The sequence below is a fragment of the Amborella trichopoda genome, chromosome 6 (assembly GCF_054954075.1).
Source record: "Amborella trichopoda isolate Santa Cruz 75 chromosome 6, AtrichopodaSantaCruz75HAP2 v2.0, whole genome shotgun sequence".
Lineage (NCBI taxonomy): Eukaryota > Viridiplantae > Streptophyta > Magnoliopsida > Amborellales > Amborellaceae > Amborella > Amborella trichopoda.
In genome coordinates, this window is record NC_142341.1 from 48,625,567 (window position 1) to 48,741,027 (window position 115,461).

A 115,461-nucleotide genomic window follows, 5' to 3' on the forward strand; every position below is an offset into this window, starting at 1 on the left:
ACTCAACCACAAGCCATCCAATTTGACATCTAATGAGTAGAAATGATTGTAACCTCCATGTACAAAGATAAATGATCTCTTTGTAGACAAACCCTTATAATATACACCTTCTATAATTAACACTATAGCAGTGTTCGCAAAATCGAATTGGAAGGTTAACCGGACATGGGGCCAAAAGCAGTTTGACCGGCCTAACCGATCGATTCAACTGTTCTAACCGGGCAAGTCCCGGACGGCTAAAAAATTGTTGAAAAAAATAAAAAAGATGCAAAAAAAAATCTACTAAAATATAAAAAGCATATAAAGAATGATTAAAACAAAACACATTCAAATGAAGTTAAAAATTAATGAAAAAATGGATTTTAAAAGTAAGTATGAATGACCAAAATAATTTTTAATATTTACTTTAATGTAAAAAATATTAAAAAAAAAATGTATTACAAATCAAATTCCTTATTTTTGGGATTTTATAGACATTTTTTTGAATTTTTATTTTTAAAATACCGGCCGTTCACCAAAACCACCCGAAACCGGAATCGGCAAAAGGCAGGTTCCGATCTAATCGAGTGGTTACCGGTTAGATCAGGCGGTTTTCAAACAATGCACTATAGACAATATACACCTAACATAAAGTACATTACAAGCACCATGACAATGGATAACAGGAAACCACATGTTAAAAAAAAATAGAATCACCATCATCGTCCAAACCTTATTACAATTATTTGTGGTTGGCTACATGAATCATGTTCCTCTTTTGAAACCACATGTTAAAGAATTAGTTTTTTTAAAGTGTTAATGGGGTGGTGTTGGTGGGAATAGAAACCATAATGTGGTAACTAAGGTGTGGGGGTGTACCACCATGACCCCAAGGCCTTTCCCACATGGGTGTCTCATTAATGCATAAAAACGCAGACATTTGATTGGTGGCATTTCTTTCCTTTTTATTTAAATTTAAGAGATGAAATAATCACTTCATATCAAAGCACCCGAGTATATATACTTCATTTTTTATTTTTATGGAAACAATCAAAATAGGGCCAAGGCTTTTAAAACAAAAAATTGATTAAAAAAAAGAGTAAAGATGTATATCAAATCTTACCAAACAATTGCAGTTCAAAAAACCCTCAAACCAATCATCTCGACCTTGATTTTCAATAATTATTTTCAAAATCATCATCATCATGACATCAGAGAAAACGGAAACCCAAGTGAAGAATTGTTTATTTTCAAAAGGAAAATTGTTTCATGCGGGCTGGACCACATTTCTACAATATGTAGTCCAAAGGTATAAAGCATCCATCTTAAAGATGGATGCAAATAGGTGGTCCATCTAAAAACACGTGTGACTAACGGTCCAAATATTTTCTTAATATAATTATTATTTCTAGTTTTCAAAAAAAAATTGCATATTCATGATCTCCAGTTTAAAGATTATATATTCTCTAAAAATTAGGATCGAATTATATTTAAAAAATATATTTATTGCCAAGCCCGTATTTCTACAATATGCAGGCTGGCCGCATAGAAACTGTGTCCTTTTTCAAAATCATCATCATCATTAGAGTCTTTTCCCCACTATTTGGGATCTGAAAATCCATAATTTCAGTTTTCCTCCTACCTAAACAGACATTATAATATTTCTAAAGAACTTTCAGCAACTATATGCACTTGCACATACAAAGCATACCTAAACAGACATTACATTATTTCTAAAGAAATTTCAGCAACTATACATACTTGCAAATACGAAGTAAGAAATTACGTGGACATGCTAAATCAAAGTAGAACATTTGGGCTTACTTCATCGAAAAAAGAAAATATGGAACACTTGGAGTCCACGAGAGAAGAGCGACCACCGTCAGCGACTTGTCCAAAATACAAAGGACTACAGATTTACCATAGCTAGACACAAGATCCAGGTCCTTCATAGATGATGTAAATAATCTTTCCAAGGGCTTTAGCCTGCAGCCTCCATCACTAGTGTAAAAATACAAGGGTTGTCATAGAGGCAAAAGCCCACAATAGCAACTCTTTTTGGTAATTGACCCCAAATAGTTAGAAGTGGCAATGGACCTGGACCTGACCCGGTAACCGAGGGGTAGACCCGATCTGGGTCCAGGTATGGCTCCAAAAATTGGACCCGGCAGGTCGGGTCCAGGTCCAAATCTTGGACCTGAACAGTGTTCGGGTCCAGGTCCAGTAATATTTTTTTGGTCCCAATATATGAAATACATTCAAATATTGTTAAATACATAGAAATTTTTTATTTTTGGATAGGGTCTGATCGGGTCCAGGTCCCACACTATATTTTCGGTACAGGTCCCATATCATTTTTCGGGTCCGGGCCCTGCCAGACCTGACATGACCCGTTACCACCCCTACAAATAGTATGTTAAGCATTGATAGGATGTCATAAAAAGACATTAGGTAAGACAATCCTCATTGAGTCCTAAGGATAGGACTCAATTATATCCATTCCACAGACCATCACTCTAAGAATGAAGCCCATGAACAAGTAATTCTTGAAAGGTGTGAGAGAGAAAGTATCATTGCTCACAAGGGCATTATGTTAAATGTCCAAAATTTAACATAAGAAATAGCAATTGTTACAAGTTGGAGAATAAGGTGCGACTACTGATCTGACTAGCAAGCATAGTCTGCAAACACAGAAGAACACAGAAACATATGGCACAATAGATACATAAGGTGGTCTAATTTCCAAACAAGTCATTGCTAAGGAGAAGGGATAGGTACCAATCTTCCTGAGGCACAAACTACAGATGTAGAAAGAGAATTCATTGTGGTAAAGTATTATTATGGAGACATGATTCAGTGTTATGTCTGCGCAACCAATTCAACACTGCATGCCTAGTCTCTGATTACAAAGGGGAAAAAAAGAAAGGAAAAGAACATTTTAACTCATAACTCAGCTGAACCTCACTCTGAGACAAACTTAACGCTACTTCATCCCAGAGTGAGGTTTGTCTTTTTTCTCAAGTGAGGATTAACTTAACCCTACTCTGAGACAAACTTAACCCTACCTCAATCTGATTGATGACTGTATAAGCCACCACTATGTAGAATGTGCATCAGTTTTGAGTTTCATAAACACATATACACATATGACAACAAACAACTCTAGGCCATGCTATGAATCTCAGACTGGCACAAATTTTTAAACAGATAATGAGTTGGTTAAGTTCTTTTGTTTTTTTTTTTAAGTAGAAATAATGAGTATGGTCAACCTTTTTAACAAATTAGTTGGATTAGAATTCCAACTAAGTGTGATGCATATTTCATGTTAAATAGGCTATCATAGAGAGCAACAACAACAACAAGGAAAAGCAGGCAGGTAACAAAAATTAGCTTCATAGAGCAATTTTAGTTGCATAGGAAGCTGAATGGCAGAATATAAGAATACAGATAATGTGTCACAAAAACTTTAGAAAGTTACAACCTTATGTAAGATAAAAAAAGTTAGCTTCATAGAGCAATTTTAGTTTCATAGAGCAATTTTAGTTGCATGGGAAGCTGAATGACAGAATATAAGCATACAGATAATGTTTCACAAAAACTTTAGAAAGTTACAACCTTATGTAAGATTAAAATTTTTTTATGAACTTGAGTTTGAAAAGATGGGTGGAAATAATGGTCCCTGCAAGCATGCGTATGCACACATATGCATACATGGACAGCCTGACAGATTTGCATCATACATGAGATGCCTAAAAACATATAAATCAATTCTGACTGGCATTTAAACAACACGAATTCTTTACTTCCAAGAAAACAATTCAATGCCATTTGATCATTTCATTATATATTTGAGCTATTGGTAAGCTAATCCAATGCCCATGATATCGCTCTCCTTTCATCAGATACCACTACAATAGTTTCCTAAGAAGTGTCATGGGGTTCTCTCTCTCTTAATAGAATAGAACAGTTGCCATTTTAAAAAAAAAAAGAGTCTCATGGAGCATTCCAAAAACAACCAATCTTTCCATCTCGAAACCATCATCTAAGCACTACATTCATTTCTCTAAGAAGCCAATAGAGGTTCAGTTCTTTCTAGAGTCCATACAATGTGATTCTGTGAGCCAATGTCCAGCTTTAACTGAACAAGAGAGTGATTTCAAAACAATAGATGCTTGTCCATATACATGGTAATCTAAATCTCATGAGTACCAAAGCTTGATAATCCAGTGTTCCACCCAAGATGAATTTTAGTAAACTTCAGTTACTTGTGGCCATATTTTGCATCTAGAATCCTCAAGGCCGGCCAGATTTACATGGATGAGGATATGGGTATTACCTGTCTACTGTCCACATAGAGTGATGACACTTGACAAGAAGCTACCAATTTGGACACAGCATATCTAGGACTCGATACAAGAAGTTGAAGTGTTCGAGGTTTCATGCAGACACGTGAAACACATTTAGGAAAACCAAACTGGTTGTCCGGGTATCACTTGATCAAGAACAGCACTTTTGGAGTCACTATTTAAAACTGTCTTTATGAAGCCTCTGAAATCGATTGTCCCAAAAAAAATTTTGAGAAGGATATGATCCAAAAATAATGTTATTAAATGTTTCTTAAGCAAAACGCAATGGAATTCTGACCAATTACATTAATCAAGAACGACAATGAAACAGCCTCATTCCTATGCAAAAGTAAAAGAGGGTGGAACAGTTAATATGAGCATCTAAGCGACTTTCACCTTTCAGTCCTAACTTCTTACCAGCATGCACTACCCAAGAGTGCTTCTTTTACTGAATAACAAACAACAATCTCGGAAGAATACACTCAGCATAGAGATAAAAAAAACAAAAAATAAACCACAACCCTTAAGGCCAACAGAGGTTGAGAGAGCTATAATCGTTTTACCCATAGAAGGTTTTCTCCTCTTACCTCAAACTAAGAATTGCCAAGATACATACAGACTGAAATGTTTCCCGCATTTACATAGACTCAACCTTGATATGTAGTATCACTATAGCACAACGCAGATCAACAAGTGGCAACCAAATGTTGGTTCCTATATAGCACTATAGAGATCAAAACCTGCAACTTCTAGCTTATCACATTCACAAACTAATGCTTCTCAACCAAAGCACCACTCATCCTCCAGTTTCCACCCTCTTCTCACTCTCAGCTTGTAAAAACCGGTGATCTTCCCTATCACCCTTCAAAATTCTTCTTACACAGACACTGAAAGCAAAACTAGTCTGAATTCTACTGCAAACACACCATGGAATCTTAGAACCTGCAAAACCAGACTCTCTCGATATTGTTCAACTTGGGAAGAACAGAACCGACATCCTCAATTATATCGACTCCTTTCATGGTTCATTGACTAGCCTTTAGAATGTCTTGATCGGCTTCATAATGAGACTTCCCCAATTGACTCTGCAATGAGTTAGGATTTGTCAGATGAAATGAGCTACCTCCATTTAGTCATATGCAAATTATGAACACTTACGAAGGAGATACGGATTTAAGTTTTACACACGATCCCAAAATTCAAAAGTGTTATTAAAAATAGCATGACCATGAAAATCAAGAAATGTTCAACCATTGCTGAGCTTATACAAGTAGATGAACATCAATGCAAAAGTTGCATCCAAATTGCTAACATGATTCACTAAATGCGTTGCTCTTATGTAATGACAACGAATAATCTTTGCAAACTGATCATGAGAAACTACACAGGATGTTCGATCAGGATACATAGAAATAGTCAATAAATGGGGTAAAAATTATGCCTGAATGAAAGATCTAATTTGGGTTCTAGTCTATTAGGGAACAAAGAATACAGGGAACATGTTTCTTGATGAAACCTATACCAAATTCCACAACATCAACCCTTCAAATCAAATTACATCAAAAAACAAAATATCAGAAGAAATCAATAAGAAGTTCAACGAAAAGCCTCCATATTCATAGACCCCAAGTCATCGAAAAGACACAAACAACTCTCTAGCACCAGATCCATTTGCACCAAACCCAATCATAGAGAGAGATAAAACCATTTTTCAAAAAATAAGAGAGACAAACAAGTACCTCTGAAAGAGCATCAGCCATGGAGCCCCCCTCATGAAGATCAGGCTGGTCACCATTGGCCATCGCCGTGCAATCAGGTGGGGTCTCAAATAAAGCGAGAGAAAACTGCTTATAAATCACCCCCACATCAAAGTAAATCAAACCAGAGCTTGGTACATCAACTCTGATGCATTTTACAGGGAACCAAAGGAACAGTTCTTGAGCAAGGACACCAGAAAGGGCACCGATCTGGCCATAACTCAGAGTCCCCGTAATGTTCTGCTTATAGTGAACCTGGTTCTCAAACTTAGCATAGCAAGCTTGCTCTAAATGGACCTCAAAGTTACCATCTTTGTCTATACTGTAATTGCTCACAGTTTTGGGGAGTAGACCAATGGGCAAGCCATTTGATCTTAGAACATCATATATGGTTTGGGTTTTTTGATCAGAGAAAGGAACATGGGTTAGCAGGAGGAAGACAAGAGAGAGAATGGAAGAGGGGTAGAGAGAGAAAGAACCCATTTTTATACCTTATGGGACTGTGCAAAGAACCAAGCAAAAGATGGAGGAGGTGTGGGAGCTGAATGGAGCAGAGGGATCGAAAAAGGAGGGGGGTTTTTGAGAAGGGGGAAGACAACCTTGCCAGCCTAAACCCAGTAGGCTCAGTGAGAGAGAGAGAGAGAATAAACAATTATTGGGGAGAGTTGGAAAGAGGAGAAAGGGATGGGTGACTAAATTTTAGAGAGAGAAAGAATGGAAAAAAAAAGATGTTGGGTGAGAGAGATGGGACTAAGAATGGGAAAAAAGATGTTGGGTCAGAGTGGGTGTTTCCATTGAACTGTGGTTTCTGTGATGGTGAGTTCTAGGTGGTAGATGTGGGAGGTGGAAGGGAGAGAAAGTAGTGAAGAGAGAGAGAGAGAGGGGATCCTAAGGGCAACAGCATCTATTGGAGGCTGAAAATGAGGAGGACAACCAAAATCTAATGAATTGAGATGTTGGGTCAAAACAGGAGTTTCTATTGACCAGTAGTGTTCATAGGAGGTGCAAGAGAGAGAATATAGAGAGAGTTCAAGAGAGAAAAAGGGTAGGCCTGGCAATGGGCCGGCGGGCCGGGCCAGGCCGGCAGCTTGTCTTAGCCCTAACAAATATAGGGTCTAGGCTATAAAATGTGTCCCGAGAACTGGGTTAGGGCCAGGCCCATCTTATTATTATTATTATTATTATTTTATTTTTTTCACTTATTTTCGACCTGACCTGACCGGCCTAAAAAAATGCCAAATATAAGAGATTGGTCCGAACCAGCCCGGACCGGCGTTGAAAAAGGCAATACGATACAATACAATACAATACAATACAATACATTGAAGGAAAGAGAGAGGGGGGATCCTAAGGGGCAAAAGGCATTATTGAAGGGAGGTGGGGTGGAGAGAGAGAAGAAGACAGAGGAGAGCATGTGAGAGGTTGGGTGGTGGATAATCATGGTTTTGTCTTGATATGATGTGTGGCAGGACAACACACATTCATCCCAACTTATATCCATTTCCAACTCCATTTGCTTTTCTCTCTTATCTCCTTAAACGTCCACTTCCATCCCTATCTTCCTAAACCCTAATTCTTTCTTCTTCTTCTTCTTCTTCTTCTTCTTCTTCTTCTTAAACCTAAATCCCTGATGATCCTAATTACCTGCCTCTTGGGTGTTTTTTCAGGAAATGTTGTTTACCAGTGGCATATTAGTGCTATTAGTTACCTCACTCTTGGGCATTAGTTTTTGGTATATCAAAATTAACGGGTAGATGTGAAATCAAGTGGTTGGGTATTTGCTCACTAAGTCTAAAATAAAAGTTTTCAAAGATTGTGATAGTTTAATTTGTCAGATTTCATATCCAATCGTGAGTAATTTTAACCCTTTTACCAAAAGTAAATATTTTACAAAAAAAAAAAAAAATCTTATACTCTCTCTCCTAAAAAAAACGTTATACCATAAGGAAATTTAGAAAAAAAAATAAGCTAAATTATATTTTACGTTGAAGTTTTTGTAAGTTTTTTCTCTATGTTATGTTTAATATCCAAAACCATTTTTTTTTTTAAATGGAAAACGGGTTTAGACCGTGGAAGTTTAAACCCAACCCTTTGTGAGTGAGCTGGGTGGGAGATCTAGTATCCGAACCCCATCCACTTAAAAAAATATAAGTGGATGGGGTTTGTAGGGCAGAAACGGACGGATGTCTGGACACCTAATATCAGAGTACATATTCTCATTAAATAAGAACTACAATGAGTTCCCAAGAGAGCACATTAGACACTTCAGTCCTTTTGAATCGGCCTTTTATTTGAGGGAGTAAGCGAGCAATGTGCTCCCACAAGAGCAGTCTCTTTCCTAGAAACCAAATGGGTTCGGAGAGCAAGACCGTATTGTATTCATATGGGAGCATATTTTACTCTTACTCTTACTCTCTAGTATGAAATCCCTATTTGGAGGAATTAAGTGTACAATCTTTCACGGGAGCTCACTAATATCCCTCTTTTGTAAAATATGGGTTGGCACATTTGGTGTCCCAATACATCATTTTTGTAAGGGTGCGGTTTCTATTAGGATGCAACCTTAAACAATCTAATTACTTAGGGCGCACTTTAAAATTTTATCATAACATGTAATTTTATTATAGAAAATTCTTACTATTATCTTAAAATCTATTTTCATACCTAATTAGAAAATTTTAAATTTTAAAAATAGTTAAAATCAAGTAGATCTATAAATATATGAAAATATTGAAAATGGACAGTCTAGATAATGTGTTGCAAGATGCACTATTTTTGGAACCTGAAAACCATATTCATACATCTCAATGTCAAGATGATCAATTAGAGGGTTTATTCAACATTAAAACAACATTTCTAATAGATTTTTGAGGTGCATAATGATCGATTAGTAGATGATCGATTAGAGGGTTTATTCAACATTAAAACAACATTTCTAATAGATTTTTGAGGTGCATATGTGATTCTACATTTTAAGGTTGCAACCTTATATAAACTTTTCCCTTTTTATGTAAATAACAAAAAGGATATTCGAGAGCCCATTGGACACTTATTTGAGGGAATAAGTGAACAATGTGCTCCTATGGGTGCCGGCTCTCTTCTAAAAACCAAATGGGTTCAGACAGTCAACATCATCATTTTTTGAGAGTCCAACTATAGTGTTTTCATATGGGAGCATAATCTACTCTTACTCGTAGAATAAAAGATCTAGTTAGAGGGATGAAGTGTGCAATGTGCTCCCGCTGGAGATCTCTCTTTTGTAAAAATATGGGTTGGCACGTTTAGTATCCGAGTACATCTCTTCTTTCTTTTTTTTGTAAATGGGGTAGGTTCATACACCCAATACTTAAACCTGTTCACTTATATTTTTTTGAAAAGTTCATCAAATTATTTATGAGAAATGAACAATTTAACACCCTGCCTATATCTTTTGATTCAATTTCAAAATACCCATAGAAGAACACATGATCTTGTGTTAGAATATTGCAAATGGGTAGAATGCTAAATAGTTTATTTCTTATCGGCATTTTAATAAAGGAGCTAAGCTTAGACATTGGATATCCAAACTAGTCCACTTACAAAAAATTGGATTGAAACTCTAATGTCTAAACCCATCTCCTACTCGAGAAAAAACCACTTTCAATTCGGATATTGGGTATCTAAACTCCTTGTAGTTTGGGAAAAATGAAAAAGTGAAACCTCAACGTAAAATACAAAAAATGAGTCCTTTTCTAAAATTCCAATCTTATATAGGGATTTTTCTTTTTATCTTTATCTGGCGTGCTTCTATTTGTGTTCAACCTTAATTTCAATTAACACCATGGTAAGGGGCAGTTACCATGGCAACTGGCTCTCCAGTGTCCACTCATGCTCCATAGCCATCATATTTCTCCCAATTATATATGAGAAATATAATGTAGAGCAACTTAGGCTTCATGTGCAAACAAATTATTGTATTTTTGGAATGTAAAATGTTGTTTCAAATAATATATTTCAAAAACATAGCCGCTATGAAAGGTTATTCTGGGACAAGTAGTGGGTTTTAGCCCCATATTGATGAGGATCTAATCGTAGTAGCATATTCTCTTCATTTGTGTTCATGGAATCAAGGGAGAGAAGGTCTATTCAGAGCATACTGAGTGCATGGGCAAGTGCACAGGTGTAAAAAGTACTTGAGGTGCGTTTTGCACTTTACATACTCTTATAAGCACCCTTGACGCACCATAGGTGCTGGTCAAGTTTGCGGTCAGTCACACCAATAAGGACGTGGTGCGCTAGGGCTGTTCAAACATTGTTGAAAGACTCAGTAATGCGAGTCGCAACGGTGCAATTCAAATATGCAGTTAGCCACACTAATTAAGAAGTGGTGCGCTAGGGCCGTTCAAACATTGTCTAAGACTCAGTATTGCAGTTGCATGACCGAAGTAGTTCACCGGAGTGCAAGTTGGGCAGACCGAAGCCGACTGTACTGATGCACAATGATTGATGATTGTAAGTCGAACACAGAGCTTGGTGAAGGTTGTTTTGTGACTACTACCAAACACTTGCTTGGTGCAGCTTGTGTGACAGAAGTGAGCCATCAGAGTTTAATAGTTAATGTGAACAACTGTAACTGTTGGGTATCCAGTTGCATATGAGTTTTTAACTGATTAAGTCTTTTTAAGACTATTTATCAAGAGAGAGTTGCAACTGTTCACTTTTCGGATACATTGAATGATGACATTAGGTGAACTTGAAAGGCATTTTATATATGAGATTATAGACAATGTTGCCATTTACTTTTGCTATAAGGAGGTCACAATTATTTATAATCACATGATGTATAATTTGACAGCTTCGGTGCGTTACAAAATTCAAAAAAATTTATTTTGATCTTTGAGCTTTGTCAAATGCAACTGCCCAATTTTACACGTAATGGTCAATAATTATAGCCAACTTATACCAAAGGTGAATGGTCTCATTGTATATTTTTCTTTTATATTGTGGATTGAATCTCTCAATTTCATGCACATTTTTTTTTTCATATTTATGTCTCTTTTGTTCGCTTTTTCATATTCTCGTATTTGAATATGCAAAATAAGTACTTGATCTTTTATTGTGTTGTTACCGGAGTACAAATTTACTTAAAGATGCTTAACGTTTATCAATAGAGGCAAATATTGTTTTGAAAAAATATTTATTAAGTCCATCAAAACAAGAATATCTCTTGTTCTCAAGGTGTTTATTAACTTATTTCATTTACTTTTTTTACCCTTTGACCCACAAATTACTACCTTAATTCTAGCACAGCCTAATCCGTGTTTTCTCTCCATCTCTCTACTAGGTTCCACTACCAATCTTTTTCCTTTTAGCCTGTCAATCGAGCTTAGGCTCAAGTGGTTAGCAGTTTGACTTTAGCAACACTACATGCGTCATAAAATTCAAAAAAAAAAATTGAACTTCAAATTTAGTCAATGAAACTCTGACAACTATCAAATTTGAATCTGACAGACATGAGTGATTCTAACCTCCTTGTACAAAAAAATAGGCAGTTTGACTTTAGCAACACTACATGCGTCATAAAATTCAAAAAAAAAAATTGAACTTCAAATTTAGTCAATGAAACTCTGACAACTATCAAATTTGAATCTGACAGACATGAGTGATTCTAACCTCCTTGTACAAAAAAATAGATAGTCCCTTTATATGCTTTTCCTTACAATTATTGTACTAAATCAGCTAGATATCTACCTAAAGTCGCCTCTTGGTTCACTTGGGGATCACCCTAAAGTCCCCAACACCACATAAATGGTGGAGTTAGGATTTTAGACTATATTTGCAATGAAAGTTACCTCTTGGTTCACTTGGGGATCACCCTAGAGACCCCAACACCACATAAATGGTGGAGTTAGGGTTTTAGACTATATTTGCAATGAAAGTTACCTCTTGGTTCACTTGGGGATCACCCTAAAGACCCCAACACCACATAAATGGTGGAGTTAGGATTTTAGACTGTGTGCAATTTGCAGCACAGTGACAAACTATTTTCTTTTTTCAGTATATGCTTTTACATACCACTTTCTACTATATTGAACTCATTCAAATCAGTTAGACACACTGGTCTGTTCTTTAAACCAGTGTTTGAAATGCTAAGGGCGTATGTGAGCTTTAAATTTATTTTCCCGAAATTTCTCTTTTCTCCATATTTGGCAAGAAGAAAAAAAAAGTGCAAAACACTGTTGTCTTGCTAAGGTACTTTTTGAGCATTTATTTCTAATAAGTAAAGCCTCACCTCATAACTCATCGAAAATTATAGTTCCAGCCTTGAAAGCCCATTGCATTGATCATCTCATCATGAATATTATGGTTGTGAAAAAAAATTAGGATTTTAAGCTCTAAAAATAATGTATATTGTAACAAATTATCTAGAACATCTATGTCACCCTAAAAAAATGTGTTTATATATCTACAAGATCTATACTATTTTTTAAGTTTCAAATCGTATTGCCGGTGTTGGAAATTGATTTAGATCCATAATGGAGATTTTCATTACCGAAAGTGCTTTTCATTCAAGGATTTGAGGTGTGATTTTATTTTATTTTCATAACGCCTAGACAAATTTCGACCTTCTAAAAAAAAGAAAACATTGACCTTTTTTTTTTTTTGGTAAGTGAAAACACTGTATTTGACAAGTAAATGAAATTGAATCCCAAGGAATATCCTAGATATGAAAAATAATTATTATTACTTACTGGGATTGTATACAATGAGACTATTTACCTTTGGGAACAGTTTATATAGAGTTGATGCTGTAAACAATCAAATTAGAGCCTACCTCAAAAATTTCACTAGAAGATGTTGTTTTGATGCCCAAATATACTCAAATTGATCATCTTGACATCAAGATGCATGGACATGAGAAAAAAATGGATTTCAAGTTTTGGAAGTAGTGTATTTTGAAACTCACTTTTGGACCGTCGATTTTTAATATTTTCAAGTTTTCATAGATCTGTCATCTATACTATTTTTGGAGCTTTAAACTTTATAAATAAGGATTAAAATATATTTTAAGGTTATCGCAAAGATTTTCAATATTGAAACTACATTTCTCGACACTACTTGAAGGTGGCCTCTAATTTGATTGTTTAGAGCCTAAACTCTATACAAATCCCACCCTTTACTTTTGGTACAGCGAGGTCACAATTACTTACAACCATCCATGTGAAATCTGATAGCTTGGGTGTGTCACAAAGTTCGAGAAAATTTCTTTTGAACTTGGAGCTTGGTCAATGAAATAAATACAGCAACCCAATTTCACATCTAATGGTCAACATTAATTGTAACCACCTTGTTCAAAAGGTAAATGGTCTCATTGTATATTCCCTTACTAGGAGGAAACTTCTATCCTGGTATATAATTTTGATGTAAAATATTTTTAGGATTATCTCAAAATCTATTTTATATCTAATTATAAAATTTTAAATTCTAAAATTGATTAAAATCAAGTACATCTATAAAGATATGAAAATCTTGAAAATGGACGGTGTAGATAATATGTTGTAGGATGCATTATTTCTGAGACTCAAGATCTTTCTATTTTTCATAGTTATACATCTCTGTATCGAGATGCTCAATCATATGGTTTTTCTACATTAAAACAACCTTTTCCATTGGATTTTTTAGGTGCATCCGTAGGTCAACATTATAAAGCTGCAACCTTATATAAACTTTTTCCAAATATTATTAGGAGGAAACTTTTAAAAGAAAATACATTCCCAAAACATATACCTGCCCTTGTAGCGTGCATTTGCATCTCTACTCTAAATTTACTTTTATTTTACTCTAATTCTTACCCATGCAAATGGGGGCAATTGGTCCTTACCTTTAAACTATGCTTTCGACTCTCCAGACTTAGAAATTGGAATTTCATCTTTCTAAATTTAGAAAATGGAAATGTATTTTTTATAAAACTTAGAAGTTTAAACTTATCTTTCTAGGAGAAATCGGAATTTATCTTTCCCACTTAGAAATTGAAAATTGATCTTTCCAAAACTTAGAAGTTGGAACTTCTCTTTCTAGGAGTGGAACCATTGGTCTCTCTCACTCTTAAGCATGGGACAGATTCTTGTGACCTAACTTTTCCACAGCATGCGCTGCGGTGCACGTGCACGTGCACGTGGCACGTGGCACATTCACATGAGAGAATAATTGTCCAACCTTCCCTTCTTTCTCTTTCAATAGGTGTGGACAAGTGATTCATTTCATTCAAAAAACAGAACTTGCATTCGCAAAAAAAAATGACTCCCAAGTTTCTCTCTCTACCCTCATGTCATAAAACTCTCTCTCCCTCTACCCAATTAGCAATGTGGACACATAGATACTTAGGGCTACGAATTTACCCGGATCCGAAATTTGAATTTCGGACCCTAGGTATAGATTTAAAAATTTAGATATGACGGGTCGGATCTGGATCCAATAATAATTCGGATCGGTCTACATACAGGCAATATGATCTGGATACACATATGATATATGGGATTTTTTGTTGTATATTATTTGATACACATAAATAATACAAAATAATTTTTTAGATCCGACCAATCGAATCCGGATTTCCCATATATACTTTTTGAATCCGATTTCAAATCCCGATGGATTCAAACCCAATCCAACACATTCTCAACCCTACATATACTACGCTCCCTCGGATTCTCGGAAGCATAGTTTACTTAAACTCCCAAGGTTAGAGACCTATTTGGGAGGTTTTTTTCAATTTGAAATTTTGAGAACCACTTAAGAATTATTAAATTATTATTTATTATCAAAAAAAAAAAAAGATTTGAGTTTTCTTACACCTAGATCTCACCATCTGAAAATTGGTGGTGAACAGATGGCCCTAAAATTAATTCTAGGTGGGGTTTTACCTAGGGATTTACTACCACACGAGTAAAATATCTTTTGGCATATTAGCAACAATAAAGTTTGAGAGCATAGATAGTTTGGCGAATGTGTGTTTGCATGCTTTTTCTACTAAGGGAAAATCTTGGATCCAAAGACGCATATAAATTTTAGAATTGAAAAGGCTGAGAGTGAGTTGAGAATAATGTAGACTTGTACAAGTAGCTGGACCGTAATTAATATATGAGAAAGTTGTTGGCTCAAACCTATTCGACTTGCTAATGATCCGATGGCTGGACACACATATGAAGATTTATGAAGCAGTGTGCCTTTGATTAGTGTAACTTTTCAATTGTATCTCATTACAAAGACCTCTGGGATGACTTTAAAGTTTAAACAGTGAAATTTGGGTGGTTTCCTCTTCGTGAGCATCTGGGACTGATTCGTGTTTTCTTTATTTTTTTTACCTATTTACGATGTAATTTGAAACTCGTAATAAATGGTCCAGATTACACTTTGGTTAGGGTTATGACTATAAATAGGCTATGAAATAAGGATGAGATCAGTTCATTTCTTAAGGTATTCTTGGTTTATCCATAGGTTTGGTTATAGAACTTGGCTTGTAAATTTTATTGTCTTCCTTTCATCATTCTTCCATTCTCAGGGTATATGTATTTAGAGATGCCTAAAGTGATTGATAACTTGTACTTGGGAAGAGTGTCGAACACTCTTGTTGTGAAAAAGATCATTATTATCATAGTTTTTATCAATTAATTGTTGTGGAATATATATATAACAAATAATTGTTGTGGAATATATATATATATATATATATATATATATATATATATATATATATATATATGAGACCCTCTCACACTTATGTGTAGGACCTCAAATGATCACCATTAAATTTGACACAAATCTCTAGAAAAGTTATCACATAGGTGTGGGACTTAACTTTTATAGAGATCGGTGTCAAGTTTAATGGTAATCTTTTAGGGTCCTATATTCATAGGTGTGGGAGGGTCTCATTCATATATATATATATATATATATATATATATATATATATAAAGGATCTTGTCAACCTACGGGCTGACAACTACAGTGTCAGCCAATGGTCTAGATTGAATTTGGGTCCGATCCAAAGGTCACGACCTCATTTCGTGCTTGAATTTTCAATTTTTTTATACATATCCAAATCACTTGAAATTCTGAACGTCTATTACTAAAAAAAAAAAAAGGATAATTTAATAAAAATATTTAAAAAATAATTTGTAAAATATAAATTTACCAAAATACCTCCAAAAAATTTATGGGTTATTTTTGTCCATTTATATTTTATGAATTATTTTTTTAATATTTTTATTAGGGGCATCTTGATGAGAAGAATAAAAGTCTAAAATTTTAAATGATTTGAATTTGTAAAAAAAATAAAAATTCAAATAGAAAATAAAGTTGTGATCGTCAGATCAACTCAAATTCAATTCATATATATATATATATATATATATATATATATATATATATATATATGGTAAAAAGTTTATATAAGGTTGCAACCTTAAAACGTAGAACTACAAATGTACCTTAAAAATCCATCAAAAAAAGTTATTTCAATGTTGAAAAACCCTTTAATTGATCATCTCGACATCGGGATGTATGGATATGAAAAAACGCAAAAATTAAGTTCATGTAGAACTACAGACGCACCTTAAAAATCTATCAACAAAAGTTTAATTGATCATCTCGACATCGAGAACTATGAAACTGAAAAAAAAAAAAAAAAAAATTAAGTTCCATAAATAATGCATCTTCCAACACATTATCTAAACCGTAAATTTTCAAGATTTTCATATGTTTATAGATCTACTTGATTTTAACCATATATAGAGTTTAAAATTTTATAATTAGATATGAAAATAGATTTTGAGATAATCCTGAGAAGTTTTTAAACCAAAATTACATGTTATGTTAAAATTTGGAGGTGCACCTTAATTAGATTGTTTAATGTTACAACCTTATAGAAACCCCACCGTTGTTTGGTAGTGTTTCATTTTTTTTTTTTTACTAATTGGATCTGAAATTTAGAACGTGTATACATCTTAATGAGACGCACTTAATAAAAATATGAAAATAATATTTCGTAAAATATAAATTGGCCAAAATACCCCCATTAATTTTAGGGGGTATTTTGGTCAATTTATATTTTGTGAAATTTTTTTTTCATATTTTTATTATATGCGCTTCACTAAGATGTACACATGCTACAAATTTCAGATCATTTTGATTAGTAAAAAAAATAAAAAATAAAACACTACCGGACAACTGTGGCCGTGCGATGAAGTTTGGATGATGCAAAATCACTGTTCATTTTCGCCTATAGGCATTTTGTAGTATCTTCTCATATATATATATATATATATATATAGAGGGTGAGGTTTGTATAGAGCCTAGGCTCTAAACAATCAATTAGTGCCTACGTCAAATAATATAAAGAAATGTGGTTTTAATGTTAGAAATCTTTGTGATAGCCTTAAAATATATTTTCATATTTATTTATAAAATTTAAAGCTTAAAAAATAGTGTAGATCGAGATATCTATGAAAATTTACGGGAAAAAATGCGTAACAAAATACACTATTTCCAAAACTTGCAATTTTTTTTTTCTCATGTCCGTACATCTTGATGTCAAGATGATCAATTTAAAGATATTTGGGCATCAAAACAACTTCTTCTAGTGAAATTTTTGAGGTAGGCTTTTAGAGCCTCGGCTCTATATAAACGTTTCCCATATATATATATATAGAGAGAGAGAGAAGCCTTACAAATAAAGGACATAACCGCTGAGAAAAAACTACAACACTGTACTAAGAGAAGTAATGCGATAGTTTTGATAGTTCAAATGAAAGGAAAGAGAAACAAAAGAAAAAGAAAAAAAAAAAGGGCTTGATAAGTATGTGCATGACAATAGGTTTGGCTAAGAGAAAATTTAAAATAATAATAGTTATATTAATAATAGTAATAATAATAACAATTTGGCAAGTTATTTGGTTTATTGAGTGTTATGTAGCATACTGGTTTAAATTTCAGCCAAAGTACATTAACTTCCATTCAATGATCCAATTTTGCAGTCCTATCTAAATTTGTCAACATCATATCAAGTTCTTAAACAATAGAGTAGTTTTTAGATTTAGAGAATTTGAGATCATCTAAAAATCTCTTGGCACTTAATTAAGTAGCCATACAAAATTAACCTCCAGAAAATTTATTCTTTTCTTTTCAAATAGGGAAAATATTGTATGCCCCCCCAAATTTTTTTATTTATTTCGCTTTGGCCTCTCAATTTTTTTCTTTAAGGCGCATCATATTTCCCTAAAAAACTATCGAAGGATTTCCCTCTCCTCCTTTCTCACCTATTTTACAAAAAAATTTGACATCAGCAATTACATAAGGATATCCTCCAACATTCCATTTTCACCTCATGTGGTATAACAGTAATTTTTTCTAATGCAAAACCTAGGAGAAAAAACATTCAGAAAAGCAAAAGAGTAATCAGTTTAGCTAACAATGTGTGAGACTAAGCCAATCATTTTCCTGGGAATGATATTTAAAATTTCTGAGTAATAAATCATAGAGAACAAAAATGCTAGAATCATTAAAATGTCTCAAAACCTCATATGAACAAACCAAGGAGGTCCCAAGAATATCAAACCGTTCCCAAATGATTTGGGGCAATACATTAATCAGAGGGTTCGTAACAGGAGTACAAATATCATTAAATATTTCGATGGAAAATATGTTATCCAATAGATAACGGTAGCTGCTGAGGTATATTTAAACTTGAGCACTACTTCAGGCTATTTGGACGGGCCACTTGAAATTTTTCATTCCCTCTTACCCACTTATGTGGTACAGTGAAAAGGGAAATTTTGGTTCACACCAGCAATCAGAAGTCCTGATTCTCTGCTCTGCTTACTCGAAAAGGGCCACCATCTCTGCCCCACTTAATGAAGAAATCCTTTTTTTTCCCTATCTCAAGTGAGCAGGAGGAGACATGGGAATTTGTCAAATGGCCCATTTGAACTGGCCCTAAACTTGAAATTATCCATCTGGGCTGCCCTCAATCACTGGACTTCCCTTGCATAAATCAGGACAGATGCTTGGAGCTCTCGGTCAACTTTAAAATGTGCATGAAAGAGCCTCTTGATCTGTTAATTGATGATTGCAACACCAGTATGTAAAGGAACGGTGACTTTCATAACAGCCATGAAATTCTTAAAAAGGAACCAAAACTTAAGAAAAAACGAGGAATTAGTACCAGCCTGTAGGAATGTAACGATAGAATTGGAGCCAAATGCATCTCATGAGAATCGAAGAGCACCACATGACTTGGAGAAGATAAATTTCGAAGCAGGTTTGATGCGAAGCCAGCTGGGTCCGATGCAAATTGCTCTGACTCATCAACATACCCTTTCTCATTGCTGCAAAGAAGAATATATAGATTAGTTCACAACTTCCAATGGGAAAGCCTTACGAAATAGTTCTGGTCCTGGGGTTATAGAATTTGTTATGCGAACACACAAACCTGACATGACATATATGGCTAAGTTTCTAGTTAATTTATCAGACTCAAGATTCGACAAATATACTGTTTACATGTTCACTAGGACTTCCGTTGTTTTTACTATGGAAAATCCTGTGAAAGGAAAGGAAAGATGCCTTCATCATTGCAAAGAAAAATAAACATTCATTGACAGCATTCAGTGGGAAGCCCCTAGCCCTTCAAAATGGTTCAGATCCTGAGGTTTAGATTTTCATACACAAACGATCAAGTAGGCACTCATGCACACACACAAGCACACACACACACAAGCATGCACTCACACATGCATACACACATCTGAGATTTTCTATCCGACATATCCAAAACTCAAGGTTTAACAAAATTAAGCATTCGTCTTCACGAGGAGTTACTTCGAACATTAGTTTGACAGCAATGCTTATCTTCATATGCCTGAAAGCAATTATAGAAATTTACCACCACTTTTAGGAAGAAAGGAATTGATTTTCCTATATATGGCTTGTTACATTTCTCATTAAATATAAGATTTTTATTGAAAACGATACTTTCTATCCTTGACTTTGCCAAATGCATAATACGAGCAGCCAAGTGGCTACAATTTATGACCCCTTTTTTCCTCCTGTTTTTTTTTCCCTTCCTTTTTGATAGAATGCTCATATAGTTTCTTAATGCCTTCCAAATAACCATCTGCAAGGAGGAAGTAATTTTGTTCAGAATTCTCATATGGATCAGAAAATAAACGAGTGGTTACTTAACACAACATTCATATAGTGAAAAGCTGTGACGTATATTGCATGTAGGTGTCCAATGGTTGTATGTCAAAGATGATGACATACATGCAAGAGTCAAATCTCAACTAACTCTACAATAACAATCCAAAAGTAGTTAGGATATGCACTGCTGGATATAACAAAGTCAATCAGAGGATGATGTAAAAGGAGCTTGGCGATTCTCACCTAGGGGAACAGTCCAAAAAGTGCATGGGCAAATTATGGTGGAGTGTGGAGTAATAAGGTGTAGAATGGCATGGCATCAAGAAAATAGTGCTGGCAACCTTACCCTCCACTGCCTCCTTGGCTAAGAAGGCCATCACATCTTCGCTTCCTCTCTGACTACCACAAACCATACATTAAAACGCATAGGAAGTATCATTTACAATTATCTCTACTATAAAATGACATCAACCAGAGATCAATTATCTCGTCTCCATTAGCATCACCTCCCAGTTGAGCGGTGAAATTTTTGAGGTATATGACTACTGAAAAAAATCAAAATTGAAAATTATGGCCTGAAAAACTTAAACTCCATTATGGATGACTACCAGTCCATATTACTCCAGATATGAGGACACACTCTCACTCTTTCTCAAATTAGAACAGTGAACGTGATAGAAGGATAGATTAGTGAAGCAGGTTATTCCAAGGATTTTACTAAGTCCATTCAGTATAAAAAATTGTAAGATGTCCAGGCATTTTTTATATGATTGATGCTTTGTTTCCAGTCCTGATTCCCGAATGGAATAACCCTCCAATAGCAAATACTAGCTCACCCCCTAAGTTCACAATCCCTTTTTTTAATTTGTTTCCCCCCAAATATGGGGCTCAACCTAAAAACACTAGATACGCAAATTCAAAAGAAAAAAAAAAGGCACATCTAACCATAGACATATTAGTTCTCCAAATAGACAGCTAATCCTGCCACAATTCCTCTAATCACATAAAACCACATTTTAAGGGTCTTTTTTCCCAACCCTTTTCTCATGGGGACATTTTCTAGGGTCAACAGGATGTCTTGTGCAAAAATTGACCTAAAAAGGATACACCTAACATCAAGAAATTGGGGTGGAAAAATCGTACAGAAGTAGCCTATAAATTAATGTACTCTCTCTCTCTCTCTCCTTTCAGTTGTCAGGGTATCTAATCAAGTGTGAAAACTTCCATTATCAGGCATTTACCATGAATCAAGCAATCTGAGGCTTTTTAAAATATACACTGCGTTTCAAGAAAATTTGAACTGAAATCTATATGTTTTTTCAAAATAAATTTCTTATAGTTTGAGAGAGATACTTGCTTCAAAGATAAACAGCATTAGCAGTACAATTATCACATCAAGGAGCGGGAAGGTATCTCCCTCCCTCACACACACACACATGTGAGCGTGGGCGCACAAGCAAACCCAGAATCAAAGAAATAACAAACAAACAAACAGCAAACAGGTGATAGTTGAGATAAAACATTAGCATTATTAGACAGAAAAACAAGTAAATAACTAAGAAATAAACAGATATGAGTAAAATTCAATTGATGAAAATGAGTAACAGCAATCACCTGATGAACCAAGCTCATGTACAAGGCCATTGGTACATTTGTTAGAAGCAAGATGAAGACAACCACCTTCTGTATCAAAGGACCCCGAAGGCAGAAGGATTTTTGGGATTTGTCTTGAGATCTTTTTAATTTTGCATCGGAAGGAATTTCCATCACAGCTAATGTATATCCAGAGAAGATCAAAGCCAATGGTAGCACTGGCAACACAAACCTGTCATCACATCCAATAACAACCAACAAATTCCATGTTTCACTCTAAAGCAACTGTAAAGATATCTGAAACCATACATTCACAAAGTACATTTAAATAAAGTTGCACATACCTGAATTCTTTATGACCAAGGAAACTATAGAGTCCCAAAACCCATGCAATAAGGCCAGAAAGCTTCCATTCCTTCGACTTCCAAATTCCAATGGCTGAGAAAGGTAAGAAAGTGAACAACATTGCCAGGAAACCCTGTGTGAAGTACCAGTGCCACTTGTGTGTGCCGTAATAATCCCCACCAGAGGAAAGAAAATTAAACTTTAGAAAATTGAGTGGAACAAAGGTCCTCGCCCCATACATATACCAGTCCAGTAGATATGTGATCATGAGCACAAAACCCCTGCTACAATAAAAAAACATCAACCCAACAATACATATTGCCTCAGGAAACCAGGCATATATACACAAATGCCCATTGTAGATACCAAATCCAATGATAAAATTTCATCCATACACCTTGCAGGGTTATGGAAGAAAATTGAAACCAAGGTAAAAAAATCATCTAGGAATATAAAATGTACTGGTGACATGGCTTCCTTTAATTTATGAAGATCACAATACAATCATCCAATAAGGAGTATTGCAGATTGCTTAAAATCAGAAAGAATGAAGAAAATGGAGGCAATCCTTGTATTTCTTACAATAATATAGACAAATCTAAGGCCATATAAAGTTCAGGCCAACAACCAGAGCTTTCAAGTAAAATACAAAGGAGCATGTTTCCTGACAAAGTTGCAGTGTCAATTTTAACTTGAAAAAGTAGTTTAACCAACATATATGATAAGAAATTTCTTCAAATGCACAGGCTTGTACAATTTCCATTTAAAGGGCTTCAGCAGACAGAATGTGATCCCAAAACCACCATAGAACGACATCTCATTGTATTCTATGACAGGGTTATAAATAGATAGAAACAACCTTACATGTGTGGGCATATTACACAAGTGATATGAATGAAGAGGAAGATACTTTGGCTTGGTTAATTAATTACCCTATTGGAAAGACTTCAAGAAACAGGAATTTCACTTTGTCATGGGTCTCAAACAGATGCACAAGACCAAGATATAACCATAGAATACCACTTGTAGGCCGGATGGCACAAGCTACTGCTGCTATAATTAAAGCAAGCTTTCTTGAAGCCATTGCATCTTGCTGGCTATGACTATTGAAAGATGGCCAGTAGAATAGACCCATTATAGTTAACACTGTCTCGACGCTGTTGGATAAAGTCCTCGTGATACAGAAAAACATAAACCAGTTTGACAACTGACAAAACAGCTGAAAGTGAATTAAGTAAAACAAAGAATGCGAACAATAAAAACCAAGCAATGCAAATCAATCTGTTCAAATAAGTCACACCGTATCTTTACATAAAGAGGATACAGCCCACTGTGCAATCCTTTCACCAAATAAGCGACGTGAAAATCTGTATAAGTAAAGATCACCAATTGAAGAAAATATCGATTGGAAAAGTCTTGGAGCCTTCATCTACAAATAAACCACATAACAGTTAAATTAATATTGGCTTTATGGTGTTAAGCACAAGAACTCCATTTTTGAAAAACACATTTTTTTTCTATCAACAAAAGATATAATAACACATCAGCAGTTGAAAACTAGTACAATGCTTTTTTATAGTAGCTTAAATCTTTATTTAAATTACAATTTTGCTAGTCTTTAAACAAGTATAGCATAAAAATTATTGATTTCCATTGAGGAATTCTCAGAGTGGATAAGTGGGTTTGTAATTGTATCTTTGGAGAGCTTAGAGGAGATTGGAGGTGGGGCTTGAGGAATTTCCAGAGCTATGAATTGGGCTTCTGTCATTTTTTGTGAGGAAGGTTTGGTTTTATCATTTTTATAGAGAGAATTTCATTGTCGTCACTGTGGGTGCCATGAAAGGAGCTTGGAGTTTGGGCTTCCGAGTTTCTTTGAATTCTGCAGAGTTTACAACAATGTTTCTGTGAGACAAGGTAGGGCAAAGGGCAATTTTCTCCATCTTATAATGTGAATGGCCCAAAAACACCTTCTCGTATGAGACCCAAAATTATAACATAGAAGTGCATTTTCATTGTATCACTTCCACACGTCAAATGCGAAAGTGATATAGTAACGAGGAAGGATTTGCCTTCAAAAAACAACCTTCCCCCAAACAAACACGCCCTAAGCATAAAACAGTCCATGGGAGTGGGTTATCAAAGATCCCACTGAGTACGTCTACCATCATCAAGAAAAGGAATGGCAAGAATGGATCTCCTTATCTCAAGCCCAAGATGGCAAAGAAATACCCACAACACACACAATTGACGAGGATCAAAAGGGAGGCACTTGACATGCATCCATCTATCCACCTCCTCCAAAATCAAAACCCATCAACTACAAGACCAAGGAGGCCCCAATCTACATGATCATAGGCCTTTTACAGATTTAATTTGCAAACTAGACCTCGTTAGTATCTCCATTCAATGCAATGATTTACTATTAGGTTTCCATGCAAAAATTTTCAGCCCATGGTGAACCCTCCTGGTATAGTGACATAATTTGGTCAAGCACTTCCCTAAGTCTAGCTGCCCGAACCACATCAGAATTTTGCATGTACAGCCTACTGGGCTGATCAAAAGGGAGTCATTGAATTCCTCGCCATTCTTTTTCTCATAATTAATGTAATGAAGGTCGCATTCATCCCCTTGTGAATTATTTCTTTTAACTTCGCCAATGAAATCATCTATGATAACATCAAAGAAGATCTGAAAAATGCTAAAGGATATCCGTTAGCACCTGGAGCTCTATCCCACTCGAAATGGAAGATAGCTCGCTGTATTTTGTCCACCTCAAATGGTTACTCCATGTCTCATGCACTTAGTTCTGAGACTTAATGATAATTGATGTCACTTGTTTGTGGCCTTCTCGATCATATGGCTGTAAATAATCTTTTGGAATACTATATTGCAGCTTTGGAAACTTCATGGTAGCCTTCTACAGTTCTTCCTTCCAAATGGAAGCTTGTGATCATATCGATCCACCTCTTAATGTTCACTATTTTGTGAAAGAAGCCAGTATTCTGATCCCCTCTGGCAGCCACTTGATTCTTGACCTTTGTTTCCAAAAAATCTCCTCTTGCTTGAGAGTTTCTTGGAGGGGTATTCGTGCTTGTGTTCACGGTTCTATTCCGGTATCAACAAATGCCTTTCCTGTTCCAGTGGATCAAAGCTCCTAACCTCAGTTACCAATGAGATCTTTTTTGTCTCAAGTGTCCAAATTGTGACCGACTCCACCCCATTAGCTTTCTTTCATGAGCCGTAGTTTTCTAGAGAAATTAAAGCAGCCCACCGTTCAACCCAAAAGGGTGCCTACCACTCTTCAATCAGCATTCACAGGCTTTTGTCTTCAAGACGCAGTAACTTGAACAGGAAAGATCAAGGCCTTTGCTTTTGAGGAGCAAAGCAAAACATTAAAGAGACAAATGCAGTGCACGTTTAGCAACTGCTGAACATGGATAATAGAGAATACGATTAAAAAGAACAGCCAAAACACCTACACCAATGGTGCAACTAGCTGCCTTATAAGCAAAGAGAAGTTCATCATCATCATCATCATCATTGTTGAGTCTTATCCCAACAATTTGGGGTTGGTATACAAATCATATTCTACCATTATGCTCTATCAAGGGCCATACCCTCTGTCAGTATAGGAAATACACTAGCATGAGCATATAACATTGAATCGAGATTCATGATAGAGATGTGGCAAAAGTTTTATGCTGACTAATAACCCAAAACAACCCTCCTCCTTTCTCATCCGGGCTTGGGACCGGCAATGGTAGAGTTAAAGCAAGGGGAAGTTAAATATATTAGGAAAAAAAAGGAATTCAAGAGTGGCAAGAAACTAATCAGCAAAGGTTTAGTTTCTAACCAGTTGTTTAAACTAATATTCTCACAAAGTACTAACTATAACACTGTTCACGGTAAGCCACACACCCTCTTATTACTGAATAAACCAATGAAGAGTCTTTCATTTTTCATAAATAACAATGAAGAAAAAAATTTAAGAGTCAAGTGGCAGTTAATTACATGATAAACGTTTGAACCTCAACTATAGTTTTCACATCTAGATTTTGCATATAAGTAATTTATCATCATCAAATAAATATTCTCCATAAATTTAGAAACACAAAGATAATCCACAAAATGTGCCTCTAGAATAGCAATTGAATGCCATTTGGTCATTATTTAATGATACTAGATGACATGAAAAGAGGGCTAAATTTTTGTAATTCACAATCATTACCATAAACCATGGGCTGTCTAGTTTCAAGAATGCAAGGAGCTTATAAAGGACAGCAAACATCAGAGGATGAAGATAACTTCGAATCCCCTCCTTCCATTCCCACGTCAGGTGCCCGTATCTGATTTTCCAAGAACCAAAAACCAACAAAGAAGACAAAGAACCAAAAAAAACAAAAAAGAGATTACTTATTCAGTGCTATAAGCCCCTACTAGTTTCTATTAAAAATAAATAAAAGGCAAACAGACAAATAACATAGAAGTGAAAAAAAGGAATTAACGAATTTGTAATAGAGTTTTAAGGTTTCAGAGGTTACCCAAACACAATCCGATGAGCTACTTCAAGAGCTTGCCAGTGTTCATCGGGATTGAAGTAGGTCTGCACGAGCAAAGAATTCAATGCCCTAAAGCCCAGGCAGAAAAGGAAGACCTTCCTTGAAGAAGCGTAGAATGAAGATGTCTTTCGATGATCTTCATTAAAGTGGACTTTCTTCTCCTTTGATGAAAGGGAAGAACCTCTTCGCCTCATAATTGAAGTAGTAGTGTGGTTTTGCCTATGGCGCCATAAATTGTGATCAATGAGTATTTTCCCTACAAACAAAATTACTTTGAATAAACCAAAACAAATGAAGGTTAGGAAAGCCTTGCATCATTTTTTAATCACCATTGAAATAGGAAAGAAATTAATGGAGAAAACAGGTAGACGGCGAATAAACTGAGAAAACTAGGAGTACAGAGAGAGATGGAAAATAATTGCATCTTCGAGGCTCATGGGTGCCATGGAAGCACCGAAAAGACCGTGCCATTTTCAAAATGCCGTTTAATGCATATAAATTAGAATAAAATTTGAGGGAAAATATAATAAAAAATGAGGGAAAATAAAAGAAAAACAGGAATTCAATGAAAACTGATGAACAACTTCATCATGCAGTATTCAACAGAAATCAGATCACAAATAAAGTGATCAATATTACAATCAGGAGTTCAATGCAAATGCATTAATTCCTCAAAATAATCAAAAATTTCCTAGATTTGGTGTGATAATATTTCCCTTCGATAGTTATTATTCAAAATCTAGAACAGTCACAAATTACGAATCACCTAACTCACAACAAATAAAAAAGCGAGAGAAGAGAGAGACAGAGAGTATCAGGCAGTGAAGATTCAATTGACTACGATATCACAAATCAAACAATCTAAACTATGGGCTCTAAACAATCAAAAGTAAAACGCACCTTCAAATAGTGTCGAGTGGTTTCAATGCTGAAAAAGTGCAAATATTTGTAGTTATTTAATTAAAAAATTTAAAGCTTCAAAAATAAAAAATAACGTAGATCAAACAGATCTACGAAAAATTAGAAAATCTTGAAAATTGACGGATCAAAAATGGGTAACAAGATCTACTATTTTAAAATATTGAAACCTATGTTTTTATCGTGTCCATACATCTTGAAGTTAAAGATTATTAAATTTAAGATATTCGAGCATTAAAACAACCTCTTCCAATAAAATTTTTGAGGGGATTTCTAGTTAAATTTTTAGGGTGGGCTTTAATTTGATAGTGTTGAGCGAGCCTCCACTCTATATGTACTTCTTTCGAACTTAAAATATTTATGTATTTAACTATATTTTTTTAAAAAAATTTATATAAGTACGAGGCTGTAAACAATCAAATTATAGCACGCCTCAAAAATTTTACTAGAAGATGATGTTTTGATGCTTAAATATCCTGATCATCTCGACCTCAATATGCAAAGATATGAAAAAAAAAAAAAATTAAGTTTTGGAAATAGTACATCTTGTAATATATTTTTTTATTGTCAATTTTTATGTTTTTCAAGTTTTCATATAAATGCTCGGTCTCTACTATTTTTTTCGCTTTAAATGTTATAATTAAGTTTAAAAATATATTTTAAGGCTATCACGAGGATTTCTAGCACTGAGGTAGTATACATGCCCAAGCCATAAAAATGCTATTGTGATTCCAAATAGAGTTATATGCTTTTTTATGCTGGAAAATATATGTTACATCATGAACATTTGAAATTAGTGTTTTAGAGTTGGAAAACCTTCTAATTGATTTTCTCGTTCTTCTAATTGATTTTCTCGATCTCTATACGTATGAATATAAATAACAAAATGAAATTCAAGTTTTAAAAATAATACATCTTATAATAAATTATCTTAATCGTTTATTTTTAATATTTCAAATATTTATAAATCTGCTTTATTTAAACACTTTTTAGAAGTTTAAATTTTACAGCTACAGGTACACATTTGTTTTCAAGTCATCATAAGCTTTTTAACACCAGAACTAGAGTCGCGCCTTACTTGTATACCACACAATATCCAAACTTACGCTTTTATTATTTCCGTCTTTTGAGAAAGGGGTTAAGGTGAAGGAGTATGGATTTTTGGGCTCCTTCTTTTTGGGTGCCTTTTGTTATTGAAGAACAAAAAAAAATTAAAATTTTAAAGAGATAAACTATATCAAATTTTAAATAGAAAAAATATATTAAAATATTAGAGAGATAAACTATATCAAATTTTAGAGAGATAAAATATACAAATTTTTTAAAAGAGAAATAATATACAATTTTTTTAGAGATAAACTATCTCAAATTTAAAATTTTAGAGAGACCATATTAATTTTTTAGAGAGATAAACTATCTCAAATCTTAAATTAAAGAGATAAACTATAATAAATTTTAGAGAGAGGAACTATTTAATTTTTTTTAGAGAGAAATATCTCAAAACATTTAGAGAGAGATTATCTCAAAATTTAAGTCTGAGAGAGAGAGCATATTAAAATTTTTGATAAACTTATAGTTTTTTAATAAAATTATATTTTATGATAAACATGGGAAGTGTTTTTCTATTTTGCTTAATAAAAATATTTTTTGATCAAATTTTTTGTTCTACTATTCTTATTTTTTGATAAAATCAATGCACAACACTCTGATATGGATATCGTAGATACATATAAGAACAATAGAACAAATCAGTATATAGTGCGTTGATTTTTAGTTTTGTTGCATATCATGAGATGTACTTTTTGTGAAGTATGCCTTATTTAACTTGAGTAAAAAAATATTGTATTAATTATGCTTTTATCTAACTATATGGAAGAGGTCCTTTCCATTTCTTGTCTTAATTTGTTGGCATTTTTATTTGATTTTATAGCATCACACTACTTTTGTTATTTGCAAAACAGTGCATAAACTTTCCGTAGCATCACACTACTTTTGTTATTTGCAAAACAGTGCATAAACTTTCATTCCTAATGTGAGCGATTTTTATATGAAAAAAACTATAAAGTTTTCGATGTAAGATTTGAGATGAATGTTAATTCTTGGAAGAATATGTTACATGACAAAAATGTCTTCAAAAAATATTCTAAGATATTTTAATATATAGGACCATAGTATTCAAATATTATTTTATAAAAAGTGGTTTCAATTTTTTTTTGTAAGATAACTATATGTTATAAGATATTATACACTTAATATAAATATTTCCTTTTTTTTTTTTTTTTTTGAGGAGGTTTAGACATTTTAAAAAAAAAAAAAAATCTACTTGACCGGTTAGTCCTCGGTCGGGTTCCGATTCAAACCACTCCCAACCCCATGTCCGGTTAACCATTACTGTTTGATTTTACAAACACTAGATCCAAATAGATAATTGACATTTATAGGAAATCTCAATTCCATAAAATCTCATTGATGGGATTGACTTTTCCCATGATTGAAAAATCCAAGAATCCAAACGGGCTTTAAGTTCTCAATGTCCAATATGTTCCATGCAAATGACATGACGAAATACCTCTTGCTTCTTCAAGATTCCCAACTTTGAACAAACGAATGTAGAGTTTTTTCGAGATAGTATTTGATGAGGCACTCTAGTGAGGTGAGAATTTTAAAATAAACTCTCCAATACTAATTGAGATATTTTAACCCATGATTTTGTAGGAGGTTTATGACCCTTGATTCATATTTTTCCTTGTTATTTTTGAAGGAAATGTTTGAACTAATTAGGTGAAAATTATCGGTGTATGTATCGAACATAATGACAGATGGAATAATTATTAATGATAGATGGAATAATTATGGGGAGAAAGGCATATATCCCCTAAGGGCCCTCCTGAACTATGGAAAGTCCATAGGGCCTGATTAAGTTAAATGAAATAATTTTTAATCCCCATTAACACTATTTTATTGTCCAAATTACAATATTTATCATTTTTATTATTTATACCGACTATTTCATTGAAACTCTAGAAAAACCCCCATTCTTTCATTCTTCCAACCCGTATATCTCTCTTCTTAGGTAAACCACACGAGTAGGTTAAAAAAGCATCTTAAATTCCAAAGTAAGGTTATTAGAAAAAAATAAAAGATAAAATAAATCATGCGGACTAACCCACATGAAACCTCCACTCTCTAACCAATTTGAACAGTCAAGATTACAAGGATATGCTGCAAATCTCCATGGATAGTGGTGATTTTATGCCGGTTAGTTTGCATAAAAATTGTGTCAAAAAAGAAGAAGTAAAATTTGTATTTTAGACCATAAGAAAATGGTAAGACAAGGTTAAATGCCCTTTTTTTATTTAACTCGAAAGAGTGACTTGGGGAGTTATTTGGAATTATGATTTTAGAGATGATTGTATATATATATATTATTGCATAAACATTTTGAAAAAAATGTGTAACTCGAAGAGTCATCTAGTCTCAACAAAACATTGTAAATTTCAGTTATTTTGTGTAATGCTACAAGTACTTAATTAAAAGAAAAAATTCATATAAGGTTGACACATTAAAATGTAGAATTAAGGTGCACTTCTAAATTTTTTCGAAAAGTATTATTTCGATGGTAAAAAAATATCTGTCTGCTCATCTCGATATTCAAATGTATAGATGTAGAGAAAAAAGAGGTTTCAAATTTTTGAAATGGTACATTGCAAAACATTATCTGGACCGTCTATTTTTAAGATTTTATGTAGATATGATTGATTTGAATCATTTAAAAATTTTAAAATTTATAATTAAAGATAAAAATTGATTCTCTCACGATTCTACGAATTTTCGACGGCAAAATTTCACAATTAAAGATAAAAATTGATTCTCACACCTTGTTTAAGGTTGCAACCTTACTCTAAGCACACCATTAACGTTTTAAGGTTGCAACCTCACGCTAACACACCATTAATAAAAATGGTACGGGCAGATTGAGTAATTTGCCATAACTTTTTGGCGGGAAAATGCTTTCCATATAAAACTGAATCAGAGAGCAAAACTCCCTCCATTTTTCTCAAATGGACTCTGACTCTTCTGATTCATGTGGTTCTCACATCTCTGCAACTCCACCTTCAAAGTATTCCAGGGTTAGGGTTTTATCCCATGCAAATATTCCTAACACCGGGGTTGTTTCTCCTTCGAAGAATTCTAGAGTTAGGGTTTTATCCCCCATAAAGAAACCTACCACTAGGGTTTCATCCCTTTCAAATAATTCCAGGACTAGGGTCCCATCCCCTTCAAAGAAGTCTAAGTTTAGGGTTCCATGCCCTTCGAAAAATTCCAGGGTCAGGGCTTCTTCCTCAAAACCAGATGCAATCTGCAATCCTGAACGCAATCCTAAACGCAAAATTTCGTTCAATGCTCAAACCACAACTGAGATCCCCTTTACCTCTCCTGATCTCTTGAATCTCGATGGTTTTTCGATCAAAGTCCACAGACCTGGACTTCAATCCATTTCTGCTTCCATTGATAATACCGGCATAATCTCAGCTACCCATTTCTCTCCTGCTGCTGGTTCTTCTCGGTTTATGAAACTTGGCCTAAACCCTGCCATTGATGATGAAAATCCAGTGGTTTCAGCTTCTGATCTCAAGCCTTTCACTAAATTCAAGAAAGTTCCAAAATTTCACCCAAATTTGATCAGTTCTTCAGTGATATCACCCAAAAAAGTGGTGAAGAGATGTTCAGATAGTGGCAATTTTGTGAAGCTTAACATTAATGGAGGGGGGAAGTTCTCATTCAAGGGGAAGAGGAGATTTTCTCGAAAGAGTGACCGCAAAACTTGGAAGAGGAGGAGAAAGGAGGACAAGGATGATGGGGTTTTTGAGCAAGAGGTTTTACAAAGCAATGGTGATGTGGATTTTAATGGAGAATTGGTTAATGAGATTTTATCTACTGTTAGGGAGAATCCTTCAGATGAGAACCTTGTCAGTTTGCTGAAACTAATTCATGGGTTTGATGGATTTCGAGAGTGGCAGTTGGAGGCAATCAAACGGGTGCTCAAGCGAGAGTCTGTTATGCTTGTGCAGCCGACTGGGTCTGGAAAATCCTTGTGTTACCAGGTAGGCATCTCTCTCCAAACTAGTTGTATCACCAAGTGGACATCACTCTCTTTAGAATTATTATTAGCAAATGGGCATCTGTTTTTCTATTGAAAATTGTTATGTTACTAGTTTGGTATCTTTCTATCTATCTTAAAAATGTTATGATACTAACTGAGATTTCTCTCTCTCTCTAAGATTGTTGTGTCACTGCTGTGTATCTCTTTCTAGTGTTGTTTATTTTGATCCTTTTAGTTTGATTTCATTAACATTCTCCTGGCTTCAAAAAAAGAAAAGGTCTACTTAAGGGATACTTTTTGGGTTCGTGGTTGGATGCGCGATTCTGCCTCTTTTGGTTATGGAGGATCATTATGGTAGCACTAACATTCTCTCTCTCTCTCTCTCTCTCTCTCTCTCACATTCTGAATTGCTGACATTGACATAGTTTGCATTTGAGATAGTTTTGGAGATTTTGATTAATCAAATGTTATGCAGCTTCCGGCCTTGATTTTGCCAGGAGTGACTCTGGTTGTGAGCCCTTTAATTGCTCTGATGGTTGATCAACTACATCAGCTACCTCCTGCCATACCTGGAGGGCTCCTCTCAAGCAATCAAGTAAACCCACATTATAATTATCTCATCCTTTAGTTTCTTGTGGGGTTCATGGGATTGCAGTAATCTTTATGATTTTCTGAGTACATTTGATAAAATATTATATTGATTTACCTGTATTTATATTCTTCAGAACAGTAAAGAGGCATCTGAAGTTTTGGACAAACTTTGCTCTGGCCACTTGAAGGTGACAGCATTTGGGGTTTAGGGTGTCTTTTTGTTGAAATGACAATGAAATGCTTTTTTACATGGATTGTATGCTTATGCTTAAACGAAGCATGTTGTTGATGAATTTAGTCACTCTAGAAATGCTAATATTTGACTTTTAAAACTGGATTCAACTTAAAAGGTTGTCTATTGGTAGGAAAGTTGTTGTTTTGAAACCCAACTTTCATTTAGCTGGAGTTGTCCATGACCATGGTTTTCTTTTCTGGTATTATATAAATTGCATAACCTGTACATTTCCTTCTAGTTTGGTTCCCCTTCATTTTTGTGCACGATCTACTAGATTGGTGCGATTTTTGCCTGTCTTTCCTAGTTACTGTGCGCCCCATGTTCTCTTTTCTTTTCTTGGGAAAGGTGCTTGATATGTTCTATTAGGTGGCAAACTTTTCCTCTCAAGTAGTCTCTAGTTGAAAGAAATCATGAGATTACTAAATACAAGTAGGATGTTGAAATGTAGCTTACCAAGTAATTTGGATATTGAGTGTTGATTCTATGAGAGAAATGGAAATAAGTACTTGCAATGAACCACTTTGTCACAAGAAACTCAAATAAAAAGTTTAGAGTATACCGAATCAGTATAGCTTTTCCTTCTAGCTTAATTCTTCTATGAGAAATGCTTTCCCCCCCAAAAAGAACCCAACTTGAGTAGTGCAAAATGTATCTCCTGACTTTTGTTATTCCAACTTTTTGGACACATAGGTTATGGATGTTAGTTTATTCATACTGCTTTGTTATTTTTTTCCAACAGGTGCTTTTTGTTTCACCTGAACGCTTTTTGAATGATGTGTTTGTGTCAATATTTCACAATCTTCCTCCTATATCGCTGGTCGTGATTGATGAAGCACATTGTCTTTCCGAATGGTGAGTGCTCCTGGGTCTTTCCCATTTATTGGGGTTATGAAAGAGGCCCTCTATATATTTTATTTATTTTCATCAAGTTTCTCTTGAGTCGAATCTCCTTTCATCATGGGTGTGTTTCTGTTTAACATTTTCTTTTTTATCAGAGTAGATTGTCTGATTGGATTGGAAAAATTTGCAAATACCAGAGAGAAAAATAGGGCTTACTATATATCCATACATGAATTTTCTTCTCTATTTACCTTTCATTTCCTATTTTCCCCAGGTTTTTTCTTTCTCCTATTTTCTCTTCATCATCATTTTATTTTTCTTTTTTTTATTTGTTTGATTATGTCAAGCAGCATTACTTCAAGCGTTATCCTCAACTTCATTGGAAAAGATTGGACCGACTAGTTTTCAAAAAATTGGTTCGTAGGGGTTATTTAAGTAAGAAGCACTTTTTCTTTTATCTGAAAGATTGATTTGTTGGTGATTCTTGTGCTTTTTACCTCTCTGTATTGCATCTGAGGATGTTTTTATCAATGCTCTAATATGAAGATTTTTCATAGGTCTCATAATTTTCGGCCTTCATACTTGAGGCTTCGGGCTTCCATTCTTCGAAGTAAGCTTAACGTTGAATGTATCCTTGCTATGACTGCGACAGCAACAGTTAGAACTTTGCGATCTATTACGGATTCTCTGGATATTTCTCCAATCAATCTTATCCAAGCTTCTCATGTGAGGGAAAATTTGCAGCTCTCTGTAACTTTCAGTGGAAACAGGTAACTTCTAACTACTGGTTGGATTTGTGGCATATGTATGTTAAGCATGTTTACTACATATGCAAAAGTGGTATATCCTTGCAAAACCATGATGCACTATTTAGATGTGGATTGGAAATTTTGTAGGTTGAAGGATCTGTTAAAGTTGATCAAGTCTTCCCCCTTTGCTGATCTTCAAAGCATCATTGTTTACTGCAAATTTCAAGTATGTACTATTTCCATTCTTTGATTGACCAGCCTAGGTTTAAATTGTTGTGTTGCCAGCTCCAGTATCGATGGTGCTCAATTTTCTTTGTGAAAGACCAGCCTAGTTTGCAGCATATATGGCATTTGGATTGAGCTTGCTATGACCATTCTTTATTTAAGTTTTCTTATTTCCTCTTTCTGTTGTCTCTCCAACCTTGGGCCCATACCATTTGTTCCTACCATAAACATTACATGTGCAAGATAATAAGCTATTTGTTTTTTCACTCAAAGAAAACACTTAGTCATTGGAGACTTGAAAGACATCCTAACAAAAAGTCAAATTTTAATCCTTCATCACTACTTCTTGATGTTCTCATGGAGTGTTGTTCTCCCATGGTGGAACATACATGGTCCAATCAAATTTACCAAGTTAAATAGTCTTCCCCAAATCTTGGACAGTTTTGCCTCTGGGTAAGGACAACACTTTGGGGGAGCCTATCTATTGTGGTGAACACTTACGTAAAATAGAAGATCCTCTTTGAGAAATTTTTTTCTGGATACGGCATCATATTGCTCGTCACTCGAGTATAGATTGGGTTATGATTGAGCTTGCATGGAAAAACATAACTATCTTAGTGCTTATAACTTCTGTGTAATATCTCACTTCAAACATGTTGATGTTTACTATCCATTTGTTTCTTTCCTCCTCGCAAAATGTTAAGATTTGGAATTTCTTGTCAATTTTCACAAATACTCGGTTTGGTTGACTTTTTGCAGTTTGAAACAGATATGGTTAGCAAGTTCCTTTGTGATAACAACATCTTGGCAAAGGTTGGTATTTCTAATTGTATATCTTTCTCGACTACAGAAACAATAACTTACATGCTGAAATATGAAAATAGCCTCCTGAGGTCTCTGTGTTTGTGTGTTTGTAGAGCTACCACAGTGGCATTCCTACAAAAGACCGGAATCGTGTACAAGAATTATTTTGTTCCAACAAGATAAAAGTGGTAAGAGTATCCAATTATTTTTTGAATTGTTGTACATAGTTCAGCATCATTGATATAACTTTTGTTTTTTTTTGGGAAAAGAGTATTATAGTGCAATATGATTATTTACACATTATTTCTTTATAACTTTTTTTTTCCTCTAACTGAAAGGTACTTCAAAAGGACTTTACCTGTCATATACTATTGTACACGATCTTATTTTCTTCTTTTGTGCTATTATTGAAGTCATAATTATTAATTAATTTTTCGCTTTATTTTATATGAAAGGTAGTAGCAACCGTGGCATTTGGCATGGGTCTGAATAAGAGTGACGTGGGAGCGGTATGTCAATGTCTGACTCTAGTTTCTATTTTTCTTTTCCATTCTTAATTACATAATAGTGTGATATGTATAAATATGACATAGAACTTCTGGTCTCTCTCTGTCTGTCCATATATATATATATATATATATCAGTGTTTGCAAAACCGGTCGACCAATCTAACCGTTAATCGCCTGGTTAGATCGGAATGTTTTGGGCGGTTTTGGTGATCAACCGATTTCTTAAAAGTTTAAATAGAATACTACTTCACATTTATATCAAATATTTTAGAATGGTGTATTGGTTAGCGCTGGCGACTATGCTTTATATGAACCGCGGTTCGAATCCTGCCATCAGCGGTTTTCTTTTTAAACATTTGTGTGGTTCATTTTAACAATTCTAAGAATTCATTACATTGGTAAGAAGTTCAAAAAATTTACTTGCCCACATGAATCGAACTTGAAAGTTCTTGTAAAGAAATAATTTGTTATTAAACCCACTAACCAATGCACCATATGCTATTTAGTTGCCTATTACATCTATTAACCAATATGTCATTTACTACGTATTTACAAAAGGAATGGTCTATATTGTATATAATTTAATTTTTTTTCATTTTCTTTTAAAAGAAGACTGTTTTAATATTATTTACATTATGGTAAAGATTAAAAAAAATTGTGGTCATTGATACTCACTTTTATATTTTCCCATCTTTTTCAGAAAATTTTAAAAATACCCCTAGGCACAAATCGATTTGTTAAAATCCATTTGTTTCAATAATTTTCAACTTCATTTGAGTATGTTTTGTTTTAATCACATTCTTTATATGCTTTTCATATTTTAGTAGATTTTTTTTTTATCTTTTTAAATTTTTTTAACACTTTTTTGATCATTCGGGACTTGCTCGGTTAGAGCGGTTGAATCGGCTGGTTTAATGGTTAGACCGGTTAAATCGCTTCCGGGCCCATGTCTGGTTAACCGTTTCGGTTCGATTTTGCGAACACTGATATATATACATATATATATATATATATATATATATATATAATGACATTTCTGCATTATTTGTCAATGCAATGGCCTTACACTTTTATGTCTTGATACCTGCAATATCTATTGGTCTTGCGACCTAAAGTGACAATCCTTCTTAAATGTGGTTTATCTTTCAGGTGATTCATTATAGTTTACCTGAAAGCTTGGAAGAATATGTTCAGGTAATTATCATTATAGTTTTTTAATAATAACTGATATCCACTTGACCTTGTAAATTTAAATGTGTTTGCAGGAGACTGGACGTGCAGGAAGGGATGGAAGGTTGGCATATTGCCATCTTCTAATGGATGATAGCACTTATACTAAGCTATGCAGTCTTTCATACAGGTATCAGCTTAGTCCTAATTACTTGTTTATTCGGGATATGTAGTTCTTTGCAATTTATGAAGATGAATTATCTCTAACTGCTTTATGTTTGCAGTGATGGCGTGGATGACTATGCAGTAAATAAATTCCTGTGTCTTGTTTTCAAAGACTACAATGAGAATTCTGCCAAAGTTTGCTCCTTCATCATAGAGCCCACGACCAAAAAATTTGATATGAAAGAAGAGGTTCACTTTTGATATCCTTCTCTTTCCACATATTTTCTTTATTTTTTGATATCCTTCTCTTGCCAACTATTCCAGTTTTCTTTTTTTTTTTCTTCATGGGGAAATGGAAATCCTCATTTGTGGATAATTTTTATTCTCCTTGGAAGTTGTTCCCCTTGTTGGAATGTGGCACCAATGCAGCTTCAAATGTAAAATTTATGTAGGGATCGATGTTGTGATGGTAGGCAATTCTATCAGATGCCCTTTCCCTAGAATCGATTTCTAGCGTGATACCCAACTCTTGACCTGCCCTAATTGAATAGTTGATATTGCTTGAGGCTAAATAGTTTTGTTAGCTGTACCATTTATTGGAAAATTAGTACAATTATGTGTAGTTTGATGTGTCACTTATGTGATTACTTCTCGAACATCTTATCTTTAGCCCATTAACATAGTTGCTCTTGTTGCTAGGTAATGATTACCATCCTAACGTATTTAGATATTGGGGAGGTGCAGTACCTTCGCATGCTTCCTCAACTAAATGCCACTTGTACTCTATGTTTTCACAAGGTGTGTATTCAAGAAAATGTTGCATTTTTTAAGCAATTGTTCCTATAAATAACCTTTTTCAAATAAATATATTGGTCACAAGAAAGTATTGGTCCTTCTAACATGTTTGGACAGACAATAATGAGCATGTTATTACAAACGCACACACACATTTAATCATATGTATATTAGTCATCATGGTAATTGAAGTTCACTTTTTGTTTTCCTTTTTACTTTGTTGACAGACTTCCTCAAGCTTGCTCTCAAGAAAGCACATTATTATTTCAGGAATTTTGAAAATGTAGGTAGACTTGTTATAGTTAATTTCTTGTAGGTTCTAGCAACCTCTAAATGCATATGGAATCTGACCTTGAGGCTTTGTTAAGTGAAAATTTTCAGTGCAAAAGCTACGCAAGGACAGTATGTGTTTGATGTACCCACGTTAGCAAAAACTGTTGGGTTCAGTATCGATGACCTAATGAGACAGTTGCAGGAACTGCAGGTATCTAATTTATTGATAATAAGACCTGCATGTATATAGTAATTTTCATTATTTTATGAAAAATGTAATATTTATCATTAGTCTGTTTAGCACCTGCTTTGTTATATGTGTTTTGCATGCAATTAATTATTATTATTATTTAGAAGAGTTAACTAGTTTTTCTTGCAATTAAATTTGTTGTGCTCATCAGTGACGTCCATGAACAGTTGTTGCAAGATATTCACATAAAGATGATTTAAAGAAGCAAATTTATTAAGTAATTTGCCCCATGATTGTACATTTACGTGTGTACACCTACACAAACTCACATGGGAATTCTTAAGATATACATTCATGTGTATATTGTTGCAACTACGACACATGCACATATGTGTGAATTTTATAAGGAAACTAGAAAAATGTCACCTCATGGGTGAAGAAAGACTCCCTTGCCCAAGGAGATTGGCATATTTTTTTTATGAGATTTATGAAAGTACCAGGTGTTTTGAATAATGAGAAACCAAAACTCTCTCTCTCTCACATAATGCGTACCTCAAAAATCCTCTGAAAAGAGTGTTTCCGATGTTTAAAAACCATTCAATTGATCATCTCGACCTTGAGATGTCTGAATATAAAAAACATGAATTTCTAGTCCTAAAAATAGTGCTTTCTATAATAAGTTATCTGGACCGTCGACTTCAAGATTTTTAAGTAGTTACATATCTGCTTGATCTATGCTATTTTTAGAATTTTAAATTTTACAATTATTGATGAAAATAGATTTTCAAGCCATATTAAGATTTTCGACACCGAAACTACATCTCCAGACAAACTTTAGATGTGTGTGTGCGTGCATGTCTAGAGAGAGAGAGAGAGAGAGAGAGAGAGAGAGAGAGAGAGAGAGGCAAGGTTTTTCTTTTCTAAAAAATATTAGAACTCCTGTGTGTTTGTTCGTATAGACAGAAAGCCCTTCTGCAATTTTCCTATTGAAATGAAAGAAGGGGACATAGTTGCTACCTATTGCTTTCCATTTAAAGAGTTACATGTTCTGGGGTTTAGTACTTCTGCTTCTGCACATTTGATGTATTTCTTTCATTATTCACCACAATTTGCCCGGTGCTGTATGTCTTGACTGCACAGTCTAATGTCTAAGATACCTAAGGAATCATGTGTTTAGAAAATTTTGGGATTGTGATGGTCTATAGCTTATAAAGCTTCACAATGTTTTTGCCATGATAGTTGTACGGTTCGCTGCTCCTTTTGTTCAAATGCTTATTTACTATTGTGATTCAAATACTCCATGAATATCCTCCAAATCAATCAATTTATTTGAAGTTGTTTTATGCTCATCTTCTTTCTTTCTTAGCAGCTCTAAAATAATTTTTTGAAATGAATAATTATATATGGTTCTTTACCCTATGAAAACTATTAAGATCCATGAATATCACGGCACCATTAAAAGGTGATCGATTAAATTATGTTCCTTCCCTGTACTATTTCTCATACAGACATCACACTAGAGGATAGTTTTAGGACACTCTTAGAACAAGAATAATTGACATCGTTATTTTAATTACTGCCTAGCTGATTTTTACAATATTGAATACATTGATAATTTGACTGTCGATTCACTACAATTATATACCATGTAATGAGGTGCAGTCCATGGGAGAAGTTACCTATGAACTGAAGGATCCTGCTCTATGTTACATGGTCATGAAAGTTCCAGAGGATTATTGTTCTCTTGCCACTAACATCTCAAAATGGTTGGGAGAGGTTGAAAAGTGTAAGGTGAATAAGCTTTCTTTTAGAGCTTGTCTGTTCGTGGATTTGTGTAAACTGATGGTTTCTTCTTGCATGCATTGAGATCGTGCTTTGTGTAGGTGTGGAAATTGAACACCATGTACAACATCGGCTCCTTTGCCGCAAAATTGTGTAAGAAAACTGAAGGATGCAGTGATACACTTCATACCCCTTGCTTGCAAAGAATGATTTTGGGGTATTTCACCTGTGATTCTGAGAGTCAGCATGATGAATTCCCAAATAAGGCACAGCAAAGCAGGTAGAAATAGATTCTTTCTTCAATTGTTATTATGCATTGTTGATGATCGATAATTGTCTGGGTATGCATTAGTTTCTGGATCTTAGTCTAATATTTAGCAACATATTCAAATGTCAAGTTTCTTTTAGTCTTCTTGCTTAACAGGTCTTCCATTTGTTATGTAAACTTTTCCTTCTGCATTCTAGTTGCTTCTTTATTGTTAATTGAGCCCAAACATAAATTTAATAAAATATATGTTTTTTTTAACTTGAATTACTAATTTATGCTTTGTAGTTTGCATTGTGTTCACAATCTATTGGTCAATTTCACTGTCCTAATATTGTGCATGCAAATAACACATTTTAACAATGAGCAATTGAAATAAATGGCTTACTTAAAATTATTTGCCCTCTTCCTAGCTCATATCCATTGTTGATTGAAGGAAAAACTAAGGGAAATTTATCAAATTACCCATGAGAGATGAACAATTTAACCCTTTACCATGGTCTTGAGTTGGAATAGTTCTTCATCCCCTATGGGTGTTTTGACGAATCTCCCAAAAACTAGTGGCCCACAACAGTGGGGTGCTGGCCTAGGCAACAGGAAGTTTTGGTAATTCTTTTTATCAGTGTTGTGGTCATTTGTCCGAGAGATAAAGGATACATCGCTGTTTTGCAAATTACTGTGAGATGCTCTAGAATCTCAGAATGGTATGCATTGTGCAGGATACTTAGAAAAGAACAAATCACTGGTCTTTATCACTATACATTGTGTTTCTTATTTAAAAATGCACAATAGCTGGACATAAATAATGCAACAAATGTGATAGTTGATATTAAGTCTAAATACATTGGTTGATGTGATTTATAACTCTTGCAACAATTGACTCACCCCATTCTTTGAACTGGGAATGCAGCCGATTTTTACGAGCAGATATAAAGGTGAGAACTCTATCATTCCAGTTTTGTTTCTAAATATAATATTCAGTGCTTGCTTAACTTCCTATAGATCTATTACTTCCATTCTTTTGGATTCAGGTTTTTTTGCAGAGCAACTCGCATGCTAAGTTCACACCAAGGTCAGTTGCAAGGATACTGCATGGGATCTCCAGTCCAGCCTTTCCTTTGGCAACATGGTCAAAAAACCATTTCTGGTCCGTACAAACTGAACCGACTCTTTTTCTCTAACACTTGAACATAGCAAACATGCACGAGAGAGGGAAAGACTAAAAGTTACAACGGATTCCTCATATTTTGGTTGTTTCAACAGGGGAAGATATTCTGAAATAGACTTCATTGCAGTCAAAGAAGCTGCAGCTGCAGAGCTCATGACTTTTGTGGGGAAAGCAAGCATGTAATCATTCATTAGGGAAAATTGGTGGAAACTTCTTTATTAGCTGAGTGGAGCTCTTGGAATAAATTGTATCGGCTTTAGATTTATTTATGATTGTCTATGTGCATGTGAATTCATGTACTCTGTGTCATTCTTTGGAAGTAGCTGACTTCTTGTATGTAACAAAGTGGAAATACTCGTGTGAGCCAACTTGGACTCGCCCGAGTAACTCGGACCCACTACCTTGGCGAGTCCTAGTATCCCCGAGTTGGGCTCTATGAATTAACAAGGATCTATTGGAGGGCAAGTCTGGTGCCAGCAGCTGCGATATCCAATATTGTATATTTAAATTGTTGCAGTTAAAAAGCTTGTAGTTGGATCTTGGGTTAAGAAGGGTGAGGACTTTAAACTTTCCCTTAATCTGCCGGATAAAAGAGTTGGGTTGCGTTGGCTAGGCAACCAACCTAAAACTTTGCCATAGGTATCAATGAATCCTGAATTGATATTAGTCGACTCCAATTAGTTGGGAAAAGATTTTGATGATGATGAAAAATTAGATAGTTCAAATCAAGTAGATGTATAAACACATAATGGATGGTCCCAATAATGTGTTGCAAGAGGTACTATTTTTAGAATTTGAAATCTCGTTTTGCACCATATATGTCCAGATGATCAATTAGATGTTTTCTCAACATCAAAATAACCTTTTTCGAAGGAATTTAAAAGTGCACCTTAATTTTATATTTCGATGTGTAAACCTTAAATCTTTTTCCTTTAGAAAGGGTGTGGTTTGTATAAGGTTGCAGCCTTAAATGATTAAAATAAGGTGCATTTCCAAACTGTCATAAGATGCAATCTTAATGTCGAAAATTCTTAAGATGGTGGCAGACTCTATTTTTATTTCTAACTATAAAATTTTAAACTCTAAAAAATGGTTCAAATCAAGCAGATCAATAAACATAAAAATAATCTTAAAAATGGATGGTCTAAATAGTGTGTTGCAAGATGTTTTATTTTTAGGATTTGAAATCACTTTTTTCCTCTATAATTACGCATTTCCGATGTTGAGATGATCAATTAGATACTTTTGCAATGGCAAATCAACCTTTTTCAAAGGAATTTAAAGGTCCACCTTAATTCTACATTTCAAGGTGTCAACTTTATATAAACTTTTTCATGGATGAAAATATTAAAAATGGATGGTCCAAATAATGTGTTGCAAGATGTTTTATTTTTAGGATTTGAAATATCTTTTTTTCTCTATATCCATGTATCTCGATATCGAGATGATCAGTATATGTTTTTCCAATGTCAAACAACTTTTTCTGAACGAATTTAGAGTTGTACTTTAATTCTACGTTTATGGTGCCAACTTTATGTAAATCACACCCATTATGAAGGAAAAAGTTTACATAAGGTTGCAACCATAAACAATACCTCCAAACTTTGTTAAGAGATGCAATCTTGGTGTAAAAATTTTAAAGGATGATGCCAGAATCTATCTAATTATAAAATTTTAAAATTCAAAATGGTTCAAATCAAGCAAATCTATAAATATATAAAAATCTTAAAAATAGATGGTCCAAATGATGTATGCAAATAATGTGTTATTGTGTGACATAGTATTCCCTAGATAATCAATCCGGTGAATACATATGTGAATTATTACTATGTAACCATCAAATAAAATGATTAGGGCATTTTCCCCTGCATATCCAATGCTGTATACCATTACATTCCCCGCTCGCCCCCTCCAAAAAAAATTTAAAAAGTTCTCCTTATCAAACCAGCTAATTAGTATGAGGAAAACAATTAGTAGTGCTGCATGTAAACAAACTAAACTCACATAAGCGAGAACACATACCACCACTTTGACCTATTATACAAAAATAAAAAAAATTACAAATTAAGAATTTATATATTAAATTGAACTGACTAAAAAAAAAAAAAACTTTTATGTGGGTGCTTCGAAGAAGATGCCCAAGCAAATCAGCTGCTCCACAAATGGACCTCGCGACAAGATTATGTGCGGCCGCTATGTTGTGGTCGTACCAAGCGTTCATGAACACCATCATGGCATTAATGAAAGCGAGGCTAAAGGTGTAGACCTGTGGTATTGGTCTACCCCATTGCTGGAAAACATGGCCCAAGAGCGGAACTTGGCCTTGGGCCGGGCTGGCTAACTTGGACCAAGTCTCCCTAGGCCAAAAAGTTGTTAAAAAAAAATAAAAAACTACAAAATAGTTTAAAAAATGATAATTATATTTAAATTAAAATTAAACAAAACACTTCTAATTGAGGTTAAAAAATCAGTCAAAAAAGATATTTTTAAAAATCAATTTGTGTCTAAGGGTATTATAGAAATAATCCAAACAGAAGAAAAAATGTAAAAATAAGTATTAATGCCAAAATATTTTTCAACGTGTGAAAATGTTAGAAAACATAAAAAACATATTACAAATTAATTTCTTATTTTTAAAATTTTTAACATTTTTTTTATTTTAAATGCCCAGCTTGACCACCAAAATTGACAAAAACTGTATCACCATTGGGCAGGTCTGGGAAACCCGGTTTTGGACTGGGACAAAGGTGCCCAGGTCGAAAGGAAAAGGGGGCCGAATCGGGGGAGCCCTGTCGTGGCCGTGACCCGGGCCAAGCCCTGGCCCGGCCCTTGGACCACATTTGTAGTCAAGGCCGCAATTATTTTGGGCGTTCCATTTGAATTCCACGTTCATTCTCGACGTCGCCGCCCACTAATGTTGTTCATCCTTCCGCATACACAATAACAATCACTTGGTCCATAATGATGTATTCGTCACTTTCAGTTTCCTTAGCAGTCAATCTCCTTTTTTCGATGTGCACGCCATATTAAAAGCAATTAGATGATACTTATTGACTCTTAACTCCTAATTCCTCATAATAACTTTTTTTATAAGTACTTTTTCATGCCATTTCCCCATAGGAAAAAGTTTATATTGAGCGGAGGCTCTAAACAATCAAATTTGATCTTACTTAAAAAATTTCATTAGAATATGTTGTTTTGATGTTCAAATATCCTCAAATTGATCATCTCAGCATCAAGATGCATAGACATGAGAAAAAATAGATTTCAAATTAAAAAAATAATGTATTTTGTAACGCATTTTTAGACCATCGATATTCAAGATTTTCAAGTTTCCATAAATCTATAGATCTACACAATGTTTTAAGCTTTAAACTCTATAAATAAAAATTAAAATATACTTTAAGGCTATCACAATGATTTCCAGTATTGAATCCACATTTCTCGACACTATTTTAAGCTAGGCTCTAATTTGATTGTTTAGAGCCTAGACTCTATACAACCGCACCCTTCACCGAGAGACATATGGTACGCGGGCCTATCAGAGAGTGTCAATCTATCTTCTTTACATAAGAATCTAGAGCTTCATAGGTCAAGCTTTATTTAAATATTTCAACCACTGGATCCCACACTTGTCCTCCAAGCACCCATTTGTTAGATGTAGTTTATTTCTTTTTTTTGAAAAATTATTGTACTTGCATATTTTTAAGGGAATTTGGTATTTAATTACGAAACTGTCCATTCCATACCCCATCAATATTGCCAATCCGTGAGTAGTTTGTTCATCATAGATCCACCAATATTGCCAATCTGTGAGTAGTTTGTTCATCGCATAACACTCATGGCTTTGTTTTCTACATATTTACTTTTAATTGTGAAAATACTTCATAACATCTTAAGTCCTGTCTAAAATTCTCTTATCTTAGTTACTTGCATCAATGAAAACTAAAGTATCATCAGCATATAATAAATGAGTGTAACCTGCCCCTATTATAAAATCTTGAATCCCGAGATGAGCCTGATAGCTTATTCCTCATCCAACATTATACTGAAAGATTCAGCCAAAAAAGTAAACACAAAAGAAGAAAGAAGATCTCCTTGTTTCATTATCATCATTACCATAGCTGTTTTTTTCCAATAATTCCAACTTTTTGGGGTTGGCTACACAAATGTTGATCTGTCAGTCTGCTCTATCAGGGCTCATACCTTTAGTGAGATCATATGTTATCATATCATTTCTGACTACTTTCGACCATAACCTTTTGGTTCTATACCTTGTCTTTTTTTAGCCTTCCACATAAACTAACTCATACTTCCTAATTGGTATTGTACTGGATCTGCCCTGTACATGGCCAACCCACCTAAGTATACTTTATCCTGGATTATTGTGTATTGGAACCACATTTAAATTCTCCCAAAAAAACAATATCTCCTTGTTTGATTTCTTGAAAAAGAAGATCTTGTTGTTTGATTTCCGTAATGGCCCGAAATAAAACCCACTAGGCTTACCATTGATGATAACTAAAAAAATTATTACACCCCATGATCAAGTATCTCCACTTGACATGAAAACCTATTTTCCCCGCGGCCCTTCATAGAAAATCCCAATCTACTCGATTGTAAGCCTTCTCTAAGTCTTGTTTGTAAATCATAACAAATTTTGATCCAACTTCCTTGAGGGTATACGTTCTTGTGCAATCAACACATTCTTTGTAATTTATCTCCCCTCATAAAAGCTGACTACAGTTTCGAGGCCACTAAAGGCGACACCACTCTCGATCTAGTCACTAAAAATCTTTGGAATAATCTTATACAAATCCTTAACTATTCAGTGTTCTTGTCATACTCTTTTTAAGGAATCAAAGCAGCAAAATTACAATTAATTGCTTATTTTTTTGGGTAGATAGAATTAATTATTTAATAACTTTATTTACCTTCCCGTAATTGAAAAATTCGTGCCCCATTAAATAAAGGACACGGTTTCTATGCGGTCAGCCCGCATATTATAGAAATGTGGGCTTGGCAATACATATATTTTTTAAATATAATTTGATGCTAATTTTTAGAGAATATATAATCTTTAACATTAAGATCATAGATATGAAAAAAAAAAAAAAAACAAAAATAATAAACAAGATAAAAAACTGGAACTAATAATTGTATTAGGAAAACATTTGGACTGTTAGTTACACTTGTTTTTAGATCGATCAGCTACTTGCATTTATCTTTAAAATAGATGCTTTATACATCCAGACCGCATATTGTAGAAATGCGGTCCAGCCCGCATGAAACTATTTTCCTTAAATAAATAGTCTCAATAACCATATCGACCAGGAGATCTGTCACTGCATCAAACACTACCTTGTGGGCTTCTATACCCCACTGTCAAGAGAAGAGCTCAAGAATTTTTAAATGACCTTCAATACGCTATAGAACAAAACTATAGTTCAGAGAAGTAAGCCACCATGGAAATTATTACATATATGGGCTGAGGTGATGGATCTATGTTAGGGGTTAATAGTTCAGGTAATCTTGCCAAATATGAGGTGCGGTTAGAGTCTATTACTAATAGCAAAGGAGCTAATTGTTTTTTTTATTGTTCTGTAACTTCTTTTGATTAATAAAACTCACTATCTCACCGTATTATTATAATATAAAGAAACCATACTTCTAAAAAATAATGTTTTTGGCATTTATTTGACCCCAACTTTTGCACACACTCTCTTCATCTTAATAATCAATCTCAAGAAAAATAAATTTCAATTTTCATCCTAAATATGGACAAAATGGATTCCCAGCAACAATGAATCTAAATTATCCATTTGATCAATTTTAAGATCTGGGCCTTTACAAATTCAAAATCTATTTTTGATTTTTTAATATTGTTAATCTAATTATAAGAAAACTATCTAAACAATTTAGAAAGGAAAAAGATTCCTTTTATGGCCTAGGCTTTTATTAATTAGGCTAAAGAATACTTTCTTTGTAATTGTTCATTGGAATTAAAAGAGTGTATATTTAGAAATGGGTGCGGTTTGTATAGAGCCCAGGCTCTAAACAATTAAATTAGAGCCTACCTTCAAATAGTGTTGAGAAATGTGATTTTAATATTGGAAATCTTTGTGATAGCCTTCAAATATATTTTTATAGTTATTTATAAAGTTTAAAGTTTCAAAAATAGTGTAGAACGACATATATACGAAAACTTGAAAATCTTAAAAATTGATGGTAAAAAAATATGTTACAAAATACACTATTTCCAAACCTTGAAATCCATTTTTTTCTCATGTCCATGCATCTTGATGTCGAGATGATCGATTTAAATATAATTGAGTATCAATATAACCTCTTCTAGTGAAATTTTTAGGATAAGGTCAAATTTGATTGTTTAAAGCCTCGGCTCTATATAAACTTTTCCCTTTAAATATTAAAGTAAAATAAACAACTCTAACATAGTTTTTGGATATCGTTTCATTGTATTACTATTGTATTACTATACAACTATTACATGAAACACTTATTAGTAAGTAATATTGTTAAAACAAAATTAAAATTAGAACTATAATCACTTATGTGTAGTTACTTCATGCAATTTACAAAAGGCAAATCTCGCATCTTCTTGAAAGTAGTATTTTTTATTAGGTGACACATCCAGTCAGCAAGTTGTCTTTTCACCGACCTTTGACAAATAATTTGGTATGGCAAAGTTGATTGTACATGAAATAAATGACGTCACGGCAGAATAAATAGCCCTTTAACTTTTAAATTTTTTATTTATAAATTTAGAAAAATGATGGATAACATCACTTAGTTTTTTTGAAAAATTACATATACACAATTTTTTAAAAAAGGTGATTTTATTTTTTTTCGGATGTTGAATAACCGAATTGGAGGGTTTTTCGGATGTTCAACATCCGAAAATAGGCCGAAAGTTTAATGTTTACATTCACATTTTCGGGTGTTGAACATCCGAATTGAAGGTTTTTCAGATGTTGAACATCTAAAAATGATGTCGGATGTTGAACATTTGAAAAACCCTCCAAATCGGTTGTTCAACACTCGAAAAAAGGTAAAGTCGTATTTTTTAAAAACTTGCGTTATAAAAAGCACAAAACAGATATACATGTAATAACAGAAACTATTTTGTACATCCGTAATAATGCTAACGGATATTTATGTAATTTTATCTATTTTTTTAAAAATTTATATTTTATATTTTTTTTTTTCAAATTTACACTTATATCCATTTTTCCTCTATTTATTCTTAAAATTATCTCTACGGACCTAATAGGTTTGTAGGCCTGTAGAGGGTCCAAGCCTTTGGGCTCTACAAACCTAAGTACTTGATAGGGCCTTTATGGTCCTATTTGGTCCACAAAGGTCCCGAGCTTTGCGGCTCAATGGATGTAAGCCCGTAAATGGCCAATTGTAGGCACCTAACTTTTTAACATTTTACCCCTTTTCAACTATTTCATCTTGTGGTTATTTTTATTTTGATGTGCATTTTGAAATTAAATCAAAGTGCATCAATAAAATATTAAATTGTTGATCTCTTATGTGATGTTTGAAAAATTTCTCAAAAAACTAAAAAGTGAAATAAAATAAATAAAAAATTAAAAATATTTAGTAAAATAACTTGAGAGTATAGGTTCTTGCGTCCATTATAGAGGATGAATATCTACATGTCTAATATCTAACAAAGAAAACGAACTTCAAATACAAAACATTCATATTTTATGAAATGCTAAAGCAATTCAAAGGAATCAAAGTACATCATCAAAAAATTATAGTAGAATAAAAAATTAAAAATAAAAACTAACACCAAATAAAACAAAGAACTAATAAATTTGATTGGGATAGCTATAAAAAATAAAAAATAATAAAGCTTTAATTATAATAGAAAACCAAATAAATTAATCAACAAAATAACATACCATTAAAGATGTATATGAACATTGTCAAGCACTATGAGTTAAATATGAATACTTCCACAATGTGAAAATAAATAAAACAATTTATGTGAATAGAAAAATGAAGAAAAAAAGCTCTAAAGAATTCTATAACATAATTAAATAAAAAATAAAAAATAAATGAAGAAACAATAAATAATAAACCTCTGAGGACGATGAGAAGGGGATGAGGGGGAAAGTCCAATGAGATGGGGAAGTGGAAAAGGTATGGAAATACGTGAAGCAATCACTCTCTCTCTTTTTTTTGGTAATTCAGTAGATTAAGAGTTAGCTTTTTGAAGGTATTAATGGGTGGTGTTAACGGTGGGAATTTAACTAAGATGTGGGATGCCTCTTAAGCCTCGTTTCGTTTTCCTCTCTGTTTATCTCTATCATATCCAAATTCTCTTATTGATCTATTGTAGAAGAATGTGGGTGGAAAAAAAAAAAAAACTAATCGATAACAATATATCCATATTAGAAAAAAATTGCTTTGGTTTCGTCAATTGGATTTCCTAAAACCATGGGAAGGTGATACTTGAGTGTCTCTAAACTCTTCATCCTTTGATTACCCCAAAAAAGTCTCTATCATGAAAGGTGGGGTGACAATGCATTGAAAAAACCCAAAAGTCTAGAGAGAGAGCAATGGAGAAGGGTGGGGAAGCTGAAGATGGAGAAGAGGCAGGAATGGTCTCCATCGGGTACGATTTGTCAGGAGGAATATTGTCAGGGGCAAGATTCCCAGTAGTTGGTTCTTTTTCTCCCCATTCAAACGACATTTTTGGCCTTTCCGATTGGGCTAGAAGGAACTGAAGGTTGTCGTATGCCCTGAAAGTTAAAATAATGGGGGAGAATAAGATCGTATGTTTTCTCTATTCAAAGGAGGATTCTTCGATAGCTTTAAAGAACCGGTTTGTGCGCATTAGGGGTAAGCTTCTTTCTCTTGATCTTTGGAGACTAGATTCTCATCTCTCTTACTGGCGAAAGCAGAGTTCGTGGATTAGATTTATAGGTGTTCCCCTACACGCTTGGTCATTGCCCATTTTTTGTAAACTTGCTAATAAGTGTGGAGAATTATGTGATGTTGATAAAGCTGCATTTGATGGGGTAGATCTGTGAAATGTTAGAGTACGAATATGGATATTGGAAGGGGCCCCCATCCCACAGTTTTTGGCTTTACAGGTGGGCTAGGAATGTTTCTCTATATCAGTAGTGAAGGATATCAAAGGTACGAACTGTAATCTTTCGGTGTCACAACATATTACTTCTGATAAAGGGGAAAATAATGGATGGCAAGAGGTGAGATGACGGCAACGTAGATCGACGAAAATTAGAAATTCCGGCCAATTGCATAAGGGAGGCTTCCGGAATTCTAGGAATGGAAAACGGGAGTTTCAAATTTTGAAAAATTTGAATATACGCAAGCGTTGGATTCTTGTTGATCGTTTCGCCAATAGTTCGCCGTTCTTTAAGGTAGATGTTCCCGATTTTGCTACTGGTTCACAAGGGACGAATGAGGGACCACCGAAGGAAACTTTATGTGACAATGAGATAAAGGCAGTTTCTGCTCGATGCAAGGATGTTGACCCCTAGACTTTGGGATTTGTGTTTATGGTGGAGGATGGGCACGTGATACCGAATGACTTATCGAAGAGATTTTTGGAAGGAGATTTTATATTTCCTATGCATGCCTTAAAGGTGGTGGATAAACAACCAATTTCATTATCGTTTGGTTTAAGGAAGAATGCAACTTCCCCTGCAAATAAGTTGGCTATTATGCTAGAAGATCTTAGGCTCAGGTCGGTGTCGACGCTTCATGTGGTGCTTGCTATTTTGGTAGTAATGTACCCCCTATGGTTTCGTTTAGCGGTAAGGAAGACCCGGGTATCCCAAAAGTTAGGCTTTGATCCACTTACAGTAGACACGATGACGTTGGTGATGATCGATGAGCAAGTGGAACCCAGTGCAGCGGTGGAAGAGATGGCTTGGGAAGATTCTTCGATTGCTTTGGCTGAGGATGAAGTGCCAGTGCAAGGGGATGAGCTCGGGTTGGTGTCAAGGATGGAAAAGGAAGATTTGGCTCCACTGTCTATGGTTCATGAGGACTGACCCTTGCTCCTGAAGTCGCTTGGGGAGTTAGGGAAGGTTTCATCTGAAGTCATTTTTCAGAGTGAGGCTACGACTGCAGTGGAGGTTGATGGCGAACTTTCTCAGACTTTTCAGATAGAGAACTTGGGCACGGCATTGGAAGCCTCAGTATTGGAGGATGGTCAACAAATTGCTAAAATGCTGAATGTAATGGGGATGGATGAGGTTCCCATTAGAGTGGTCTTCGACGAAATCAAGAATTGTCGTAGGAGAAAGAGCTGAGAGTGTGGATGCAACCACACCGAAAGTGACCCCCAAAGAGGCTGCTTCGATTCCGGCCAACATGGAATGTACTGTGAAGACTCTGGCCAAAGAGAAGGCAAAAATGAAAAATAAACAGATGATGACAGTGGGGACGAGGTCTTCGGCGCGGTTGCAAGCACGTGGAGTTATCAAGAAGGGACCGCCTGGAGGAATTCGATGTCACGACCTGGAGTTGATTGAAGTTGGTTATTCTTCCTCCTCTTTCTCAAGCGTTGATTCCAGTAGAGATGATGATGACGAGATCAATGCAGCCCTACTCTTGGAGGAACATTATTTTGGTTCAAGTCCTCACGGACCAAGTGCTTCTTCTTCTAACCCTTAATCTTATGAATTTTGTTGAATGTACGGGGTTTGGGAGATCCCAGTAGGAAAAATGATGTTCGGTTTTTGGTTTATAATTTTAAACCAGCTATTTTACTTCTACAAGAAACCAAACTTCCTCGGCCCACTGTTATTGGGGCTAAGGGAATTCAGGGTTCAAGGGTTGTGGCTTTTTGTGGGTTAGATTCTGTGAGACAATCTGGGGGAATTTGGGTTTTGTGGGACGTGCTGGTCTTACAAAATTTTGTTGTTATTGTTAAAAACTTTTGTGTTTTTTTGGGTTTTCATGGTCCGAGGTATGGTTTTTCTTGGGGGCTTTTGACTGTTAACGACCCGAACTCTTCTACGCTTCAGGAAGATTTCATTTCTGAGTTGAATTCTGTTATTTATGACTTCTATTTTTTGGTGGTTGTGGGGGGGGGGGGGGGGGGGGGGGGGGGGGGGATTTTAATCTTATTCGATGGCCAAAGGAGTGCATGGCAGCCACTCCTATTAATTCCTCTATGAGACTCTTTAATCGGTCAATTGAAAGCAATACTTTAATGGATCCGCCTATTATTGGATCCAAGTTCACTTGGTCTAATAATAGTTTAGTGAGGCCAACGATGTCTAAGATTGATTGTTTTTTGCTTTCAATGGAATGGCTTGAGGAGTTCCCACTTACAACTGTCAAGACGATACAGAGGTTGAGTTCTGATCATCAACCTATTCTTTTAAGTACGTCTACAACGAATGGTAGCTCAAAACCATTCAGATTGAATTTGGAGTGGCTGCAGCTGGACGAGGTTAGGGATTTGATTAAAGGAGTCTGGACTAACTGTGTGGTTGAAGGCACGATGGACTTCCAATTACACAATAGGCTGCTTATTATAAAGCGCAAATTGATTGATTGGAAGAAAGAAAATAATTTCGATGTCCAAAGAAATTTAGACAAAGTATTACATGATTTAGAGAATCTAGATCAGAATATCCAAGATAGTGGATTGGTCTCTGAGCACTTTTTTGTGGATAGGAGTGAGAAATTGAAGGAGTTAGGTGATTTAAGAAGAGCTGAAGAGATTTATTGGAGGCAAAGGTCGCGATTCAAATGGCTTAAGGAAGGGGATCTCAACACAAAATACTTTCATGTAATTGCTAGTGCAAGAAGACGGCAGAATGATCTTTCGGGATTGACTTTTCCTGGGGTCGATCCCGATGATGAGCAGGCTATTAAGTTAAGCAATGATTAATCACTTTGAAAAAGCTTTCTCTAAGGAGGTCTCCTTCACTTCGAAGCTCCAAAGAGTTCTTTTTAAAGTTCTACCTAGTAACTTGAAGATCGATTTACAAAGAATAGTGACTATGGATGAGTTGAAACAGACGTTTTTTGGCCTCCTTGGAAATAAGGCTCCAGGTCATGATGGATTCCTTTTAGCCTTTTTTCATATTTTTTGGGAATTGGTTAAAGGGGAATTGTTAAAGATGGTGAGAGGGTTCATGATCTCAGGGCATGTGTTTCGAGGAGTGAATTCTACCTTTTTGGCCCTGATCCCTAAAAAATCAGTCATTCTAGAGAATTTGGATGTGAGACACATAAGTCTGCTCACTAGTTTATATAAGATCATTGCAAAGGTCTTGGTTGTGAGGCTGAAATGAGTGCTGCCGCAGTTAATCCCAGGTACGCAAGCTGCTTTTATTGAAATTAGGCAGATCACAGATAGTATATTGTTGGCACGTGAATGTATCCACTCACGTGTGATGGAAAAGAGGCTGGGGGTCATGCTGAATTGGATATGAAAAAGGCATATGATCGAATGGAATAGGGAGATTTATTAGAGATTATGAAAATGATGGGGGTTTGGTGATAGGTGGTTAAGTTGGATTTGAGGATGTTTATCTTTAGCACATTTCTTTGTTATCTTCAAAGGGAGCCCTATTGGTTTCTTTAAGGCTTCTAGAGGCTTGCGTCAAGGAGACCCTTTGTCCCCATTTCTTTTCACAATTTATGCTGAATGCTTCAGTTTGATACTCTCTAATATTGACCATCTTTTTTTTTCAGGTTTTAAGATTGCTAACTCCTCCATTGTGATTTCTTACCTATAATATACCGATGATACCCTAATCTTTTGCGATGCCGATGCTACTCAAGTTAATCAGATTACAAGGTTTCTGGAATGCTGCGAGGTGACATTGGGCATTAAAGTTAATTTCAATAAATCTTCAATTATTGGGATTAATTGTATAGCTTCAGAGGTTGGAAATTTGGCAAATTCGATTGGATTTAAGGTGTGTAGCTTTCCTGTTATCTACTTGGGGATTCCGATCTCAGATTTGAGACTCTCTATCTCGGTTTGGGATAGGATTATAGAGCAGGTTCAGGTAAAACTTGCTCTTTGGAAACCCAAATATCTCTCATTGGGTGGGATATGAATTCTATTCCAGGATCGATTGCAAAAAACCTGAAAAAAATGATGAGAGACTTTCTATGGGGCTCCTTTGAAAGCAATTGAAAGTATCACTTTTTGAGATGAGATAGAATATGCACTCCGAAGAAGGAAGGTGGTTTGGGGATTCGCAAAATAAAAACTTTTAGCCTTCGTTATAATGTAAATGGTGGTGGTGCAACCTTCTTTTAAAGGACCATCTTTGGTATAAAGTTTTACTTGCTAAATATGGTATGGATAGATCCCAATTGTGGTTAGGTAGTAATAGAGGGCAAAATTTGTCACTACTGTGGAAATCTCTATTGAGTTATAGACCTATGATTTCAGGCAATTTTCGCTTGGCAGTGGGAAGCGGTGAGAAGGTTTCATTTTGACATCATAAGTGGCTAGGGGATTACCCTTTGAAGTGGACTTTCTGGGATCTATACAGCATTATAACAAGACCCAATTTAAAAGTCAGTGAGGCGATAGATTGGAGAGGGCAAAATATTTATTGGGACATACAAATTGCTAATGGACGTTTAAGCAATGAGCTTCTCGGCCAATGGTGTCAACTTATGGAGTCACTTGATGAAGTCTATGTTTCAATCAACGGTGACGATGAACTGATCTGGGAAATTGAAAGTAATGGCCTATTCTCAGTGAAATCTTGCTATAACTTATTTTTTCATGATCGATGGAGATGGTCGAATAGTAACATTGCACAGATGTGGAAATGACCAATTTCTCATAAGGTACAGATTTTTGTTTGGTTGGCAGCACAAGATAAAATTCTAACTGTGGACAATTTGATTAAGAGAGGAAAATTTATGCCTAATGTGTGTCTCTTATGTAAACAAGATGCTGAAAATGGAGCACACCTCTTAATTTATTGCCCCTTTACTACGAGGCTGTGGTATTGGTTTCTAGGGATGGTGGGTGTTCTAATGCCATTACCACAATCAATAGAGGGTATTGTATCATCTTTGAAAGTCACGTCTTTACTAAAAAAAGGGCAGCAAATTTGAAAAATCTGTGTTGGTACAATCCTTTGGGAAGTGTGGAGGGAGAGGAATCGAAGGACCTTTGAGGGAGTTGTTTGCTCCTTTGATCGTTTGCTCCACGTTTGTAAGACTACGATTTGGGCTTGGTTGTCGGTTCAAAAGGAAGGATGGGGTATTAGTAAGGTGGATGTTATTGTCAATTTGCATAATTTATTCTCTCTAAGACATAGTATTGCTCGTCCTAGAAATATCTTGATTGCTCCATGCCCTGATGATAGAACTTAGATGGAAGTTCTATTGGCAACTCAAGGCCGGCTGGAATTGGTGTTGTTTTGAGGGATTGCTATGGAAGTGTTGTTTTTTCCTTTGCTGGGCACATAGGTGTCAAAACTGCTACTTTTGCTAAACTAAGCACTTTATTGTGTGGCTTGAAGATCTTTTTGGGAAAAAATCTACACTCAAGCTACGTTATTGAAGGTGATTATCTAAATGTGATTAAGTGGTGTAGATTGAAACAAAAAGTTCCATGAGAACTTTAGTCTCGTTGGTTGTATGTCATGGATTTAGTGACAAGTTTAGCAGTATCCTTTTTGCATGTTTATAAGGAGGCTAATTTTGTGGCTGACCTTCTTGCCAAAGGGGGTACTTCTTTATCCTCTCTAGTTGTTTCTGATGATGTCATTTCCTTAGATTAAAGTCTAATAAAATTATTGATCTTGCTCAAAAAAAAAAAAAAGTCTCTATCATATAATATTTTGTATTTTTAAAAAAATATGTCACGCAACTAAGTTTCTTTAATAATAGGTAAGTTGTAGTCAGAATAGGAAATTATTTCTATTGATATAAATATTTTTTTCGAAGGAAGGTTCTTCTCCCTCTTAACTTTTATCTTATTTATATCTTAAATATATCGTATAGTTTATTTTATAAAATTTATGAAAATCCTATGACATCCTTCATTTTGTGGGTCATGGTGATCTCTCTTTCCTTATTGGCTAAACTCTCTCTATATTGTCTTGAAAATCATGGGAGATCCTAATTTTATGATTATCGTGATTTCGTGATGATAGAATTCAAAGTGAATATATTCAATGAATTTTTGTGATAATCATATATCAAATGTGTGATATTCTGATTATAAAATATATATTTCTGATTTTTTATAATAAAAAATAAAGAAAATAATATGTGTTCTTGAGTGTATTTTAGCGGGATAGTTCTCTTGTATTTTAGCCAACTCCGAATAGTTGGAAAAAGGCTAAGAGGATGATGAATTCTCTTGTATTTTAAGAAAGAGGATTCCTTCGAGTGCAACTTTTTTTTTTTTAAATGAAAAAATTTATATAAGGTTGATGTGTTGAATTGTAGAGTTTCAGGTACGCTATAAAAATGCATAGAAAAATGTTGTTTTGATGTTGGAAAACTATCTAATTGATCATCTTGGCATCGAGATGTATGAATCATTATCATCATCATTTGAGTTTTGTCCTACTATTTGGAGTTAGTTACATGAATCTTATTTCGTCTTTCTACTCTATCAAAGGTTAGATCTTTAGTCAGACCATAAGTCATTATAGCCCTTTCCACTACTTCCATGCATATCCTTTTGGGCCTTCCTATTACTCTTAATAGTCTTTTACTTGAACCAATTTATTCATCCTGGTGCTGTATTTGGAGCCACCCTTAAGTTTCATTGAATATATTCACTTTGAATTCTATTATTTCTTGTCTTGCCACTCATCTATCTCAATATCATCATCTAAGCTATAATCATCCTATAGATATGTTGTTTCTCGATAGCCCAACATTTTGTCTCACAAAGCATTGCTGACCTTACAACCGTCCTAAAAAAGTTTCCTTTTAGTTTTATTGATATGAGGCGATCACATGACATTTTAGATGCACGTCTCTACTTTGCGTACCTAGTCTATGTGCGACATCTTCATCAATCTCTCTATGCTCTAGAATTATCACTCCAAGATATCAAAAATAATATCTTTTAGGTATTTTTTGCCATCAATCTTATCTACTTTCTTGTTTTCACTTATATTATCAGTTTATTATTAAACTTGTTTTCCATATATTTTGCATTTTATATATTCTGTTTTAGTGTGGCTAATTGTAAAACCTTTAGGAGTTGAGATATACAAAAATAGAAAAAGAAAATTAAGTCACAAAAATAGTACATCATGCAATACATTATCTAGACTGCCTATTTTTAAGATTTTTATACATTATCTAGACTGCCTATTTTTAAGATTTTTATGCATTTATAGATTTTAAAGTTTTAAAATTTTATAATTAAAAGTAAAAATAAATTTTAGAGCTACCTTAATAATTTTCAACACCAAAATTACATGATATGACAAAGTTTTTATGAAAAAGTTTGGACGTGCAGCTTGCTATGCAAACCACAAGGATTTGATAAAAGGAGTTATTTTTACATTGCCGCCATGACTTGGGTGGCAACAACAAAACCACATCGGCGAATTTAGCAAATCGCTTTTGAAAATTTGACGTTTTCGGTGTTAAACGATGGAATAATCGAACGCAGGGCATGGCATATTCGTTCTGATTCGATTTTAGAGAGAGAGAGACTGGTTCTTCAGATTTTAGAGAGAGATGGTTATTTAGTTGGTCCGTTACGAGACCAGCGGGAAAGAGAGAGAGATTAAGCCCAAGAGGAGCTCACTGGACATGGAGGTGGTTAGAGAGAGAGAGAGAGTTTAGCTGGTTTGTTACAGCGAGGTTTGAGAGAGAGAGAGAGAGTGTGCGTTTTGAATACCTGCTCCACACCGCCAAAAGGGCGACATCAAATCAGATCGTTGAAGAAAAACTCTCTCTCCTCTCTCTCTCTCTCTCTCTCTCTCTCTCGAACGCTCTGAATGCGTTCCTTGGACATTGGAACAATGGAGGAGCCCTCTCAAAGCATTTCATCAGCTTTGGGGAATTACCCTCTGTTTTCAGCTTTGGTTGCGTTTGTGATCGCTCAGGCTATCAAATTCTTCACTACCTGGTACTCTCTCTCTCTCTCTCTCTCTTTTATTGTCTTGTAATTTCGGAGAAAGTGGTTACAACTTACAGTCCATTGAATCTGTTTGTGTATTTTGAATTGCAACTGTGGGAGGGAGAGAACACCAGAACAAATCTAGCACGCATCGTGTTGATTTCCTTTTTGGACCTAATTTTGACGAATTAATGCAGTGGTACTATACCAGATTTTGTGAAATTAGTTGTTCCCTTTTATTATAAAGGATTGCATACAAAGAGATCATTTATCTTTTTTACATGGAGGTCACGTTCATTCTTGTTCCCTAAATTTTCAGAGGGGTGGTTGTTAGAGTATCATTCAAAGACACAAAGTTAAAAAAAAAACAAAATTCTTGGATTTTGTGACTCACCGTAAACCATCCAATTTGACGTGGTGGGATGATTGTGAACTCTATGTACAAAAGATAAATGGTCTTTTGTAGATAATCCTTTAATATAATCCATTCTTTAAATACTTGAGATATTCTTGAATTTTCAAGTGGGCATGGTAATTGGGTCTAGTAGGGTGTGTTGGCTTGACTTTCAGGTCCAAATTCCCGATTCGGATGGTTGAGTTTGAGTCCAAAAGTATGGACCGGGTTGTTGGGTTGGGTTTACCTAAGATGGTCACGTCCGGTATGATTAAACTGGACCAGAGTGAATATATATAGAACCGGTTTTTAAGCCTGTTCCTTTTGCTTTATTGTGGCTCCGACATTTGAACGATTTGTAAATATCAATAAAAGAGAAGAGGTACTTTTACCATTTCATAAAGGGTAAAGTCAAAATTCTTATATATGTATATATATATATATATATATATATGAAAAAGTTTATATAAGCTAACCCCTTAAAATATAAAATTAAGGTACACCTCTAAAATCCTTTAAAAAAAGTTGTTTTGATGTTGGAAAAACATCTAATTGATCATCTCGACATCGAGTTGAACAGATATGGAGTAAAAATAAATTTTCAGTCCTAAAAATAGTACATCTTACAATACATTATCTGGACTGTCTATTTTTAAGATTTTCATATGTTTATTGATTTGCTTGATTTTAACCATTTTTGGAGTTTAAAATTTTATAATTAGAGATAAAAGGACATTTTCACACCATCCTAAGAATATTCGCCATTAAAATTGCATCTCATGACAGAGTTGGAGGTGCACCTTACTTTGATTGTTTAAGGTTGCAACATCATGCAAACTACAATATATCGATAGATATAGACATATTTTGACATGAAGTTGGGTCCGATTGTGGGTCTGGGTTGGGTCTAGATCATTTCTAGGGCATTGTTAGGTTGGCCCCAACTAGGTTAGCGTCCCTATTATCTATGAATTTTTTTCACTTCTTTATTCTCTATAACCCTCTCATTCATGAGCTAAATTGAATCCAAACAGCTGTACAAAATAAATATGGGTCCTTGGAGTTAGTTAACATTGGTGAAGTGTTTTGTTTCAAGATTTTGATGTGTTCTTTTCTAAATTTGGAAGAGAATTTCAGCTCAGTTCTTGCTTTTTTTTCACCGTTATGTTTCCCTCTCTTCAAAGAAATTGTTTGAGGTGATTTTTGGCATAATAGTGGTCTCCCCAATGAAATATTGAATCTTGATTGCAATGCATCGTTATTGTGGATGTAGGCCAATGTGCTCTTTGTTAATCTTTATATTCATGTGATTACATTATATTATGATCTACTTATTTTTTACTCCACTTTTAATTTCTTGGATAGCGTACATCATGATGTGGGTTTCTATATTTTTAATATATATATATATATATATATATATATATATATATATATATATATATATATATATATATATATATATATATATATATATATGCGTGCGTGCGTGCGTGCGTGCGAGAAAAATTTATATAAGGTGTCAACCTTATACTGTAGCGCACCTCAAAAATCCATCCAAAACGGTTGTTTCGATGTCAAACAACCCTACAATTGATCATCATAGCTTTGAAATGTATAGATATAAAAAAATAAATAAATTTCAAGTCCAAAAAATAGTACATATTTTAACACATTATCTAGATCGTTCATTTTCAAGATTTTTGAGTGCTTATAGATCTGCACAACTTTTGGGGCTTTAAATTTCGTAATTAGGGAGGAAAATGTATTTTTTGCCCATCACAAGGGTCTTGGGCAACAGAACAACCTTTTTGGGTGGATTTTGAGGTGCACACTGCTTTTATAGTTGAGAGTCAGTAAACTTAGGTGGGCTGGCCATGTGCAACACTTGTTAGGGAGTGCGAGTTGGTTCAAATGGAAGGTTAAAAAAGAGCAAAGGGTAGGTCCAAAATGACATAGTTGGAAGTAGTAAGAAAAAAATATAGGGACTTATGGCTTCACTGAGGGTATGATCCCTAATAGAGCAGAATGACAGACCAAGATTCATATAGCGGACCTTAAATAGGGAAAAGGATCTGATGATGATGCTAACTCTACTTCTACAATGGACACCCTATACAAGCTGCACCCATATATATATAGTGAATTGTTTCATGCGAACTATCCCATATGAAACCTCCACTGTCCAACTTAATTGGACTATGAATATTGTAGCATGTCCTTGCAATCTCTAACATCCAACTATCTTGGACAGTGGAGGTTTTATACGGGCTAGCCCGCATAAAGTCGTGTCCTATATTCTCATCAATTTAACTAAGAATATAAATCAAGAGTTGTGAGTCAACTTTGGGTTTCTAGGTACACATCCTTCTTGAATTGCTTCATCATGCGTATCCTTTTTCCAAGTCTATAAGTTCCATTACATTTTGTAGATTCTTTTCACATGCTTGTTTGTGGTAAGAATGTTTGAAGTAATACCACAAATCATCTTTTATACGTTCTATTTGGAACTGATGTCTAAGTGTACATAATTTTTTTAGATATGCAGGTTTAAGGAGAGACGATGGGATTTAAAACTACTTATTGGATCTGGTGGAATGCCATCATCCCATTCTGCCACAGTTACTGCTTTGGCAGTAGCTATTGGGTTCAAGGATGGCTTTGAAGGATCTGTATTTGCTGTTGCGATGGTCTTCGCTTGTGTTGTATGTTTCTTCCCTTTGAATAACTAATGGAACCTGCAATTTTATTTTGATTAGTGTTCTTATTATGTTTTATGTATAGGAAAGTATGATGTAGTCCAATGGGCTTGAAAAATCATATATCTTTGGGTTCGTAGCTATCATCATCTAGTGAAATTATGGTCGGTGCTGCATAGTGAGTGGACCCACCACAACACGACATGACACCAAGGATGGGTCCCTCTCTCTCTCCATCACCATCCATTTGTCATCTAGATGTTGATGATCCAGTGAAACTACGGTTTTCCATTAATCTGTCGCACCATCATATACTTGCCATTTACTTCTCAATCCTCCGAAATATAAAAGATTTACAGCTTTAAACTTTGTTATTGAAATTTTTTGGCCCATTGGTGTATGTTTCTGCTCATCAACAGTATGGGATAATCAGTATTATGTTGGTTGGCATCATTTCAGGTGATGTATGATGCGTTTGGTGTAAGATTACATGCTGGGCGTCAAGCAGAGGTATGGACACTCTGCTCATGAAAGCTACTTCGATGGTTAAATCTTGTAGGTTAAAGTAGCCTTTTTGTGCGTGTCCTGAGATTTCGCCGTTTTTGGTTCTAATATCTTTTCATGCTATCTCATTTTTCTATTTGAATGTGAATCACAACAGTTTGATTAACTGAAAATGTTTTGTTTTGTTATGTCTTTTTTCTTAATATAAAAATGTTCATTATCTGAAAGCGGAATGCATTAATTCATCCCAAACCCGAGGATCCTCAACATCATTGACAAAGGTCACCATTATATGAGTAAAATACAGTCAAGGAACCTCAGTGTCATTGATAAATGTTACCACCATATGAGTAAAATACAGCTGTTGGAGACTATTCCCCCAAAACTGCCTCAAGGCTAAGAAACAACACTCTTCAAATCAGATATCTAAACCACAGCCCCACACAGAGATAGACACAAAGAAAGAGAATACAGGCACCAAAGGCTAACCCTTTCTGCCTCATATCTCCACCCAAAATACAAATGGAGAAAAACAAATTCTGAAGTTTTGTTCTCTTATTCACGCTAAAGCAGTTATAGGAATGCAATTTGCATTTGGGTGAGAATATGCTTCTCTAAATGAGAAAAATCTCACAAAAGCTTGTACACCTTATTTGTGAAAAAACCTCTTTCCTAATGATGCCGGGGAAATATATACATGTCTTTTATTAGTGAATTTCTGTATATATGGGGGTTTCTCTAATTTGCATTTGGGTTAGAATATACTCCTCTAAATGAGAAAACTCCCACAAAAGCTTGTACACCTTATTTGCGAAAAAGACCTCTTTATACATGTCTTTTATTAGTGAATTTCTCTATATATGGGGGTTTCTCCAGGTTTCTCATTTAAATAAATTTCCATTACGTAGATTTGATTCCAAATAGAACAATTTAGTTATTGTTACAAAGAACTATGTTAACAATATTTGGTGTACCTTTGATAGAGAAAAACAATAGAGATATATGCAGGAGAGTCAGGGGTGGAAAGAGTAGATGAGAGCTGCCTTTACTTTCCATTTTAACTAGGGAAGAGTAACATGACCTAGATAATGACATCATATGCGTACAAGGGTTAGAAAGACAAGGAAAACTATCATTGCTACCCAATTATGTACTTCAGAAAAACTAAACAGCCTAACCAAGGATGCCAGACACCGATTACTGTATTTCATTTTTTAAAATGTCCTGAGTATCCTAATGACAAAATTTGAAACATCTATTTATGGTTTTCGTCATATATATTGTGGCATATATAAAAATACAGAAAGTATGGCCTGTAGTGTATATTGTAAATGTCGTTTTTACTAGATTATATATTGTAAAGATTCTATATCTATATGCATTTTCATATTATGTTCATGATATACATCAGGTGTATCATATTATACATTTTTTAGGTACATACATATTATCATGCAAACTTTATATTTTGTTTGTCATTATTGTATTTAAATCATTTTCGCATTTCTTGGTAACAGAATTCTGGACATTTACAAGTGTGTGGGTATCGTAGGTTCGAGAATCCTTTCTTAGAGCAAGAATAGGAGCAAAGATCTGATTGTTTCCCAAGATGTTCATTGCCCACATATGTTTTTTTCCAATCAGTTACATTACCATCATGTCTTACAGCCTAAGCGTTCAGCTCATCGAACATATGAGCAATTATTGGCACTTTTTGCTTGTACTTAATGTTCATGAGTTTCTCTAGAACATTTAGAAGCATCTTTCCATTTGCTTATGTAGGTTGATGTTGATAGATTATCCTTTATCTGAGTGTTTGAGTTTTTTGTAGGTATTGAACCAAATTGTGTATGAACTGCCAGCTGAACATCCTCTGGCCGACACAAGACCACTCCGCGAACTTCTTGGCCACACTCCCACTCAGGTAGAAAGCAAAGCATTATCTTTTCTTACTCATAGAACTTCTTATCATTTCATAATTTCACATCATTGAGTCCCACATTCATAAATTGAGATGCTCTTATGGCACCAAAGTATTTTATCTTTATTTATGGGCAAGTCCTTGTGCATAGTTACAAGGAGTTGTGGAATTTTTCTTTCAAAACTGTTGCAACATACAAAACTTCAAATTTATGGATTGATTTTGGATTCAAAGTTTGTTAGTAAATGTTGGGTTTAGAGAAGAATTATTCCATTTTATGGTAGTGTATATTACAGTCATACTTCTCCCATTATATGTGCATCTCATTTTTTTTGGGGGAAAATATACATCTCATTTTAATTATAATTATCTTTTGTCAATGGATAAGAAGGTGCACAAGAGGGGATAACCTATATATATTCATCCCCAGTTATTTTTCAAATTCTAAACACCTTGGAGTGTCAAACAAGATTCCATGAAATTCTAAACACCTTGGAGTGTCAAACAAGATTCCATCAAAATTATGTTTCTACTTTCCTCAAGGAGGCAACTTCACATTTCTACAACCCTATCTTGAGAAGCTTCACTCTACCCAGTATTTTCCATTTGAAGATTAAGATCCCCCATACTCACCCATCGAAACTCAAACCTTTACAAGCAATTTTAAGGATGTTCCTTTCATTCTTCCACCATTATTTGCCTTGCCCTTACTCATTTGGAAATTATCTCATTAATCCTTTCTTAAACCCCAAGAATTGCAAAATGAGAGGAGTGCAAAGGTTAAGTTGAAATGTGAACCAGGAGATGGCAAACGTATGAATAAAATAAGCCCATACTTCCCCCAAACGCAGAATTTGTCGGAAGATACTCGATTGCCTATCCTCACATCACATAAAAATTGAGGAATTAAAACCCCTAGGTTGTGGATGATCACCAATCAGAGTATTGTCCTTGACAGTCAACAGCCATCCAAATTTGGGCATGAGAGCCTATTAAGTGATTTACCTAAGATTATCACGTTCGGCATTGATATCTAAACGTTTTCATTACTATCCCTTGAAGGCATGGAGGACCCTTCCAACGGGCAGAACATGCATGCCAACTTATAATCTTCCTTCATGAAACCCTTCAACCCGTCATAAGCTTACTGAAACCCATGGACCCCAAACCTAAGGTGGATATTTTGGGAAAATCTTGGACACTGTGATTTTTATTTATACTTTTATGGGAATAGGTTGGTGATTTGTCACATATCCTTGGGGAGATAACAAGACCATGAACTCCTTGGCTAGAGAGGGTGGTTACATTATATGGTAAGGGATAGTTACAAGTGCCCCTAGATAATACCAGAGTTCACTATAAGATAATATTTTTGCACGAGTTTGTTATCAAATTATCAGATGTTTCATGGGCCTTTTCCACAAATAATCTCTCTCTCTCTCTCTCTCTATATATATATATATATATATATATCCTTTTCTTCAACCAGCATCCTCCTTGATTAGTTGATGAGATAGATAATGGCAGATAATGGCAGTGTGTACCTTGTCTTTGTGCTTTATATTTGGTTTTCTGAATAGTACAAATGTTCTCAGGTCATTGCTGGGGCAATGCTAGGATGCGTCACAGCCATTGTTGCGCGCATCCTTTCCTTGTTGTAGTCAGCATTCCAGCTTTCTACGGGAAAGAGAGGTATTTTTGTTGATTACTGGGATATTATGAGGAGGTCACTCTACAGGAAAGAGAGGTATGGTTGTTGATTACTGGGATATTATGAGGAGGTCACTCTACAGGAAAGAGAGGTATGGTTGTTGATTACTGGGATATTATGAGGAGGTCACGAGATGAGAAGTTGCCTGCATGGGCTCGATCCTCTTCATGGAGTTGTAACCGAACTGTTTGCTTGGGATTGCTGCATAAATTCTTGTTTGTCTGGTTAGATAAACCTGTTGATTTAGTTGTTCATTAGTAATTACTGTCATTCACTATCTCTCTGTCATTCGATTTTTAGTAATGTAACATTCATGAATCATAAATGTTTCTGCGTGTACTATATATATAAGATAAACTCTTAGTCAGGTTGGAAATTTGAATGGCCTTTGCATGTACTTAATTATAGGCCCATTTTTCTGAATCATTGTTACTTGGCATGCTTATTTTAACGTCGCTCATATTTTCCTCTTTGTTGTGTGCGTGCATACATGTGCATGTGTGTGTGTTAGAGAGAGAGAGAGTGTGTGAGAGAAGGAGATTTGGTTTCATTGACATTATTAAATATCCACACTCGGATGCACACACAGGAAGTTGGTTACCTACAATACTCAGAATATAGTGTGATGGATTGGTGAAATGCACTGGTTTGGTTTGGTGGAGGTGGGGGTTGGGGGGGGAAGGGGGGGGGTGGACGAGAGAGAGACTCCTGGGGTGCTCACAGATGATAGAAGGCACTTGAGCTGACCATAGCAGAGGGTGATTCCAGGGTGATCACCAAAACAAAAAGTAGGTGGCTATTATTTGCTTTTGAGAGAGAGAGAGAGAGAGACCACTAGCACTAGCTAAATCCTCGATGAGGGATGAAGCTGGACAATATGCTTATAAGCATCTAGAGTGAGAAACTCATGCAGCACCGGTGATGTGCACTGCTGAGCAAACATCTTTCCAGCCACCCTATATATTCCCTTTCGAAATGCCTCAATCCCGACTTCTCTCTCTATCCTTATCATCTCCTCGTCCAGCACCCTTCCAAACAGCTCCAGTCCCATTCTCACTCCTTTCACTCCATCTCCATCCAAAACTGCACCATGTTTCATCCATTGCCAAACTTGAGCCCTACTAATCTCTGCTGTGGCTGCATCCTCCATTAAGTTATACAGAGGAACAGACCCAGTTCCATTGAGCCATGCTGCAATATATTGGATCCCAACTCTTGTGTTTAGGCGTAAGCCCTCAAGTGATCGAGAACCACGAGGACGTTGTATGAGGTCTTCGTCTGTTAAGTTAGCAGCATCTAAACGCTTAGAGCTTTGGATCTGGTTAGGCTGGTTTGCCATGTGAGAGTTGAAGACCTCAATGGCCACCTGAACCAAGCCTGGGTGTGCAACCCATGTGCCATCATGACCTGCTCTTACTTCACGAAGCTTGTCTTTGTGTACGAGGTCTAGAGCCGCTTGGTTACCAGCTGGATCGTTCTTGATGGGAATCTGAGCTGCCTGCTCCCATACACACACAGGTGACGTGTGTTATAATTGTTGTAGTTGGTGTTATTATGGGAAGGCAGTCTTTACAAAGTTTATATATGATATATTGGATGCTGGCAGATTGTCAGCTATCTGCTCTTAAAGAGAGTCAATGCAGATTAATCACTGTTCTTGATGATGGACATTCAAACAAGTTGTGTTAATCTGCACCATCCACATTGGAGATTACACTAGCCACATTGGAAATTGATGGTAGATGCCTTGAGTGTGTGCCGAATACCATGTACAACTTGTGTGTGCTTTACAATCAATATCTTGGTGTGTGTTCACAAAATTCACATTATAGGATATTGTCAACAAACCCTTTTCTTTATTGTTGTCGTTGTTGTTGTCGAGGATGGAAGGTGTACAAGGATATCGAGATGAATATGTAGAAGTGGATTCTACCTTTACTATTGACTATTTTATATCCTAGCCTAATACCATCGATTCGACGGATGTAAGGTGTTGGAAAGAGGATGGGACACATCAGATAATGTCCTGGCCCTAAGGTCTTGCACACCAGATGGGTTTTGCTCTCTCATTTGCGACCCATTCATTGTTTAGATCGTTACTGGGCTAAGATTCAAAATAGACAAGCTAGATATCTGAATTCTATCTGATCATCTAATCATTCCAATTATTATTATTATTAGGAAACATATTCAATGGGTACACTGAATTTTGTGCAGCACTTTTGTACCACCCAAGCCATCAAATTTTTTATGGACTTTGAGTGGAAGAATGACATAACCCAGCTGTCCTTAGTTGACATCTGACAGTTGAGGCAATGTGGAAGTACTGTAGGAAATTTAGAGCACTCATTGTGTATGAACCATGATTATCATTATTGCCATCCTACTACACTAGTATTAGTGAGTAGTAGTATTTTTTTTTTTTTTGAGAATGTTAAACGTATGTGAGTAGTAGTAGTGTTAGTAGCAGTGATAGTAGTATCATTCATACTTATATTATTAGTACTAATAATTGGAGTAGAAAAGGAGAAAAATACCATGCCACCCATAGCATGCACCCCGCGCTTGTGGCAAGTGTGGATGAGGAGGTCGGAGTACGACTTCATGAAGTGTTGGGCCATCCCCACTTGCACTCGGTCTGGCAAGAGGCGGTCAGGGTGCGCTCTAAAAGTCTTGACATAACTGAAGATGTAATCCCACCGCCCACAGTTAAGCCCAACAGAGTGGTCACGCAACTCGTAAAGGATTTCATCCATTTGGAACACTGCTGGAAGCGTCTCTATGAGCACTGTTGCTCGTATGCTACCCCTTGGAATGCGAGCGGCGTCCTCTGCCCTCTCGAACACTGCATTCCATATCGCAGCTTCCCTGAACAAACAATTGTGTCCATTAGCACTAAAATAAGTATTGAGTCGGCTTTGTTTCAATTAAATTGTTGGTTTTGGTTCTTTGATCGAAGAGGTTCAGGCTTGGGGGCCATAAGAGTAGCATTAGAGGTTTCTGTCAAAAAAAAGAGTAGCATTAGAGGTTTCCAACCTAGTTAACATGACACCAAAACCATGAATAAATCCTATGAGAAGTTACCATAACTAAATCCAATGAAGGTTCTAATGCAAGGTTGAAGTCTTAAACGTACCCAAACCCAAGAAAACTAATGCCTAACCATTGAAGACTTTAGCCTTTCTATTTATTTATATAAAATGTAACCTGTTGTAAGAAAATAGATATAAATTTCAGATAAGGAAATGTCTCGGAAAAACGTAGAAATGGTCCATTAATATTAAAAAGAGTTCAATTTGTTTTTTCCCAAATCAAATGTTTCAGATTGTGAGCATGCATGTTGCTCGTCTTAAGCTGTATCATATACTTGGAGTGGATTGAAGATCTAATGGTCTTTACCAAGAAGAAAGAATGAGCGTACTCTGATTAGTTGTCATAATCGGATTCTGATCCATCATCGGGACCCGGTGAGTAGGGTTTGGGTTTAGTCCAGCCTGGGCCTAACTGGGTTACGTAGATCCAGGCGCAGTTGTAACCATTCTGGTAGATAGGGTCCGAGTTGGCCTGACGTGGAGCCCACCAGATTCAGGTTGGGTTTGAGTCTGCCTCGGATCCTGCTAGGTCAAGTCTGGGTTTACATGCCTAAGTCTTTGAGCGCATACTACAGAGAGAGAGACCTAACTCTTTGAGCGCATACTAGATAGAGAGAGAGACCTAACTCTTTGAGCGCATACTAGATAGAGAGAGAGAGAGAGAACGTTTTTAAAAGCAAGTGAGAGAGAGAGAGACGCCTAACTCTTTGAGCGCATACTAGATATAGAGAGAGAGAGAGAACGTTTTTAAGAGCAAGTGGTTGCCAGTGCTAGACTGAAGCCCTCTACAAAGGAGCCCTGCCTTTGGCATTTACAGTAGCATGCAAAGCGCGACTAATATTAATATAATTTTCAGGTATCTTTTAGTCCATGGGAGAGAGTGGATTGTTAAGGGTTCGGGTCCGGCTTGACTCCAACCCAAACCAATCGGATTGGGCCCTAGCTGGATCCAAACCAAACTTGAACCGAGGTCGCGTCGAGGTCGAGACAAAAGAAAAATATTATTTTATAATATATAAATAACATTGCACGTATATTAAAAATCATGCCCCCAGTTTGGTCAGGTCTTCGTATCTTTTCTTACTACTTTCAACTATGTTCTTTTGGATGTAGCCCTTACTATGTTGAAACTTTTTAATTGAACTAACTCGCACCTTCTAACAAGTATTTTGCTTATTTGAACTAACACGCACCTTCTAACAAGTACTTTGCTCACTTGAACTAATTTACACCTTCTAACTAGTGCTTTGCTTTGTCATGCGCAACATATGACCATCACCTAAAGCCTACTCTCCCGTATATACATATATATTATATATAAATATCGTGTTATAATATCATGTTATAATATCGTGTTGGGCCGGGTTAGGTTGACCTTCATTCGGACACAACCCAACCTAACTTGATAAGATCATCTTTACCCAGATCCAAATGCAAACTAGGTCGGGTCTTGGATCTTGACCATTACTAGACCCACCAACTTTGGGTGGGAGCACTTTCCCATATATATATATATATATATGAAAAAGATTCTGTCACCCTATAGGCCGACAACTATAGTGTCAGCTAATGACCTATATTGAATCTAGGCCCAATCTAATGGTTACGACCTCATTTCATATTTGAATTTTCATATTATTATACAAATTCAAATCATTTGAAATTTTGAACGACAATTTTAAAAAATAATTAGAATCTAATAAAAATATTAAAAATTAATTCGAAAATATAAATAGACTAAAATACTCTCGAAACGTTTTAGGAATATTTTGGTCCATTTATATTTTACAAATTATTTTTTATATATTTTTATTATGTGTGCCTTGATGAGTAGAATGTACACCTAAATTTTCAAGTTATTTGGATTGGTGAAAAAAAAAATTGAAATACGAAATAAAGTTGTGACAATTAGATCGACCCAGATTTAATATGGGTCATTGGCTGACACAAGAAGCATATATATATATATATATATATATATATATATATATATATATATATATATATATATATATATATATATATATATATATATATATATATATAAAGTTGTGACAATCAGATCGACCCAGATTTAATATGGGTCATTGGCTGACACAAGAAGCATATATATATATATATATATATATATATATATATATATATATATATATATATATATATATATATATATATATATATATATATATATATATATATATATATATATATAGGAAAAGTCTTCCCCTTATGGATGAAAATGAAAAGTGATTTCGCTTACTCTCATCACCGTGAAAAGTTCATTGCACGGTCACGATTGTCCGACAGTGTTTTATTTTTCATTTTTTTTCTACAAATCAAAATGATCTAAAATTTGGAGCGTCTATATATCTTAGTGAGGTGCACTTAATAAAAATATAAAAAAATAATTCATGAAAAAATGACCAAAATACCTCAAAACTTTTTTAGGGTATTTTGGTCAATTTTTTTCATATAAAATATCCTTTTGATATTTTCCATAGATTTCGCTTATTTTTTATGAATGCACGCTTCAAATTTTAGCTCATTCCAATATGTAGAAAAAAAATAAAAAATAAAATACTATTAAACAATTATGACCGTGTGATGAACTTTGGACAGTGATAAGTATAGACAAAATCATTGTTCATTTTCGCCACGTTTTATAGTGTCTTTTTATTTATATATATATATATATATTCAGAGAGAGAGAGAGAGAGAGAGAGAGATATGCCTAGAGTGCTCCATCTTGGGCAAGTAGAAGAAGGGACCAAAGCCAGCTCCTCTGAGGGACCTGAATGCGGCGTAGTTATGGTAAAAGTAGAGCCCAAAGTCCACGAGGCAACCAGTTGTTGGCTGACCATCAATGACTATGTGAGCCTCAGGCAAGTGCCAACCCCTTGGCCTCACAAACAGCATGGCTATGTTTTCCTTATTCAGTTTGTATTCTCTCTTTCTATCTGAATCCACAAAGTTTATGCTTCCATCCACTGCGTCTTTCAGGTTAACTTGGCCTTTCATCAGGTTGTCCCATGTTGGAGACAGAGAATCCTCGAAATCAGCCTGTTTGTTTTGCATGTTAGCACCATTTCATGTAATATCTTCATCATCTAGCCCAAACAAAGAATAACAGGATCCTCTCTTTCTCTAAATACATATATAACACACACATACGTCTCTCTCTCTCTAAATACATATATAACACACACATACGTCTCTCTCTCTTAATGCAAAAGCAACACACACATCAATCTTGCCTACCCAAATGCTACAAATGATCCAGGATCCTTACCATGAACACTTTAGCTCCTGAGTTAAGAGCATTGATGATCATCTTCCTCTCCACTGGTCCCGTGATCTCGACCCTCCGATCAGCCACCGCTGGTGGAACTGGCGCACAGACCCACCCGCCCTGGCGCACCCACTTGGACCCAGGCTCGAACCCAGGGAGCTCGCCCCCATCATATCGAGCCTGAGCCTCCTTCCTGCAAGCCATTGCGTACTTCACTCGAGGTCTAAATTCCCTCTCTAGATCCGCAACAAATTCGAGAGCTTCTCGACTCAAAATCCTCGCGAATTCGTGATCGTACCGACCTCGAATCTCGACTCCTTGAGGTGAATCATAGACATCGCCACCCCTCTCCATCTTTCTTCCCCTGTCCCTCTCACCACCTTCTACAACATACACATTGCTACCCCTCTCCATCTCTCTTTCTTCCGTTGTTTCTCTCTCTAGTTTCCTGTCTCTCACTATGGTGTCCTCTCTTGTTTCTCTTTGCTACCTCTAAAGCTGTTCATGTATATATATAGATAGACATATATTCAAACATGAACAGCTATACGTAACAAAAAGGAGTACGTTCTTATCACATCGGATGGCTGAGTATTCATCGTTAAGGGATGTAAGATTTGATCTGGACCGTCCGATGAAAGGCTTATCCGGTTTGGCATTTCTAGGACGGCCACATGCATAATGAGTCATGGGCGTGGCATATGGTCTAACACTCTAAATATAGGACTGCGAGACAACGTCGGAAAACGGCGACCGTTATCACAAGTGTCTTTTGTGCAAGGAAGAGACAATATTTAAGACGTCGCCTAGAGTGCACCTCCGCGGGATCATACTATGCTTTAAAACCCTGATCAAATGGGTGAATGAACCATCTTGGAAACTAATTTGATATCCAAATCGCCGACCCGGAACGGTCATATGACAATAGGGGAGAATTGGGTAGATAAAAAAAGTAAAAAAAATTAAAAAATAAAAGGAAAAAAATAATATTTATATCGTGGAAATTGAATGATCCAGATCACTCAATTCCCTGACAGTATCAATAAGGGCCAATTAGTTCTCAGGTCGAAACATAGAATTAGGCGAGCTCCTATAAAATGATTGGGAACTAGGTGATCCATATTACAGAAGCGGTTGGACCATTTTGTGGGAGTTGGTCTGATTCTCAGTTTCGATTGAGAACTTGATGGTCCCTACCGATTCTCAATCAAAATCGGGCGATTCCGATCCATATCAACAGTTTTTCAAAAAAATTAATTATTTATATGAAATAATTTTTATTTTGGAAGATTAAGCTTTGAAGGAGCAAGAACTTGCGCTAACATTTTTGGGATCCTTACTAGAATCATGAGAGAGCTGTCAAAGAAACATATTTGGCTTTGAGTTCCTGAATGTTTAGATCTAACTTTTTAAAAATTAAATCGTTTCTTTGAGATAATATTATTTTTCATGCACTTAGAAGGTGCCTATGATTATTATTTTTCTACTTTTAATTTGATAACTAAATTGAGAAAGTCACATCTTAAAATAGAAAAATTGTTTCATGCGGCTGGACTACATTTCTACAATGTGGTCTAAAAAAATGTGAAGCATCCATATTAAAGATAGATGCAAGTAGATGTTTCATCTAAAAACAATAGAAATTAACTGTCCAAATGGTTTTTTACTAGAGCTATTATTTCTATTTTTTAAAATTTATTTATTTTTCATATTTACGATTACATGTCCTTCAAAACTAAGTTCTTAAAATTCATTTTAAAAATAGATTTATAAAAGGACCTGCATTTCTACGTACGGAGGCTTGGCCCTAAAATATGGTTCTGGACATACTCGAGGGCCTTAATGTCCAATATGCTCCCACGAGAGCATGTAAATATTCGCAAAACATGAGTGTCCTACATTTTATCTCTCTCTTACGCTTGCACATACGTCACAGCCCCGTGACTTCCGTATGAGCGTCTCCCTCTCATTCGGGTAGTTTCATTGGAATTTGGACCTTGGGAAATGTGATGCGGCTCTCATGACCTTCCCAGTGGCCAGAACCCCCTCCCCGTCCCATTTCTCTCTCGATGTTTGAACCCTTGGGCATCGTGTTTTGATCCTTGTGCGCCCCTCATTGCTCTAGCTAGGAGCGTAGATTTTTGGATAGAGGTTAAAAAATTGGACCACGCAGGTTGGGTTTGGATCCAAATTTTGAACCCGAATACTATTTGGATATGGATTTGGGTTTGATTGGATTCATGTTTGATAATATTTTTCGGGTCTTAATATATGAAATATATTCAAATATAGTTAAAAGATTGTCTACAAAGATATTATTTATCTCTTGTATATAAAGGTCACAATTATTCTTATCTTTTAAATTTCAAAATAGGTGATTGTAATAGTGTCATTGAAAAGATTTAAAGTTCTTAAAAAAAATCTCAGACTTAGTGACTCACCCCAAGCCATCAAATTTGACATCTAATGAGTGTGAATGATAATGAACTCTATGTACAAAAGATAAACTGGTTCTTTGTAGAGAATCCCTATCGTTAAATATATAAATATTTTAATTTTTGGGTTGGGTCCATGTCCTGGTTCAGGTTCGGGTCCCACACTATATTTTCGGGTATGGGTTCGGTGAATTCAAGTCCGGGTCTGGCTGGACCCAGACCCGATCTAACTCGTTGCACCCCTACGTAGATGGGATCTCTACCCAGCCCAGACGGTTTCCTTGTTTGCCAACTTGGATCATGACTCGAACTGACCAGACCTGAACTTTGATCGAGACCTGACCAGTGGGGTCTGGGCATAAGTATAGACTTCAATGATGTGATGTAGATGAATTTATGGAGTCCGAATGGAACTAACATTATGGTGTAAATTGATAAGTTTCAATATCTCTATTTGAAATTTGATGAAAGGAGCGATAGATTGTTCAAAATTGAAAAAGTTTATATAAAGTGTCCACCTTGTATAATAGACGTGAGATACATCATCATTTTAGTTTTTTTCGATTAATTGGGGTTAGCTACATGAATCATGGTTCTCCATTCTGCTTTATTAAAAGTCTTATCCTCAGTGAAGTCATACGTCCTCATATCTTTTCGAGCTACTTCCAACCACGTCTTTTTGGGCCTACCCCTTGCCTTTTTATGTCCTTCCACTTGAACTAACTCCCACCTCCAAATAGTTGTTGTATTTGGTTACCACACATAGCCAACCCACCCAAGTCTACTATATCATTTTATCACTTATTGGTGTCACGTTTAAATTCTATCGAATATATTCATTTCAAATTATATCATTTCTTGTCTTGCTACTTATCCATTTCAACATCTTCATCTCCGCTACACTCATTCTATGGGAATATTGTTTTTTATTCGTCCAACATTCTGACCCATAGAGTAAAACTGGTATCATCGCTGTCAGAAAACTAATCAGAAAAAATTGTTTCAATGTTGGAAAATTCTCCAATTGATCGTATCGACTATAAGTTATAGGATATGGAAAAAACAAAAAATTCAAATCTTAAACATAGTGTGCCTTGTAATACATTATCTAGACCGTCCATTTTCGAGATTTTCATATGTTTATAGATCTACTTGATTTTAAGTATTTTTGGAATCTAAAATTTTATAATTAGAGATGAAAATAGATTTTAAGATAATCCTAAAGTATCTTTACACCAAAATTAGATATTATGATAAAATTTGAAAGTGCGCCTTAGTTGGATTGTTTAAGGTTGCAACCTTGTAGAAACCACACCCTATAAGTAATATTTTAAGGATGAAATTTCTATAAGGCCTAGGTTTTATGAAAACAAAATAACGCATCATCTCAAATTCTCGTCCGGAAGTACTTTCAGAAATGAAAATCTCCATGATGGTTCTAAAATCAATTTCTAACACTAACAATAAATTTTGAAATTAAATAAAAATGTACAGATTTGACGGATCTGTGAACACTTATTTTTAGGGAAACATGGACGGTCTGGATGATTTGTTGAACTATATCCTATTTTTTTAACTTGAAATCCTAATTTTTTTTGACAACCATAATGTTCAAGCCGAGATGATCGATTTAAAAGTTTTCCAACAATTGAATTGTTATTTTCGATGAGTTATATATGTAGCGGTAGTTATTTTGATAGGGTCTATAGCCCTATCAAACCATCTTCCGTATTTTAAAAACTTAATTGGTATATGCTATTTTGTTGTAAAGATGACATTAATTTTAAAGAAAAAGTGCCTTGTGAGTAAGCAACCGCGCAATCACAAACATCCATTTTTAAGATGAACATCCACAACTAAAGATTTTCATCCAATGTATAAGAAAATATTATACTAAAAATATTTTAAATTTTTAATTTAATTTAAATTTTTTTTTATATTCATAATCGTCATAGTGTAAATCATGGATCACTACAAGTTTGGATCCAAGATTGATACATATAATGGGTGATCAAGGGAGCCTGCATGAAAAGAGTAGGAGTCGGGGGACTCATAAAAACTATTCAAATGTCTCGAATCTCAGTTAAAAAATATGATAAAGTTTGTTATTGAAGAATAAAACAACCATTCAATGAAAATCAAGGAGAAGGTACAATAAGGATTCAAGTCTTCAAGGAGAAGGTACAATCCCTATGACTTAAGGAAAAGCATACAAAGAGTTTATTTGGTACCATTAAATGCTACGAAGCTAAATATGAATTTTAGGCATAAGGACCCATTTATATGGCTGGACGACTCTTATTTATGGATGAGGAAATCATGATTTTGTCAACTTCTTAACAGTAAGTAGGGCACTGTGCTCTGTGGAACCTCTATGCATGTTTGGGAGATGGCGAAATAATTTGCCAATGAGATATTTTTATACCTTTTTTTGGGTAAATAAAGAAGGATAAGTCAGTCGGGATTTTAGTTCCTTACCCTTTTGGTAAGAATGGAATCCAAGACTTAATCATTGGACTCAACAATATAACCGCTAAGGTCCCAGCTCATTCTCACTAAATATTACTAGACTCGAGTTCATTAGAGGACCAATGGCTACCTGTGAATTGATTAATGCATTTATGGGAATCAAATAATAGGCAAGGCTTTTTTGTAAAGTGTGTATGTGGGTGTGAGAGAGATAGAACCCAATAAATTGTTGAACATTTATTAATTAATAAAATAAAGATTTATTGAAAACCTGATGGATTGATTCAAAATTGAAAGGAAGCTGACAAGCCTAGCTCGCAAGACTTGAAGGAATCAATGTTGCTCAATACTAACTCAATTTTAACGTAAACCTAACTTAGCCCTTGGCCTTGTGGGGAATTGGGCTTAAAGACCTAGGGATTCTAGGTTTGAAGCGCCAAAGGTTAGGGATGGCTTGAATTCTAAGGCTCCTAAGATTTCTCCAGCCTAAGGGTTGTTATGTAGGTGTCTTATACATGTTTCAATTGGCTCCTAGATTTATTAAGAATAAGAGTTCTAGGATATATTTTGACCTTTGATAAAAAAAAAATTCATAATTCCAAGGCCAATAGGACTCCCAAAAATCCATGGGAATTTGTCCCCAGAAGTAGAACCGGAGAGGGAGCCTTTAGATAAAAAATTCTTATCAGGACAAGACCGGGTCTCCTGGAAAATTTGGAGCCCAACAATGCACGTAGCTCATACTGGCCCCAGGTAGTTGTAGGTTTCTTACGAAATCTAGTCGCAGTGATCTGGTTCAGTTTGGGCTCCTCCCATAGTTTTTGTTGACCATTTTTTTTCCTATTTTTTGTCAAATTTGAATAGATCTGGACTCAAATGAATAAATCTGATAGTTTTAGGATTCCCAAGGGTTTCCTAAGGATTTTTTGGTTGTGGGCTACAGTTTATGGTACAATGAGAATCACTAAGCTCATATAGTCCCTAACGGTTCAAGTTATGTGCACCTAGGAATTCCCCTAGCCAAAATTCATCACACAACTCACTTTATTTTCTTACACTCCACTCCATTGCACCCTCACTTCCTCACTTATCTCTCTTATTTCTCTCTTTCTTCCTTATGCTTCCTCATGTCTAAAGTTCCAATGAACCTCTAATTTATACTCTACTTCTACTGCCTTAACCATCTAATGCATGCAAATATTGTGCCACAATTGCTCATGAGTCCACTCAGTTTTTGAGGGATTCTCCTTCTCTAGAAGCATCTAGAGAAGGAAAACTGTATGTTTGCTTTTACAAGGTTTGAGAATCTTTTTTTTTTAAACGTTAAGTCTATTTAAGGACTCGTTTACCACCACTAAAAGCAAATGGTATTTTTTTTTATAATGATTATAAATAATTATAATAACACCCCTTATAATGATTATAAATAATCATGACAACATCAAGGGCTGATATCGTGAGACCATTTATTTTTGTTACAAATAGGTCACAATTGTCATTACTCATTAGATGTCAAATTGGATAGCTTGGGGTGTGTCACAAACTTTAAGATTTTTTTTTTTTTAACTTTGAGTTCGGTTAGTGACATGCTCACAACCATCCAATTTGAAATATGATGAACAATAATGATTGTGACCTCCTTGCATTAAAAGTAAAGTGTATCTTTATATGCTTTTCCTAACGTCAATAGTAAACAATAATCATTGTTTTTGTTATATTGATTGAATAAACAGTATTTTTCACGCCGGTTGAAATCAATCTATGGAAAAAAATTCTCAATTCATAGAAGTCATTACATTTCCTATCTCAAGCCCATTAAGAAGTTAGCAGCTAGGGGTGGCAATGGATCCGAACCCGACCCTGGTCTGGGTATGGGTTCAAAAATTGGACTCGAGGGGTCAGGTATGGGTCCATATAGACCTGACCCAGTGCTATATATAAATAAGATTTACTATATAATACTTAAATAATATATAATTAAATTTTAAATATGGAAAAAGTTTATATAAGGCTGCAACCTTAAAATGTAAAATTATAGATGCACCTAAAAAATTCATTGAAAAAAGTTGTTTTAATACTGAAAACGCTCGAATTGATAATCTCAACATCGAGATGTATGAATACGAAAAAAAATAAAAAATTGAGTCCCAGAGGTAGTGCATATTGCAATACATTATTTAGACCGTCCATTTTCAATATTTTTATATATTTATAGATCTACTTGATTTTAACTATTTTTGAAATTTAAATTTTTGTAATTAGATGTGAAAATAGATTTTGAGATAGTCCTAAGAATTGTTTTTTACCAAAACTACATGTTATGATAAAATTTGGAGGTCCGCCTTAATTGGATTGTTTAAGGTTGCAACCTTATAGAAACCACACCCTTTATATATATATATATATATATAAAATTTAAATAATACATATATGTATATATTTAACATAGATGAGTGATTTCATGCAACGGTTGTATAGTAATATAATGCAACAACCTTCAAAAGCTATGTTAAACCTATTTGTTTAACCCCAAAATTTATATATACATTTTTTTTCAATCTAATGAACAATCACAAAAAAAAAAAAATTGAAAATACACCCCAAAATATGTTTTTTGAGCGCAACTAATATAGGCCGTCCATTTTAATGAGATGCTTAGATCAAGGCCTTAGAAGAATTTTTTTTTTTTCCAAAATTTGTAGATTGCTTTAGTATCATTAGATTAATAATGGTAAAAAATAAAATTTTGATTTTGAATTTGTAATGGTCTAGATCTTGAAAATCACCAAATAGATGGTGGATATTCATTGTGGGACGGCACTCATGACTATGTCCAGGTGCAAATTAAATTTTATTTTTTTTGGTATTTTATTATTGGGATGAAGGAAGTGTGTGTGCAAAATTTGGGGTCATACAAATGTATTAAATATGGTTTTCTAGAAGTGTAGTTGCATTATATTACTACACAACCGTTGCATGAAATCATCCCCTTTAACATGATAATTAAATATATTTAAATATATATTTTATGGGTTGCCGGCCGGACGGTTGCCACCCCTATTAGCAGCTTGCTAGCCTAAAACATATTGATCTTTACAATAGAGAACCATCACCCATCAACAGTCCTAGGCCTCTTTTGTGCGTACGGTTGTATTATAGTATAATGCAACCACACTTCTAGAAACCATGTTTTCGGCATTTGTATGACTCCAAATTTTGCACACCCATTCTCTTCATCCTCATAATCAATCTTATGAAAAAAAAATCAATTTGTACCCTAGATATGGTAAAAAATAATACCCTCCAACAATGAATCTCGACTGTCCATTTGGTAAATTTCAAGATCTAGGCCTTGACAAATTCAAAATCACTTTCTTCGCTTTTAGCATTGTTAATTTAATGATGATAAAACTATATAAAAATTTTGGGAATAAAAAAAATCTTTTGAGGCCTATATCTAACCTTCTCACTAAAATAGATGGCTTATATAATTGGGCTAGAAAAACACTTTTTAGGGTGTTTTTTCCTAAACTTTATTTTTCGTGATTATTCTTTAGAATGAAAAGAGTATACATCTAAAAAATTGTGTCAAACAAATATTTCTAACATGGTTTTTTAATGTGGTTGCATTCTATTATGATACACCCATTGCATGAAATCATTGCTCTATGTTATATCCTAAAATACGCTATCCTTTCTAACTAGTGTTTAGGGCCAAGTTGACTTGGACTCGGGCGAAAGATGGACTTGGCACCTGCCGAGCTATGTAGTAGTGTTCAAATTAATGAAAAGAACCCATGCTTATTTGGTTAGGGCTTGACGATTTGCAACACTACATCCTAGGCTCAATTCTTACCAAGGGTAGGGGCCTTCTCCCTACTGACTCACTAAAAAAAAGAAAAAAAAATAGTAGTGTACAAACTAGGTAAATTAAAAATAAAAATAAATTCATAAATGTTATATTTTTTTTTGGCTATTTTTGGGGTTATTTGTAGTTTTTTTTTTAAATTATAAACATATTCCTATATAATTTTGAAAAATTTTATATAAGGCCAAGGCTCTAAACAATCAATTTAGGACAGACCTCAAAAAATCACTAAAAGAGGTTATTTTGAAGCTCAAAAATCCTCAAATTGATCATCTCGACGTCATGATGTATGTACATGAGAAAAAATGGATTTCAAATATTAGAAATAATGCACTTCCGAACCGTCAATTTTCAAGATTTTCATGTGTTCATAGATTTGCTTGATTTAAACTACTTTTGAAGTTTTAAATTTTATAATTAGAGATGAAAATAAATTTTCAAGCCGTCACAAAGATTTTTAGTATTTAAACACCATATTTGGATACTATTTGAAGGTGCACTTTACTTTGATTGTTTAGAGCCTCAGCTCTATACAAAGCATACCATATAATTTTGATGATGATTCGTGAACACCGTCCAACTAAGTTGGACGGTATATGTTTTATGCAGACATGCAAGTCTGCCTGCATAAAACAATTTACCAAAAATTTCTCTTAAAATCAACAATATAAAACTTCTAATTCAAAACCCTAAAATTTCACTAGACCTCCAAAGTCCCAAAAAAAAAAAAAAATGTTTCATACGGGTTGGACCGCATTTTTACATATACGGTCCAAAAAGTGTAAAGCATCCATCTTAAAGATGGATGCAATGCAAGTAGTTGTTTCATCTAAAAACAATGAATACTAACCGTCCAAATGTTTTCTTACTAAAATTATTTTTATTATTTTTTACAATTTATTTCTTTTTTTCATATTCATGATACCCATGTTATAGATTACTATCCATGTTATAGATTACATATCCTTAAAAATCAAGTCTTAAAATCCATCTCATAAATAGATTTATTAAGAGGCCTGCATTTCTACATATGCGGGCTTGGCCGCATAGAAATGGTCAGATGATCTAAGCAACAATATACTATATTCTTATTATGCATTTACTCCCTTAGAAGATTGGCTTGGGAGGATTTTTTCAATTTCAAATTTTGAGAATCACCTAAAAACATCGGATGATTATTTTCAAAAGATAAAAAAATTGAAATTTTGAGTTTTCTAGTGCATATATATCACCATCAAAAAAATAGATGAACTCTATTCAACAATGATACTTTAGTTTTTTCAAGTATGTAGACAATGATTTATTTTTCTTTTCTTATTGAGGATGTTGAAATGATAGAGTGAGAAGATAAAAAAGCATGAAATTTAGAATGAATACATCTAAAAAAAGTTAGGGGTAGCCCTAATAAGCAATAAGATGATAGGATGTGGTAGGGGTGGCAGTGGGTTGAGTCAGGTCATGGTCCAACCCAAAAAATAATATGGGACCTAAACTTGAAATCACCGGACCTGGACCTAGACTTGAAAATATAGTGTGGGATCTAGATCCTACAAGACCTCATCCAAAAATTAAAATATCTATGTATTTAATTATATTTAAATATATTTCATAATTTGGGACTCGAAAATATTATCTGACCCAGACCCGGACCTGGACCCGACCCACAGTGTCCAATTTTTGGACCCATACCTAGACCCAGATCGGGTCCACTCCTCGGGTCTCGAGTTGGATCAGGGTCCATTGCAACCCCTATGAAGTAACGTTAGGTGGTTTTACCATGTGCACTATTGACGTAGAAATAGAAGGGGTAATTTTACCCCCAAAAAAAAAAATAAAAAAAATTGATTCATATAGCGGATTCGAAATAGTTGAGATAAAATGAATGAGGCTAATTTACAATTGCATCCACAATTTTTGGTTCTCATATTCACTCTAATGTTGGTTTTTACTAAAAGGAGTAAATGGAAAGCTTGCTCCCGCGAAAGCATAAATTGTTTTGGCAAAATTGAAATCTCGACCCATTGCCCGATTCCCCTCCATTCACCCCAGCTGTTTCGAACCACCACTCCACGGAAGGTAGAGTCCCTGTTCTCTCTCTCTCTCTCTCTCTCTCTCTCTCCGTTCCATTACCAGGAAACAGAAAACCGAACCCTAATTTCAAGAGGTATGATTTTCGATTAATCACTCTCAAGTTCTTAGTCCAACCTCCTTTTCTTTCTCGTCAATGAAACCCCGAATTTTCAGCCCTTTCGCCCTTGTTTATCCATCCACTGAATTCCTTGATCTTTGGAAATTTCTAGTGAACTGTCTTTGATATATTGCAGTGTTTTAAAACCCGGAAGCGGGTTTTGGAATACTCGCTCACTTTTCCGTTTCAGATCGGCTGGATCAGTTGAAAGTGAGAAAAAAAATTAATATAAAATAGGTATCGGGTGATTCCGGCAGGGAAGGGGAAGAGGAAGACCAGAATCGTCCACCCGCTGAATCCAGTCCAGATCGGAAATTCCTGATCTAGATCTCCGGGTTTAAAACCCTAGTATATTGCATCTAATGAAGACTGGATATCTTGTAGTTTATACTTTATTTTTTTGGCGTAATTGCAGTAATATTGGTTTATGTTATTTGAATTAGTACATGATGGGTCTTTTTTGTTTCTTTTCACATATCTTTGTGAATGATGAAACAGTAGATGATGAATGTCCTCTATCTCATCAGTCTTCCACTTGGATAGGGATTGCTATGTAAAAAAGAGAAGGTACATTTAAATTAGTTAACAATTTAAAAAAATAAGTAATCAGGTAAAATTAAAAATAATCAGGAAATGATGAATCGGTTACCATTAATTGAAAGAATAATCAGGAAATGGTTATTTTGTGTAATTTTGTTTTAGATTTGCTGTTAGATGGTTGAATGATCGAAATGTTTTCTCTTAAGTTCCTTTTTTTTTTTTTTGTAATTTTGTATTGGTTTTACATGGTTGAATTGGATTTAAATTACATGGTTCAATGCTCAAAATAATTTTTTATATTGTTTTAAGGTAATTTTTAATATTTTTTGTAATTTTCAGATACTTTTTGAGTTTTGAAGTTTTGGGTCGGGTCCAGTTGTGTCCGAGCGGGTCGGATTAGACCCCACCCTACTTGGATATGCTAGTTTTTTTCCCTTGATATGCTACTTTCTTCTTTTTTTTCTTTATTTACAAAAGTTTTTGTTGGTAAGGATAGCTTTTGCCTATAGTGATATGTTGTCTCCTTTTTTTTCTTCATTCCATACTACTCTAATCGGAGTATCTGGCTTATATATGAAATGTTACTGACTTGCTGATGCATGCACTCATTCCAGTTGTTGCTTTATATACAATGGTATTTGCATGTATAAATTGCTCAACTCTCATATGTTCATGAAAAACTCAAGTTCATCTGTGCTCTCAGGTCATCGTAAGCTAGCTATAATAGTTGAACTCTTTGTAACTGCAACACATCCATTCTGTCTCTGGGCAATCTTCAAAATGGTGATTAGATACCTTATTTTCTTTTTTTTTGATTACTGGTTTCTGCTGTCCTTGCTATTCTCTTTCAAGAGTTTGAGCAAGGATGGTTTTGTTTACTATTATGATGGCGCAAGTTTATTATTGGAATAGCATATAAACTCCATTTGCACCAATTATTAATTTATGTTCCTATTTGTTGTTGTAATAGGTGGTTCTTGCAGCTTCCATAATAACCAAAACGGGCAAAGGTGCGATTTTAGGGACCATTATCACTAATGTTAAACGATACTTCTTCATATCATTTTCAAATTCTCATTAATACTTTGCAATTTATTGACTCTTATAAGTGTGAGTTTTTGTTGCTCTTCTTTTGGGTTTAGAAAGCCTCATTATTCTATTTTCTCAGAAGAAATAGAACCATTGTTCATGACCATTATCACTAATGATAGACCACACTTCTTCATAAAGTTTTCAATTTCTGATTAATACATTTCACTTTATTGATTACTATATGTGTGATTCAATTTTTGCTCTTTTTTTTTGGGGTTTAGAAAGCCTTATTGCTCTCCTTTGTGAAAAGAACCACTGTTCTCTCACTACGGCTTTGCAGCTTTTTCGAACTTTGACTCTTTAAGTGCTCGTCCTTTTTGACATTTTCTTCTGTACAATCTTCTGTAGTTTTCTTTTCAGTCTCTGTGTTGAATCGTTCGTTATTTGGCAGCCTTGGTATCAAGACAGTTTGTGGACATGACTCGCATCAGAGTAGAGGGACTACTCTCAGCATTCCCCAAGTTGGTCGGCATAGAGAAACAACACACATATGTAGAGACTGAGAATGTCCGCTATGTTTATCAGCCTATTGAGTCCTTATATTTGCTTCTGGTCACAAACAAGCAGAGTAATATTCTAGAAGATCTTGAAACCTTGAGGCTTTTGTCAAAGTTGGTACTTCCTTTTCCTTGTCTTTTCACTTTGCTTTTCATGTTTGTGACTAATTAATTTTCTGGTTTCTAATGCTTATGCCCATGAATCTATCAAATATAAGGTACCTGAGTATTCTCCTTCTTTGGATGAAGAGGGGATTTGCAAGATGGCATTTGAGCTGATTTTTGCCTTTGATGAAGTCATATGCCTTGGACACAAGGAGAATTTGACTGTTCCACTGGTCACGAAATACTGTGAAATGGAGAGTCATGAAGAGAAGTTACATCTTCTGGTCAGGCAGAGCAAAATCAATGATACCAAAGATAAGATGAAGCAAAAGGCCAGTGAAATTGACAAAAGCAAGGTTTGATCTTTCTCTTCTTTCTGGCATATTCTCATAAACTAAAAGTATAATCCAAGTGTATGTATTTGGTTGCTTGTCTTATATATGTACAGAAGCTACTCTTGCCCTTATTATAAAATTGCATAAAGAAAAAATCTTCCTGCCCTTGGTTGGTTAATTTATCTACCAAGTCTACTTGGCCAAGTTTTAGGGTGCACTTCAATTCGCCATCAAACTATGCTTTGCTGCATGTTAGCGATTGATTTGTTTGCAGAAAATGAAGTCAAAAGTAGTTGGCTTTGTGGAATGTGTGATGAATTGACAGTCCATTTGCAAACTCACTCCAAAACCACAACTTATCTAAAAATAGTCCCTGCCTCTTTTTTTCTTACTTAAACTTGCTCAACCATTAATGCTCCAGGACTCACCCAAACCGAACCCAACAAGAACCTACAGAATCTCTCTCGCTTTCTCTGCAGTCCACCCAACCCACTTGTGTGACTCTCTCTCCATCAATAAACTCCTCCGTTCTTAAAATAATCCGAAAACCTGTTACTTGAGTTTCTCACCCCCTGCAAAAACATAATCCCCTATTTTAGCAGCCATGGCCTTCAAGTCCCAGCTGCAATTTTGCAATCCATGGCCAGGATCCTCATATTGCATAGAATTCAATGTTTCACTCTGGCTTGTACAAAGACCAGAAACAGAGGGTTGAGAATCAAGTAAAAAGCTCAGGGAATGAGCGAGAATATGCTTTACTGGAGAAGAGAGAGACATTTTCCATTTTTTACTCTCACACTCAGCAAAATCCTCAAGGTACCTTTTCCATTTCTCTGCGAAACCCCCAGTTCATTCTTTACTCGAAACCCTTAAGAAACTCTCTCTCTCTCTCTCTCTCTATATATATATATATATATATATATATATACCCAACTCTACGAAACCAGTTCACTTATCACCATCTCTCTAAGCTTGCTTCTGGAACCAAGATCCAAACCATGAGCCTTGGTCACTGTAGGATCCTTGAAGACAACATAAAATACCACCAAGATCTTGATTGATGGCTTCCAAGTTATCCACCCTGATCTCTTAAATGATGGATTTTTGTCGAAATTATAGCCTGAGATAGGAAGAGCATGAAATCTTGCGCGATTGAACGTCACAAACCTAGGTCAAGGTTGATGCCGTCAAGGTTCGCAATTCGAGGATTGCCGCATAAGAAACCTTCCTTTTTAGATAGCATCGCTGGAACCCTGCTGTTGCCAATACATAGGAAGAAATTAATCCACGTATTCCACCACTTATTACTGCAACTTTCATCTTTACCTCTCTCTGACTTGTTGAACCTGTAATTTCATTTTTCAAGGCAGAGAAGTGATTAGCTTTGGAATAATTGCTGTCAGAGTATGAGTTTCATGAATCGTGTGTGTGTGTGTGTGTGAGAGAGAGAGAGAGAGAGAGAGAGAGAGAGAGAGAGAGAGAGAGAGAGAGAGAGACTCAAGCAGAGTTTCTGGCATTTTCCAGGCATGCAGAGATTTTTTTTTAGCATTTTCAGTACATTATCCTCATGGCTTGGTTTGCACACCACAAAATGATCGAATGTGGTTTGTGAAAATCCAATAGACGGCCATCTGAATTTTGATAAATATTGCATGCATTTTAGTTGTAGCCAACTAAAATCACAGATTGGATAGCCAAAAGTATCTGAAAAAATATGTCCTATCTATGCCATGCTTTGTTGGAAAAGGTTTCTTCTTCTTGGCTCCTCTGAAAATTAATCTTCAATAACTATGCCAATTAGTTACTCCTATGCAAGCACTAAAACATCGTACATGTTCATTTTTTCAAGAAAATATATCCAAAATCGAAATTAAAAGGCTGTTTGATAAAACCCACTGCAATTGGAAAACTTTTAGAAAATGTCATCATATAGCTTTGTTAATTTGCAGTAAAACACTCATGATCAAATTTACCCTTCTCATCCTTTTCATCGTTACGAACATATCGCCAGATCAAAAGGAAATTTGATAGGACTTTCTTGCAAATGACACTCATCACGTGCAATAGGAGAATCTGATATAATAATGCATTAGATACTTGTGTCAACACACAAGACACTCGAAATTCGTTTTGACATGAGTTTGTGGATATGATGTGTCTGCTTTGTGGATAGCAAACATGGTCGCTATGTGGATATGCAAGTCCACATATTGGACAAAAAGACATTCATGCCCGATTCTTTGCTTTGTAACAGATGCATGTCTTTTTTGTAAAACATGCGTGCGTGCAGTATAGGCGTCCATGGACAACCACAGTCCATTGGGGTAATCACTGTTGAAGGGAATGATTGACAGTGGTGGAGATAGTGGGACCCATCAGAACATGGTATGAGCCCAATGGTGGGCTGCAATGAGTCTCCATCACCCTTCATCATTTCAACATCTGGTAATTTACCTTATGGGACTATGGTGTTAATGTACTTGACTGAAAGAGTTCACCCTTCAAGCTCTTTCCTAAGCATATAACAATGCAAATGCTGCAATGTTGGGGTTTTGGGGTTGGGGGTGGGTTCCCTCCTCTAAACCTCCATTGCTAGAAAGATGTCCATAACTGCTGTTTTCTTCTACATGAGTGGAGCTTTTGAAAGTTCTGGTTTGACCTCTTGCCACCCTGCATTGGACATTGAGTCTCATTTGGGGCATTTAAGATTAGATCTTGAAATGCTTCTTCGTAGTTTTACTGAATGGAATACTCTAGATTTTGCTCTGTGGTCTTTCATGATGTGTCTAGGGGATGGGATTATTTCTAAGTGAGCCGCTGTAGGGCTTCTGTACAAAATGGTCCGCTGAATGCAAATGCCTCAAAGCCTCATGCACCAATCCTTTTTTCTGAAACCATTTTAGTCCGTATTTTGGCCGGGAGCTTGTGCATCCTTGACCTGGAGAGCCCATCTGAAGAAATTGCAAAGTGAAGATATTTGGTACAGCCAAACATCTGACTCGACAATGGCTGAGTTCTCAGTTCAAATCCACCGTCCAAATTTGGGTTATCTAGAAAACGCTTGATTTTGGAGTATTTGAAAATCATGAGCATTATATGATTAAATTTGTTTTATAGATTTAGAGTCATCTAGTTATATGAGTTGCCCCCTTTTTCACTAGATTTTCATTTTTGGCAGATTGAGAAATCCAGAGGAGATAAAGGAGGGTTGACGTCTCTGAATTCATCTGGGCTGGGAAGACTTGACAATGGCTTCAGCAAAATGGGAATTTCTGGTGGAGGTGGAGGGGGTTTTGGCAGCGGTTCCATTCATGGTTTGGATGTAGACTTGGAGTACCCCAAACCAAAAGGTTTCTAATCATGATATCTGTTCTTTATCACTCAGTTACAAAGTGGCAGTATCTATTTTTGATAATATACTACATTTTCGATTTATTCTCAGATTTTTTAACTTCTTGTGAACCATTTCTATCTGGAGCTTGGATTAGTTGACTTTTAATGAGAGGTTTTGATTTTTATCTTAGAAGTTGAATTTATAGAAGAAACCATGGCTCTCTCTTTCTCTCTGCGACAAAACACTTACCTAGGCGGATTTTTGTCATCTGAAATTTCCACACCATATTGAAATCACCTCGAGATCAATCCCCCCCCCCCCAAAATCCCCAAAAACCCCAGGAAAAAAAAAGATACTCTTTAAATTCTAAATCTTATTGTCCATCAAATGGATGCTCAAGAGCCTTCCTTGGAGCGGGAAAGGAGATAGAGCATTTTTTAAACTTCAAATTATTGTTTCTAGAATGACCTTGGAGATTGATTAGTTCTATGAGTAAAGCTGAGGTTAGAGTTCTTGTTGTCAAACAAATGCCCCTCCAGCCCTGTTGGCTATAACTACAGTATAGTCCCTTGGTCTATAGAATCTCATTCCTCTGTGTGTGTGTGTGCGTGCGTGCATCCATGCTTTTGTATGCGTGTGTCTCCATTATGGGATTTTCTTGGTTTCTAAGGTTTTCTTCCCATAGAAGTCCTAGTTTATTTGCAAGGCTATAAGTTGTCCTGTGTTCTTCCACAAGCCTCTTTATAGTGAACAGCATATAGCTTACCGATTATGGGGTGAGAGTATCTAATTTGCCAAACTTTTCTCCAGGTCCCTCATCTGTGGATGCCCCTGCACATGCGCCTGCAAAGGGTTTAGGGATGCAGCTAGGGAAGACTCAGAAGACGAACCGATTTCTTGAATCTCTAAGGGCCGAAGGCGAAGTCATTTTGGAGGATGTATCGGCAAATACTAGTTTATCAAAGGTTTCTGCAGCAGTTGTGCCCACAGATCCTGTTACATTATGCATTGAAGAGAAGATAAATGTGACACTCAAGAGGGATGGTGGGTTGAGTAACTTTGAAGTGCAAGGCACTCTTTCCCTTCAAATTCTGAACAGAGATGATGGGTTCATCCAAGTCCAGGTACTGTTCCTAAAGTCCGGAAGCATTGGCATGTTGAATCTGGGAGTATATAAAATCTCTGTTGATAGGAGTGGTTCCATGTCAACATGTTCAATTGTTTAGGTAATAATAACAAAAAAGTTGAGATATTTAAATTGAACTTTTTATATGGGTGACATACCCCCATTTTCCCCATAGGTTATCTTGAGGAGCCTGTAACACCGTCTATTTTACAAAAAAGTGCCCCTTTATTTATTTGCAAAGCACTATTTTAAGTTGGCGCCAGTATGTAATTGGTTATATTTGTGGGTTCGGAATAAACATACAGGGGTTTCAATTTCTCTTGAGGCTCAACGTGTCTGCCTAAACAAAATCCATGTAATTAGTCATATGAGTGGGTCCAAAAGAAAAAGAGAAACTATACAATAAGACCATATACCTTTGTTACAAGGAGGTCATAAATCACACTTATCTTCGGCCATTAGATGTGAATTGGGCGGCTAGGGATGTGACATTGATTGGACTCAAAGTCCCAAAAGACTTTCTCCAACTTTGTGACACATCCCAAGTTGGTTGGATTGACATCCGATGGCTAGGGATGATTGTGACACATTGTATTGTGCTAAATGTAAATTGTTTTAATGTGTAGAATCATGATATAAAACAAAAGGGCTTTCAATTTATCGAGGCTTATCCTGCCAACACACACACTCTTTCTTTCACTCTCTCTCTCTCTCAAGCTATGATGTCTCCCTCTATAGAAGCCTAAACTCTAATATCCCTTTCACTCTATGTCTTCAAACTGCCATCTCTCGCTTCCCCCCTCCCCCGCTCTTCCCAAACTATCATTTGTCTCTTCAATACAGTCCCCCTCTCACATTTTAAATATTGGGCTTCATTCTAACACATGTTAGCACTAATCACTAATTCGTTTTTGTTGCAGATGGAAGGAATTCTCACTTTGGGACAGTTTTTCAGATCTTCCAATTTTCATATATTTTGAAATTCTAGAGATAGTGGGGGTGGGAGGTGGATTCAGGCTTTTAAAGTGGTGGATTCATTATGATGAGTGAGGGAGGGATTTTGAGCTCTGTGTTAGAGAGAGCTGCAAGGAAATAGGTCTTAAGGCTAATTGCCTAATCTCATAGTTGCCCTTATTTCAAATGGTAGTTTGTAAACGATAGATTAACTTTTATCGGTTGATCGGCAAAAAAAGAGGGGGGTTGGGGGGGTGGGGGGTGGGGGGAGTGTTATGGGCTTCTAAAATGTGGTTTATGGAAAAACGGGGGATGTTACTGTAGATAATCATCATTATCATCATCCGAGCCTTACCCCAATATTTGGGGTTAGCTACAAAAATTATGCTCCGCCGTTCTCCTCTTTCAAGTCTCATACCTTCATCTGGACTATAGATCACCTTCTCTTTGACTTTTAGAGTCTTCCACTTGAGCTAAATTGCCTCTCCAAACCGGTGTGGTTCTAGGTCAACGTTGGACATGGTTAGACTATCTAAGTCTACTTTTCCTCATATTATTGCTTATTGGAGCCACTCGTAAGTTCCCGTAGATGTATTCATTCTGAATTCTATCGTTTCTTATCTGTCTATCTCAAATCTTCATTTTAGCTACATTCATTCTTTGGGTATGTTGTTTCTTGACTGCCCAACATTTTGTCTTATAAAGCATAGTCTTACAGCTGTCCTATGGAACTTTCCCTTTAAGTTTCATTAGTCTATGCGATGATCACATAAAACTTCGAAGCACATCTCCCCTTCATCCAACCGGCTTTAATTCTATGCGCGATGTCTTCCTCAATCTCTTTATTTTCATGGATTATCTACTCAAGATATCGAAAATAATCCCTTTTAAGTACTTGTTGGCCATCAACTTAACTAATTCCTCTTTTTTACTTCTATTTATTGTTAAACTTGCATTCCATATATTTTGTCTTAATCTGGCTAGTTTTAAAACCTTACGATTTAAGATTATTCCTCAAACGTTCTAACTTGGCATTAATGCCGTCTCTAGTCTCATCAATCAAAATTATGTCATCCACAAACAACATATATTATGTTACTTCACCCTGTAGATGCTTAATTAACTCGTCCATAACCAAAAGAAAGAGATACAGGCTCAACACTGACCCTTGATGTAGGCCTACTATTACTGAAAACTCACTTATCTCCGACTAGTTGTCCTCACACTAGTTAGTACTCCTCGTATGTATCTCTCACCGTGTTAATATATCCTCTAGATACTTTTTTCTTTTCTGGCACTGATCAATTAACTCTCTAGTAATGTATCGTATGCTTTCTCTAAATTAATAAATACTATGTGGATGTCTTTTCTCTTCTCTCTAAACTTCTCAATCAATTGCCTAGGGAGGAAAATAGCTTCGATTGTTGACTTTCCCGACATAACACGGAACTGATTTATTGATACTGTTGTTTTATGTTGTAGTCATTTTTTAATTACTCTCTCCTATTAGCTTCATAGTGTAGCTCATAAGTTTGATCCCTAGGTAGTTCGTACAATTTTATATATCTCTTTTGTTCTTGTAAATAGGTACTAGCGTACTTTTTCTCCTGGCATTTTCTTTGTTCTCAAAATCTTGTTGAATAGCTTGGTCAACTAGGATATGTCAATCTCTCCCAAGCACTGCCAAATGTCTATTCAGGTACCATCCGGTCCTAAAAGCGTTTCCCATCTTCTTTTTTTTCCAAACTTCTATATCTTCAGATATCCTTATCCTACTAATGTATTTACAACCTCCAATCTCATTTATTTCAAAGGTTTCTTCTGACATTGCTCCTATAGTGGCTGTCATTTAGCAATTTTTGAAAATAAATTCTCTATCGTTTATTGAACTCGTCATACTTATTACTTGTAGATAAGCCATTTAAATTTGTATTATGTAAGCAGTGCAACCATCGTAAAGATTACCAAAGAACCAGAAGAGGATATCTCAGATTGTTTTTTTTTTCACCCTTTTGTATCAGTGATAATAACAATATGTTCTTTTGGGAGTTCTCGCAATGAGGTAGTATTTTGGAATACTTTAAAAAATTTATTTATTTTCTTTGTTAGGATCCCTTGAGAGGGCATACATATGAGGAAATTCAATAAAGGAAAATTTTTTATAAGAAAAAGGAAAATAGAAAAAATGAAGAATGAGAAGTGCATTTATATATTCTCAACCTAATTTACTTGAATCTTTTATACGTTCTGTACCTAAGCCATTTAAATTTGCATTATATAAGCAGTGCAACCAAGGTAAAGATTACCAAAGAACCAGAAGAGGATATCTCAGATTGTTTTTTTTTTTCACCCTTTTGTATCAGTCGTAATAACAATATGTTCTTTTGGGAGTACTTGCAATAAGGAATACTTTAAAAAAATTATTTATTTTCTTTGTTAGGATCCCTTGAGAGGGCATATGCATATGAGGAAATTCAATAAAGGAAAATTTTTTATAAGAAAAAGGAAAATAGAAAAAAATGAAGAATGAGAAATGCATTTATATATTCTCAACTTAATTTACTTGAATCTTTTATACGTTCTGTAACATACAGTTGTTATGAATATTTGACTTATATTTCACGTGTGAACATGCACTTAGATGTCCCACTTTGGGCGAGTTCAAGGTTTAAACCCCTCAAGTTTGACCTGATACACCAAAGGAGCCGAACTACCTTTCTAACATGTGTTTAGATGTAAGCATGAATGTATTTTTCAATAACTTCTGAAAATGAGGGTGAGCGGGGATGTAGTGTTTCTAAGAAGAATATATCTATTTGTAAAATCTTCTGATGATTTCATGATTATGAGAAAAGTTTATGGTGAAATCTACCTGAACAATGTTCTAAAAATTTTTTGACCTGTAAGTGGGAGTGGACTGTTCCCTTTGAAGCATTTAAATTTTGCAAAGCACATCGTAAATTTGTATTTGGTTATCCAATATCTGAAATTTCTGTTGGCAAATACTGAAACCTATATTGTTTTGCCCAGATTGACACAGGAGACAATGCGGGTTTGCAGTTTAAAACCCATCCTAACATCAACCGGGAGTTGTTCTCAAATCAAAATATTCTAGGCCTCAAAGATCCTAGTAGGCCTTTCCCCACAAGCCAAACTGGTGATGCAGCTGGTGTTGGCCTCCTAAAATGGAGAATGCAAAGCACCAATGAGTCTCTTGTTCCATTGAGCAGTGAGTTTTTGCATTTTAATTGTCCTTTTTATTTCATATTTCATAGATTCAGGCTTCTTCTATTTGTGAAAGTTTATGGAAATCCGTGGATTTGGAGAAGGGAAAAGTTTATATAGAGCCGAGGCTCTAAACAATCAAATTTGAGCCTACCTCAAAAATTGCACTAGATGAGGTTGTTTTGATGCCCAAATATCCTCGAATTGATCATCTCGACATCAAGATGCATGGACATGAGAAAAAAATATAGTGTATTTTGTAACACATTTTTGGACTGTCAATTTTCAAGATTTTCGAGTTTTCATAGATCAGCTGATCTACACTATTTTTGAAGCTTTAAACTTTATAAATAATGGTGAAAATATATTTTAAGACTATCACAGAGATTTCCAGTATTGAAACCACATTTCTCGATACTATTTGGAGGTAGGCTTTAATTTGATTGTTTAGGGCCTAGGTTCTATACAAACCGCACCCTTTTGAGAAAAACAACTTTCATTGGGTCATTGCCATCCATTGAAATAGAGGGTAACAGAGATTGGGACCCAGCAGAACGGGACGTGACCCCAATATTGGATCTCCCTCCATCCCTGTTTGTCATTTCAATGGACATGGTGACCCAATGGATATGGTTTCTCATGGTTCACTAAATATATTGTATGTTTCCTAATGCTATTTGTATTATCTGGTTTATGTGTTCTCCTTATTCTTATTCTGAAATATATTCCTAAATTGCCAGTCAATTGTTGGCCATCTGTTTCTGGTGGTGAGACTTATGTGAGCATAGAATATGAAGCTTCATCGCAGTTTGATCTCCACAATGTTCTCATTTTGATACCTTTGCCTGCCCTACGTGATCCTCCCAATGTCAGGCAGGTTGATGGAGAAGGGAGGTGAGTCCCAGTCTTTTCTTTTCCTTTTTGATTTATTTATTTTCTGCTAAGTACATGGCACTTCTGCATTTGCTTTTTTTTTGTGGGGGGTGGAGGTGATTCTGATGGTTGTAATTTGTAAGTGATGTTCTGAATCTAATTGTGCTTTGACTAGTGGGGGTTATTTGGGAACTTACAGTCCACACTGAAATATTGAAAGCTTTTCTCTGAAACTGTAGAATCTGAAACTGTAGAATTTAGATGCAATCTCTGAAGTCATTGACCAAGATTTGGAAATAACTATAGTAACTTATGAATTGAATCAACCAAAACATGGTATTGTATTTTTCTCTCTAAATGCTACAGAAATGTTAGCAAAACTAGCTGGATATTTTGAGCGATTGCCAGATTCTCTTTTTTCCAGTGAAAAGTTTATTTTCCTTCCAATGGAGTTTGACTGAAGTTCAGTCTCAAACCTAATATTCTGGTTCTTGCCTCCAGTTCTAAACAGTAAACACGGTTTGAAAACAACCTGTGTGTTCTTATGCACTGCCACTTATTGCATATAGTACGCTTTGTTACTAATATGTAAAATTGCATATGCAGTTATGATCCAAGACGTTCTTGCTTAGTGTGGTCCATTCTGCTCATTGACAGCTCTAACAGGAAGTAAGAAGAATGCAATCTTCAGTTGTTTACTAATATAGATCTCTTTTAAAAAGGAAATCATTTACTTATACTATCTCTCTCTCTCTACTTATATTGATTACTGAAAGATCTACATGGATGAAATTGTGCAGTGGTTCTATGGAATTTGTTGTGCGGGCAGCTGATTCATCCGCTTTTTTTCCTATCAATGTGGAATTTACATCAGCCAGGACTTTTGCTGAAGTGACGGTATGTTGATCAAAGTCATAGCTGGTGCATTGTTATTAGTTTAAAATTTTCAGTGAGAGAGAGAGATGACGGATGGTTCTCCATTACCGTGCAGGTTGTCCAAATTATAGCTTTAAAAGGAGGTGCACCTCCAAAACATTCAAGCAGGGTGCAGTTGCTGACTGATAATTACCAGGTGGTTTGATTTTGAGATGATGAAGGGCCTAATGCCATAATGCCATCTGTTGAGCATTCTTTTTGCGGTTTCAAGTGAAATAAAGTTAGAGACCATGCAAGTGTAGATTGTTTGCTTTTAGTAAAAATAGAACCAAGAGCTTGAAGATGTCTCATTTTCTTTCTTCATCTTGGTGTCTTGGTGCACGTTGGCGGTAATTGATTGGGGATTTATGTGGGTTTTTTTGTGACCTCCTTAATGAATACTTTAGTTCTATCTTAAAGGCATTGTGTTGAATATCTGATCTTCAATTAGAGCTTTTTGCCACTTTGCCTGTGAAAAAAAAGCGTTTTTACCCGATCTGGTGAGTACTTCAGGCCCCCAAATTTTGGATAAATCTTCAAATCAGCAACTAGCCTAAAATACTTTATATAAACCTGATTAAAAAAAATAAAACCTTGGTTATATTGGGATTGACCCATTTTTTGACAATCAGTCCTAGTGTTTAAGAATCAAAAATCAATTTTTTATTGAAAATGTCCTGAATTTGTATGTTACAAATTCCGGGTGGATCTTTTGTCGAACAGAGCAAGTTTAGTATGCATGTTATACTCCTCTTCTTAATATATATAAAAAGACAGTTTCTATGAGTTCATGTAGAAATGAGTCGACTCTTAAATAACTATTTTTTAAATGGATTTTCGGACCCAATATTTAAAGATATATAATCTCTAACATGGAGATCATGAATATAAAATAATAAATAAATTTTAAGAAATAAAAATAATGATTTTATGAATAACATTTGGACCTTAGTTTCAATTGGTTTTAAATGAAGAAAACATCTTTTAAGTTTTTTATACCTTGGGACTGCATATTGTAAAAATGCGGTCCAGCTTGTGTGAAACAATTTTTCTATGTAAAATGTATTTAAACCGGCGATTAAAAAATCATGGATACAGATGGGAATGGCATTTTGTGGTCAAAGGCCTTGCAGTAAATTTTAGGTTCACATTAGTACGGTATATTTTAGAATATATGAACTACGGAACCTCATGATTAAATTAGGCCCCAGACCGTACACTGATTGTCCAACTTTTTGGACTGTCTGATCTGATTATATATATATATATATGATTGAGAACGGGTAAAACCTCATTCAATTTCACCATGGTGGAATTTGATCGTCTCCTTCGAATTTGAAGCCAAGAATCGGTAGTTAAGACTATGGTTTTGGTGAAAAACCTGATTCCATCGTTTGGAGTTCTCGAGGGCTCCATTACCCCAAGTCTCTCTCTTTTCTCTATCTAAGACAAGGCCGTTGCAAGTCCAGCCTCTCCACAAAGATATTTACAGCAAGTACTAATAAATATACAGGCTCTGCTATCATATGGAGATGCGCAGCCCATGCCATCTCTCTCTTCTTCGCCTTCGTGGAGAGGGAAATGCCACATTGGCCACTAGAACAAGGAGGTCTGCAGAGCCTATATGATAAAAATACAACATTTTCTTATTTAGAACATGAATCATAATTGCTTTCATTTTCATTTATTTGCAAGTCATGAAATTCAAATTATTTCATTTGTAGCGGTTCTAATTACAACTTCAGATTTAAGTCACATAATGCAACTTATGCTTTCTTTTCACATGTATAACATGATTTTCAATTTGAAATAAATATTAAACTCTATTTATTCACTCCCAAAATCATAGAGAAGACCCTTCTAATCTCCCCATCTACATCCCCATCAATTCCAAATTTGGTCCTCCATGCTATGTGCTCATCTGGCCTCACCAAAATTGCACCCTTGTTTGACATCTTGCACAAGTCCCACCACGATGATGATGACGATGACAACACCGATGATGATGATAAAGGGCACCCCAATTCCACAACATCAATCACATTCTCCACCTGGGGTCGTATGGCATCATTAGCAGCCATGCATTCATGGGTAGATCCATATGGCCACATTATACATACCCTTAGAGAAACCTCATAGCTCCTTGCCACATTAATTGCCCCACTTGCAAGGTGATATGACTCTTTCCTAGGTCCCACAATGAGAAGGAAGTCTATCTTATCTCCAAATAGTAGATCCAGGGTAGATAATATCTCCTAAACAAGTGAAAAACTAAGAAGATCAATTCAAGGAAACACAAAGCAAAGGATTACAAAAGATTAAGAAGCTACATGTTTTCCTCTCTTTGTTGTGTTTTGAGACTTTGTTGTGTTTTGCAAGGGGGTGGCAGGGTAGAGGGTATAATAATATAAGGAAAGTAAATGACACAAATGTTTGAGAACAAGGACCCAGGCTCAGACTTACCACAGTCCCAACTCTGGGTCCGCCACCAAACCGGCCAAGTCAGATGTCCAACTGGGCTGAGTCTATGATTACATTGTATATCAGCCCAATCTCTTTTATGGCTACATCATTGGCCCAATCTCCTTTGGTGATTGCCTCAAAACTTACATTTGCAAATGACACTGGGTGTATTTCCCATACATAATACATAGAATTGCTTTAGGATATGATAGTTGAATAGAATTGCTTCAGGATATGATAGTTGAACCTTGAGATTACTTCACAATGTTCGAATTTGAGAAAGAATTGGTAAGACTTTGTTGGTGCATTCATGGGCAAGCTATCATCCAGACAGGAAACCAATAATTTTTTCTCTCAATTCGCTTGCATGAAAAGACTCACCGTTTCTTTCAATAGACTAAGAGATGACAGTCACATTTCTCACTTTGTTTTAAGGAGACTGGTTTGAAAAATTCGAACAAGGTTATCATTTTTGTTTTGGCTAGACAGCACAAGGGTTCTCATTAAGCTCTGTACATGTAGGGGTGGGTGTATGTGTGGGTGGGGTAGCGGTGGGCCACCCAGCAGTGGGGTGGAAGGGTGGATGACTTGACAAGATCACAAAAAAGGAAAAAGGCAAAATTGTAACTCTTCAGGTAGGAACCGAACCTTTTTTGATACTCCTTTCAGAACCCTAACATTCATATGAGGCAGGCGCTTTCCTGTTTCTGCTGAGGGAACATACTCCCTTCTCCTGCCAGTAGGTTCAAACGTTTCCTCCCCACAAACTGTAATTTCAGGAACAAGGGCTCCTTCAAGATACCTATAAACAATAACATGATAATAAATTGTCATCAAGAAAAGAGACCTCAAGTTAGAGTTCAGTACGAGCACTTTGGTTGCCTTTTTCCTTTTTCATGAAAATCATATTGTAGTAATAAAAAAATAAACAGTACATAAAAGATGAGAAAAAAGTTCCAAAAAATGGAAATAATAGAAAACTAGTTAAAGATCATTCTCAGAAAACTCTCAGAAAAATAGAAAAAATAAGAAATACTAAAAATTGATATAAACATAAAAGGCATATAGAAAATTACGTATAAATTAATTATAACTGATTTAGTCGAAGATTGAAACAATTATAAATTAAGTTCAAATATATTATACATGCCCCTTGTCGGGGGCTGTTCTGGACTCAGAGACCTGACAAGCCCGAGTGGCTCGGGCGAGTCCGAGCGACTCACCCAAGTTTTCCTACACTGATATAAACTAGAAAGAAAAGAGACGAGAGAATACAAGAACACAAACCTAAAACCAAGATCCTCAGCAGGAAATTGAAGTTGAAGACTGTTGCCTTCATCCAAAATGCTCTTCAATTTGGCCAACCTTGCAGAACCAAATGGATTGGCCTCGTTTAAAAGAAATGGTGAAAGTTGGGCACGGCCAATGGAGAAGATTCCTTCCAAAAATAGCTTCTGAAGTCTAGGAGGCATTATGGAACCAAGCCCGCTATTTACCACCCTATGGACTGCACTAAGCACATTGAGAGAGAGAGAGAGCGAGAGAGAGAGAGAGAGAGAGAGAGAGAGAGAGAGAGAGAGAGAGAGGTGGATTCAATACTGAAATAATTGCATATTGTGTGCATGTGAGATGAAGAAAGAGAGAAAGAAGAGAACAGTTGGTTCTATAAAGTAAGTGAAAATTCTGAATGTTACAACCCTACCAGTGTTTGCCATGGTCGGATCGAGGCCAAGTGTAGAAGGGATTGACATGGCTGCTTTATAATTTGCAACACTTAAGGCAGTATTGAATTTTGCAATCTGTAAAAAGACAAGAACGAAGGAAAATAAAAGTGCCATCAACATAGCGAGAACACATGGTTTATTAAGAAAGACATACAGGCCTACGCTCTGTCTCGTAAGTCTGAAGAATGGAAGGTGAAGCAACGCCTCTCATTACACAAGCTATTTTCCAGGCCAAATTATGCGCATCCTGAATGCCTGTGTTCATTCCTGACAAACAAACAAGTTTTTACAAAGGGATGATGAGTTTCAGAAGATATGGAATTAATAAATCAGGATACACCCACCATATTAAAAAATTCATAAACCTCTCTCTCTCTCTCTCTCTTACACAGACATGAATACAATGTCCTGGCTGTCTCATATTGGGTATCAAAAAATTGCATATGAAATCCATGAAGCACTTCAAACTGTCCATCATATGAAGAGAAAAGTTCTACTCATAAACGAATAAACAATATCAATGAGACATGAGTCTAACTCTAACCTGAGGATGATAAACATGCAGACGTAGGAATTCAGATAGATATAAAACCCCATTTAAGGAATTTAAAATAATGTAAGCTAAGTGTTCATCCAAAGAAATTGAAGCATATTGACAGGAACAAACACTCCAGAGTATGCTTTAAATGCGTCTAATTATCTGTTAAGAAATGTAGCAAAGCACAGTATATTTAAACTAGAACACAAAATATGATAGTAAAAATTTACCAAAACCACCAGCTGGGGGGAACCTATGAGCTGCATCACCAGCAAGTATCACATGATCACAACTTGAAACAAACTTCTCAGCTACCTCTGCATGCATTATCCATGGTTTTATGCCTATAACATCTACATCAACAAGCTTGTGGCCAACCAACATGAAAATTATTTCCCGGCATACCTACAAAATATTGCACACTATTTACCATAGGGACAATGTATCATTAGTTATCTTATAAATTAGTTATATTATACAATTTAGCATGAGGTTAGGTTCATCAGGTAAAAAAACGTAGTAGTAAATAAGTAATCTAACATGTTCACAAAGTTCCATCTTCTCTCAATTATTTCTAGTAACCTTCTAATGAAAACAATATCTATTTCTCATAATTTAAACTTCAATACCGTCAAGGCGCTCATGTTAGATAAGGAAAACCATCTTATAAGTGAATGCCTTCAGCAGTAACCACTTATCCACTATTCATCATACATTGAAATAGACGTTGGTAGAGAGCAGCTTGGCTGTCACAGTGAGGCCAATTAACTTTATATCATGCTGAGAGAGTCACAAACTTTGTGAAACTCTATTTATATCGATTAAAGGGAGGAGAGTTTAGTTTTTTGATGTGATTAAAGTTGGTTAGAAGACAGATCTATTGCTTCTTCCAACACAATACATATCGGTGACATGTTCCCTGCATGTCAAACAGACGTCAAACTGTTCACTATTTGTCGAAAGAAAATGCACTTTTTTTATATAAAACAACAAATACAAGCTGCTTTATAAAATCAAATGTCTTTATAAAAAATGTATCTCACATAAACTTCTCAAAAACTAAATACCAATGCAAAAACTATTTCTTATGGGAGAAAAGGGTATATACATTTGGAGAGCTCAATTAACTAACAACTGTACCTTGGGGGTGAAATCTTCAAGACTCTGCTGGGGAGGATAGAATGGCACCTACGAAAGAGCATAGAAAATTCAATATTTTCTGCAGGGAATAGAAATCATTCTAATATCGAGTTAAACAACAAGAAAACATCTGCAGATGCTAGAATTATCGAATGCAGTCAATATCAAGTCAAAGATTAATATGCCTTAAATATCAAGTCAAAGATGGCAAAAATCTCCAACGATAGCAAGTAATAATCCCTTATACAGCATTACCTGTAATATAAATTCCCCTTTGTTGAGATCATGAGCAACAAGAACTCCAATTGCTTCAGAATTGAAAATGAAGAATAGCATTCCAGGCATTTGATGCAAGAGATAATCTCCAAGATCTTTGCTCAAGAAATGGACACTGATCAGTTTTTGCAAGTCACGTTCACCTTCCATTTTTATGCCCACTAGTTTTCTTACTGTGCTTCCTGCCCCATCTGAACCAACTAGGATCCTGCAACAAATTTTCTTTTCCATCCTCTTCCCTTCCCTGATAAAGGAAACGCCCACCTCTACACCATCGGCAGTTGGGCTTATGTAAGTGCATTCATGCCCCATCATGATTTTATTTCCTCCGAGGACAGCACAGTCTTGACCTTCTATTGTATCAGTTGTGCAAACTTGGAAATTAAGGTCTGCTAACCTTTTAACTAGCAATCTAACAAGTTTGTACTGTGAGAAGTGAGCAACTGATACAGGGCTGGCTACTTTTTCAAAATCTGGAGAAAATTTGCACAAGTGACATTCAAAGTACTTGCAAATCGAGCAACAATGTTCCTAAGAAATCTCAAATGTCCTAACACGTATATTTTAATTGGTTTTTATCTGATATTTTAATTTTTTTATTATTGAAATCAGGTTTTGTTTCTAAACACAATTATTGATGAACTAGGCTGAAATCTCACCTTGTGGTTGCATGTGATCAACTGATCCCAGAACTGGACCAGAAAGAGAAGTACAGTATATGAACTTCCTCCATAAGTCCATGGGAGGCTGCAGCCCATTAATTTCCTCTGCCAGACCATCCAATTTACGGAAAATCTGTAAAGAAGTGAAATGTTTACTCATTTAAAGAAATTCAGACTCACATCAAGGAACATTTGCTGACGCCCACAGAAGTAACCAAATTGAAAGATGGGATATCATTCCAACGTACATTTGTTTGAGCATAAATTCTCAATAGATTAAACTCAGAGACACTATGAGAGAACATAGCAATCACAAATCCATACCAAAAAAAAAATGAAGAGAGAGGAAAAAAAAGAATGAAGCTTCTGTTGAGAAGATGGAGAAAGAACTCGTCTGGTATCTTCTTCAGAGGAAATTGATCACTCAAGTAGGGATGAAACATTCCAACCCAGGTAAGTGAGAATAGGCATTACTAGAAGGAATGAACATGAGGGAAGTCCATCCAAGAGGTCCTGGATGTGAACTGAAGTTCAGAAGTAATCCTTAGTGGTGTCTCTCTTTACATGTACAACTTAAAAGGGATTAAAGTTTTTTATGGATGTCCTTTCCATTCTGAAGGGGAATTCAACACCCATGGGTGTGTATCATGCATTGAACCAAGTAGTGGGTTAAAAGAAACTCATTCAAGGACAGGAACCTTCTTAAGACATCTCTGGTAGTGTCACACCACCATTAGGATTATAGGCACCTTAAGTATTGTCCAGTAATCGCAAAAAGACCTACCTATACCAGACTGCGGGGGAGAGGACACCAGAACTACCACCACTTAAGCAGATTTGTCCAAATCAATTTTTGTCAAACTCATCACAATTAAGCTTGTAGAACCTGTTCCTCTATCAAACTTCAAAGCAATAAGATTTTCAAGCAAAAATTTGTTACTTTCCATATATTTGAAATGCAAATAATCCTACAATGAGTTAGGTTTTACAGGTTATATAGAGCCAATATTTATCAATATGAACCTCCACTTGTTGATGGGATCAAAGGACGCACTGAGCATTAAATCCAACACCTGTGGAGAATTGAAGTCAAACTTGTTGAAGAAAATATTTATCTTTCGAAGAGAAACAAGCCAAAAATTGCTTCACAAAGCAAGACATTGACTTTGAGTCACCATTGCATCTTTTGAATTCTAATTTGAGTGTTCTATACAATTCCATCTCCTCATAACCGTAAGAGTCCATCCTCAGGGCAAACAGCATTGCACTCATTTTTTCGAGTCCCGCTATAAATAATCTATGTAATAAATGAAATTCATAGAAATAAAAACCTCCATAGTGCGGTTGTTGATGAAGTGAGCTTGAGGATGTTGAGAGAAAGTCATATTTTTCTCCAAAACTGCACATTTAACTCCTGCAATACAGAAATTTGTGTTTGTGATTTTTTAGCTAATCTTACAGCTCCTCAAGGTAAAAGCAATAAAATAAAATAAGACATTAACAACATTGGATTGACATTAATAGCACTATAGTAATAGAGGAAGAACATTACATATAATAAAATAAAAAACCTCTCTAAATTTACAGAGTACAGTTAATTTCCTTCACCTCTTGTATCCTAAGTTTTATAGAATGAATATGGATCAAGCTCAAACCAAGAAATTATATTCTAGAGTATGTTTAATTCAACTAGGTTAGCCTTGGTATGAAGTTGAAAGATATGAATTGACAAAGAGAAAAACCGAAATTCTGAAATCTCAACTATCTCTTTTTCTTGTAGCTCCATTCTCAAATCTCAATTATCGCAGAGAGAGCACAGAGTAGAGCATGATGCATGCGAGAAGTGCAACCAAAAGGGGGAGACCAATTATTCTCAATTATAGGGTTATATTTTCATTAAGAACAAGAGAAAGAAAAACATAAAATAGAATCAGCCATAAGAAAGACACAAGGAAAAGAAAAAGAACACTTATAAAAAGCCGTGTGAAAAGTAACTCGCAGGAAGGAAATGGAGATTGGAACAATACCTAATTTGGTGAGCAAGAATGACAGAACCAGACCAACAGGTCCTGCTCCTATGATGAGAACTGGCAAAGTCTCGTTAGATTTCGCGATTGAGGAGTTTGATCGGCTCCTTTGAATTGAAACAAAACATGGGGAGTTCGAGTTTAGGGTATTGGCGGTTATAGTTAGGCCAAAAACTCGATTCCATGGCTTGGGAATTCTCGAGGCCGCCATGACCCCAACTCTCTCCCTCTCTCTCTCTCCCTCTCTCTCTCTCTCTCTCTCTGCCTTTATGGAGAGGAAATGCCTCCTTCGAGTCTATGGAGAGGGAAATGCCACATCGGACTCTCCCCCTCTCTGTGTCTCCATGTCTGAGGCGCGATAGAGAGAGAATTCGAAATCTCTTGGGGGAAGGCCACTCTCGCTCTCTCTAAACTTGAAGCTTTGTTTCTCTCTCTAAATTTGAAGGTTGAAGCTTTGAAATTTGGAGGCGAACTAAACGACTTAACCCGCGCTCCCTTCCCTTCCCTTCCCTTCCCCTCCCTCTCTTTCTCTCTCTCTCTCTCTCTCTACTTGGGGTGGTAGAGAACCAAAATTGAAAAAGTTCATTTCTTAAAAAAAAATTCATGAGAATGACATTTATGGTGTATTTTGAAATTTTGATTCAAAACCAGGATGGTTGAGGAGAATCGTCCACGGCCATAATCCAAGTCGGATCGCGGGATCGAAATTTGAAATTGGAGATTTGAAAAATATTAAAAATGTAAAATAGAAACTTATGGGAGGGAGATTTAAGAGTACCTATAAAAATATTAGACAAGTTTTAAAAAAAAACATATAAGTAATTATCCTATCGGACCCTCAAAAGATTAACATTAAAATTGATATAGATCTCTAAAAATATTTTAGGTTAGTTTAAGACTTGATTTTTCTAGAGATTTATGTTAATTTTAATAGTGATCATTACGAGGTCCTACGCACATGAGTAAGCGAGGGCCTTATAGGATTATTTCTCAAAATATACATAAAAAGAGTTCTAGGGGTGATGAAGCCAGTATCGTTATCAGCATCGCCAAAATCTTTTCCCAATTAATCGGGAGAAAGTTGTGTATATGCCATTGTGGAGTTTAACATAAGAAACTAAAAACTAGGGGTTGATTATTTGCCCTTACGGCGTGAAATGGGGACACTAGGATGTTTAGAATCCCTTATATTTGTTGTAATTAGAATCTTTTATTAATTATTACTTTATGAGATTGTTAGAGTGTGCAGGGTGATTTAGAAACCCTTTATGAGATTATCAGAGTGTGCAGGGTGATTTAGAAGGCATCCAGGCTGACCCAGTTTTTTGAAAATGGGATCCAAAGGTGGTGTTGGTATGATCTTGCCAGTGATTTCATGAATATAAAATGATAGACCGATTTTTTCATAGTACTCTTCTAAAATATGGGATAGCCTTGCTTTTCTAAATTTTGGAGGCCAGCTCTAGATTAGGTATTAATCATAGTTATCAAGATCGGGTCATTGCTCTAGCCCGTCAAATTGTCGATCAGTCAATCGGTCAGTTTAGTTTAAAAAAAAAAAAAAAAGAGTCAAACTTAACATCTATACGGCTTTAGCCGGGCCAACTAGTTTTATCTTGTTCAACTGATTAAATAAAATTAAACAATTTTTTTAAATTATTTTTTATTTTTATTTTTAAAAAATATAAATTATATGAATCAACTTACTATCAAAGGAGACTTGAAAGGGTGAAAGGACTTGAAAGGGTGAAAGCAAAGGGATAGGGTAAAAAGTATTTGCTCAACTCATGAAAATTCCAAAAAAATGACTCATCACCTGATATGGCAAATTAACATTCATACTCGATAAAAGGCTTAAGAATACAGAGCATTTTTTCAGTATGACCCCTCTCTCTCCCTTCTTTTTTTCTGTGCTCTGTCTTCTTCTCTCTTGCCATTAAATAATAAAAATGAGTAAACCTCACTTATAACTCATCAAAAATTACAATCTAAGTGTTGAAAAATATTGAAATCGATCATCTCAGCTTGAACATCATGGTTGTGCATAAAACTTAAGATTTTAAAATCTAAAATTGATGTGTATTGCAACAAATCATCTAGACCATCCATTTCCTACTAAAAATAGTTGTTCACATATCCACAAGATCTATACGATCTTTTTAGTTTCAAATTTTATTGTCTAAGTAAAAAATTAGTTTTAAAGCAATCTTAAAGATTTATTATGCCAAAAGTGCTTTGTAGATAAGGATTTTAGTGAGGCTTTATTTTGCTTTAATAAAGCCTAGGCCCTATAGAAACTTCCTCCTAAAAATTATACCACTGCCATCCCCCAGTCCGGGGCGCGTGAAGGCCACATAAAAAATATCAATTGATGCAATCTGGTAATAATCCCCTGATCCGTTATCCAATATCGACCGTCCAAGTGTTATTTTCAACGGCTAGTTGATGAAAGCCGTCGATCGTACCCTATTTTTGAATTTGTTGTTTTTTCCCTCACATGGGGACTGGCGGCAAAAGCGTTTGTACCTCTGCTGCTCTGTTCTCTCCTAATAATTCCTCTCTCTCTCTCTAAAACCTCATCTCTCTCTCTCTCTAAAACGTCATCTCTCTCTCTCATCGGTTCTCTCTCTAAACGTCGTCCATCCCTCTCCTCTCTCTCTTGGACTGCTACTTCTCTCTCTTGGTAGACTCTGCTCTCTCTCATGTTTCATCTCTCCTCTGTTTTCTCAGAACCCTGCAACTCTCTTCAAGGTGCAGTTTGATTAGTTCCAGATTCTCCCACCATCAAGCACCATTTCCCAGGTAACCCACTATCCCCATCATAAAAAACTGTGCACATTTTTTAACTCTATTATCAGTTTTCGCGTACTCTAGTGTTGGTATCCAGTGAACCCCCCCCTCTCTCTCTCTCTCTTATCAACTTGCACATACTTTAGTGCTGTTATTCGTGATAACCCTCCCTCTCTCTCTATCTCGCTCTGTCTCTCTCTCTCTCCTGCACATATGTTAACAGAGAAAAAGCACCAGAACCAGATATGTGCTCGATCTGATTGTTAGAAATAAGATTCCTATGCATTTTTGTATCAATTGTGTATAAAGATCTTTCCTTTTTGTGATGGTGTTTTGGCTTTTCGATTAGATGGGTTTTCATCATGTTTTCATAGGTTGGAAACCTGAAAGAGGGCGTTTACAGGTTTGATAGAACTCTAGAGTCTAGAGTGAGAAAGTGTTATCTGTTTAACTTTTGAAGTAGATTGGTCTTTAGGTACTAAGGTTGGTTTTCCTGACATTCAATAGTATTGGTTTTTCTAGGGTAACTCATGAGATGAATATTTAGAAAGTTGTAGCATTTTAGTCCTATGGAAACTGGTGAGCAAGTAGGTTTGATAACGTTGGTTTATGACTCATGAGGTTTGATATCTGAAATTGGAGAGAGAATGAAATTTACAATGAGTACCTGGATTTTCGTGGCTCCTTAGGTGTGTGGAATTGGTAAAATTTCCCATTTTGTTTAGGTCCTCCATCATCAAATCAGATCAAAGTGAGAGAATGAGATTCATGGTGGTAATACAATTCCCTGCTTTCTTTGGAATGGATAATTGGGGAGGTTTTTCCTGACTAAATCAATTCACAAGCCTCCTTTATCATATCAAACCATTATCACAAAATGAGACCTTTACAGGACAAGAGTGGTAATGCTTTCGAATTTCACAAGGGAAGCAATCCAAATAGGGCATCTCATCAAAGAACAGTTTTGGGATCTCTTAGTAAGCCAGCGCCCTCAAAATGGGACGACGCCCAAAAGTGGCTTGTTGGTCAAAATCAGGCCAAGCCCAAAGTTAGGGTTTTAATTATGGAAGACCGAGAACTAGGGTTCACTCATTCCCAAAAAGCCAAGGACTCTTCTAGCAAATCAGAGGGATCAGTTGAGGAACAAGTTGTGAACGATGATGAAGGGGAAACCAAGAAAATTGATTGTAATGAGTCACTTTGGCGAATCAATAAGACTAGTTTGGAGGATTCAGCATCTGCTATTCGATCTGTTTGTGTAAGGGATATGGGGACTGAAATGACCCCAATTGGTAGTCAAGAGCCATCGAGGACAGGGACACCCCTTAGGGCCAGTACCCCATGTATTAGGAGCCCTATTTCTTCTGGTTCATCAAGTCCTAATAGATCAAACCATGGAGTACAGGCCGTTGATGGCTCAAGTTTACAGTCTTTGGAAAATAGAAGAGATGTTATGTATCAAGGGAGGCCAAGTGTTACAGGGTGGTCAAGCAAAGACGGTGAATCTGATGCTTCTAGGATTCTTTGCAGGAACAGTTCAGTTTGTGTTGAAAGGCACAGTAGCTTGGAGACTCGAGCCTTGGCATGGGACGAGGCAGAAAGGGCAAAATACATGGCAAGGTTGATATGGATACTTCAGTTATTTTCATGATATCTTTACTGCTAACGATTTATGGCTTTAGTTGTCTGCACGGGGTGAGCAATCTGAGATTGAATTATCTTGCCAAAATGAAAACTTTCTTAAATCCAGTTGGGAACTTAGATCCTTTTATTTATGTAAAAAAAAATTTTCTCTTTAAATGAAAACGTAATTGCCACTGTTTATTGTCTAATTTCATCTTCATTCTTTACTCATTAATGGCAAACTACAATTGTGGGAGTTTAAATTTGCTCCAAAGTTGGAGGGATTAAAAGCCTCACTTTTGTTGCGTATAATTTTTCGGGGTTACCTGAATGTTGATGATAAGTGGCATAAATTAGATAAATTCTGACTCAAATATACCTACCATGTTTTGTGGAGTTTAATGGACCAAGGTTTAGTACAGATTTCAGCCAAACTATTCAGGTTGTGTGATTTTTTTTTTTTTTTTTTATGAGTTTGTATCTATTATTTGTTTATCAACCCCACAAAAGAGTCATATTGGTTTCATGGGAATGTGCTCCTATCAAGTGATATATATTGAAAAATCTTATTTTGGCTGTCGCCTCTGTTCTGTAAAAACTTGAGTGGCTCACTCAGATCTTGCTTAGACCTGCCCAAGTTCTCCTGTGAGTGAGACCCTCAAAGTATTACGGCACATTTCTTGACGACTGTAAGCGACATTCTTTGAAACTACCAAATGTTTTGGCAAAATAAACACACACACGCACACACATACACATTTTATAAAAACACACACACACACACACACACACACACACAAGAGGGTATTACAAGATCATTAAATGCTTAACTCATGCTAGTAGTGTGAGGCCTGAGCCAATAGAGCAACAGGCTCGCGTTCTCTTTGGCATTGCCTGCTGCATATCGTAATACACATTTGCATTTACTTTTATCACTAGCCAAGACAGTTGAATAAATATTAGATGAGATTACATGCAATTTCCTCTTTGAAACTCATAGAGGGAAATTTTGCTTGTCTAGCAGATTTGATGTGTTTTTTTTTGGTGAGTTAGTAGGGAGAGGGCCCCTACCCTTGGTAGGAATTGAGCCTAGGACATAGTTTTGCAGATTGATGTGTTTACTTATTCATAAATATACTTCTACTTTGTTCAAAACCAAAATTTAGGTTTCGTGTGCCTGAGCTCATGTACTTTATTTTATGATTTTCTATCAGTGAGGCATGTATGTACTATGAAGTGGCTGAATCTTGAATGGTTCAGTTCAACCTCTAGTAGAGGCATTGATTTTAGTGACATATAGTGTGAACAGTTCTTCTGTTTAAGCAAAGATGCTTTTTGAATCTGTTTCCTAACTGATTGAGTTGGCATTGGACAAAATTGTTTATTTGAATGCCATTGTCATGGTTTCATGCATTTTCAATACCTGTCGGCTTCGAAGATTAAAATTGTATTTACAGGTATAAACGTGAAGAGGTGAAGATACAGGCTTGGGAAAATCACCAGAAAAGAAAAGCTGAAACAGAAATGAGGAGGATGGAGGTACTTCTTAATTCTATATGTTTATCTTTCTAATGTCAGAAAAGAAAGTACTGATTGCATGCCATGTTCTTGTTGTCTATGATCCTTCTGGTAAGGCTATTGCAAGATATCCAAGATTTTGTTGGGCATATTGAGATAATTTGATAAAATTATACTAGTTATCAAACTAAATAAATATATAATTTCTAGAGATGGCAATGAGAACATGAGGAATTGATGTTCAAAATAAATATTAGATTATCATGGGAACAGGGAAGTAAAAGAGGAAGCATAAAGAATAATGAATATGCCAACATGAAGGAGACAACAGTTTGTTAATGCATAAAAGATCAATAGAGATCGATAGAAGTTCATAACTTAAAGAAAACTTGGATCTTTCTGATTGCTAACCTCTTGAATGAGGGAGAGTTTGATATATTCCCATTTATATTGTTTAATGCACGGATGACAATATAAATCTTAACTGTTGACCAGAACAGGAGGGCTGAACCTCAAGAAATATATATAATGGACATTCACTGGGTCTGCAGTTCATTTGAAGTGATGATCCCGATGTTGACTCATTTGAATTGCCAACTTATTCTGAAAATAGGCCCATTTGTTGATTGGATCTCAACTGTCCACTAAGTAAACTTAATCATTTTATTGCACAATCGAGGTTCACTAACCTTCCATTAGGCTTAAATGTTCTGTCCCATCATTCTTTTCTACTTCAACCTTTCCTATGTTTCACTCATCTTTTCTTTGTTCACACAGGCATATGTATGTGTGTAACTTGCTGCTTTTTTTTCTCTCATTTTATTTGTACTCTCTCTTTCTCTCACTGCATTGATATTGGAGAATTGTTGTATGCTGGTATTTAGGCAAGGGCAGAGAGATTGAAATCACGAGCACAAGAGAGACGGACGAATAAGTTAGCTGCTACACGTCGCAAGGCTGAAGAGAAGCGTGCAAATGCCGAGGCCAAATTGAATGAGCAAGCTGTGAGGACTTCAGAGAGAGCAGATTATATAAGGAGGACCGGCCGTATACCTTCCTTTTTCTATTTCAAGTTCTGTCGGTGAAATGTATGTGACATTTTTTCTCTTTCATCACCTTTGTTTTTTAGGAGAAAAGGGAAATATGTATGTGCTTTCATTCCAAGCAATGTAATAACAACTGATTTTAAAAAATAATATTTATTTCCACACCTCCAAGATGATCATGTATCTATTGCCCTTCTCACTCTCTTCTAGATTCCAGCAATTCATATATCTAAGAATCAGTGGCTTTCACTGGATTAGGACCCTTCAAATTTGATATTCTTATAGATAATTTGTGATAGTTTAATTTATGCTTTATAGAAAGATGAACTTCTTGTTTGGTTTCCCTCTTTCAGCTTAGATGGAGAGATCTGTTTGGTTCATTATATGTGATAGTCTACCGTTCTGCAGGCACAATACTGTCTGTACTCTACATGTAGGTCTCCACCATCTGTTCTAAATGATATTGGAGATTTACAGTTCGCCTACAATTATCAGCTTGTGCAGAGGAGCAATTTATGTCCATTTACTGTCATTGAGAACAGATTTTGGAGACTACTTTTAGTATTCAGTGTGGTGCATGTATGATATACAATCTCTTATCATCTTCTTTTTGTTGGTTGTATCTGCTCAGGCAATAATGACAGCAGCAGCGATTTAAGGTGTAAGAAGACCGGTTGTTATATTTTGAATGATATCATTTGAGATATTTATGAAAAGGATGAGGTTTTGGTGTGTCAGCCAACGCACAAATCCATCATTTGGATCTAAAATTTTACATGTCAATAATCTTAGCCCACCATGACTGTGAATCTGAAAAAAAAAAAAAAATTGAACTGTTAAAGTAGTCTATTTTGAACTTTTCCTGCTCCATTTATTATTTTACTTCTCAGATCATCATATCTGCATTTTATTGAGTTGCAAGTGAATCTAAGGAGAAAATGTATTTCCAGTGATTTAGGATGGGTTCCAGGTAGATCCATGAAAGACTAAGGTTGACTCATGTGATTAGGGATGCACTACAAACCAAAGTTATTAAAACCAAACACGACCTGTTGTTCAAGCAGTAGAACTGGTGACCGGAATTTTTTCTGGTCCAATGTAAGCACTAAACCAATATTTATACAAAATGGGTCAAAACTCAAAACTAACGTTTGAGCGGTTGAATGAGTTCGATCACAGGTTTTGGCTGTTCTATTGGACCATCTGGTTTGGAAAATTGAACTTAAATTCCATGTGTTTTTCAAATTTATTGTCAATTGTTTTACAGGAGTTATTCTTTCTGTTTTTCATGTTGATTGCATGGGAGCTTTTTTTGCTAAATATTGTACCCAAAAATCTTGATAAAAAATAAACTATATCTTGCTTTCTCTTTTTCAAAAATAAAAGGCAAAATTGTAAAAATATTATTGTAAAATCTCTCTCTCTCTCTGTATGTGGTTTGCCCATGTAAACATCTAACTAAATACTCTCTCTGTATGTGGCTTGCCCATGTAAACATCTAACTAAATATGTGATTTGACAAACTTCTCCACTATTCGTTGGGAAATATGAAGCATCATTTTATATATTTTCCTTCATATAATGGGGAGTGATTTAATGCAAAGATTGTATAGTTATATAATAAAATATTCTACAAAAAGCAAGATCAACTTATTTATTTGACACCATTTTTTAGTTATACACTCTTTTTATCTTAATAAACAATCACAAAAACAAAAACAAAAGTTCAAAATTTGAAAACATATTCTGTAAATTATTTTTGTAGCCCAATTAATATGGGTTGTCCATTTTAGCGAGATGCATGGATTTAGGCCTTTAAATGATATTTTTTCTTTTCAAATTTTGGAGGGTGAATGAGTTCATGTCAGGGTGACATTATAATACAATGAAACCACACCTTTAGAAAATCATGTTTGTGGCATTTATACGACTTCAAAAATTTCACACACTCTCTTCATCTTAATAATCAGTAAAAAAAAATCGATTTGCATCCTAAAAATGGTCAAAATGAGTCCCCTCCAACAATGAATCTAGTCCATCCATTTTGTAAGATTCAAGATCTAGGCCTTTACGAATTCAAAATCAAAATTTCTTTTTTAACATTGTTAATCTAATAATAATAAGGGTATCTCAAAATTGGGGAGTGATTTCATGTAATAGTTGTATGGTAATATAATGAAACATTCATTAAAAAACATGTTAGGTTTATTTGTTTGACCCAACTTTTAAATATATACTCTTTTTAATTTTAATAAATAATTAAAAAAAATTTGCAAACATATATTAAAAATTATTTTTGTAGCCTAATTAATATAGGCCGTCTATTTTAGTGAGATGCATAGATCTAGGCCTTCAAAGGATCTTTTCCCTTTTCAAATGTTTTAAATAGTTTTATTATTATTGGATTGACAATATTAAAAAAGAAAATTTGATTTTGAATTGTAAATGCGTAG

At 35.4% G+C, this 115,461-nt stretch overlaps 9 protein-coding genes across 42 annotated transcripts; 5 read left to right on the forward strand and 4 right to left on the reverse strand.

Annotated features, from left to right (window-relative positions):
* Positions 1-4,738: 4,738 nt before the first annotated feature.
* LOC18441906 (uncharacterized) lies at positions 4,739-6,885 on the reverse strand. Its single transcript, XM_006852131.4, has 2 exons — positions 6,065-6,885; positions 4,739-5,410 (listed from the first exon to the last, which is right to left on the reverse strand). The coding sequence occupies exons 1-2, from the start codon at positions 6,563-6,565 to the stop codon at positions 5,351-5,353; spliced, it is 561 nt and encodes a 186-aa protein (XP_006852193.1). The 5' UTR covers positions 6,566-6,885; the 3' UTR covers positions 4,739-5,350.
* An 11,669-nt stretch (positions 6,886-18,554) lies between these two features.
* LOC18441905 (Alg9-like mannosyltransferase family) lies at positions 18,555-27,979 on the reverse strand. 11 transcript variants are annotated; one of them, XM_020671975.2, is made up of 10 exons: positions 27,658-27,979; positions 26,740-27,013; positions 26,427-26,544; positions 23,523-23,627; positions 23,131-23,417; positions 22,198-22,479; positions 21,875-22,085; positions 20,504-20,655; positions 19,284-19,446; positions 18,555-19,173 (listed from the first exon to the last, which is right to left on the reverse strand). In XM_020671975.2, exons 2-10 carry the CDS (start codon positions 26,949-26,951, stop codon positions 19,090-19,092), a joined length of 1,614 nt encoding a protein of 537 aa, XP_020527634.1. In that variant the 5' UTR covers positions 26,952-27,013; positions 27,658-27,979; the 3' UTR covers positions 18,555-19,089. The 11 variants fall into 11 exon arrangements, 8 of the variants coding, with proteins under 8 accessions (XP_020527634.1, XP_088725065.1, XP_020527636.1 ...); XM_088868939.1 differs by having other exon boundaries at positions 26,740-26,976; positions 27,658-27,849; XM_020671977.2 differs by having other exon boundaries at positions 23,131-23,405; positions 27,658-27,757.
* Positions 27,980-31,667: 3,688 nt separating this feature from the next.
* Positions 31,668-43,088, forward strand: LOC18441904 (DEAD/DEAH box RNA helicase family protein). Of its 6 annotated transcripts, none has more exons than XR_016057032.1 (20): positions 31,668-32,780; positions 33,255-33,374; positions 33,505-33,558; positions 34,345-34,457; positions 35,003-35,215; positions 35,342-35,420; positions 36,179-36,232; positions 36,337-36,411; positions 36,679-36,732; positions 37,882-37,926; positions 37,998-38,092; positions 38,187-38,316; positions 38,767-38,865; positions 39,090-39,145; positions 39,231-39,346; positions 40,988-41,116; positions 41,209-41,387; positions 42,283-42,307; positions 42,375-42,519; positions 42,636-43,088. XR_016057032.1 is itself a non-coding variant. In XM_020672102.2 (20 exons), exons 1-20 carry the CDS (start codon positions 31,737-31,739, stop codon positions 42,653-42,655), a joined length of 2,832 nt encoding a protein of 943 aa, XP_020527761.1. In that variant the 5' UTR covers positions 31,673-31,736; the 3' UTR covers positions 42,656-43,088. The 6 variants fall into 6 exon arrangements, 4 of the variants coding, with proteins under 4 accessions (XP_020527761.1, XP_006852191.1, XP_088725070.1 ...); XR_016057031.1 differs by having other exon boundaries at positions 42,404-42,519; XM_020672102.2 differs by having other exon boundaries at positions 31,673-32,780; positions 39,244-39,346.
* Positions 43,089-53,827: 10,739 nt separating this feature from the next.
* On the forward strand, positions 53,828-54,451 carry LOC105421250 (uncharacterized). Its single transcript, XM_011627925.1, has one exon. The coding sequence runs from the start codon at positions 53,828-53,830 to the stop codon at positions 54,449-54,451; it is 624 nt and encodes a 207-aa protein (XP_011626227.1).
* A 4,630-nt stretch (positions 54,452-59,081) lies between these two features.
* On the forward strand, positions 59,082-67,240 carry LOC18441903 (Acid phosphatase/vanadium-dependent haloperoxidase-related protein). Of its 2 annotated transcripts, none has more exons than XM_088868949.1 (5): positions 59,082-59,644; positions 62,578-62,734; positions 63,188-63,238; positions 65,064-65,156; positions 66,749-67,240. In XM_088868949.1, the coding sequence occupies exons 1-5, from the start codon at positions 59,514-59,516 to the stop codon at positions 66,812-66,814; spliced, it is 498 nt and encodes a 165-aa protein (XP_088725075.1). In that variant the 5' UTR covers positions 59,082-59,513; the 3' UTR covers positions 66,815-67,240. The 2 variants fall into 2 exon arrangements, with proteins under 2 accessions (XP_088725075.1, XP_088725076.1); XM_088868950.1 differs by having other exon boundaries at positions 59,179-59,644; positions 62,570-62,734.
* Positions 67,241-67,391: 151 nt separating this feature from the next.
* Positions 67,392-73,730, reverse strand: MLS (malate synthase). 4 transcript variants are annotated; one of them, XM_006852127.4, is made up of 4 exons: positions 73,246-73,730; positions 72,688-73,016; positions 69,402-69,732; positions 67,392-68,362 (listed from the first exon to the last, which is right to left on the reverse strand). In XM_006852127.4, exons 1-4 carry the CDS (start codon positions 73,657-73,659, stop codon positions 67,709-67,711), a joined length of 1,728 nt encoding a protein of 575 aa, XP_006852189.3. In that variant the 5' UTR covers positions 73,660-73,730; the 3' UTR covers positions 67,392-67,708. The 4 variants fall into 4 exon arrangements, with proteins under 4 accessions (XP_006852189.3, XP_088725072.1, XP_088725073.1 ...); XM_088868946.1 differs by lacking the exon at positions 72,688-73,016; XM_088868947.1 differs by lacking the exons at positions 72,688-73,016; positions 73,246-73,730 and adding an exon at positions 70,286-70,675.
* Positions 73,731-83,880: 10,150 nt separating this feature from the next.
* Positions 83,881-97,620, forward strand: LOC18441901 (coatomer subunit delta-1). 7 transcript variants are annotated; one of them, XM_011627855.3, is made up of 12 exons: positions 83,881-84,181; positions 85,449-85,528; positions 85,716-85,755; positions 86,229-86,452; positions 86,553-86,795; positions 89,953-90,124; positions 90,919-91,232; positions 95,219-95,417; positions 96,154-96,307; positions 96,893-96,955; positions 97,087-97,183; positions 97,278-97,620. In XM_011627855.3, the coding sequence occupies exons 1-12, from the start codon at positions 83,896-83,898 to the stop codon at positions 97,365-97,367; spliced, it is 1,962 nt and encodes a 653-aa protein (XP_011626157.2). In that variant the 5' UTR covers positions 83,881-83,895; the 3' UTR covers positions 97,368-97,620. The 7 variants fall into 7 exon arrangements, 6 of the variants coding, with proteins under 6 accessions (XP_011626157.2, XP_088725078.1, XP_011626156.1 ...); XM_011627854.3 differs by having other exon boundaries at positions 83,885-84,093; XM_011627856.2 differs by having other exon boundaries at positions 84,079-84,181; positions 86,229-86,448.
* A 1,264-nt stretch (positions 97,621-98,884) lies between these two features.
* Positions 98,885-106,786, reverse strand: EMB2421 (FAD/NAD(P)-binding oxidoreductase family protein). 7 transcript variants are annotated; one of them, XM_088868956.1, is made up of 12 exons: positions 105,336-105,419; positions 105,028-105,077; positions 104,789-104,906; positions 104,002-104,137; positions 103,322-103,815; positions 103,067-103,114; positions 102,157-102,331; positions 101,543-101,655; positions 101,367-101,463; positions 100,952-101,171; positions 100,313-100,466; positions 98,885-99,456 (listed from the first exon to the last, which is right to left on the reverse strand). In XM_088868956.1, exons 4-12 carry the CDS (start codon positions 104,081-104,083, stop codon positions 99,025-99,027), a joined length of 1,815 nt encoding a protein of 604 aa, XP_088725082.1. In that variant the 5' UTR covers positions 104,084-104,137; positions 104,789-104,906; positions 105,028-105,077; positions 105,336-105,419; the 3' UTR covers positions 98,885-99,024. The 7 variants fall into 7 exon arrangements, 5 of the variants coding, with proteins under 5 accessions (XP_088725082.1, XP_011626226.1, XP_088725080.1 ...); XR_016057036.1 differs by lacking the exons at positions 104,789-104,906; positions 105,028-105,077 and adding an exon at positions 106,032-106,786 and having other exon boundaries at positions 100,952-101,176; positions 105,336-105,418; XR_016057037.1 differs by lacking the exons at positions 104,789-104,906; positions 105,028-105,077 and adding an exon at positions 106,032-106,662 and having other exon boundaries at positions 100,952-101,176; positions 103,322-103,695; positions 105,336-105,418.
* A 2,069-nt stretch (positions 106,787-108,855) lies between these two features.
* LOC18441899 (Remorin family protein) lies at positions 108,856-113,724 on the forward strand. 3 transcript variants are annotated; one of them, XM_020671891.2, is made up of 4 exons: positions 108,856-110,441; positions 111,902-111,983; positions 112,847-113,050; positions 113,362-113,724. In XM_020671891.2, the coding sequence occupies exons 1-3, from the start codon at positions 109,699-109,701 to the stop codon at positions 113,045-113,047; spliced, it is 1,026 nt and encodes a 341-aa protein (XP_020527550.2). In that variant the 5' UTR covers positions 108,856-109,698; the 3' UTR covers positions 113,048-113,050; positions 113,362-113,724. The 3 variants fall into 3 exon arrangements, with proteins under 3 accessions (XP_020527550.2, XP_020527549.2, XP_020527552.2); XM_020671890.2 differs by having other exon boundaries at positions 113,417-113,724; XM_020671893.2 differs by having other exon boundaries at positions 113,640-113,724.
* The last annotated feature ends 1,737 nt before the right edge of the window (positions 113,725-115,461 follow it).

Excerpts from the sequence above, each read along its gene's own strand:
- MLS (XM_006852127.4), bottom strand. The coding sequence starts at position 73,659 with ATGGAGAGGGGTAGCAATGTGTATGTTGTAGAAGGTGGTGAGAGGGAC. Across the intron at positions 73,017-73,245 it reads CAGGAGCTAAAGTGTTCATG|GCTGATTTCGAGGATTCTCT; the intron begins GTAAGGATCCTG and ends CAAAACAAACAG. Across the intron at positions 69,733-72,687 it reads CCCAAGATGGAGCACTCTAG|GGAAGCTGCGATATGGAATG; the intron begins GCATATCTCTCT and ends TTGTTTGTTCAG.
- EMB2421 (XM_011627924.3), bottom strand. The coding sequence starts at position 106,242 with ATGGCGGCCTCGAGAATTCCCAAGCCATGGAATCGAGTTTTTGGCCTA. Across the intron at positions 101,172-101,366 it reads TCCGACCATGGCAAACACTG|TCCATAGGGTGGTAAATAGC; the intron begins GTAGGGTTGTAA and ends TGCTTAGTGCAG. Across the intron at positions 99,457-100,312 it reads TGAAAGGAGTATCAAAAAAG|GAGATATTATCTACCCTGGA; the intron begins GTTCGGTTCCTA and ends TCACTTGTTTAG.
- LOC18441904 (XM_006852129.3), top strand. The coding sequence starts at position 31,737 with ATGGACTCTGACTCTTCTGATTCATGTGGTTCTCACATCTCTGCAACT. Across the intron at positions 32,781-33,254 it reads GAAAATCCTTGTGTTACCAG|CTTCCGGCCTTGATTTTGCC; the intron begins GTAGGCATCTCT and ends AATGTTATGCAG. Across the intron at positions 41,117-41,208 it reads GAGAGGTTGAAAAGTGTAAG|GTGTGGAAATTGAACACCAT; the intron begins GTGAATAAGCTT and ends TGCTTTGTGTAG.
- LOC18441906 (XM_006852131.4), bottom strand. The coding sequence starts at position 6,565 with ATGGGTTCTTTCTCTCTCTACCCCTCTTCCATTCTCTCTCTTGTCTTC. Across the intron at positions 5,411-6,064 it reads TGGCTGATGCTCTTTCAGAG|AGTCAATTGGGGAAGTCTCA; the intron begins GTACTTGTTTGT and ends AACTCATTGCAG.
- LOC105421250 (XM_011627925.1), top strand. The coding sequence starts at position 53,828 with ATGTCTAAGATTGATTGTTTTTTGCTTTCAATGGAATGGCTTGAGGAG.
- LOC18441903 (XM_088868949.1), top strand. The coding sequence starts at position 59,514 with ATGCGTTCCTTGGACATTGGAACAATGGAGGAGCCCTCTCAAAGCATT. Across the intron at positions 63,239-65,063 it reads ATGCTGGGCGTCAAGCAGAG|GTATTGAACCAAATTGTGTA; the intron begins GTATGGACACTC and ends AGTTTTTTGTAG. Across the intron at positions 65,157-66,748 it reads TTGGCCACACTCCCACTCAG|GTCATTGCTGGGGCAATGCT; the intron begins GTAGAAAGCAAA and ends AAATGTTCTCAG.
- LOC18441901 (XM_011627855.3), top strand. The coding sequence starts at position 83,896 with ATGAATGAGGCTAATTTACAATTGCATCCACAATTTTTGGTTCTCATA. Across the intron at positions 85,756-86,228 it reads AATAACCAAAACGGGCAAAG|CCTTGGTATCAAGACAGTTT; the intron begins GTGCGATTTTAG and ends GTTATTTGGCAG. Across the intron at positions 96,956-97,086 it reads ATTGACAGCTCTAACAGGAA|TGGTTCTATGGAATTTGTTG; the intron begins GTAAGAAGAATG and ends GAAATTGTGCAG.
- LOC18441905 (XM_088868938.1), bottom strand. The coding sequence starts at position 26,951 with ATGAGGCGAAGAGGTTCTTCCCTTTCATCAAAGGAGAAGAAAGTCCAC. Across the intron at positions 23,628-26,426 it reads TAGACAGCCCATGGTTTATG|ATGAAGGCTCCAAGACTTTT; the intron begins GTAATGATTGTG and ends GTTTATTTGTAG. Across the intron at positions 19,447-20,503 it reads TTTTTGGACTGTTCCCCTAG|CAATGAGAAAGGGTATGTTG; the intron begins GTGAGAATCGCC and ends TCTTCTTTGCAG.
- LOC18441899 (XM_020671891.2), top strand. The coding sequence starts at position 109,699 with ATGAGACCTTTACAGGACAAGAGTGGTAATGCTTTCGAATTTCACAAG. Across the intron at positions 110,442-111,901 it reads AGGGCAAAATACATGGCAAG|GTATAAACGTGAAGAGGTGA; the intron begins GTTGATATGGAT and ends TTGTATTTACAG. Across the intron at positions 111,984-112,846 it reads CAGAAATGAGGAGGATGGAG|GCAAGGGCAGAGAGATTGAA; the intron begins GTACTTCTTAAT and ends GCTGGTATTTAG.